The sequence below is a fragment of the Folsomia candida genome, unplaced genomic scaffold (assembly GCF_002217175.1).
Source record: "Folsomia candida strain VU population unplaced genomic scaffold, ASM221717v1 Fcan01_Sc002, whole genome shotgun sequence".
NCBI classification, from domain to species: Eukaryota; Metazoa; Arthropoda; class Collembola; order Entomobryomorpha; family Isotomidae; genus Folsomia; species Folsomia candida.
The window spans coordinates 10,725,983-10,836,877 of NW_019091194.1; the positions used below are offsets into that span (position 1 = coordinate 10,725,983).

A 110,895-nucleotide genomic window follows, 5' to 3' on the forward strand; every position below is an offset into this window, starting at 1 on the left:
AAATAATAAATACTTAAAACATACCCGAAGCGAGTCCAAATCCAATTAAAATAGCCGTGCATTTTAAATCTTTTCTGAATAATGTATTCAAACTCGTGAGAAACACCATCACAGTTTTAGCTAAGCGGAGCATTTCGCACGGCAGTGAAGCCAACAGGGTTTTCCGACGCTTCACTTCCATGGCGCAACAACACTGCCAAATCAATGGTCACAACTTCCTGCAACCACTTCACACTGGCAAAATGCACAGCACATACTAATCTGTGTGACTGAATAATGCACGTAATGTGGGATTGACACTATATTTCTGCGTGAAATTCCGAAAAAAATGAGTCCACACCCAACGAAATTTAATGATCAAAAATGACAAATTTCCGTTGTTTCAGACACAAGCACCTATCAAGTGTAAAAATTAAACGCGGATGGAAGATTAACTCTGAGTATGACGATGCCATGCAAGCTAACTAAGCACATTCAACCATTATTTTCATGGGGGGTTGGAAAGCATTGAAAACTAAAGTGGACTTTTAATGAGAGGTTGCAGGGAGACCCACTTTCCTTTCATTGGCACAGCGTTTGACCAAAAAGTCAGCCACCTGCCTAGTCATCAGTTAAGGAATTTAATGGAAAGTGGTTAAACGACTCTAACCTTTTTTGCAAAATAAATAGCACTTGGTTTTGACCACTAAAACCTTATTAACGAGAGATCTGCTGGGCAGACTTAAGCGTTGGATGTATGAATTTATCATCCGTAATATTCAATGGTGTAGCGTGCGTCAATAGGGTTGAAAAATGTGAAGTGTATTTACATGGAAGCTGACACGTTATGTTTCAAGTAAATATATCAGCTATTACTTGATGATGATACATTGTAAAAGAATATAGAAAGTTTTATTTTCGGAATAAAATCGTATTTTATTAGTCACGACGGTCTAGTTATTTGTGCCTAATTGCCCTTCCACGTTTTGGTGGTTCAAAATGTACTCTTCGCACGGGTGGGGGTGGCGGTGGTGCGGGGGTTGGCGGAATGGGAGTCGAAGTTGTCGTCGGAATAGGTGTTGTTAATTTTTTAAAGCCTCTTCCAACTATTTTTTTCGGCGTTATCTCGCAACTACTACTTCCGTTAAATTCACTCCTAGTTTTGCCAGTCGGACAACAGAGCACTGGTCTCGAGCATGGCTTTGACTTTATTGGACAGTATTTTGTAAAATCGGGAATTTCGTTATGTGATTTTCCATCCTTTGGGGGATGCACATGTTCCTCGTACGCGTGTTTATGAAGCCAATTCCCCGCTGGCCAATATCGACAAACGACAAAAAAGATTGAGGGTAATACTATTTTTCCAGATTCGCATAATTCCTCTGTTACAACACGGCCACACCCAATTCGTTTGGTTGCACCCCAAATTAGTTGAGTAAAGTGACCAGAGTCCCATTGCCTACGCATTGCATAGGAAATTTAATTGTGATTTAAATTTTTCTTAGGTTATTTTCTTAACCAGTAATTTTTCTCCCAGTCATGTTTCCTAATTTCCGAGTACCAAACCCGTACGGGAAAACTGCCAGGAAGATCCAAGAGTTGTAATCGCATTTTGCTTTGTCTGGCTCCTAAATTCTCTCCTGCAATAAAATTGCAATGCTGCTTTATACAAATAACTATGAACTTAAATTATATCCACTGCAGCAATTACCAAGTTTTTTATTATTATTTGGCAATCCATTTTCCAGAATAATTTTTCGTTTTTTTATTGCTTTCTTTGCGAGTTCCAGTGCCCACAAATGTGCTTCATATGCAATCTGGAAATGACATGAAATTGACCATGGCGTTTAAAGAATATTTGTATTTAGTCACCTCATAATCAAATTCCACCTTTTGTGATCCATGTCGCTTTCTATTATAAGAAATTGCAAATAATACTTACTCATAAATTAATACCCATAATTTGTATTTTGAAACCCGCATACCGAAGAACATTATGAAACCGGACAATTTCCTTAAGCCATTCAGTGGGTGGGGACCCAGTTAAATTTTCATACCTTATCTGTGTGATCCATGCTAATTAATTTAAATAAATGAGAATAATTGCATGTTTTTTTTGTAAAATTTACCTTATACATTAATGATTTATGATTCACCCAATCCAAAAAGTTATCATTTCGTTCCGATTTTATTTCTCTTTTGTAAACGAGATGATCTTTGTCTTTTCCGAAATCACCTAAATTTTGTGAGTCTAAATCCAACTTTTGTTCAGTTTCTGTTGGATTAAACAGTTCATCTGGTGGGTGCGTAGACATAGGTGTAGAAGAAATGGTTAACATTCCATCCTGAGAATTTTCGCCTAAAAAGTATAAACCTTTGCTTGAAGGAGAAGGAGGTGGATTTATATATGCAAATGAGTTTTCGATAAAATGAAAAATTATTAGCAATTGAAGAAACTTTGAAAATGCCAATTCAGTCCACATGTCAGAGAATTACAACGTTTTGTGAACAACGTGCATTGTTTTTAAACAACTGCAGTGGGAACAAGTGCGTGAAAATTACACATGAAAAAGTAAAAGATCTTAGGTTCGGCTAAATCCAGCTTAATGCCAATATGCATTATGTGAACATTGCCTATGTGTACTAATTCTTATAAAAATGTAGTTGCCACATAATGCCCACAATTTTCGTGTATACGATTTTTCAACCAACCGTTTTTATTTTTTGTTTTTTTTAGATAAAAGCCATTATGAATTTTCATTTTTTTCAGTTACCGAATATGAAAAATGATTTAAAACATTTTATCCTCATGTGCTATGTTGTATTACTAGAATGCCTTTTTTACTTCACCTTAGAAAAAAGGAGTCACCTATAAATGTTTGTATGGATGACTTCAAATTTGGGACATTAAAAAATGTGTGCATTTAACCGGTAAACAATGAACAATAATTCCATGAATGTGAAGGTCAATGCAATAAAATGCAAATTTATTGAGTTGAAATTTCACTACAAAAATAAATAAATAATAACTTAATAAATAGGTGAATACGTAACTATTTGTCTTCTTCCTCTTCTTCGGATTCGTTTTTATCAACCTCTAACGAGACGGGTAAATTGGTGTGCTTGGTTTTATTTTTATTTACTCTATACTTTCCTTTCTGTTGATTACTGGCAAGTGACGCCACGTTAATTTTCTTCTTTGGATTGTCCTCCTCAGACCAGTCGGTTATCTTATCCGCCGATGTTGAAAATGTATTGGTTATGGAATCAAACGTGCTAAGGAGCAGACTTGCATTCTCTCGATCATCGTGTTCCTTCTCTCGAACATTTTGCTTATCGATTTCTGCAGCGGATGCAAAAATACCAGAAAATATTTTATCATCATCTGGTTTCGATTGTTTTTTATGTGGAGATTTCTTTGACTGAGATTTTGATTTCGGTTGCACTTCTTCCGATGACGTTTCTTTACTTTCGTCAGAGTTTTCCTCCTTCTGCTTTGGTTTTTGTTGTTGTTTAGATTTTGTACTGCTATTTTTCGTAGGATTTCTTTGGCTGAGAGGATAATCTGGCTCTTGACCGTGAGGGACAATTACTAATGGAGGTGGTGGTCCAGACACGGTCAAACTTGATGATAAGTCATGTGATTTGCTAGATTGTGAAGGGTGTCGTCTCTTTTGGTGCTGGACTTCTCGTTTACTAGGTTGAACTTGGTGGTCGTCTTCTTCCTCTTCATCCTCCTCCTCCTCTTCTGAGGATTCGTCCCCTCTGCCTTGGGGTCGTGGTGGCTGAGGATATCTTCCTCGAGTTGGTTGTCTACTTGGGGATGGATATCGGTCGTTGTTTGCAGAGTGTGGCTCCCTTGAAGGGTAACGTCCTGGGCCATATCCATCCTGTCCATCTTGTCCGGATCCTGAACTTGGATATTTTCCAGGCTTGTTAGAATACGGTTCTCGATATGGTTGGTGTTCTTTATTTCCACCAAAATAGCTTCCTCCGCCTTGATACTGTCCTTCGTCGACCCCTTGCGTGGATTTGCTCCCACGAGAAAACCATCCCATAATGCTTTGAAAAATAGATGGGGGTCCTTGATCCTCGGTTTGTGGTGGTCCATACCCTCCATATTCCTGTTGCCCCTCCCCTCCATAATTCGAATACCCCGGTTTCCCATCATAATCTTGATATCTTTCAGGTTCGCTTCCAATTTGTTTGCGTTTAGATTTCTTATTTTTATTGTAACTTTTTCCAGGAATGACGTCTCCTCCTTTTCCGTCATTAACTTGTTGCAGTGCTTGGTAGAACTGGGAGCCATGAGGTGGCATAAATTTTTCTGCATCGGGCCGTTCTTCTTCCGAAGAGTTTTGATCATTTTGAGGTTTTTCTCCTTTTTGTCCTTTTTTGTTCCCCTTTCGTTTCTTTCCTTTAGATTTTACAGATTTTGTTATGGGTTTTGTAAACGTTGGACGAACTTGTGGATAAAATCCGTACGTGTTGAAACCATCATTCTCATCATCTCTCGTGTACAATTCTGCTTGCACGTTTTGAATTTTATTGTTATTTTTCTTTGGATGGTCCTCTTCACTCGCTTCTTCAGAGGACGATTCAATTTCAACTCCAGCCGGTTTATTTACAATTGCAGTTTCATCTTCTGGTTTTTTCCCAATTTCAGATGATGGTATTTCCGCATCGCTATCATCCTCAGTTTCATCCACTTCGCCTGCAATTTCCGCATTTTCTTTAACAACTTGAGAGCTAGGTTTAGTTTTGACTTTCTTTTCTGGAACTTCCATTTCTACTTCTTCAGTATCTTGGTTATCAATTTCCGAGGATGATCGATGTGCATAATCTGACTGTTGTTGGTTATTTGGCCTTTCTGCACTTCCACTGAAGCTTTCATTTGATTCCTCTTCTTCCGATGATGCAGGCTGTTGTCGCACTGGTTGACGAACTTTGTTGCTAATTGTGCTTTCCTGTTTCTTGTTATATTTCGATTTTCCGGCCGTTGATGGGAATACTTTTTCAAACTTTTGAAATGCTTCATCCACAATTGCATCCTCTCGCTCTCTGTTGGCCGTATCAGCATCATCGTTATTGTTCTTATCAATTTGCGGCGATGAAAAGAGCGAGTAGGTTTTCACTGGTTCCAAGTCAGAGTCTGTATTATACTCGTCGAGATCCTCTTCGCTGAAATCTGTCCTGGATTTTTTATTTCGATTTCGATCTCCATCTGAAACATTGTCGTCTTCCTGCTCAACCACTTTTGTGGCTTGTTCTGCTGGAATTGAAGATGGAGAATCGTCGTTGTTATTAGAAGCGGCCGCTGCAGAGAAATCCACTAGAAATGGTTCAATTGGGGTGGTTGATGGTGGATTTAATGGGACGGGATCAGAAGATTCTACGGATTGAGTTCGATTGAAAATTCGAATGATTTGATCATATGACATGGCACATTTTTTAAACAGGCTTCGACATCTGCGTGGACTTTTTAGGGCTTGACCAATTTCAGCAGAAATTTTTATAAGAGCTGCCAAGTCATCCACCTGCGTTTAAATATTGATTTATATTTTATAAAATCATGCTCAGTAAATGCACCGAGTAAAATCTTTTAAAAAACTTACCACATTTAATTCTTGCTTTTTCCTATCGACGAATGCTCTTTGTTCAAGCTGGGCTGGGGTGTAAACTTTTGCTGGTTTTGTAGTACCCAACTCTGTCCCATTTTTTGATTTCTTGAATTTTTTCTTCGTTTTCTTTTTCAATTTTAAATCAATATCATCCAAAGATTTTCCGTGTCTGTAGTAATTTCCAGGTCTGTGGTCTGGAACATTCTCATTTGATTCCTCACTGGAACCTGAGTCCTCGGCTGACCCTGACCCGTTGTCATCTCTTTGTTCAATATCGATGAACCTGAGCGTACCAAAATTGCATATTATACTTCTTATATACGTTTAAACAACTATGCAATTAATTAGATTGAGATCATCATTAAACTAAATCTTTAACTTCATAAAATTCCGAATCAATGAAATAAAATAATTCGTCAACCGGTATGAAAATATCGGTCAGAGGCAACTTTATGTGTACGATCGTGTAGACTAGCATCCTCACTTTGCATTATTTACAGTTATCAATCAAAATTAAAAGTTGGGTAACTCGTTTACAATTGGCAGAAACGAAATGTTAAGAACCGGACTAGTTTCTTCTTCATTGAAGTTGCGAAATGTAAACCAAGACAGTAAATAAACTGGAAATTTATAAAAAATCAATATCTTACTTTTTGAGTCGATTTAAAATGTGATAAAATTCCTTGGTGGTTTCATAGGTTGGTTCCTCCGTTATTGAATTTACTTCGCAAAACGCTTTAGAAATACATGGTCTCAAATCTGAAATTTTAAGCTTATTCTTTGGACCCTTTTTAACACGCTTTTCATAAAGCGGCGGAGATTTTTTCTTTTGCAGTTGCAGAATTTTTTTAATCGGTTTTATTTCCGTTGTGGATTTTTCATTGGGTTCAACTTCCTCCTCCTCCTGTGGAATGACTGATCCATTTGATACTGCAAAGACCAAGATAATTTTTAGTCAGCAATTTTTACTATAATATATCGTTTATAAAATCAAAAAATTTGAAAAAACGACTCACAATGAACAAAAATCACAAAGAGTGCTATAAAGCCCAGGAGAGACTGGGTCTTCATGTCAATTTTATAGTTTCCCTAATTATCACAAGTTTTAATAAACAATACAAAAACCATACAACTCGAGCAAAATGAGACAAAAACACCAAATATATCAACAATCTCTCGGGAAATGGTCCGGATGAATATCAATCAACAACTGTTTACGGCTTGCAAATTCAAAAATTGACTTTAAATCAGGTTTAAACTACGTATGGGTGAAGGATGTGTGTACATACATACAGCCCAACAAACCGTGAATAAAGTTACTATTGCCAATCTTCATAACTGCAATGCAGTTTGAACGGTGTGATTATCTTTATATAAAATGCACCATTGCATTGCTATGTTTTGTTAGATTTAAAAGTTATCATCTTCACATCATTTTTTTTACAGCGTTGGTTGTTTTTCATCGACACAACAAAGTGGTACGTAACTTAACAATAAGGCATCGGCTTGTATTTTATATACGCTAACGAGCATGCAATGGCGAAGAGTAAGTTTCAGTGATGCGAGATATGTTGGAAAGAAAAGAAATTCGCTTCATTTCATTAACAGGTACATAGATGCACTGCAACCGAAAACCAACCAACTGCATGTATGTACATGTGTATGATTTGAGAATTGAGGGCACTCAGTCGCTTGCTCATCTTCGTTTTTAAAAAAAATTGTCAAACCTTCTTTATCCGTATATAAAAATTGCCAACAGCATAAGTAAGTCCTTGAATATATCCTAGACAGTGAGACATGCTTATTTTCTTAACGTTGTTACTGGGCTGACAACGACTTTGTTCAGATCAATAGTTATTATCTGTATAAAACATAATGATGTTAATACTCGTGGTAATCATTTTTTTAAGTTTCTGGTTTTGCAATTCTGCGGTTGCAACAAGTGCATATCATTAAATATCGTAGAAAAAGTACTTTCTATCTACTCGAGAATTCAAAAAAATTGCATGCAAATAATGCTTTAACTAAATTATATGCTCACTTTAATCCAGGATGGGTCAAGTATACTGCTCAATAAAAAAATTATTGATCTCAATGTTTTTTGTACTTATTAAGAAGAAAAAGTGTGAACGAACAAAGATATGATTTTACCGGAGATTCTTGTTTAATTAAACGATATGAGTGCATATAAAGCTGAAACCCCTCGGATTAAATTCTTCACCCACCAGTAAAAATTCAAAATTTAAAAATGCTCCTTTTAAAACATTGCATTCAATCTTCACACGGTTTTAATTCCTCACAGATCTAGTTTAAAAGACGAGATTACGAAAGAAGAAATATTAACTAACCTAATTTGACCTACAACTACATACTTTGGATTACCAAACTTTTGATAAAGTAATTGAAGGCAAATAGAGTAATCTTGAAGGTTAACTAGGCCTACGATCTTACAATGCATGCGATACAACCTCCTCCTTGCATTAATCTCAATTGTGAGATCAATTGTGAGATCAATTAACGTGAAGACAGGGAGAATAAACTGGGTACTACAACCAGTAGGCAATAATCTCTCGCGTGATGTATCATTTAACACGAAAATGATGCCACGAGTATAAAGTAAATCAGTTCAGTAAAGACTTCACCGAAAAAATTACTATAATTTCATTCATTCTCTGCTTTATAAAATCGTTCGAATGTTATTATAAATAAAATATATGGAAAAGTTGCAAAATGCCAATATGATAAGTCGCTGGTCATTTAGCGTTTTTTTTTCTTTTATGTTGCTCTTAAACTCTGCAAACTTACCCATTATCTCACGTTTTCATCAATGCAATCAGTTTGACCTGACAGCAGTTTGTAGAATTTTAAATCGATTTCAGTATGACATTCGGAAATTGTACTTTGTACATTGCGTCGACGGGGTGACGATATTCTATATTCGATATTAACAGATGTCTGGACGGTACTCCAAGAAACAAGAAACGACCTGTACACCGTCGGATTCTCTTTTTCAGAGAAAACCTCAAACTTTGGAATGGCTGAATATTCAATGTAAATGAGAATAATGACGCAAAGAATGAGAATGTATTTTCAGGAATTTTGAGGAAGTTCCAAAATTTCGCGTAATAATCTTTTTTGCAAAAATATTTTGACAATTTGGAATAAAATCATGGCAATTCTTAAATTTCACTGAAATTGAATTTACCATCCAGGAAACATTATATGCAAAAGGTGGACAATTAGGCCACGCACACGTGGATGTGCAGAATGTCTAAGTGACGATAATTAATCCGCAATTATGAAGAAATGAAAAGCGAGAATGAGTGAGGGCGGATGTCAGGCAAAGCTTTCCTTTGAACGGAGGCGTCGTGTGAATAAGAAAATTATCACACGACGACGCATCACAAGTGGTAAGTCAGAACCAAATAATTCTCCTCATACGCTACTCGTAGTCATCATTCATCATGATTAAATTTTCATATGAGACCCACTGCCTGCATTAGTGCAAGGTGGTCTAAATGTTAGAAAGTTTTGTAAAAAATGTGTTGGATTATTGTACGACAAATGACTTGACATTGGATGAGCTTACGAGATCTTCTGCACATTTTACCTGTTTCCTTCCATCCTTGTGGATGATCAACTTTGTGTTGAGTGCATAATTCTTATAATTTGATTGTGGGTTTGAGGCGTGGTTTAAATGTGGTCAATTTTTTAAGGAAAAGAAAGTTCCACGGACTTATCATAAATTATGTTATTTATTATTCAAATGATATAAATAAATAAATACAAATAAATAAATTTCGAGTTATGCAGGCAACCAATAACGAAACGAATAATGTCACCCTTGAAGTGTGATAATTTTTCCAAAAACTGGCGGTACTGGCCTTCGTCGTCTTCTTTTTGTTGTTTTAGAGGTTTTAGACCCTCCGGGAATTCCTAACCTCCGATTAAACTCATTATCAACATGCTCAAATTCGTCTAATTGAATAACATCCGATGCTTGATTTCCAATACTTTGTGTATTTTCAAAAGTTTTCTTAAAACTATTTTCAGGTTCTTTCTTCTTTTTTATTACTTTTGGTTTTTGTGTCGTTGTCGTCGTTAGTTTTCTTGGAGGTACGACGTACGAATTTCCATACGTTTCTCTCAAATATTGAACAAGCATTGGACTTAATGGTTTGGAATAAAACGTATCTTTAGTGGTGGATGGTTTCGGGAGTCGTAAAGTGGGTTTTGCAGTTTTAGGCTTCATTAAACGGGTCATTAACGTGGGTTGAGATTTCCACTTGTAAATTGGTGGGAGTGGTGGATATACGTCGGACGATCCAACAGTGGGCGATGGGGTTGTAGTCTGATTTAATAATTTTGACGATTTTAGTTGGTTCTTTTTACTACCAAGATTTGATCTTTCATTCTTCCCATCATCATCTTCTTCTTCCTCTTCTTCTGACGTTTTGTCTTCTTCCGAAGATTTTCCAACTTCCTCTTCTGACGATTCTTCACCACCAGCTCCATTGTTACTATTTCCAGTTCCGGGTCTATTGTTCCCACCAGGCATCCTATTACCACCCCCAGGATTTGGCAATCGTCCAGGTCCCCTCCCACCTGGTGGAGATCCACCACCAGGCAACCCACCACCAGGCAATCCTCCACCAGGAGAAGCAGCCGCCGGACTGGCCGCATTAGGCACCGCTTTTGTATTCGGTTCAGCAGCGTCGATTACTGTGCTTGCCGTTTTAGTTGGGTCGTTATTACCGTCTTTGATGGTGGGTGGGACCATGGGCACTTTAATCTCGTTAACCTGATTGAAATTGGAAACGGGGGCCAAAGCGGGTGCAGGTAATCTGCCAAAAGTGGAAGTTTGTGATGGAAATTCAGGCTTTGGATATAAAGTTATAACATCATCGCCTAATTCTGGAATATCGTCCTCCGCAGGCACGATTAATGGTTCTTTATTGTCAGCCTCGTCATCTTCATGTTTCTTATTTGGGACTTTTATTTTTTTGTCCTCTTCACTTGAATTGTCTTCATCGTCGATTAATTCTTTGGATAAAACTCCATCCACAACCACGCCCTCTTCAGAGTCATTCTCCGCTTCTTCAGATCCTGCTTTCTCATCACTCTCACCACCAGTGCTCTGCTGAGTAGGCGTGCTTAACGTAGCTTGTGCATTTGGAGATTTGGTAATATTTTTGAAATTAGTCTTTGTTTCGTTCGTATTGATAGGTTTCCAATTAGCGATGGGTGGTGGAGGTGGTGGTGGGATTTCTGGTCTCTTTTCATCATCCGTGCTTTCACCCAAAGATGAAATTGACCCTTTTGTAAATATGTTTTTGACATGATTTGGATCTTCTTCAGACGATTCCTTGCTCTCTGCAGTTTTATCGAGGTGTTCTTTACTGGAACTGGAGTCAGCTTCTATGGATTTTTCCTCATCCTCAACTTCGGTACTGTTTGTATCTTCATACTCTTCGTCGTTATCCTTACGACTGGTGGGCGTAGTCGTCGAGGGTGGTTTAGTTGTTGGAGACTCGGTGCGAGTGCCCGTTGGGTGAGGAAATCGTGGAAGGTTTGGAAATTTGGAGGATTGTGTTTTTAAAGGTTTACTTTTGCTAGGATCTATAATCACGGGTTTGTTTATATCTTTTTTAGATTTTTTAGTTGGTTCTACAGTCGTTGTTGTTCCAAGAGTTGTTGGAGGACTTGTTGACGATGGTAAAAGTGGCGTTGGTTTAATTTCTTCCGATGATTCATCTTCATCTTTTTGAGTTGAACTTGTTTTTTCTTCTTCGTTTTCTTCAGAAGATTTGACAGTTAATTCAGAGCTTTGGTTTTGTGTGTCTGGTTTCTTATGATTTGCGCTGGCGTGAACGTGATGAGATTTTTTCTTATTTCCTCCAAATAAAGAACCAAGTATCCCACCACTTGTCGGTTTCGGTTTTTGTGTAATAATTTGCTCCCCATTTTTGTCGTAATATGAATATTTGATTGGATGCATGGATGGTTTTGGATGTTGTGACTGTTCAATTGAATCTTGTTCTTCTTGTGAATTAGAAACTTTATTATCCGACCCATTCACCTTTTCTTCTGAGCTATCGGCAAATTTATTCCTTTCTTCCGAACTTTTTTCGATTTCTTTCATTTTATTTCGTTCATCTTCATCTTGTTGATTTTCAACTGATTCATCCGAATCTTGAACTTGTTTAAATTCCAATTTATTTTTTGGTCTATTTTTCAATTTATATTTTTCTGGCTGTTTTGAATTTAATCTCAATTTTTCTGCAATTTGTACCTCTTTTGGTTTTTCTTCAGAACCTTCTTCTTCCGAGCTTTTTGTGGGTGCAGACGGTTTTACAGTTTCATCACTCTCCTCAGAATTGGTACGTTTATTTGATTCTTTTGAAGATTCCTCTGAAGATTGGGCAATAACTTGTTTCTTTTTGCTCTGGGTTGGATCCTTCCCTTGCTCTGTGCTAAGAGGTCGATTGCGATATTTATGCTTTATGCTGTACTTTGGACGTGGAAGGCCTATTTTAGTTTTTTGAATTTTATGAGGCAATTTTGTTTTTACTTCGTCCTCTTCTGAAGATATTTCATCACTTTTCTCCTTTAAATTCTCCGTCGGATGGACCTTTTTATTTCCTAATTTTGTCACTTGGGTCTTCATAGTGGATTTAAATTTTGGTGGTATTTTCTTTAAATGTTCTTCGGCGTCTTCTTCTTCAGATGATGTTGCTTGCTCCTGGATTTTTATAACTTTGACATCACTCGATGGTGGGATAATATTTTTATTGTACGTTATGCTTGGATTGTCAAATCCACTTTCATCATCCTCAGGTTCCCTTATACCACCTCCTAAAAACTGTTTTCTAATGTGAGATTTTATTGTAGTGGACGTTTGTCGTGGCCTAATTGTTGTGGTAGTTGTGAGTTTTGGGATTTGTGGGGGTGGAATTTTTGATGGTGGAGAAGGTCTTTGTCCATCCATGTTCTCAGGATTTATGATATAAATTGCCTGCGAAATTGGATTTGGGGTTGTGCGACGAAGCTGTGGTTCAGAATTTTCATACCAAGGAGGCAACGTAGGTTTATTGTTCGTTTCATCTTCTGGTTCCGTTTTATCACCAGTTACCATTCTTTTCATTTGTTTAATTGTGTACGGACACAAGTTGAAGGTGGATGTGCACTGGTCATCTTTACGAGAGTCTGAGGTTTGGCCAATTCGGGCTGCTAATTTCATTTGCTCATCAAATTCATCCGTCTACATGATCCAAAATTTTTTATTAAATAGTTATTTAAAGTTTTTAAAATTTATATGAAAATAAAAACTTACATCCCAAAATGATTTAGACAATCTCGAATTTAATCGTTTATGATCTGTACTCCTTCCAAACCTCAGGAGACTTTTTAGACCCGAGAATAAGCTTGGTGGTTGATATGGACGTTTTGCATTTGATTCTGATTCAATATCCGACATCATTTGGTTTAAAATGGCTTCATCAATTTTTCCATCTTTAAATTTGCTCTTAATTTTCTTTTTCATATCTTTCCAAATAAAATTGAGATATTCTGGGTCGTCCATAATCAACTGTTCCTCCGCCAAATGTTCGAATCTTTGATCTTGCTTCTGTTTTTCGACTTCATCTGAATCACTTTCTGAATTTAAAGCATCTTTTCCTTTGTTTTCAGAAGAATCCTCCAAATGATCGTCACTTTGTAATATCGTTTTTAAATTATTATTACTTTTCATTCTATGATTTAAGACTTATTTTGATGAAAAATTTGACACTTACACCATTGCAAATTTGATCAAATATGCTAAATCATTAAGCGTGGAAGTGGATTCTGAAGGTGCTTTCGATGTCATTCCGCAAAAAAATTTGGGAAGACAGCCCATCGTTTGAAGAGCAGGAGCCAGCATGCTCATCTGCCTCCCAAATCGACGTCTCAACACTCTTGGTCGAACTGTAAGAATTTCCTCTGAAAATTCTTGGGATGACTCAATTTGTGGACGTCGTTTCCCATGTTCCAGAATCGTCGCCCCATTAGAGCTAAGGTAACTTGTGGCTGTGGAGAAATTGAACAGCAATTAGTCAGTTTTCATGATGCTGGTGAAATTTAATATGCAATACCTGAAAATAAAATGACTAGACTCAGCTTAACATCCAATCCCCTGGCCTTATTGACACTAAAAACTCCTTGGACAGGATTCACATTTTGAACAAGTATGAAAATACTACAAACTTTTAATGTTAATGTTAACATTCGCCAACATGCTGAATTTTGGCAAGATTTTAACAAGTTCATAGTTATAACTTATTCCACACTAATGCACCCCCGGGAGCCATTAACGTTAAATAATAATTGTCAGGGTAGGTAAATATATTTATTTAACTTGTGCACTGCGCTGTTCAATTCAAATTATGAAGGTTGTCACTTTTGAAAATGAAACTGAAATGATTTTTTACGAAATCCACAAAACCCACTCCTCGTTTCAAGATTGCAACGCTAATAGTTGTAATCTTTTAAAATCCTGATTTACCAGTTGGGTCAAGATCATCACCAGTTTGGACACATCACTTTTCACGCAAAGATTACTATATGTTTGGGGGTTAAGTTAAGTCTTTGCACATCTTACGTCGACAACATATCGCACTACTGACCGAGTCAAGAAGGGGACGCTAAGAGAAAAAATGGTAAGCACGTTTGAAACCTGTTTCCTGAGCTATACTCACCGAGTGAGTGTGAATATAATTTTGTTCATTCTCATGGGTGGAAGTGGTAACATCCTTATAATTTTCCACCCCAACCTTAATAGTCGTATGCATTTCTAGCTGAATATAATTTGCTACTCTGTCAATATAAGTTTACTAAATGAAGCGTAGAATGGGACAGGACGACTCGATGACGACGACGACTATGAAACCCGGTCAGGAGGATGAGCAAAAGTGAAACTGAATATGTGAGCTTCTAACAAGTATTTTGTATTAAGTACTTTCTAACTATGAGTTAGCATGACTAGATAAGAACATTAACTTATTCCCAGTAGCACTTATTTGTAGTCGATTAAGTTGATATGATATTGTGGTAACAAATTCCTTGCATGACTAATCAATCAGGGTGACGTCTTTTCAGGGCTTTATATAAAAATAAATTTACAAAAATGTAATAAATGTGATTGGGGTTTTATTTAAAAAACTAAACATTAAATATGTAACATTCTATTTTGTAAAATCTGTGAGGTTGCGATACTACACATTTTCCTCAAAGTATATTTAATCTCAATGCTTCCACCTTCCTGTCGTTTAGTCATAAAGGTAAAGGTCTCGGGAGATCGGTATCATATAAAAACAACTTTTTTGGTTTCCTCACATTGTTCATCATTCGTAAGTTCTCATGTCTTGCGATTGGAGATCTTAGTCTGTTGAAAAAATGTTTGTCCACCATCGCAGAAATTCTTTTTAGAGGATTTTGTCGCTTCATGAATCGGTTGGGGTCTCGTTCTTCGTCATAATCGGCACTCTCTGTTTTGTATGCTTTATTTACATCATCAATTTCATCCTCCTCTTCATCCTCTCCTTCGTCTCCATCGTCATCTTCTTCTTCATCTGAATTGTCCGTGTCATGTTGATCCTTTTTAGGCCTAATTTTTTTCAACCTTTCCAATATTTTCGACAATTCTTGATTAGATTTTGGACCAGTCGCCGTAACGCGTTTTATCCCGTCTAGATTGGTTGGAAGAGTGTCGTCATCTTCATCGTCTTCAATTTTGGTCAATGATGCTAAAAGTGTTGCAGTTTTTTGCGGACTGTTAGATTGTTTCTTAGTTTTTCCATTATTTTGCGATTGTAATTTTGTTAAGACTTGTGGATCTGGTTCAGGTAATTTGATATCGTCAGAAACTGTATCATTTTTTGAAGGAATTATGACAGGATTTTGGATTCCAAGATCTATTAAAGTTTGTGAATAAGAGAATGGTTTTCCCTGCTTTTTTCTCTTGATTGTGGCGTTGTTGATTTTCTCAATGGCCAACATTGTTGCTTTTAAACTCTCAATGCTATGAATTGGTGTTGGTGATTTATTTGTGTCGTAATTGTCTTGTTCGTCATCATCAAATATGTCTGAATTATCTCCAGGTTTCCTTTTCACTGAATTATTTAAAGTTGAAATTGTGCCATTTGTCGAGCCTGGTTTCGGTTTTATTCTTCTCGTTGAGTTCAATCCACCTTTTGTCATTTTCAGATTAATTTCGACTTTCTCTCCAGTGGGAAGTTGATGGATGATGCTGGTCACTCCTCCTGCGGCTGAGGATGTGCCCGCATTAAGGTTGATTATATTCTTTGCACCTGATGAAGAAGTGGTCCCTGATGGTTTCTACAGGCAAAAAATGGACAATATTTCATAGAGAAATATATAAATTATATATCTAAAAGTAACTCAAGTTTATACCAAATCAACGACCGTGTCCTTTTGTGGCACATTCAAAGGTTGTCCCAGGATCACTTTTCTAAAATCAGCCACCATGCCCAAAACTTGAGTATAGTTGAATGGACAACTATTAAAGAGCATCCGACACTGTCGCGAACTTTTGACTTTCTGACCAAATTCGGCTGCTATTCGAAATTTCTCGACGGGATCACTTATCTGGTGGAAATAAAATTGGCGTTACAAATTGTTTCCAATTTGGAAGTTTCATACGCACCTCTTTAAGTTCCTTCCTTTTTAAAGCAATGTACTCTTTCCTCCTTTGTCGCTTAATTCTCAACTCTTGAAACAAGGCTTCTTCTACTGGAGTTGCAGGTCTCAAACTTGCCGAATCCACCTCCAACTTTCTCCCTTCCATGCTCCTCTTAAATCCAGCAAAGAATGGATCATCGTCAAATTTATTGTCGCCTCCCTTTCCAGAAAATCCATAGGAGAATTGTGGCATAATTTTGGAAAGGATTGAACCTGGACGCTTTGAAGTTGGTGGTGGCGGTCCACCACCCAATTTTGATAAAATATCATCCAAATCAGCTTCTGACATTTGGTGGAGGTCGCCAATTGGGAGGCCAAGGTCGGGAGGGTGAGCATCTGGTGGAGGAGGTGGTCCCATAGGCTCAGTTGGGGGTCTGCTACTAGGTTTACTAACTTTCATGCTATCATGCATCGCATACGGGATGTAATCTGGATTGTTGTTAAGAATTTCTTCGTTGGCCATGTCATCCATTTCAATTATTTCTTTTCTCCTTTGGTCGTCAATTTCCTCGTCGTCAACTGCTTCCTCTGAAGATTCGTCATCGCCCTGTTTTTTCTTGTCCTTTGTTTTCGTTTTTGATTTGACTGTCTGGGTTTCCTTCTTTTTTGAAGGTTTCTTTTTATTCTTTGTCGTCAACTGGGCAAATTCTGCCTCCAAATCTTTCCCAAGATCGTCATTATCCAAGTCTTCGTCGTCCCTCCTGTAAAATTTTACAATTTTTCAAATGTCACTTTTCTAGAAATATGTGCATAAAAAAGATGAATAAACTCACGAAAAAACAGTTTTTAAAAGGTATGCATAATCATTAAGAAATCCACTCTGAGTTGAAGGCGGAGTTGCACTGATTCCACACAAAGCGGATGGGAGACAATTCAAAGGATCCGAACTTGCTACCTGACGCATTATTCGATATTGTGTGTTCTCATCGATAATATTTTCTTGTGATGGTCGTCGAGTGCGTTTGTCACTCAAATGGGCTGACTCGTTCCTCAGAGCTCTCCTCTTTCGGACAATGAGATCTTGAACTAGACCTTCAGAACTGAGCGTGGGGACGGATATCCCCGTGCTGGGAGATGGGTGCGGAACAAGGCCCAAATTTCGGAGGAAATTTTGACCGTTTTGTTGTTGATTAGCTGGTAATAAAGCAAGTTAGCAATAATTGGATTTTTTTTTGTAAATAAAAATATCTTGTGTTTTACCAGCCATTAGCATCATAAGAAGTCCACCCATCGTCATTTTTCCCATGAGCAGTCCCCCCGTCATAGCCATTAGGACGGACGGAATTATAAAAAGACATTCCACACTATTTTTTGAACTCAGGATAAAAAATACCACAATTAAAACGAAGGACGACGATTTTATATGCTTTAGCTTCATATTTCACGAATAACCATTAAATTAATTCACAATTAGTAAAACAAATTCGAAAAACTTCATTCCACTCAAACGTCACAACTTGCGGAAAGAAACAGAAAGTAAAGCTGCCAGCTAAGCACCAGATTTTAAATTAAAAATTAAATTACGAATACGTAATGAAAGTAAATCACATGCAAGCAGTTAAGTCGATTTTAATTCTTCTGCGCTTTCATAAGAAGTCGAAATGTTAAAATGAAATCGAAATTAGAAAAAAGTAGAACAAAAAAGTTCATCTTGCATCCATTTTTATCTAAACATCAGACTATGATAATATCCCATATATGAAAATTATAGGGTGATGATTAACTACACCAAAGAAGATTTAATACATGTGTCTAAATGCATTTCCACTCTCGACTCATGGCGTGCGTCAAAATGTTTCGGCAGCAGCATAAAGATTATGAATTGACAATGAAAAAGGAATAAATGCGTGCATGTGTGCAGAGTTAAGTTAATAAGTATCGTATGTGTGCAGTCTTTTGTGTAATTAGAAAACCACCAAAGCCAGATATGATATGATGCTCTTAATCCACCTGATATAAATAATTGCCTCGTAGCAATAATCATTTTTGAAGTGGCAAAAGTGTTATTTTTTTACCATCATCTAGAAACCAATTGATAAGAATTGTTTTAAGGCAAGCTTTACGGAACAAGATCGTATTTTTTGCTGCATACAAAAGGCGTTAGGTGATGGTTTTGACGAATTCTCGGGTGAATATCTTTGGCGGGGAGTTGAATTTTGAACTGATTTTTGGTAGGTTGCAAGATAATACTCTCAAAAAGATATCTTTAAAATTTTAGGGTGATAGCTTCACAAATGCACCCTACAGTGCCCCCGGAGTTGGTAGAAGCCAAAAAAACACTTTCCAAACTTAATTGCTTATATAGCATGATAACCAAAGAGGTCAGAGGTGAATGATTGTTAATATAATAACCCTAGATAATCATTGCATGTAATAATAAAAGAATCCGTAATGAATCACACAACGTGGGCCTTCCATCATCGCGGATAGTTTGCCCAAAAAATGATAAATCAGACCGTGCGCGGAAAAATTAACCTGCTGACCTTGAAAGTTGACCCACCGGGTCAAATGCAGCTTGAGGGTAAAGCTGGAAGTGTCCTAAGTAATATTAAAACAAACAGTCAAGATTTTGTGTAAACAGTTTTATAGAAGGACCCGAGCTAATCAGCTGTCGCAGAATCCTAAAAAACTCGTGAACTTATTTGGAAAATTAATGGTCAAATTTTTTCGAAAATAAATTTTAATAATCTTTTGGTGTCCCCTGCTGCAGAACTATTTTATCTACAAGGTACAAGTGACAAAATAATAAAATTATTGCGTTTTGGTTAGTTAAATTATTTCTGAAGTTCGACATCGAAAACGACGGGAACTTTTCCAAAAAGTTTATAAGGTCTGATGAAAACTCAGTCCGTGGGGTGTAACCGCTTATCAAAATTTTGTCAAAAGTACTTACAGTGCAATATACTATATGTACCTTGAATAAAAACCACGTAAAGGATTTTTAGCATCAAAGTCGTAAAATGTGGGGGCCTTAAAAGTGGAAGAGTTGCGTTAAAGAGCGCATTTCATTAGGACAAGTATGAAATTAGACTGTAAAACGGACTTAAAAGATAAGCATGAGGCAAAAGTGGTTTTATATAGTGAAAAGCATGCTAAGTCCCTTAAAAATAGTCGCAAAAACTATTTTTGCATCAGGACCTCAGAAAAAAATATTTTGTTCAACGCCATTTTATAAGAACACTGGTTTGGAAAACTAAAAAAGGACACCTCTCCAAATTTGACCTTGCCTCATTTCGCAGAGTACACAAAATCGGAAGCCAGATATGCTTACCTGGGCTTTCAGATAAAAAAAGTTAGAAATCTCTATGACTAAAATCCATCCCGCAATTAAGGCATGAATTCGTCAAAACCATGTCCTAACGCCTTTTGTATTGAAGCTTGAAAAAATCTATTAAGTCAATACGTCGAATTTATTTAATACCGTTGTTTAATGCATTACTGACCTTTCTGGATGTTTAATTTTACTTTCGCTTTTCTTTAAATCATGTGGTAAGCAATTCGTGTGAGTTAATAGCTAAGCTCAATTTAACCCTTGGATGATTTTGGCAGTTCAATAACCAGGATAATGCGGTGTATCAAAAGTCATAATGCAAGTATTTAGTTTGACTGTTCATTTCATTTATTAACATAGCAAAATTAAAACACAAAATATATTTGTATGTGTAAAATGACCTGTAGTTTAGTAGGAGTAGAATAGTTTGGTATACCCATTCATGATAATCTATGGCACATTTCGTAACAAGCAATAACAAAAATCGGTGAATGGAAAATATTTATGAACCAACGCATCCAGAATTATCACAGTATTTTTACTCCAGTCGATTCCATAACCAAATATTGCACCCCAATTTTCTACATTCTACATGAGTAAAATCTATTTTCTAGATAACTAAAGACACCAATTGCTATACAAAAATTGTACACAAACAAATTTTAAGTACATAAATAATGCTTAATGTCAACTGAAAGTTTTGGAACCACGTTTGTTCGTTTTAACTGAAATTTTTGGTGGTTGAAGTTTTTCGGCTAAAACTCGGCAGGCGAGTGGATCCTGTACCAAAGAACCCAGTGTTTTACTGACCCATGTTGAATATTCTTTATCCGTTCTGTAAGTTCAACAACGTAAAATTAATCATTCGAACGACACACAAATTAATTGAGAAACTGTTGCAATTGCATACTTTAAGTTTGGATTTTGTATATCTTCTCCCCACAAAAGTAATCCATGTCTCGAACTTTTAGGCGTTGACGAATCCAAACAGGAGTCTAAATCAAAGTCAATTACTTTGCCAACTGTCTGCTGGAGATCATTCCACGCTTCGAGCAATTCATCACTTTCATTTGGCGACCGTTTTCTTCTATTTGTTCGCCACACGAAACTCTCATAACCTAAAAAATCAAGTCGTTTAAAATATACATTTTAATCGTCAATTTGTAAAAGAATTGCGAGAAACTCGTACCCATTGCCTTCAACCCCAGCAATACTTTGACAATGACAGCCTTCACCTATAAGTCAAATACTTGTGTTAACATTCACCGTTCCTTGTATGTACATATCTCGGTACATTCACCTTTACTAAAGCCATGATGATCGCCATTCCAGTCGAAACTACAAATATCGAATGATACAGGATTGAGATAACTTGAGATATTCTTAGTTTATTTTGCCTCTTAGTTATGTAATTGCTTACCTGAAATCGGAATTGTGAAGCATTCCACTTCTGGAGTAATAAAGAGAAACAATTCCAGTAAAATAAATATAGTTTGAAGCCACAAGCCGATTTTCATACTTTTCTTCGGTCAATACTCATTTAACCGACGTTTTAGCTTAATTGTCTAATTTCCTGAATGAGAGAAAGAAAGAACCAGGAACGACACGGTATTCACAAGTAAATCACGACGCACAGAACGACGGAAACTGGATGATTTGATGTCTTCTCGGCATGTTATGTAGTTGGATGGAATATTATTGTTATGCACTTTGAGAATGGAGTTGTCAGGAAGTAAGTACAAGAAAATTTGTCTAAAAATCTACAGCATGATTATATTCAAATACAATCAAACAGTAATGCGGATGTCATTACGATTATTATTACTTTTCGTAGTCTCCATTTACTTTGCTTTGTTTGTGGCAGATATAATGTGCTACACAGGTTGAGAGAATTGGTCGTCGAATTACAATGTGATCACTTGTAGGTATATAACTTTACTAACTATGCCTTCGTAGTTAAACTATATTGGCAGTACAAGTCGTCCCATGCATCCACTTTCACCAACAAAATATGCAAAAAATATCTGATGAGGAATCACAGCGAGGATGCGAATAAGGTGCGACTGACGAAGAATAGAGACTTCCCCATTGACAAGGTTGATAAGGATAAGTGACCAGTAGCACCACACACCACACCCTAACGTACACGCAAAATGCACAACGATGCCAATCTTTGCAGCAGCACAGATATTTTAAAATAAAGTTTTAAACACTAGTTTTGCTGATTCTAATCGGAAATATCGTTCGTAACATTTTGTGAGCGTGTACGTATGTTTATTTTTAGAGGCGAAGTCTGTCTTTGACAGACAGACTTTCAAAACGATGTGATATGATATGCGGCACCCCTCACTCGCGTCGAAATAGGAAACCAGTTGAGCCGAACGAGATAAAATTAAGCGAGGCATGCTAAAATAAATAAAATCTAGAGATTTTACCAGCGATTGAAATAATTAGAATTGTTCTGAAAGTTTTGCAGGTAAATATTTTCTTGCTACACTTCATTCTACGTACGTATGAGCAGAGTATAGAGCGCAGAGGTGTAATATTATTTCTTACAATGCAAAAATTCTAAGTTTTCCTTCGACATGTTCAGGTGCAGATTTACTTTGAATGCAGCAGATCTGCAGACACATTAGTGTGAATGTAATGTCTACATGCCATTCATTCATTCACGACAAGTGTGAGTTACATACAATATAATGTACTGTTTCAGGCAGGTAAACAGGTATTTAACCTCTTAATATTTTACTTAGTCGTCGGTTTTGCATCCTTCCTAGCTCTTCTGACCTAGAAACGTATAATGAATGCTGGCTGCATCAGCAGATTAAAATATAACATTTCTTTAAAGATTTTAAATATATGTACATTTGGCTAAAAGAATAGTCTTTTGTCTTCACGGTCTCACTTGCTCATCATCACACTTATTGACATTACACACTACCTGTGCTTGTTAGTCACACTGCTTAAGCTACTTTTGAGAGCATGCTAATTTCAGTTAGAATTGTGACTTAAAATGGTCGCGAATGAACGATTTTTCACAGTAAATTTTACAAAACCGTCAATAATCAATTCATCAAGTTCAAACTTTCATTATTTTATTTCTCTTTCAATCAAAAATCTTACTCCACAAACTTGGGAGGAATATCCAAGTTTTAATAAGTTTAATAAGTTTTACAATGGAATTCATTTATAATGTGCTCTTAAAATTAGTAGTTATATGAAATCCATGATTAAAAATAAAATGACAACGTTGGGGGTAAAATATTTCAAAAAATCAGTCTTTCATTTTTGTTTAAATTAATGCACACATACGCGCATTAATTTCAGTTTTCTTAAATTTTTACTCTAAACGAATTTGCCAAGATGACACCTCATATTTTCCTCTGCAGTGCATATTGGTTGATCTCAACGGAAAAAATGTGGTCACAATGGCTTTCGTCCTGACTAATCTGACTATTAATTATTATTGAGTTTTGATTGAGATTAAATAATTAAAAAACGACGTCCTTTTTACATTTTGATTACATCCATACATCGATTTTTGTGTGGTTCATGACTTACAATATTTTTTAGTCTAAAGTACAAACGGCGAGGTTACTTAATCCTGACTCTTTTCACCATTTGAAGCACCTTAGGGCCAGATAAGGGACACGATGGGTACAAGTTGTGACAGCCGTTGCCTTCGACGTTAGCTAAGAGTTGCCCTTCGAAATAATAATGCCACAGATTAATTAGAATGGATCCAGTTTGGCCGATTACAATCATATAGCAAACTTACCCATATGCGCTGCAAAATGGTATTTGGAGATCACCTCCCCCATCGGATTCATGCTAGTTTCTCTACAAAATCAATGTACGCATGATTAATTTTTGCTTGAATAGCGAAAAGTACTATTGAACACACTTAATGATGGATAAAAGTCCTTGTTCTGCTTCTGATATCCTGCCAGTACGATCTCCAATTCCAGCATGCAATTCACAAACGAGCTTCGGAAGGCACCATTCCTGCATAGTCTTCGTCATTTGACTTCGCATTGCTAACAGTTCCTGTTTTTCATCGTCTGAAAAATACAGTCTTTAAATTAAACACAATTTTTAAATTATACAAATTAAAAAAACAACTACCCGACAAAGAAGCAAAAATGTCGTCTGGATTTATTCGTTTGATTTTGATTGAACGCTCGGACGATTTTAACTTCCGTCTCCCATTAGCAATTGGTGTAAAAAATTTAGCCGGAAGTTCCCCCTCCGCTTCGCCCCCTTCTCCGAGACCATTTAATTGGTCGGGAGTTTTTCCTACATTATTTTTTATCGTTAAGCTTCTCTTTTCCTGTCTTGATTTTATAGTTGGAGAACGTGTCGTCGGCGGGGGTCGATTGTCTCTAGCATGAGCTTGATGCTGTGATCGCCAATTGCTCAAATAGGGTCCCACGGTGGCCGTTGTGGACAGAGCATCGAGCAAATCTTTGATGTCTGAGGTGAGCAGAAATACCAAGAGGATCAGTATGAACAATCGGATCAGTTGATTCTCCATTTTCTAAAATACGAAGATATTTCTGGGCTCCTTTTATAAACGAACAGCAATCCAGTCCCGAATCAAATAAGATCCAATATTGCTCTCTGAAAATGACAAAATATAATTTGCATTAGCATAATTTTTAGTACAATTTGGTAACGTTGCGTGGTGACATGGCATCAATTTGGCTCTTAAATATATCACTATTGTAAAACTGTGCTGGTGAAGCAATGCATGGAACATGTTGCATTGTTAATATTGCGAAGAGATGAAATAGTTGTGCTATGAATGGTACATATGCAACAAAGCTTATGCTGCTGAGTTGTTATTTTATGATTTTATTGTATTGTGACACATGTACGTAGGGTTAATGTCATAAATCCAAAAATCTTAACAACTCAAAACAACCCCATTTAGGCAATTTTGATTAAAAATTGTCTCACTTCCTTATTCCGATGTATAAATTGACATCCATTTGGTTTAATAGGGAAAATATTTTACACTATTTTTACTGAACTTGTTTAAACGATGATTGTTTAAAAAAAATTGTTTAAAAAAATTTTAAAATCAACTTGTTTAATTATTAAAATAACTTAAAATCATTCCACATTACAACTTTATTATACTTACATTTACGCCATTCCCTTCAAGTTTCAAATCCAGATGATTTTAGCCTATCTGGAATTTTTAGATTGACTGGATCTTTTATTGACTGTTGAAATCAATCCGTTTAAAATTCGTATAATTCACAACACGTTAAAATTTCACAATTTATGAACCCTCGAATAAATAATTCCTGTTAAGTATGAGAGTTGGTATTTGTGAATGTGCACATTTTACTCGGGTCGATGAAAACGATCAATAAATTCGAGAGCTGCGTGCGTACACAGTTGACTGAGTCGAAAAATCTTGGTCATTTAAAACGAAAAGCGTGTCTCACACTCTTTGTCCACTTGCAAATACATGCACAACGAGGATCACCACGGTCGTCTAAACTTGCAAGACCAAATAATTAGCCGAAATTAGTCTGATGGAAAAGAATTAAATCATCGCAACGTCCTTTGTGCTTTATTATCTCACATGTGATTGCAAAATCTCAAGTGTTTTAAGTTGTTTATTTAATGGATTGAACTGAAATCAGGTTTTCTCACTGCTCTCAAACGGAACAACTTGCAATATGTGCAACTTGGTGCAATTGCCAAGATTTCCCTTTCGTTTTTGATGAAGGGAAGAAGGGAATGCAAAATAGCAGGCGTTTATTTTTGTTCTCAATTCCTCTCACTATCCCATTTCGCCAATCCACCACCACCACCTTCAGACACTCCTGACACAGTAAAGTACAACTGCATAATATTTTTTGCAGAAAGAGAGAGTGGTCACAAGCCCCTAAGGCTTTTGCAGTACAAAAAGTTCCTTGAGAGTGCAGTACATCAATGATTCTACTCCTAATTCTAGCAGAATTTGAGTTTAATGCTGTTGTGGGAATGCAAATACGGAAATTACGTGTCATACGCATCAACCATTATCAGCCTTAATAACGATGCCTGTTTCTCGTCATTATGTACTCGCACTGCGTTGCACATGTAGTAATACTCGTCCTCGTAACGAAAGATAAAAGCTAATTGATCTTTATGAGAAGCAATAAGCTGGGTTAAAGATATATTGTGCACAGCTCATGTCACGTTGCATATTGTTCGTGGCATTTATTTCCCTAATGCACAAGTATTTGTAGGAACGTGTGTAGCCAAGTTACTACAAGCAGATTGAGACACTGTATCTGTTCTTAATGAGATATTATTGACGGGCACGCTGATGACTAAATTATATAAATACGTATGTTGGAGTATTGTAATTTAAATAAATATGTAGGATATTATACAAAGAAGATTTGGTAGTGAATACATTTTCATATATCTACGTATATACTTGGTTTTATTACTAGATTTTCATGGAACACAAATTTATTTACGCTTGGGCACGAACATTCTTCTTCTTGGCACATCTATCGTACGGAACATATTCTACCAAGTTATCTGGATACCTTTGATTAGGAACCGTAATCGATTGTCCCGTCTTTTCACTAATACAGAAAGCTTGATGTCCCCCAAACTGTCTCTTTTGTGTGTATTCAGCCTGAAATTCCGACGTCCAATTAAACTTGAAACTTATGGAGTCGTCATAATCGCCGACAAGACTTTCTGGAGCGGTGATGACATATTTCGGGATTCCACTCGAAGTTTCTCGCCGATATCCAGTGACTCCAAAATCAGACATGTGGGAGCGAATTTCGGTGTGCGATATGCAGTGATCAAAGCTATTTTTGGGATAATACCAGATAAAGCTTTCGCACATTTCGTCGATCGTTGTCATTCCACCGGAAACGATGCTACCATTTTTCCATGTTGAATCGTAGGTGCATTCTGTTGTAATAATAGATTTAGTATTATGATGAATTAATTACGATCATAGTAGCTGCAAAATGTTTACCGTAAGTTATTTGATCTCCGGGAAGAATTCTAACTTCTGTTGAAAGATGTTTGTTTTGTTGGTAGTCAAAGTCGTAATGTTCCTATAGGTTAAATTAACCTGGTCAATGACAATTATTACTCGACGTGATTATTTCTCGTGAAAATAATACCTCATTATCGATCCATGGGAGTTCAATGTTTCCACGAAAATGTCTTAGACGCAAAACCCTTCCTAAAAATAGATTTAAAAAATTGTAATGCGTGTATTTCCCTTAAAAATATTCATAACTTTACTGCCAAACCTGCCAAATGAGAGTGCAGTAAAGCGTTGAAAATGGTGACTCCAGCCAAGGGAAGCAGAAGCGTGCATGTTGGACTGCAGTGACCAACCACGACGTAGTCCTGGGTATTTGGTGGCACGGTGAGCGACACGTCCACCTGATGACCAATTGTCATCAAACCTGCGTCAATCGGTCTGTCGAAATGACAATAATATAATTTCAACTGCATTTCCTCTAATTTTCGAGCTAACCTCAAATTGTCCGTATAATAAACGCGTGTTCCAGTTTTGAAGCTGGGTCCGCTGAGTTCATCAACGTTATCGTAATGAATTTCCAGCATGTAGTACTGATGAATACCTGCATCAGAACCTTCAGAAATGGGATAACCCACATTTTCTGGAAATACCATCATCTACAATGTCAAAAATGGAAATTATGAAAATTACACACAGATGAGTTAACAAAGGCTTCAATCACTTCACCTTTCCCCCCTTTGCCCACACAAAAAGGTACTCTTTGCAATACTGGTTAGGGATTTGCGAGGATCCTGGTCCATAGCATTCATTTCCGTTGTGACCCACATCCACAGTGTAATTTCCAAATACTTCGTCCGCCGTGGAATTTGAGCCCGCAGGAACATAGCAATTGTACAAAATGTAGTGATGAGTATGTGTCAAAGCCATTTCATTGTCCAAGACAGCGTCAAACTGGGTAAAAAATAATTTTAGATTCTGAACTTAAGAAATTTAGGAAATTAATTATTTTTAAAATTCTACCGCGACGATGTGATGCTTGTAATCGAGAATGGGTCCTTTATGAAAGCTGCACCAGTAGATTGTACTTTGCGCCGGCATAGCCATATCCACTGTCATATCCCAATACATCATTCTAAACATATGAAACAGTAACCAAAAAGAAAACCTTGTAGAAAATATAAAAAAAACGTAAATACGATCTTTAATTAAACTCAATCTTATGTACTGGTCAAGGTTGATGTCTGGCGTTGGAGCACCCAATAAACTGATGGACCGAGCACCTCGTCGCTCAGAAGTATGATATTCAATTGCGTCAGAAGATCCCATTGCCCAAATTAAACGGTTTGTGTCCATCTGGAATTTATAATCAAAATATTATTTTAAGTGTAGACGAAAAAAGTGAAATGAAAATTTACTGTGATTGGATAATCCTCATCATCGCAAGTATCAAGCAGTCTTGAAAACTTTAAATATGTTAGTCCGTTAGTCTCACTGGAATTAAGCAAAATCCAGTCTTGGTTATCGTCAATTTTTGGGGTCGTAAATCCCACTCCAATTCTATCCTAGTATTTATTTTACAAACAATATTTCGAATTATGCATGTTAAGTAGGTTTCTATACTGTAAAAATAAACAAAATTACAGAAAAGTAGGGCTGCCCATCATTTCCCACTCCAGCTATGAAAATGTCAGCCCCTGTCATGCTTCCTTGCGGAGATATCCCAAAGCCCACATAGCCCGTGGTATTGGCTTCAATTTCGAATGTGATCTCCTCCCTTTGTAGATTTGCCTCCCAGGCCAACGTGATCCTCCCAGCATCGTCCAGCACAAGCACATTTGGCAACGTCAGGCGACTCTCTGGGCGTTGTTGTGGGACTGCCAAGATCGAAACTGCAAGGATCAAGACAAAAATAGTTTTGAACTCCATTTTTTGACTGTATTTAGTGCGACTAATTTCACATTCTGAATTCGGTTCAGTTTTATACAGGGTAGAAGCAAAAAAAACAATTGATTGATTAGTGTGACAGAGATAATAACTGGATTACGTTTTATATACGCAATTCACTAATTATGCAAACAATGCTATGTGTATGTATTTGTTTCTGATAACTTCAACACCTGTCGAAGATACGATTAAAATTTTGTAATGAAAATGAACACGTTCTGAGCAGACTTGCATTGCATTATGTGTTGGTTCCAAAAATAGTTGTACATTATTGATAAAATCACATCCAAAGCATTTGAAAAAATTTATGACAATGTTAGTGACACTGAATTCTTAAATTTGTTACTCATTTCTAAATACAAATTCTAATTTAACTCAATTTCTATATTTTTTTATAAAAATAAGAAAGTTTCTAATAAACCTTTTGCATTCATAATATTATGTACGAGTAAAATATTCATGACCAAGATGCAGCCGGATCTCGAAGATATAAAAGTAGTCCATTTTAGTCATCACTTATTAGAACCCAAAGGATCAAGGGGGTGCCAAATCAGACTACAAATTGTATCGCCTATAATACTAATAAATAGACTTATTATTATTACCCGCACGTTTCATCATGAACAAAAGTTTGCAATGACAGAAATCGATTATTTTCATGTTTTGCACGCTCATGTACTAAAATCTCTAATAATTTTCAATTCCACGTAGTCCTACATACAAATATATTTTTATCTCACCTTCACATATTAAAAATCTGGTAACGTACTTGTGATAAGACTTAAGTGCGGTGTTTACACAGAAACAATTACAAATGATGTATTTCCGGAGACTTTGAGCTTGAAAACAAATAATAAGAAACGCCGCTTTCTGAACAATTAGGAAGCGCAATTATGCTTTAAACAAGCCACAAAAACTTTGGAAAGGAAATGTATAAACGTATAAAGCAGCATGTCAGGCTGATAATATCTTTGAAACAACTCAATAATCACTTCTCTTCTTCATAATTTGACAAGTGTTTGATATTTTATGGAATATCCGAAAAGGAATTATAATTATATTAATGAGCTGTGCAAACAGATAACAATTGAATTTCTCTTTTCTAAATTTATGAATCCGGTTTGAGAAAAAATCATCCATGGTCCCAAGTGAGGGATCAAATATTGAAGTATTTTAAATGGGCAAAGTTTCGTATTATCATAAGAGTTTTTCACACAATTCTTTAATTGCAAACACCAGGATTAATCGCAATAGGTGAAGTGAATTGAGTATTTAATGGCTAAAGACTACATAAACGATGTTAATTATCCCCTTAATTATACGTCCCATATATGTTTGTATGTGCATGTTGATGGACAAGAATCTGCATGTACAACGTAACCGGATGGTGTAAGATCTTTAGAAAATTAATAGTTTTGTTCGTCAAATAGTAGGTACACAGGTCTGTCAAATTCTTACCACAACCACCAGATTACCAGCGCAGTAGTAGTAGTGGAAATACCACACAAAGTGCTGTTAAATAAGTACACGGCAGACCTTTGAATCAGTTTTGTTGGTTTACCAAAGTTGGTCCAAGTGAAATTCGTCGTCTGCAAAATAGATTTGCAAAACAAAGGTGAGTCTGCCTGTTTGTAAGGTTCGACGATATTGCACGATGCAGGTTGATGGGTTATATCCACACGCTAATGAAATGATCTGAGATTGAAATTGAAATCCTTTCCTCAGAATGATGAGCAGTAATAACGCGTACGAACGGTGGTTGTAGTAGTAGTCGTGGGACGCTGATGATGAAGAAGTATGCATCAGCAAGAGTGAAAGTTCTACTCTTTGTTAAGTTTATGCTCATCTAACTAACCAACCAACTAAACGGCGTGGTTTCTCTGTGTGCATGCTTTGCTGTAAATTATGTAGCGTTGGACGTAACCAAATGATGCACCAATAATATTTACAAGACGCTTCTTGGCTATAACAGTTTTAAAAGAGAATACTGAATAAAAGCAAATTGAAGAACGTAATGCTTGCTAAGAAAGTATGTAAGTGTAATCTGCACCTGTTTTTCAAATGCAGACTTGGCTAGTTAGTTAATTCATTCAAGTCATTGAGAGTGAGTCGTGCAGGTAATACTTTGATTTGTGGTTGTGTCACAATATCTCCCCAACTACGGAACTTGCAATAAGAAATGTAGTGCATATTTAGATGTGTATATAAGATTCACCAGTGCTACTACCCCTCACCGACCCTGACATTGTTCTAGGGTCATTTTATTAGAATCGTCAGCGGTATGCAATTGCACCACCACCTGGTCGACGATAGAATGATTTTTATCGATATTCACACCTCTGTTTTGATTTATACAAGTGCAGTTGAATTGCTAACCTTAGTGCAATTTTAGATTTTGCGACTACACAAGATTCATCCTATTTGCATAGCTCGAATAGAAACCGGAGAGAATATAGAAATGCATATAGTTTTTGTGTAAGCTGTTTATTAAGCTTAAAATAATACGTGTGGTGGGAAATAAAGTGATTACTACAATTCCTAAAAACTTTTCATAATGAATCTCAACAAAATTTTAATAACTTCTTTCCTAATTCTCATGATATCTACGTATCAGACGGATTCTGGAATAATTTTCAGTTTACTACTAAAAGTACTGTTACTTAAAGGTGCTCTATTTATGACGATGCCACTGTCCATCGGTGCTTTCATGATGGGACAAGGCATGGGATTCTTTGCAGGAAATATGGCTGGTGGTTACATGTAAGATTAATAAATTATTCATATGCTTAATCATGCAAAACACGATTTTGGCCATTAAAAAAATACACATAAATGTATGCAAAAATGAGCATCAAATAAGACCATTTCTTATAATGTGTGCTTCCAGGATGCTTCGAGCAGCAAATCGCTACCATTATAAGGAAAAGTCAAAATGGACAACTGGTGATTATGGTGGTGGTGGCGGTGGTGGAAGCGTTGGTGGCTACGGTCACCATCACGGTGGGTGGGGCGGATGGAACTCGCACAAGTTTCATAATGCCTACGACAAGGGTAAAGACATTGGAAGCGCACTCCATGCCCTCGCCGCCCACAAAACTAAACTTGCCTCAGCTTTTGATAAGGTGAAAACGTTGTTGGGAAGGCACAAGGCACCCCCAAAAGGGTGGGGTTGGGGTCACGGTGGTTATTCGCACTCTCCAGCGTCGTATGGTGGTGAGGATGACCATGACTCTGGGTACCAATATGCCTCCCATTCCAAGTATAAACCAGTTACAACCAAATACGGTAGCCACACCAACTTTGACCCTTACGGACATTTGAAAAGTGGGGGTCCAACCTATCGTCCCAAAGGGTATGGAAGCAGTGGTGGATACCCATCCTCAAGTAGTGATTATGATGAAACAATTCAAAAAGGAAATTTGAATTATCAAAATTTCTACCCGGCTGTTGCTGTGCATGAAGGATCGGGATCCTCCAGTTACAGCCAAACCAGCCAAGATCCTTCAAATACGTATTACACATCTGCATACGACGGACCTGGACATGAATACACTGGTAAGTAAATATGATCATCTTAAAAACATGTACTAGTTTTTGCACATTTGGTTGATGCCATCATCTCAAAATTATTATGACTTTCCATTTATTTTTTGAAAACCTTTGATTGTAACGTAATAATCTCGTTTGTAGTTCATAAAGTTCATGGTTCGGTTAATTTTTCATCTTCTCTGAGCCACGCGCACGCAATAATAAAACGCTTCAGTTTGTTTTGATGAGACGATAACGAACGAGTGGAAGTAGGCCCATTTTTATTTACTTTGAAAGAATACCTCAATATACATATCAAATTGTGCCATATATGGCTCACCTTCATCTTTACAGCTTATCTAATCGTAATTTCATAAAAGCTACTGTCGGTCTTAACAATATGCACTTACTTAGTTATTAAGTCTTAACTTTTTCATCATCCCTGTGGATGTGGATGAATTAATTTTTTTATAAGTATTCCAATTACTTTGTCCAATAGGTATGCTCACTAATGCTGAGATGTTGGACACTTATCTGCAATCTGCTCAAGAGAAATCTTCTTCAGAAGATGAAGTCTATGTCACTCCAAAACCAACAATCCCCTCTATCAATGAAGCATCGACAATACCACCCAACCCAATTTTAGAAAAATATTTAGAGCAGCGTCTCCAAGAGGAGGCAGCTAAGCAGAAAAGTACAGAACAGCAGTACGAAGCTCAGCAATTGATTCAAATGTTGAGAAAGGCTTATCTGAAACAATTGGTGGATTCTTTAAAAGAGGAAGAAAAAGTGGCGGTACCAACGTCCGCAGAAAATTCTAGAGGTTCCAGATCAATTGAAGATTCTGGCATGAAAAACGACATTATTCAACGACTTTTATCCTACAAATTCTCAAAAACTGGATCAAGTCAAGAGGATAAAATTGAGCGTGCAGATCACAACATTTTCGATGAGAATGGAATTGAGTCAAGCAGCAGGTCGATAAATGACACACAAGATTCAACGACAACTAGTACTGAGGCACCAAGTACAAGTTCTGAGAGTTCCGCAATTATTAGCAGTACAAATAAAATCCTTGATGATGAGGATACCAATGGTCAAGAGGAGGCCAGTGATCCGACAGAAGAAAACAATGTTTCAAGCACTGAAAAGTCCATCAATGACTTTTTTGGTATGAATGACTTTGTCCAAATGCCAGCCATGTGGGTTAAAGTAGAAAATACGTTCATTGACGAAACCCAGCCGTTTGCTATCAGAGTTCGAAGGGGGGCGGAATCATCTCTAAATAAAGCTACACCCCAGGTCACTGAATCCGCAAAAGTTCCATCCATGGCTGACTCCGAGGCACAAGTCGCTTCCTTTGTGGACGACATAAAGAAATTTTTCACCCTATTAACAGTTTTAGACCAGGATCAATGTTTGGTAAGTGCTACGGGTTTTAAACGGCAACATTGACAATCTAACGTGATTGACCAATTTCTATTTCCAGCAAAAACTAGTCTGTGACGTTCACACAAATCAGAAGGACGCATCAACCTTGACACAATACGAACAAAATATTCTAACCACTTTTAGGTAATTATTTATTGATTCTAAAAGTTTTCTAAAAAATTAGCATCTCGATATTACATTTGTGCTAAAGAATCACATACTAATTTCCAAAGTTATTGATCTGATGAGTATTCAAGACGCGTAGGCACCTGTAATTATAGGTTTGTTTGTATATGCACATGTATTATCCATTCATTTAACAGATCTATTTAGTACACGGAATTCATCTGTTTTCCAAATATTGACAACAAATTGCAGGTTTTACATTTCTCATGAACAAATTTAAAGTAAAAACGGAAAGGTTGTAAAGTTCAGAGAATTTTGCAAAGTCGTAACTATCACGCAATCACGCCAACCATATAAAGTCACGTTGTATGACGCATGTATTTAGGTGTTTGTAAAATTGTTTGTAAAATTATTTAATTACTGTATCACCCAAGAACGGATTTTATAAAACAAGACCAAAAAATCGATGCAGAGTTTATGGGGAAACACGTCAACATTTAAAATGTTGGAGAGTTCAAATGGGATAATAACGCAAAGCCACAAAAAATCAAAAGTGGTTAGACAAGTTCAACCCAATTTTTACTTTCGTTTGTCTTTCTTTTTCAGGACAAAAAGTTGATTTGATTAAGATTGGTTTTTAACTTGACGTAAATTTTTGACATAACGTTGAAACCTTGTCGCCATATCGTGAACACTCATGTGAATGACATGAGTCAAACTCAATTCGCTTTCGCCTTACCATCATGACGATGTAGACAGCTTATGAAACCTTGGCGTGAACAAGATCATGTTCATTTCTAGCAAACTCATTCAATGGCAATGCTACATAGCTTAAATTTTTAGATTTTTAGGCGTAGTTTACGTGGATGAGAAAAATGTGCACTTGGAATCATACCAACTAGTGACTAATAATAATGACTACTTAATAACGCCAATTTGGAATAGGACACGGAATTGAATTTAAGCACGAGTCAGTTTCATTTGTGTGTGCGAAATGACAATATCTTTTGTGAAATTATAATTTTTAATATGAATATGGATCGCATACCGGTATTTGTAAGCCCGACGGACGCTGGCTCATTGTCATAATGCATTTTGGCAATGCGCTTACTTTCTAGATTTTCTAATCTACATTTTTATTGCTTGATTGCTCTACGTTATAGACGACGTTTCCCTTGCATTGTGTTTAGAATTGTGACGGTAAATAAGTCCTAGAAGAGAAATGTTTACTTATTGATGTGCGTACTTTGCAGGTTGATGAAGGCCCTGATGCCGGAGGGGGATGAGGACAGCACGACCAAGTATCGGCGTGCAGCGTTGATTGGAGAAACAGGTCAGTCGTTGGAACTCTGTCAGCAGACGTACAACGGATGTGGATTCTCCTCCAGCCAAATCATCAGTTTGGGGAGTGAGGCGGAAGCCACGGCGTCGGACTGGGCGGACGCGGGCGCAATGGCGGCACGGTCAGACTACGTGACGATGCCTCGAGTCAGGAGAAACCTCCGCTCATTCTATTTATAGTTTTATTCAAGTCTAAACTAGTTTTCGTATTTATGCTTTATTGATAATATTATATTTTTTTACGGAGTAGTTAATTTAGTCATAAAGATATGTATACAAGGCCATAAACTAAAACGGGAACAATGCGAGCTTGTGTGGTAGTTTTACAGATAAATAAGATGTGAAATACTTTTAGCCCATGCCATTAATTTACTTCTTTAATAACAATCTTCCGAATTTATTCCAGTACACATTATCCGATATGTTGTATTATTTTGCTATAGAGTTGCATATATGTAGAAACATTAAGAAGTATATCGCCTCGTTGGTTGATTTGTGACTTCGTTTCACGTCACACAAATTAAATGTGATCTTTACCATGTTCACTACTGAAAAATTGTTAAGAAATAAATTATTTGTATAGTTTATGTACATCATATTCTTTTAAACCTGACATTCATTCCAATCAATAATGTTTAGTGGCATATGATACATCAGAAAACCTAGAAATAATTTCACATGATTTATCAAAGTTTACATTTTGTACATAAAGTTTTATGCTCATCCAAAATTTGCACGGTTTACTTTTACCCACATTTAAACAATATACTTAATAGCAGAGCAAATACGTCCATGTGTCACTTGCCAGCACAATTTAGCAAATTTCGTTTTGCCTGTCAAATCCCTCAATCTAGGCTGGCTGTTGTTAACAAGTCCGTCGAAGTGGTAAATATAGCACCTTACGTATGCACCAAGATAAATAATTGCTGAAACCGAGAGCAATAGTCAACTGGATCAAACTCTATTCAAAATTTGGCCATATAAATGGAGAGACATTTTACTCAGAAATCATTCCACTCTCAGCTTCTCATTCATCCATCACACAGCAAAATATACATTTTTCGGGAACCTTGCAATGATTTCTGGTAAGAATTGATCTGAATCTTTCAATCTTGCAACAATAACTTGATAATTCTCATCCCGAAATTCAGGATACAACAAGATGTTGATGGCCATCCTTTTGGCATCAATCTACCCTGGCTCCCTTGGCGATGCTCCCGTCCACTCCTCCCCCTCCGTCGGCAGTGCTGGTTATCCAAGCTATTACAGCGTCGAGACTGACACCTCGCATCATGGATATGCACCCTCTCAAGGCTACGAATCCCCACCATCTCCGCCATCCGTAGCGTATGGAACTCCTAAATCGCCCGTGGTGTATGGGCCCCCTGGGCCTTACGATGCCAGTCAGCATGACCAAGCCTACAGTCTCAAGGAGGAATCACCATTCATCCAACAACGCTTATTCAATACCGCTGTGGCCCTAACAGTTCCTCTCTTTTCGTTCCAACTTCCTCGAAGAGCTCCCACTCACGGGGGCGTGGACTTGGCCAACCAAGTAATTCAACGACTTCTTCTGCCTCTAATTTATTTGGTGGGGTCAATTTTACCATGTAATTTTTATTCTTAAGGCCATATTCGGTGTATTTGTTTTGTTCGTGGTCGCGCTCGTCTTTGCCGTCCCCATCTTGTTCACCGAACCAACTGGTGATCTCCACACAGGACGCAGCAGTGATCGTGATGGAATTCTTAACCATTTGATGGCAAACAATAAAGTGTTTAATTTCATGGGAGCAGATTTAAGCAACAAAATCGGACTCGATACTACGAAATGTTTACAAAAGAGCATTTGTGAAGCTCATCGTACTCCAAAAAAATATGGAATGATTGCTACACCCTTCCAAATGTTCTTTCCGTAAGGTTTTTAAGACTATGAAAAGCTAAATTAAGATTATAAACTTTTTGAAATTGTGCATGTAGACCACCAGTGAATGGAACCGATGCCACTTCGACCATCTTCCAACTCGCTGCTAAAGATGGAAAATTCACAAAGAAAGACTGTGGGAAAAAGTATCAATGTTTCTTTGACACTTTGGACTTGGCAGCGTATGCAGTCGATTGGTGGAAACATGCTGGTGATCCAAACTACGTCCTACAACTATAATACATCAGCGACATTAACGTTGCAAGAACAATTGAACAAAAAAGAGAAAGACCATTTAGGCGGTGTAACCTTTAGGGAAAATATTTATTCTGACCACAATTCCAATTTATTTAAATGTTATTTATTTGAGAGGCAAATAAACCGTGTGTATCCAGAAAAAAAGATTCCTTTACAACAAATGAGCAGTAGGCCAAACCAATTTGCACCTCATTCATAAGACTCGCGGAAGACATAAAATTATTAATAAAGTAATGAATATGCAACCAATCACGCAAGTCCGTTTACATGCATATTAACAAAAAGTTTTTGTTGTTTGTCTACCCTCAACGCGACACACAGTTTGCAGGAACTTGTTAAAATAAAAGTATTTACCTGTTGGAAATTTGGATCTCTCTTTTTTTCGGAAACTAGGTTAAACCATGAAAGGTAAAGTAAATCTAACATTAAATACTTGCAGAAATGTCCTAAAATATGTTTTAAATAGGTTGGTTTTATTTGACATTGGAGCTTGTCATCCTTTCCCTTTCCAAATTAAAATGTGCGGAATCCGAGAAATTTTCCATGCCCGATTATCCAAGCGGTGACATGTTGGGTGACCCATTTTCCAATGGCTTTGATGAAAATGATGAGAGCAGAACTTTTGATAGTTTTGGCTCGGCTGGGGATTCATTCGTCAAAAAACGTCTATACAACACATCAATTGCTTTGACTGCAAGCATGTTCACTTACTATTTGCCATCTCAGACAGAGGCTGGAACGATAACAGATTTAGTAAATCAAGCGGTAAGTCAACATTGTCAATTGTTTTTATTTTATATACAAAAGTATACATTACTATTTGTAAATATTTAGGTTTATGGGCTCTTTGGGACTTTGGCAGTGAGTCTCATTTTTGCAGTACCAGTACTTTTGACTGGAGTCATGTACAAGCCTGACACATCTTCTCGCAGTATTAATGGTGCTGAGGGGACAGAAAGCAGTTGGGCTACGAGTCCCATTATGAAAATTGAAAATGTGCGACAAATATTTAACGAAGAATTTAGAGATGCAATTGGTCTGGATTATGAGAAATGTCTCAAAAAAACTATTTGCGAAGCGCATCGTTCCCCAAAAAATAAGAAATATGGATTGCTTGCTCTTCCCTTCCAAATGTTTTATCCGTAATATTGAGATTATTATAAGAAATTATTTATTAGCAATTAAAGCTTAAAAACGTTTATTGATTTCTATTACTTTCAGACCAAATAAGAAAGGTAGTTCCACATCACGAGCGACTTCGTATCAACTGGCTGCTGCTGAGGGTGCTTATTCCAAATCAGATTGTTCTAAACGTTATCAGTGTTTTTTTGACACTTTGGATCTTGCAACATTTCTCATTGACTGGTACAGGCTCAACAATGATCCCGAATACACACCAAAAGAAACTGACTTTGACTGATTTTGCATTTAAAATATATTTTCCTATTTACCATTTGTACTCTTGTAAAATAAAATATAAATTGATACCAAAATTTAAATTGCTTAGTATACACACATTAGTAACGATTCCGAATTTAGATCACAAACTAAATGGTTTCATGTTTAATTCATTAAACTAAGAAACCAATGAAATGAGATGACCAGAATACAAAAAAAACTCTATGAAAACTGCACAGAAAATGCATTCCCCAACATGCTTACAAATATAATTACAAATGTTTAATTGATAATATTTTGGGCTTATCAGAATGATGGCCATACTAAGAAATACGAACAAATGTTAAGCATCCTATCGTGTATGTAATTATTACGACTTCAAATTATTCTGTTTTTATAAGCTGTTAAATAACCCATGAATAATTTAGAACAACGGTTCTTATTCTTGACCGAGAAACTTCTTCACACCAAACTAGTTCACATTAACTCTGCAAATTTTCAGACATTTTCGCATAAGAGACAAGTCCCAGAGTAAAACCGAAGACGATATTTTAATAAACTTAACATGAAATCAGGTAAGTAATTAATCTAAAAATTTCTTAAACCCTAAATTATTATATAATTGTTTAATATTTATTAGCAAAGTTATCATGGATCACGATAGTTTGCATATCATTTGTCATTCAAAAAGAAACAGTCCTAGTTCACTCGACCTCTTTAACTGACGGCTTGACCTCCATGTTGAGCTCTTCTTTTGTGTCATCCTTATCCAGAAGATTAAAATCGGATGCTGAAGAATCAAGAAAGTCGTCACTGACAAAGGATGAGGATGGTGAAAACTTTGGCTCATTTCGACAATTGAGTCTCGCTAGCACTCAGTCCTTCATTCAACGGCGATTGTTCAACACTTCCGTCGCCCTCACGGTCCCCTTGTTCTCATTCACACTCCCTCAAAGGGCTTCACAAGGGTCCACCGTCGACTTGGCCAATCAAGCAATTTTTGGTCTTTTCGCTTTGCTTGTAACAATGCTTGTTTTCACGGTACCCGTCCTATTCACTGGGGTCAGACCGACAGTCGTCAATGGACGAAATGCTGAAGGTGGAACTCAAGGAATTTTGAATCATTTGATGTCATCAACTCCAATTTTCAACTTGATGGGTGCAGATCTTCAGCATAAAATTGGTCTCGATAGCACTAAATGCTTACAAAAAACGATTTGCGAAGCTCATCGTTCACCAAGAAATAAGCATTATGGTCTTTTGGCTTTACCATTCCAAATTTTCTTTCCGTGAGTTCATTTGAATTTCTTATGGCAAATGTGTCCAATTAAACTGCAATAATAATTATTTCAATTTGCAGACCACCAGCGAAAACGGTATCTGAATCAAGGTCTTCAGCATTTCAATTAGCTGCAAAAGATGGGAAATACTCTACAGTTGATTGTGCAGAAAAATTCAGGTAATTTTGAAAAATCAAAGCACACATTAAAATTGTAATTAATTCAATTAATTGCTATGTTAGGTGCTTTTTTGATTTATTGGATCTCGCCATATATTTAGTGGATTGGTACAAGTATAATTCTGACGTGGATGGAAATAATACCGAATAAATAAATATCGCACTTACAAATTCAAATAAAAAGATAGAATAATAAGTATTTATTTTTATCCTGCGGAAGTACTTATGATGAGGTGCGTGCTTTTATTTTTTGGGCTCATAAATTATCGACAGTTCATATATCATATTATCTTGAGCGTTGTTTTCTGAAATTTAAAGCTAGAAATAAGGAAGAGCATTATTAATGCCACACGAGTAGAGGTTTAACAAATCAGGTCAATTTTAGGCAAAAATGATCTCATTAGCAATTAAATTACTAAACAAACCCAGCAAACTCACAGACATATTTGCAAATTGGTTCATTCACTAATAATCATCATCAACATATCATCATTAGTGGACGATTTAAGAAACACAAACTTTAAAATGTTGAAATTTCTAAACATTTTTGCTATCTCACTAATTTGTACTGCGATAGTAAATTCACAATTGGTCGACCAACAATTTTCAGAATTTGGAGATTTTAACATTGACGATCATTCAATTGAAAAGAGAAATATTTTTGAAACATTTCGGGATTTCACGTCCGGTTCCTCAGATAGTTCCTCAGACCCAAGCAAATTACTTGTTAATCGACGAATCTATAATTCCTCAATTGCCCTCACAATCCCGTTCTTTTCCTTCAAAGTTCCCAATCTACCAGATGCAGGATTCATTGCTAAACAGGTAATTGGAAATGTGTAGTATGTAACTTTATCAAAAAAATTATTACGAAATACTATGTATAATTTTAGTCAATTTTTGGGGCATTTGCCTGGGGAATTGTCGCGCTACCTTTTTTCTTATCATTCATCTTCACCGGATCCGTACCAAGTGATGCACAAAGTCGAAGTTTTCAAAGATTATCAGATAAGGCTAAAAAGTCTAGTTTCAACTTCTTGGGTCCAGATTTCTCCAAAAGTTTTGGCATGGATGGAGGGTAATTATTTCAGTAGCATCGTATTTATGTATATATTTCTCAAAGATATAGTTATGTAATTCACTTGCTCTACAGACAATGCATTCAAAAAGTTATTTGTCAATCGCATCGTGTGAAAGAGGGACGCAAATATGGAATTCTGGCTACCTCGTTAAGAACACTTTTTCCGTGAGTGCAAAGACTACTACTTTAACCGCATCTCCTATAATTCATATTTTTTGTTTTACCAGAATTCCTGAAAAGAACATGACCATTGGCTCTGACACGTCCCTCTTCCAGTCGGCCGCCCTTGCAGGGAAGTATGGCGGGGGGAAGGACTGCGACAACCTCTTTGACTGTATTTTGGACCCTCTCGGATCACTGCGCTACCTCATCCACTGGTACAGCCACAAGAACCAAAATGCTCAATTCCTTCTGAAAATGATCGACTATGACGCCCCAAAGACAGCCAATAGTACCATCACCACTGTCAGAAATGAGACATTATAGCGTCAAATATTTCTGCACAAAAAACATGCTTAAATTATAAATATATATTATTGAGGCGAAAATTTCGGAAATGGAGTCTGAATAAAAATTGCTAGTTGTTTTGCAAGTGAGATTTCGAATTGTGCCCCAGTTTCAATTGTGATTTCCTATACTGCATACTGCGTGCTGCGATTGATATGCTGTCCGAATCTCTCTCTCTCTCTCTTTCCCCCTTGGTAGCTGATCATCCAACCCTTCCACTTGCCATCGCAGCAGACGATTTGCTATTGTTGTTGTTGTTTTGTATGCTGTAAGAAGAGCCAAGTGAGAGGAGAACACAGCAAATAATAAACCTACATAATAAATAATACTATCGTTTTTCTTTGTAAATCGTTAAAAACCAAACCCAACTGAACGTATTGAAACCCAAAACTTGGCTGGATGTGCAAAGTATTGGTAGAGGAATTTCCTTTCCTGGGATCGTTAGTAAAATAGTAACGATTCGTTTAGATGGAAGAAAGCTGTTCTTTATCATTGTTCATTGTTAGTTACATTACTCTTTTATCTTGTTTTGAATTTTCTGACACTTGTACTAATTTTGTGCAATCTGATTTATATGACAATCTGACAGGACAGATGCCATGGGCAGGTTGAATGTGAAAAGGGTCGTCGGAGGGCCTACTAACCCTTTGTCGTGAGAGGAATGACCTCGTTCGTGTATAATGAAAAGTAAAAACAACTCATTCTATCCCAAACGGAAATCAAGCCCCCCAAAATTGGATAAACGTTTTAAGGCTCCCTTCCTTCATTTCAATCCCCCAATTATCAACGATATTCATCCAAGTACCAGTTATCAGCCCCACCACCAGGTCAACAACGGCCTCAGCGACTCCTCCCTCCTCCTCAGTCTGCCATGTTATGTGGGTTTGGACATGATGGAAAAATTGCAGGTTGAATACCAACAACAGCGACATCATCAGCAAGAGCATCAACCTTATCAATCTCAAGAAGGTCCTAGTTCCAATGGAAATGATAAGTCAGAATGTCCTCGATGTTTGAAACGTATGGAAGTTCCAAGAAATATGAAACGACATGTGGAAAGTCATGATGGGAACGGTAGGCTGCATCCGTGTTCAATGTGTGACAAGTCCTTCAAACAAACTAGCCACGCCAAAGCCCACTTATCTGTTCATGGAGATGGAGTGTCCGGAAGTGCTGGAGACATGATGGCGTGTCCAGTGTGTTTCACAGAGTTCAAGCATGGACGCAACTTCAAAAGGCATATGTTAATCCATGAGGTATGTATGTTAATGTATAATATGTATAATATGTTTGTATAATATGTATAATATGTATAATGTTAATCCATGAGGGTGTGAAAAATTTCTCTTGTGACCTTTGCGGGAGGAGATTTAGACAAGCGATCCATTTAAAGACACATCTTACGAGTAAGACAGCTTAATTACTATACAAATATAGTAAAAGCTTTTACGAAAGCTAAATTTCCGTCTTATTGTTTAGGTCATGATGGTTTAAAACCGCACACGTGCCACTGTGGTAAATCCTTCTCGAGGGTCGACAACTTAAGAAGACATCAATTGCTACATGCAGGGCTCAAACCATTTGCTTGTGGGTGTGGAAAGTCGTATACTCAATCTCATCATTTAAAAAGTCACGTCGCTAAATGTAATTTGTAACTTTAGGCTTACTTTTGAACAAAATAAATACGTATGTTTTTTATAATAATAACTTAACTACATGTTTTGTATGAATTTTTATTTATTATTATATCTGGATATTCGTGTGAACAATGCTCACACAACGTAAAAAACTTTTTATAATAGGAGGGACACATAAATATAATACATATCCATGCTTATGTTTAGCTAGTGTTAAGTTAGTCGACCAAATTCTCAACATATCCTGTTCCAGTGAGTGGATTGCAGAGGAAAATATTGACCAATGGAGCATCCTTTTGAGAAACGGCTTTGACAACTTCTTGAGCCAATACTCCCCCGGTGATAGCAGAAGAGGGACCAAGTTCGCCAAACACGGTTCTAACAAGCAATTAACCAGAGCACATTTACAACACGCAATATAATAATGAATGAATGATGCATATAAAAAAGTATTTGCAGGTACTCGAAAAAGTCGTCAGGAATTCGATCCTTTGCAATTCCATTCTTTTCAATGAATTCGTCTCGCAATTTGAGTAATTCAGCCAAATCTTCATCTCTTGAGCTAGGCAATGGTTTCCGTTTCTTTTGCTCAAAAAATTCCAAAAGAACTATTATAGACAAGAATTTTATGAAAAAATTATGAAATTCAACATTCACTGATTGGGGATAGGTTGGTAAAGTAAAATAGTGTTTAGTATTTATTATCATCATTACCAAAGAGTCCGAATAATCCTGGCCTGGTTTTCTTGGCTCGAGCAGCAAACTCTTCAAGATTCCAGTCAATACTTATGGCATCCAAAAAACTTATGTAGCGACTGAGACCATCAATCACGTTTACATCACCTTTCTTCGCCGCCATATTAACCACTTCCCTAATTATGCAAAAATAGTTAAAATTACTAAATTCTAAAATATGTTTGAATTAATTTACGTCTTGTAACGATGCTCTCCCAAATCAAGGAATATGAATCCAAAGAATCCAAAAACATCTGATATCAGGAACTTGATATCATTCTCTCGAGTAACTTTATTCAGCCGCATGATTTGCGTTTTTGTGCAATTTGTGGCGATAATGATGCTGAATGATGTGAAAAACGAGTCAGGTTTGTCGTCAATTGACGCACCGTCTGCCGTGACTTCGACCATTGGATTAAGCTGTTGAGCTCTTCCCTTGGACGCCTCAGCCCTCTAAAAAACATAAGTAGAATTATATTTTAAACATTGATTTTGCTCTCCTATTTGTAATAATTCGCCTTCATACATTTTGTCCAATGGACTCCCTTGGTGCTAGGAATTGGCACACATTGTCAAGTTCAGAAACATCATCAGCATCCAATAGCGTCACGCTTTTTACTCCTCCGAGAATAATGTTTTTCGCCACTTCAGCTCCCACTCCACCCATTCCAATTATCAAAATCTTTGACGAGTTAATTCTGGAAACGAAACAAATTTCAAATTTGTTGTACTAAATAATTCTTATTATTTTATGCTACCTTTTTTGAGCATCCACACCCCAGAGACGGATTTGCCGGTCATACAGCGCCGCCTCATCGTCAGTAAATGTCTTGTTGTCGTTCTTAACGTCACCATTTTCGCTCACCATTTTGTTCTTGAAAATTACTGAAAATTGCCCGGACAGATTGAAATTATTTTATGCAAGATAATTTTTAATGACTGTTTAAAACAAGTTTAACTCACATGAATTCTCCTCCTGCTTAATTAATTTCGTTGTTACTTATATAATTCGTAGAAAAGAAAAATAATTAAAAATCAATGAATGAAAAATGTGCCGGACTGCAAACGAGAAACGTGAAATTGAATATTGAATATTGTTCGCTCGCTCCACTCACGATTTCTCTCAATCCCCACAAAAAGTTTGAATGTCTTCCTTGGCCACTCTCATGCCCAGGTTTCAAATTACCACAAATAACTTTGTTATCACTAAATAATTAGAAAATTTAAATGCATAACTTCAAAGCCAGTGTCAAACAGCACCTAAAAAATAACTAATTTGGACTCTAGCTTTAACAATAGTGTGGACTTTTTTTATGGGGAAACTCGGCCCCGTTTGTCTCCACACTTTTCTGACATCGGTAGGCGGAGAGTTGGATTGAATGGGTATCGCTTCTCGGCCTTTTGGCTAAGATCAAAGTGTAGTATCTGTTCTTATCAGCTTAATATCTGATACGAAGGTCATTGACCTTCCAGTATATTAAACTGATTTTTGGAACTGGGATGGGGTCGTGAAGCTTGCTTCCGCCCGTCCACGGGTCGGCCTGGCATTGCAGTACAGTCAGGATCGGCCCACCTTAAAACAATCTAAAGAAAAACTTCTCTAATCTAAATCATTGCAGTGAAATCGTCACTTCATAATTTCACTTGTTCATGTCCATTCTCAAAGACATCGAAAATCTCCACGTAAATTAAAATAAAAATATGATGAACACATCCAAGTTCATTGAATTAGTCTGGCAAATTGTATGCAAAACTTTATTTCTGCTCATAACTCGATGTTAAATTACGTATTCTCCACAAATTGAAACTTTCACACTCATCCACCATTCTCCGTGTACCATCGAATGAGCACATATTTATATCGCACCACACTAATTAATTCCTACAAAATAGTATGATCATATCGCTAACTTCTTGTAATTTCAAACTATTAATACGTAGAATATATACGTATTTGGAACTTTATTCTGGTAGCTGTACGGCACGCTTTACGCCGAATTGGACATGCTGAACTGCAACAAAACGACCAAGTACGTTGAAATGACGCTGAGAATCTGAAAAGTTAGAGAACGAAGAGATTATGTAGATATTAAAAGATTCAATTTAGAAATCGACATACGGAAGTCACCGTCCCCCGATTGACTTGAAAGTATCCGAGGGCTGAGATGGCGAAGGGGTGTGCCAAGGCCAACCTCTGCATCGTTCTCCGCCTCCCTCCAGACAGCCCTTTCCTCTTCCTCCTCAAAATGCAGCAGTGGAACAGAATTTTTGTGGCTAAGAGACTCACTTTTCCTTCCTGAATGGACACATAAACGTTACTCAATTTTACAAATATAAATTGCAAAAGCCCCATTTGAAATACCTCAGTTTCCAAATAATGCACAGCATTCGTCAGAGTAATCAACTTTGCACAGGCAATTATCGTCCGCGCCGTGAAACCAAGGGGGACCGGCTTCAGAAACCCTTGATCACTTGCGGCAGTTATCGCAAAGAAAGAGTCGAAAATTAGAATAGTTGTCAACATAAAGAAAGCGACCAGGGATAAAATTCCAATGTAGAACTCCACATTTTGTAAATGTTTTAAAAATTCAGTATGCATATGAAGAAGCTGATTTTCAAAACTTTTTGAGCTGTCTTCAACTTTACTGTGCAATAAAGTAGGAGTAAATGTGTATTCACTGAAATATGGTCCGAAAGGAGATATTACGCCTGTCAAATCGTGTTTAATATTTAACATTTTAATATGTTCTTGTTCTTCGACTTGTTTCAGTTCTTGGAGAATTTCGTCCAATTTTGAATTGATAAAAATTAATCCTCCTTCAAAGTATTTAATTACGCCAATGAACACAAAACAAAGTGTGTCTAAGACTATCAAGTTTGTTAGGAAAATATCCAATACGGCAAAAACAGAATCATCATGTCCACGAGTTTTCGCGTGGGTGTTGTCACTCATAGATGAAGGAAACCAGTAAACTATGAGTATCGCAAGGCGTTGGATAAAATCTACGGCGTAAACGACCAAAAAGCACGTCTCATTTCGAGAAAAACTCTCAATCCCTGTGGCCACAATGTGAGACCAAGATTCTGTACAATGTATGAAATATTTTACGGCACGAGTCAATTTGTGTGCAAAAAAATTGCGAATAACCACCGCTCTAAATACCAGGAGACAAATATGTACAAATACTTGATAGGCGGCTAAGGCCACGTTAATCAGTAGGCCTACTTTATCCTTGGCAAACGCACCAGATTTCACACCTCTGTAAGCGAATGACGAAACCTCGTAAATTTGCTGGATTGAAAGTGCCGTCAACAAGATGGACCAAACTTGTGCACATTTTCGTGCAATTATTGAAGAAAATAGGGAGTCGGGGTATAATCCTAAAAATATTAGGAAACTTTTTAAAATCACACATTTTACAGCCATCTTAAACTAACAAACGATCTGCATAGTTTAGTTATTAGTTCGCAACAAAATAGGAGCTATTTAGAAGTATTACATGGGTGAAAGTCGTAAAGGTTGTGGGTGTTGACACACTTGAGTTCGATCCATACGACCCATTACTCGAATTATGCACTTATGCAAATCTATCAATGTATCTAACACTTTACTTTTCTAAAGAACATTTAAAAGGATTTGCTCGATAACCAAGAACGAGCCTCGTAAATGGGTCTCCAATGGTTCAAGGCATTCTAAATATCAAATACATAATTCAGTTATTTATTCAAGCTTTTTTACCCTCTGTTGTACAATGTGTACAAATTGCTTTTTAGAGTTTTTTTGTGTATACCAATAAATTGAATACTATTTTATTATATTTTTACCAGAAATATTGGATTTCATAATGTCGATCTCGTTATGTAAAGCGCACAAGTCACTCGCTCGATATGCTGCTTGCTTACTTGTACATACATACATATGCCTTAATAACTATTCATCCTCAGTGACACATCACACATTTCTATCAATTTAATATATAAAGTGTTTCCTTATTAAAGTTATCACATAATCTGCTAAATACAAAGACGTATTACGGCAGCATGTATTTTGCAACCGTAAAAGTGTATTTATTGTTATTTATTCATGCAGTGGTTTGGTTTGGTTTGGTTTTGTATATGTACGTAGTAATTTTCATCTCGAACAACACGATCTAGAATTGCCTTTAGACCCTGCTTCCCTAAGATTAACTTGGTTTCTATCTGGAGACAGTTGTGGGACACCTTGGTTGTGAATTTTGTTTAAAATCACTCTGGCCAAATATTGAAATGCTTCTTCCACATTAAAGTTGGCTTTGGCTGATGTTTCAAAGAAGAGCATGTCATTTTCTTGAGCAATCTACAAAACAAAATTGGCAAAATTCAATTTCAGTTTCATATGCAATGTCTGTCGTAAATACATAACTAATGTTAACTTACAGCTTTGGCTTCTTCTTGGGAAACTTGTCGGCTATTTTCCATTTCGCATTTATTCCCAATCAATATTTTCTCAACTCCTTCCGTGGCATGCTAAGGAGTTAGAATCGAATATCAAAACTGATTTATAAAACGTCCCAGATAACACTAACCTCTCGTATCTCCTGAAGCCAATTTGTCACATTTTCAAAGGTGCGTTTGCTTGTGATGTCATAAACCAACATGATTCCCATTGCTCCTCTGTAGTACGATTTCGTAATTGTGCGAAACCTTTCTTGACCTGAAAATACATAACTATGTGCAGTTGGTTTATGTTTTTATGTATATTTCTATTCTAGTTATGATTTTATCCAGTTACCAGCCGTGTCCCTTCAAAAAATAATTGCGTCAAAAGTTAATACAGCAAATTAAATTAAAACTAATAGTTTATAGCCTTTTACCATATTTGAAGCTTCACACGTCTGCCATCAAGTTCAATAGTTTTGATTTTGAAATCAATGCCTGAAATTGATATAATTTTTGAGGGAGGTTAATTACTCGTATTTTATAAAACTTATGACTGAATACCTGTTGTAGAAATATAGTTATTGGTAAATGCATCATCACTAAATCTGAAGAGTAGCGAAGACTTCCCAACTCCCGAGTCTCCCATAAGCAGTAATTTGAACAAATAATCAAAGCCTGATTTGTCCATCATATTGTTAAAGAATATTAAGTACGAAGACCAATAATTTCAACAATTGATCTAAAATACGGTATGAAATACACTTGTCTTAATTTAAAAAAATTCAGTAAATACGGGTTGCAGTCCCAAATTCGTGCAGGTACGAGCTATGGTATTACTCGCATTATGGGATCCTCGTCAGCAGAAGCACACATAGAATAAGTAAGTGCCCACAATTTAATATGATAAGCATTAAAAAATTGATACTTATTTACTCTAAAATAGGATGACACAGACATGTACATCGAGATTCGAGACCCAACATACGACGATATCATCACTCTGTACCATCTGTATCATTTATTATCACTGTATGTTCTGATTAAGTATCAACAATTTCTTCTTGGTTTGAACAACTATGCATTCATATATATAAATATTTACAGAATGTGTATATGCGTTGTTTGGAATAGAATGAGACAATCAAAATGAAAATAATCAACAAAAATATCTGAATGCAAATATTTTATTATTATTGGAAACCTTAAAACAATATGATGTACGCAATTTACTGACTACAGTCTCCACCCCATGGAGTCATGCAAGATTGGATAGAAAATCTGAACCATAGTTGTGACTGGCAATTGTGAACGCTGATGACATTCCCGTTCTCACACAAGTAGTATTTGTAACAATCTCCAGGATATGGCATAAAAATGGAAGGATTTTCGGGACAAGTGAGACCTCCGGATGGGGTTGTGGTCGTGGGTCGTGTCGTCGTGAGCACTGTAGTAGTCGTAGCAAGGGTTGTTGTAGGAGGCGTTGTTATTCCTGTCACCACGGTCCCTTCTGATTCTGGACTTTCTGGCGTGGTCTGTGGTCATATATCCAGAAATCATCAAATGCATCAATTTGATTCTTTAGATTTTGTAGCAAATTTCAGAGATAAAATGAAATATTGCTATACCGTCGGTGGAGTTGTAGTGGTTGAAGTCGTAGTTGTTGAAGTTGTCGTTGGTCCTACAGTTGTGGAGGTAGGTGGCCTAGTACCTGAGTTTCCAAATTAAGTTCATTATATGAATTTGGAGTTACCAATTTTGACTTGAATGACTGACCGTCAACACATTCAGGAACATTGGCAGGATAATCGCAAGCACTTTCTCTAACATTGAAATAGAGGCCAGAAGGACATTCTCTCAAATTAGGGGTACCGTTATCACACAAGTAATAAAACTGACAAAACACAGCGTGTGGAACCAATCCTGTGAATCCATCAGGACATTGTCCAGAATTGTCCTCCTCCTTAATCGCATTTTCCTGCAAATTTTTTACAATCGCAATTTATTTACAATCCTCAAATTGTGTTTATAAAATTTTCAAGCTTACAAATTTCCCAATTTTTGCGGAATGCACTCCAAAAATGCAAATAGCTAGAATGACATATCCTGAAGAAATCATTTTGACCTGGACGACCAATTTAGATGTGTGTATTCGAAGGAAGAAGTTCAACACGCCATAAAGTTTTATATAATAATTGCTAACTGATTGGTTAATATGTTATTTAAGTCTTGACTTGATTGAATAATCATGACAGATTTATCTGGATAAGCCAGAAATGTGCCTGCATTATCAGCATATTCAATCATTCTACCTACAGCAATTTAGAAGGCATTAATCCAATTTTCTACTGTTACCAGTATTAGATTCGCTCGTGTGCTTGTGGGCGTGTCAGAATCGTATGCAGTAATACAGTGACGTTTGTAAAAAAAATTAAAAGAGTTATGATAGGATTTAGTTTTGACACGTTAGATTCGACATAAATCATATTTCATATTCTAATTCCGGAGATGATATCATTGCAAAGCTATTGCATTTGTCGTCGTCACTTCAACGAATGTATTTTATGCATTTATCATGAAAATTAACCTCTGAATAAGTATAGGCAATTCACATGACAAAAGCTCAAAATGAATTGGATCTTGATACAAACGATGTGAAAAATCTAGATAAGTACAAAGCTATATAAATATATCAAAAAACATAATTGGATAATATGCTACATATATTTAGCAATTTATTCCACACTGTGCAGCAAATAACGGTTAGAAAACTCTCGTTAACAATGAAACAAATATTTTTCTTAAATTGTAACTTTTTTTCAGATTGTGTGTACTGACCGAAAAGACGTTTTTTTCTTATTATTATCATTTCAACTTGCGCTACTTATTTATTTGTGTTCCACGTTCCCAATGTGGTTTTCTTTATCACATCCATTAAAAATGATGCGTTTGACAAAAATTTAAATTGTTCTCGCATATTTTGACACATTGTCAGTCAAATATGGAGACATTGATTTTAATTGCGCCCACATCGTGTCACTTTGTTGGGGGACATTTTACTTTAAACCAGAACATTAGTCTACATCGGTTAAGCAGTATAAGGACCGTTACTTGTAAATAGTGCTATTCGCATCAGCGTTGCGTAACGTAGCGGAGAAACAGTTGCGTATTCAAGTTTAATTCATCCACCCATGATTTCCTACACGGGAGAGAACACCACTTTTTGCATTCGCAGACTATTCCACAAATTTCTACGTTTTTGCGAATGGTTAATGAAATTGTGTTTTTGAAGAACCCTAACCTATTTAAGGTTTGGGCAATAAGTAACTGAACTGTTTTAATTTTGGGTTGATTTTGAAACAGGAGGTCTCAAAAAGCCAACCAAGTTTTTGAAATATGTATCAATATATGGGGTTTGGTCATTCAACAATCCTAGGACCAATTTTCCGCACAAGCGAGATATACCTCAAATTTTCCCCAACTTTGCTGTCACACATTTAATGACCAAAAATATGCGTAATCCATGGATGTTATTAGTCGTGGGTGCGCTCTTATATTTTAGGTATAAGATAATTTTAAGGCATAAGATATTGATTATTTTGGGGGTCGATGGGGTCTCAGGGCGAAAATTAAATAATTTTCTCCAAAGGTTGGTCCTTTATAATTTGCATTCATATGAATGAGTAAATTGATGTTTTAAACTTTCCCCTGCGGTCTTAGGGTTGTTGAAGGACCAAAATCCCCATATAATTTATAATTCTGGAGTGTACCGTAAACACATTTCAAAAACTTATTTCGCTTTGAGACCCCCCTTTCAAAATAAACCCTAAATTCAAACAGTCCAATTACTTGATGGTCGAACCTTACATATTTCATATATTTCATATATGTGCTTGCTTTAAAATAGATCATCTTGATGTGTTTATTTTTATTGTGAGAACAAGCGAGATATTATTTTATTAGTGCAGGATGAACTTTAATGCTTGAGATATACGTACAATATATTTATCAAGGTTACTATTAAATACGTATTACGTGGGGAGTAATACTGAATGATTGACTTGAAGTTTGCACTTTACTTATTGACTGACTGGCAGGTGTACCTTGAAAATAATTGATTCGTGCATTACGATTATACAAGAAGTACTTTTTCTGATTATTAAATCCATGTAGTTCCTACACTAATTACTGATAATACCAAACAAATTATTGTTCCTTGGTTCGAACTAACTTAGATATTTCATGTGAATTTCAAGATGCATTAACGCTGGGGTGAGATAAAAGCATATAATGAGTCATTTCCTCCTGATGGAGTAATTTAGTCCGGATTAAGTAAAATGACGCATTAACAATTTGAACGACAGGTGAACCTGTAAAAAATACCGGAACCGGATAAATGAACCCCAGCCAGACAATCCGTTATCACTTTATCCATCCTTTCCCACCCCTCTTTTCCAGATTCTGTTCATTAGTATGCATGTATTTACTATTGTACACATGTGGGAACAACTTTCACACAATACCAGCACTAACTACGACATAAGCATCTGTCACAACCACATTTTACTCATTCACAAACAAATACCATAAACACCATCGTTCTTAATAAAACCGCATAAGTGAGATGATGATTCATCATTTTGTCAATAACGATTTCATACAAACTGTACATACAACAGATTAAAAAGGTCAATTTTGTAATAGTTCTATCGCTACCATCTTTTTTGATTAAATTAGTATTATTATGTATGAACGACTCATGACGCCAAGTGCTTGCCTCACTGCTTGAGGATTTAATTTCACGGGAATTGACCATAACAAGAACAAAAACAAATTGATATCGGTGTCAACCAAAGAGAAATGTTGTTGACATTATTCTGTTAATTCATTCTGCGTATGTAATAATAAAATTATGTTCATCGAAGATGTTGCTTGACACGAAACTTGTCGACAAACTAACTACATGAAAAATGAATATGTACCACGATACATATTCGGATTTCCCTAAAACCCATTGTAATAAATACATGTCATACTACTAAATACCCCGCAGGGTCTTATTCCCTTTCCCGTCGTCATCATCGTTGTCGGCCCTACAGCGTTTTTTTGTCTTTATAGCCTCAGCAGGAATGGTTTGCTTGTACGTATGCATACATTTCGCTCGTGCCTAACTTATGACGAAGAGACTGACAAAAAGTGAGAAGCATAATATTGTTAAAAGCCGTGAGCCAGCTCTTTAGCAGTCGAGAAACTGAGACCCATCATGCAACGATGCTGAGGTACTCGCGTCGCTCGTTCGTGAGATATGTAGTTGGTCATCACATCGTCAAGACCGTATTATAAAGTTGCTTATTAGTATTATTATTGTTGTGGTGGAGGAGGATTGGCAAAATTTCTAAACGAATCTCACCACTATAAACCAAGTAACCAGCAGCCGAGATAGTCGCAGTAGTAGCAGTGCTCATTTAACTCACTCATATTATTCACTGATTCAATTGTTGCAGCCAGTTTTATTCACTGTTGTTTTTACCCTTGAAGCAGAAGAATTGAAACGAAGGTGTGTATCATGGGAATAAAATCAAAATCTAGTTCACCTGCTGCGTCTTAAGCGGACGCTTGCTACTACTCACTCTTCTGAATTTAATTCCGTGGAGCTTATCTCATGTGAAATTACGTATGGATATTCGTGTCCATTTTTAATAGAGCACATTTGATCCCCTCGTCGTAGCGTAACAAAAGTAAAAGAAGATTGAAATTAAGCATAGCGAAATATTTGCATTTGTTGTAATACTGTGAGACGATTAAGGTTTCAGTTTCGTTCGTTATAAAATTGAATTAAATTGAGTCGTGCATGTGCTGACTATAAATAATCGCTGTGGGGTTGAAAATGCCGTGGAGAGCATCTCTGAGAGATTTGCGAGTGCAAGTTATCCAAGAATCGAGGAGGTTCACGCTGAGATCTGGAAACGTGTTGAGTTCGCAATGGAACAAAGTGAGAAGATTTGTACGAAGCAAATCGTCCTCTACACAAACCACCAGCAACTCTCATCAGCAAGGAATTATTAGTGGGGATCAATCAAAAGGGTATGATTATAATCATGATTATTCGAGATCAGGTCAATTTCCTCGTGATTCTGTGATTGCACCCACAGCCAAGAATGATAAAAATGCTCCTTTGTTATTGTGAGATTATTGCGAAATACGATGATCAAGATGAAGAAATTAAATATTTTGAGCAACGTCTTATTAGCGAATTATAAGTATCTGATAATTTCATCTCTCACTATGATGCCAACTTTCAGCATGTAAACATGGCCTTCGAAAAATTAACATAGTTTGGTTATTTTATTACATGAGCATAAATATTTAATCAGGATCAATTTCAATCAATCGTACCGTGTTCTAATTCCCAAACCAAAATATGTATGTATCTGTCTGTTTATAATTTATTTTGCAAACATTTTTTTGTCGTTAACCCTCTTCAAAATTACCTGGCAAATGCATGTTAATTGCTAATAACTTGAGTTTATGCTCTATAAACAAAAATGATCGTGCATGACTTGACTGAATGGTAGATACACTTTGTTCCGTCCAATGTGATTATTTTTGAACATTTTCATTCCGTTCAGCAGCTTGGAATTAAATACAGTTGTGGTTACTGGTACAGAATAACTAAAGTCGTGATCGTGCGTCTTAGGAAATTTTGTGCGTCTCTTTCTTCAACTCGATTTTTCCTCTTCTGTTGCCTGGTATATAATGGTGGATGTGGTGAAAATGTCAAAATTTCTTAAAAGGAATAACTCCGAGGAGGAGGCTGTCAGGGTTGGGTAAAAAAAATCAAACATCTTTTTCACGCTGCGAGATAAAATTTCACATATCTCCAAATTAAATAGTCGCTCATGCTTATTTTCTTATTAGGTGTGTGTCCATTAATTGAGCTTCTTCATACATACATAAATGTGTAGTGAAACTAATCCGTTTACATGCACCTACATATATGTATGTAGCATCTACATGCTTTATATGTAAGGGAGACTTGCACTGCATCACAAAAGCCGTCAAGTTGATTGTGGTTAATGTTTAATGTCCCAGAAACCTGAATACCATTCATCCATGCTTGCACTACTATTGAATAAGTTGATGGACTGCATAGCACAACATCATCTCTTTTTTCGCCGAGTGAAGACATTAACATTTCATTCCTTCAACCTTCTCTTTTCCTTTCATTATTGCAGAGCCTTTTCGAAATCCTGTGGATAGGGATGCAAATCTCTCTAATCTTCCACCACAGCTCATCTTTCTACTGTTCATGTGACCATAAATCTCGTATTATTATGATCCGAATGCACAATAAGTAATCTAGTGATTGAGACTGGTATCATCGTGATTAATGATGTCGTGAGTTTTAAATTTAATTAAATCTGCAAAATTAAGTTCTACTCCGTTGTGCATACATGTTAAACGAATTGTAAATTTTTATATGTAGGGCGGATGATACATAAGCAATTAATTTTGTTGAAAAGGTTTTGCATAATATGTACATTAGAAGATCTGAGTATCTATGTGAAGCACATCAAAGGTCATTCTTCATTTAAACGCGTAAAAAATTCTTAGCCTCACTATTAACACTACTTAATTGCTAATTTAGTTTCATGTGAGTGATGTTTTATGACTTCAAATATTAGACATGAGATATAATTTTACTTTTAGAGCTTCCTGTCACCCATCCGATTCTGCTTGTTTTATGCAAACTAGAGTAAAATGTGTGTATTAAGATTCAGCACTTGTCATTTGTCATACAATAGATATTACTCGTAAGAGGTGACATTCACTTTTCTTTCAACTTAACGCATTCTATTGTTGTGTATACATATTGTCGCATGCGTGGAGACAATATGGATCACTGACATTCAAATGACGACAAAAAACTTTCTCAGTAGATCACGTCCGTCCGATTTATTTTAAGTGAAGCACAAACTGTATACATACGTAACTGCATACATAAATATGTGTATTGCAACAACGCCCATGTACTTTTCCTTATCTGTCTAACCTTGGATAACACATTAGTATTATAATAGTTCAAACATCGTTATGAATTTAAACTAAGATTCACGCTTTACGACGAGTATAAGTTCTTTTGGCGATCTTTATATTAGCACCTTATGATTATGGTTATTATTTTTATGACCTTATTTTGCCAAAAAAAACAAGGCGATCGTGATATACTTTGTTGCACGACCAACATTTGTCACAATCATATCGAGTTATGTATGACGAGACCATGAGAAAAGTATCTTTATGCACACAGATCCAGAGATTTATTTGCTGTAATTACATACACTCTGACTGACACTATCATTACCCATTTCACTTATGATTTGTCATCAGCATAGTGTGAAATCCGTGAAATGACACTCATTCAGTTTTTGCTCATTTATTTTTACAACCCGAAATTGAAGCTAAATAATTAGTGTTACATTTCAATTTGAGAGGAAAAGGTTTCATCTAAGCGTCCAAGTAGCACCATGTGAGAAAATTAAATTTGTAGCAATGGGCGTTGTCATTAAGTTTTATTTATACAAGTGATTGATAATTTGTCGTACATGTCATATTATAATCTGAATGCGTCTTTTCTTCTAATTCTAGGTCACAGCCAATTTCTCCACCACAACTTTACAAAATAATCATGGTTGGATCGGGCGGGGTTGGAAAAAGTGCTCTAACACTTGTACGACCGTACTTTACTTTTAATTTTTATTGACCGAGGAATTAAATACGATAAATTATTATGTACTCTCGCAGCAATTCATGTATGACGAGTTTGTAGCAGACTATGAGCCCACCAAAGCCGATTCCTATCGAAAAAAGGTATGTTCAAGGAGTATGCAAGACATTACATATTTCTCGATTGAATAATAAATAATCCATTGTTCACGCCAACAATGATTTATGTCGATGACTGGCATCTATTCTGTGATGGTGCACTAAAAATGTCAATTGAATGTCTGATCTAATGATTGGTATCATTGTCCTCTGATTGAAATTGAAAGGTAATTTTGGACGGTGAAGAGATTCAAGTTGACATTCTCGACACCGCAGGACAAGAAGATTACGCAGCCATCAGAGACAACTATTTTAGATCTGGGGAAGGATTCCTTTGCGTGTACAGCATTACAGAAGAAGTTGGAGGGTTGGAAAACTGTGAAGAACTGAGGTACACATTTATTCCTGATTACGCAAATTCATTCAAGTTATGGGAAAGTTGGCAATAATTGTTAATCTTGCAGGGATCAGATAATCCGTGTTAAAGATAACGACGATCGCATTCCATTAATTTTGATTGGAAATAAATCGGATCTTGAGGACAGGCGGAAAGTGTCGCGTTCCGTGGGCGAGAACAGAGCAAAAAACTGGGGTGTCCCTTTAATTGAGACGTCTGCAAAAACAAGGGAAAATGTGGACAAGGCATTTTTCGATTTGTTGCGCATAATTAGGGAAGACAAGCGAAGAAAGTGTGGCAAATCACAACACAAATCGGACGGGCGTAGCTTTGTTCCGAGACTCAGCGTGGGAAAAAACACGGCAGGAGTTTCTTCAAGTGGTCACAACGACATGGACAAGGATTCAACGTCGCCAGCAAGACCGATGACGAGAAAGGGTTGGTTGTCCTGCTGCTGCTGCAGGTGTTGCTGAACAGTCGACAAAGATAAGGACTTAATTTCAAGAAAATGTTTGCTATTTTTAAATAAATATTCTTTTCTCAACCAACTTTTTTTTATATATATGTAACGTAACTGTACAAAAATGTATGTATGTCTAATGAAATGATGACAGAAGCAACAATAAATTATTATTACAACAATAAAATCAATTTATTATCAGCCAGTAAAATTCGACCACAAAACAATAATTGTAACAATTCCAACGATCTATTAACCATTACAGGAATTAATTTTAGCGATGAATGTAAGTATTCGTAAATTTGTGCGAGGTAAACAATTTAATCTAAATAACTAATCTTAACTAAGAATATCATACGATATTGTGTATCATACGATACGTTGCTCTTTAAACGCGATAACTCATCCCCAATAGATGCTTGAAAACCTGGATTTAAAGAAAGGGTTTAAAGAAAGACAGCAAGATCAAGATTAATAATTAATGATTTTTAACCAAGTATCGAGTGGTAATTAAAATATTATCATTATTATTGGCACTGCGCTCTTTGGATCAATATTTATCGTATGACCCTTCGTATCTGCGATTGATGTTATTTGGTGGAAGTTGCTTCGATCTTGGTGGGGGATCGTTAGGTCCTGGTCTGTACGATTTCCATTCTTCTTTTGAAATAGGAGGAGCTATTCTACTGCTGCTTGTTGAAACAGTGCTGCCTTGATAGGGCGAAAGACCACCAATTGTTGGAGGGGGAGGAACCATTGGTCGGCCGCTGCCATAATACGAACTATCTCCTCCTCCCGAGCTCATGGCACCACCACCGCCTCCTCCTCCTCGTCTAGGTCCATATGAAGAACCTCCGCCCCCAGTAGCACCAGAGTCCCAACTGCAAATTAGGGAGTATTTATTAGCATAAGCGAATATACGAAAAATGAATTTAATTTAGTTTAGATGTTTATACCGATTGTTTTCAGACTGATCATTCCAACCTCTTCCACCACCACCTGCTCCACGATCATAGTTGTGGTGAGGTTTATGAGAACGTCTTGGATCACCGGATTGACTCCTAGGATCCCCAGGAGCTCTCTCTCCCCTTTCTCCTCGATAAGAATGATTTTGAAAGGAATCATGTGGATATGATGTAGGACCGTTTTGCATGCCAGAGGAGGAAGCATACTTATTTCCTCTGCCACTACTGCTACCAGTATTACTGAAGGAAGATCCAGGAGGACAGAGGGCGAATTCTTCATGCTCATGCATCATTGAGGCATTATTTTCATGTCGAGATCTGTTGATATCACGATCCCTAGGGTCCCGTGATTTTTTCCGTTCTTTCTCTTCGCGATATTCTTTATAAGATGTATTTTTCTTGTGAAAATCGCCTTGCGAAGAATTCGAGTTTTCGTGAAAATTGGGCTGATTGTTTTCCTCCCTCTTGTCTCCTCGACGCTGTTTAGGCTTCTTGTTCTTCTTTTCCTTTTCTTTCCGTTCACCTTTCTTTGAACTTTTCTCTTTATGTGGTTTATCCCCTTTCGAATACTCTTTCTCCTTTTTGACAGCCCTCTTATAAACACGGTGGAGTTGTCTGGCATCAAACTCGGTAAATTTGGATACAAAATACCACAAATAACTGAAAATAGAAATATTATTATTAGTGTCATTATTTGTCATGCATACAAGTAATCCTACTGCATGGCAGAAGAATGCATTTTCTGTATTTTTGCTACCTTTTCCACATTTTTGCCTGTTCTGAATCAGCATAGGTATTCAAACATTCTTCGATCCTCTGTCCGATTTCTATCAAACAGGTTCTTGTCTGCTGGATTTGATCTTTTTCGGATAGATCTTTATCAGGATTATCGAGGGATTTTAGAGCTTTCTTCACCTGTTGTAAATGTAATGAAGTTAGTTTCCTCAATATTCCATACGTATATTGCATAAGCTACCCATGTGTATTACTATTTATTATTTACTCACCGGTCTCATTTTCTCTTTGCATTCGTTAAAAATGACAGGGTCCATTTCACCAAGGAATGCAATTGGTGTTGGTTCTGCTTGAGCAGCGAAATGCATGGGACCCGCATCTTTTTTCTTTTTCGGTTCTCGCTTTGATTTAGTTTTTTGCTTGCCTTTCTTGCCATCTTTTTTTGCAGCAGCACCATTTTCATTCCCATGAGTGGTCGATGAGACGCCATCAGTGGTTGAAGAAACTCCTCCATCTTCCTTTTTGACCTTTGCCTCTCTCTTTTTCTTTGGTTTTGGCTGCTTTGATTTAACAAGGGCTTGATGCTTTTTGAGAACTCTGAGAAGATAATCTGCTCGAGTGGCAACGTTTTTAAACAAGGGCTTCTTGTCTCCTTCAAGGAATATTTTTTCTTTGAGAACTGGATCCGCCTCTCTGATCTTATCCCATGCGCCCATTCCAAACTCCCAAATTCCAATCAATAACCTAGTGTCTTCATCTGCCCCCCATTCCACATCAAAGCCAGAATTTTTTGTTCTGACTTCAAATTTCCAATTCTTCCTGGCAGACTCGTCGACTGGGACAGACTGGCCCAAGGCTTGCAACTCCTCGATAGCAAGGGACATGGTTCGAGCATTAATTGCAACACCACAGACTTTAAAAATTGGACCCTTCTCTCTTGGTTTGGTAGAGGTTTTCTTGGTAGTGTCCAGGCCACTTTCACCTTCGGCTGGAGTCGATAGTGGTTCCTCTTTGATCATGAGACGAGGATGAGCTTTTTGTTCAGCTATTGCACCCTTTATAAAGCAAATAATATTGTAAAAAAAATTATTAGATGAATCCATTCAAAGAGGGAGAAATAAATGTCACTGGATTATCTATGGTTATTATATGGTTATCTTGGTTACCTCACATCCTCGCAACAACATTTCAGCCAACTTTTTCAAGTCTGCGTGACTTCTTTCAACCAAACCACAATCGTCAGCAATTTTGTCAATTCTTTGAAGTGGAGCTGGGAATTTCTTGAGGCTTGACAAATAAAGAAAGTATTATTAAAAACTGACCAAATGTAAATGCATTACATTACTCTACCAATACATTTGAGTGGAAAGGTACCTTTTCAGGAACTTTCGAATTTGCCCATCAGTAAATCCCTTGAGCCCATCCTTGCCATGTTTTGGTCGTCCACGTTTTTTAGGAGTCTCCTCATCATCGGACTCTGACTCTTCACTTTCCTTATCCGCACCACGTTTCCGTTTTTTGCTCTTGGCCTTTCTATTTAAAGCTTCATTTCCTAATGACTGGCCCTTTGCCGTGGCGGCAGTGGCATTGTTTCGGCTAGAACGAGGTGGAAGAAACAAGTCGGCCATCTCTTTTTCTTTTTCCTCTGCTTCTACCTTCTTTCTCAAGTCTTCTGGAATAATTTGTTCCCACTCCATGTTTTGAGAATCCTGAGTATTTGAACTGCTTGGGGTTTCTGGTACTTCTTCATCCTCGTTGACAGAGAATGATGCTACCTTAAAGGCGGACAAAAGTTCGTCACCTGGTCGTGCAGCTTCTTCATGGGTTTCTGCCCGTCTTAAAATTTCATCGATATCACAGTTATCATCCCCCTCGTTTTCATCTTCCTTAAATAACTCTTCAGCACCAAACTTTAAGATGGCAGTAAGTTCATCCTGAATAAAATAAAAAGCAATATGTATATTTTTAGTCAAAACTGTTCACCAAAAATAGTACTATTAATAGTTATCTACCTTGTTAAATGGATTATTAGCTTTCGAGCCTTTATCTAAAACGGTTCTTCCCGTAGTGTCCATTCTTTGGATGACAAGATGATCCAAAACCATTTTTCTCTTGGCTCTTTCCACAATATCTTCCTCGACAGAGTTTTTAGTTACCAAACGATAAATCATGACTTGATTTTTTTGACCGATACGATGAGCACGGGCTTGAGCCTGCAAATAATAAGATTTATACTATGATGTCTTTAATTTCAACCCAGATTAGACTAGTTATTCGCTCAATATACGATATAAATCTCGTCGGTATTTAAAGTTCTTTTTAATGGAATAAACACCGACGGGATTTTTAACTTAAGAAAAATACTGAAGTGGAAATGCAATTTTTTGTGTGATAACGTACTTGTAAGTCGTTTTGGGGGTTCCAATCACTGCAAGCCAACGAGAAGACAAATATTAACAAGAACCATACCATCACCTGAGTATATGTAATTACTTACCTGTCAAAGATGATGACTGTATCAGCGGTGGCGAGGTTAATTCCTAATCCTCCAGCTCGAGTAGAAAGTAAGAAACAAAAATCTTGAGATCCTTCTGCGTTAAAATGCTCCAGTGCCTGTTTCCTCATATCCCCTTTGATAGATCCATCAAGTCTTTGAAAAGGGAATCTTCGCATTTGGAGGTATTCGGCAATTATATCAAGCATCATGACCATTTGAGAAAATATTAGAACGCGATGTCCAGTATCCCTAAGACGAACGAGGAGCTTGTCCAACAGCATCAATTTTCCACTGCCTTTGATAAGTTGTGACACAGAGTCTCCCCCACCTTGTTCGAATGGCTTGATTAAGGTGGCATGATTGCAGCACTTTTTCAATTCCATTACAACGTTTATAAAAGATCCAACGTTGCCCTTCGCTCCTTTTCTGAGAGCAGTGTAATTCTTGGTTAGAATCCATTTGTAGTACTGCTTTTGCATGATGGTCATCTCAACTCTAAGGATCTGCTCTACTTTTGCAGGCAAAGACTTTTCTACATCTTTCTTCACTCGCCTCAAAATATAGGGTTCTAATTGTTTGTGAAGTCTGGTATATCCTTTTGTGGCAGAGTGATCATGCTCCTTTTGAAAGTAATCCCAGTCATCAAACTTGTGAGGCATGATAAAATGCAGGAGAGACCAGAGTTCTTTTAACGAATTTTGAAGAGGCGTTCCAGTAATTAGTAATCTGAATTATATTAGATTAGACTCGATTATTATAATGAACTGCCAAGATACATTTAATGTATATAAAAAATGTACAAAAATCCAACCTATGATTAGAATCAAAATCAACTAATGCCTTGTATAAAAGTGCATCCTGATTTTTCAGTCGATGAGCTTCGTCCACCATAAGTGCTGCCCATGAAACTTCACTGAGAAACTGTTTGTCCTTCAGTACAATTTCATATGTAGTTAAGATTGCATTGAACTTGAGTTTACGAGTTCCTTTAAAAAACCACTCAAATTCTTGAATCTGCAGATACACCATTACACATTATTATGATTTAATGGTCATCATATTTGTATAGCTGAGTAATATGATAATAAATAACAATAGCTTACAATTGCTCTAGAAGGAATATCCCCCAAATATGTCACTACCTGCATCAGAAATAAACAAGTTAAGCCAATAAGTTACAAATTGATTTGGGGGATTTGAAGTAGAAGTTGATTTGATGGATTAAAATTTGTTGTTATTAGAAAGAATTTATTTACATTTATTTGAGGTGCCCACTGGGAAAACTCTTTCTGCCAGGCTGTCATCGTTGACAGAGGAACGACTAGAAGGAAGGGGCCGTACAAATTATAATGCTCGAATAAATAGGCCAGGAAACAAATGGTTTGAATAGTTTTTCCAAGTCCCCTAAAATTGAAATATATAATGTATAAACTCTCCTAGACTAGACATTTATAGTCCTTGGTCTGCATTTTCAAATTAAATTAATGTGTATGTGAATAAATCGTACATCTCATCTGCCAAGATTACTGAATTTTCTTTGCACCAAGAATGAACTAACCAGTTCAACCCATCCATTTGATAATCTCGGAGAACCAAATCCTATATAAAATGCAATATGAAAATTGTATAAATTGATCATATATAATAATTAAAGTATCCACACATCAAGTAGAATCTTATAATATTCTAATTAAAAATGTACCAAAGTTTCTCCGGATAAATAATCTGGCTGAGACTTAATTTGGGAGAATTTGGGTCGAGTTCGAAGAAATTTCGACGACGATGTTGGGGTCCTGTTTGATGCTTCTCGTCGTTTAAAATCCTTAATGGCTTCTGGATTTCTCTTTTTAATTAAATCAGCACTTTCCCAAGTAGCGTCAGAGTATGGAAGACTCTCCCATTTTACATAATACTCTTTAATTCCTTCGGCATTAGTTTGTTCAGCTATAATACCAACAATGAAACATGAAACAATAAATCTTATCCGAAAAGCATTATCCGTTATCAAAAAAGTTATGGTAAATGAATTAAAGGAATTTACCAATGACTCTCTCAGCATAAACATAGCTTTTAACTAGTTCTTGTTGCAACTCCAATTGACATTCTACATACTCTACATCTTCCGGAGTGGCTCTAGATTTCCACCAATTGTGATCATCTTCTTTCTATTAAAATGTAGAGACACGACGACAAGAGGCATGTTATTAAAGTATAGATTATGGATAATCCACCTCAATAGCTACTACATACATTATGTATGCTTCAAATTTTATATACCTTGCAGAAATTGTCCAATTTTTTCAGCCCCTTGACTTTTAATTCTGTTAGCGTATCTATTGATTCCCATGTATTGTGTAAGTGGGACCATCCAGTCCACTTTATAAAGAATTGCTTTTCCAATTCAGATTTCGGCGTTGCAGGATCATTAGGATCTCCTTTTTCAGCAACCGAGTAAATAGTTGTGATACTACCAGTGACTAAACAAGGTTAAAATTGGAAATCAGAATTATATTTCTCCACACATGTAAATCAGCATTAATTACAGAATGCTGTCCTACAAAATCTACAGTTTGGCCTGCTGTCTTTCTAATTACCTCCACGTTTTCCCATTCTAGAATCCATAACCCTTTCAATAGTTTCTACATGTTCTTCCGGCTCTTGTTCTCCATTTTGCTGTTGAGTATCATCGGATTCTTCGTTGTCAGTCAACAAATCTCCCTCATCCTCACTCTCTGCTTCTTTATAACTAACTGACGCCTTGGTATTTCTTTTTCGTACAGTTCTAGCAAATAAATTGAACAAGAAGATAAAATAAGTACAATCGCCATTAAATATAATGTCATTGCGACATGAAATAGAAATACATTAGCTTGTTTGATTCAATAATATTGTTTGTATTTTGGTGTTTTATTCAAATATGTATATATATTTTTACTAACCTGGAGTGATCTTCATCTGAAGTTTCATCTTCATCTGAGGACATTTTTCGCTTTTTCGCTTTACCTGCACCATGTTTCTTTCCAGAAGGTGATCCCCGTTTACTCCCAGCTTGTGATTGTAATTTGGGGGGTTTGGGTTCAACACGTGGTCGATGTGATCTCCTTATTCCGTAAAATTCAGGATCATCCTCCCAAAACTTTTCTGCCTCTTTCTTTCTCTTGGCAATGTCGCTGTATTGTCGTGAAAGGATGGGAAGGTAAAATAATAGTATAAATAAATATGTACAAAATAAAGGGTGCTTATTCATGATATGATGCCATGATATTATTTGCATGCAAATGGTCATGAAAATGCATGAAAAAATGACGCTATCGTAATATTTCTGCACACCTGTCACTTAAATGAGATCCTGAGCGACTTGAACTTGACGACGATCTGGAGCCAGACCTCGACCTACTTCTTGACCTGGACCCTTCTGACTCTGACCTGGACCCTGCAGAGGACCTCGATCTGGACGACTTTACTTCATCATCTTCTTCATCGTCACTCTGTTCTCTGGACTTGTTGACGTCGTCGTCGTCATCCTCGTCAACTTTGTCTACGTCTTCCTCATCACTGACTTGTTCTGACCCTGACGCCGAAGAACCGGAAGAGCTGTCACTCCCACTATCGTCGTCTTCATCGTCATCCTTAGAATTATCAGATGTCGAACTATTTTCAGACTCGTTATTTTCCACTCCACTATCACCCTTGCTATGTTTTTCCTTCTCTACATCCCCACCACCAGTGGGGGGACTCATTGTGTTGAGACACAGGTTGAACTATGGTCACTGGGTGTCAATTGTTAAGGTCAAATATATTATCTTGCTGATGGATTTAATATATTGGGAGAAAGAGAGGAGAAGACGACCATTACTCTGCTGCTACTACTCGTATTGCTGTTGGTGACGGTGGAGTTGAGTGGTGGTGCTACGGCTAAACTGGGTTACGCAGCAGTAGTGAGTCGACTCTCGCTTCAACCTGTCGCCGCTTGGCCAGCATGGATGGGATGGATACAGAACGTGTTAGAAATTCTAAGCTCTCTCGTGGCTTTCTGTGCAATGGGCTGGGTTTCGTAGCCAGAACATGAAGCTCAACAAACTGCTAAAATGGTGGATGCAATTCTCTCCTCTCTTCTCTTCACAAGACGACAAATTCTGCTGCTCTTGTCCTTCACATGAACTCGGGGCTCGAGGCATGATAGCGCCGTATTATTGCGGGTCAAAATTTGGAAAAATTAGCTTGAAATGGAGAAACTATCAGTCGCATAACATTTCAAGTTCAAGAGAAGAGGAAGGAATTGCATGACATGTAAAAATCAGAGATGGAGGGTATAAAATGGGTGGATTTTGAAGTAATTTAGCCTATTTATCACCACTACGTCCCTAGTGGAATCCGCCATGATGAAAACTTTCGAAATTATTTTGAAAATCTTGAAAAATTATGTAAAAATGGGAAAAGGCTTGCAGAAATTGAAATAAATTGAAAGGGTATGTGAAAATGTGTAAACAGCTTGGAAATTTGCATTGTTCACTTGTGAAATTGAGGAAAATGGCTGCTTTTCCATGATCTACTCAATCCCATATACCATGCAAAAGTAGGGAAGAGGCTACATGAATTACTGTCGATAAGTAATGCAAGAAAAGTATTCATCTCTGCTTATAATTTGCCTTATTGTGTGTATATCTATTACTCATCATGCAATTATTTTCACTGATGATGAATGGAGAATTTCATTGTCCAATATTTCTCCTCCCTCCACCCACATTATTAATTAATTATAGTATAATAAACGCAAATTATTCAATCTCTTAAAATTAATATGAAAACATAAAAGCCAGTATTTTGGTCCCTTCATTTATGCAAACTTAGTAATATTAAAATTAACTTGCTATTAAAATTATTAACCGTTTTGCCAGATTGCCTTTGCCATTTATCAATAGATAATTGTTATACAATACTACTGAATTTGTATTACTTTGGGTTGATGAGCAACCTCTTTGCATTTATTTGACTTTTGTAGGATATGATTCATTATCATCATCATAGTATAAAAATATTAAATAAATATTATTATCACTTTGGGCGCTCAAGTTATTTAAACACTATTACTGAATAAAACTGTGCCCTTTCTTAATATTATTGTTGTAATGTAAACAATGAGTCAAATGACACTCAAATCTTTTGTTATGTTATATATCATTATCATATATGATAACTAAATTCTATTGCAGTCGTTTTAAATGTAACAAACAATAGTTGAATCGCAACATACCTTATAAACTCATATACTTGGGTGACTGATGATGACTTCAAAACTGTTCCAGTAGTAACGTGATGCTTTCTTGCTGTCTGTGTTTCCACTCTTCATTTTCGTTCCCAAGATTATCCGCATATTCTCGGACGATATCTTTAATGGTGTCCATTGAACCTTTCCTTAGTTGAATGATTTGGGCTAATCGGTCCTTCACCCTGGGATTAGACACTGCCGTTTCGAGTATGATGTAGTCAACAAGCTGAAGAGTGAACAATCCATTGTCCAGCCTCCGAAGGTACACTTCATCTTCATCAGGTGCTTCTCCTCCTTTCTTGAGTTCTTCGACAATGTCATTGTCTACTTGGTTGACTTTTGATAAATATTTGAAATGCAGCTCACCAAGTCGTTCCACTTTTTCAAAGTCATTTTCTTCAAATTTTAGCAGGACTCGGTTTCGTGTAGGACCCATCACGTGCTGAATAATTCCAGCGATGACTGAAACACAATGCTCTTCATGCTCCAATGCGGATATCCCCTTCCTTTTGGATTTCTTGGGAGTTTTCATAAACAAAGGAAATAGTGTTCGTAGTCCCAAGATTTCGACGACTTTGTTGGCGTTGGAGGTGCCATCAGGTCCAGATACTGCATGATTAAGGACTTTAAGCGCTCCGCTACGGGACTGTCGTTTCTCCCTGTAAGTCACACACAATACAGTACTTAATTACAGCCCTAATTAATTATGTGGTGATGGAGTATTGAATATGTGTGTAGGAGGAGGAGACGAAGTTGGGTAAGTCATTATTCTGTAGCTAAAAATGAAAAGTATAAGCTTTCGAATAATAAGTGTACAAGCACAAGCTTAAAAACGCTAAAGGAGTAGATAGTGATATCTTAACTTGTGGCGCAAGTGGGAGTATCACAAGTAGGTATGTATAATTTAATTAAGAGATAGGCGAATTTAAACCAATAGTCTTTACTTACCTAAGCATTAAGTTCATGAGTTGTGGACCTTCTCCTTTTAAAAATTTGTCCCGATTAGGACCGTGCAGCAAGGCAGAACAGAGACAGTTGAAGAGATTTTCCATGTATTCTCCTTCCTCGTTGGAACTAGGATCATGTCTCTTGAAGGTAGCCAGTTGTTGCAGCAATATGTCAATGCCCTCCACGTTCCCAAGTGATGCTCTGTTTTCTACGTTGTCCTGCAGTAGGATGGCCAACATCTCTCCAGCGTAAAGTTTGTTCCCATCAAATGGCATTCGAGATCTTATTCGTTTAAGGAGCCACGTCAGCAGGCCCTGTAATTAACAACAATGCATATTTCATGTAAATTGAAAACATTATTTTGGGATAAGGTGTGTTATACTTTACTAGTTAGCAACTTGCGCGAATGTCGTGTTTAACTATGGCGCAAGTTACCACTGAGTATGTACAAATGCAGCGTTTTATATTATTAATAGAAGCGGACTGGCGAACGACGTCTTTCCTTTCCACTAATTAATCTAATCACAATCCTCTATCTAATATTTCTGTAATGTTACGTGATACGTCAACTAAGTGCGGCGGTGACGGCGGCATTCGCTCACCAACCGGTTGCATATTACAGTTAGCTACTGCCACGGTCAAAAACCACGCCACGTTTTCTATTTCGCAATAACTATGATAATAGGATAAATAAGTGATCTGTCTTTTACTCACGTTTTGTCCAGCCGTTGAGCACAGTTCGGGCCTAATTTCAAAGAGGTTTTCAAAAATGGCCAATGTATTATGGACCCCATCCGCCTCGTCCTTGTTGGATTCATCCAGTCTGTCCAAATTCTGTGTTAAGAGACCGATAGCTTGGAGATCAATCAGGTTATCAATTAAAAGCCCTGTCGATTCTTCTGCTTCGTTGATTGTGTCAACATCGGTAAGCTCTTGAAGTACATCGAGGACAGCACAGGATATGTCAGCATTCTCGTGAGCGAGGCAGCCGAGTAAAATTGATAGCAGATTGAGATCCACGGCTAATGAATAAAGATCTGGGACCGTAGCCAATGCGTGGAGTTCTTGGACGGACTCGTGCAACTCCAGCTCTGAATCCATGAATCTGCAATCAAAATAACAAAGCGTGTTACAATTCGGCTTAGCAATTAGCATTGCTTCGGCTATTGATACTGAAATATTATTTTGCAAGCGCTAATCATATCAGTTCAGTCGTAGAATAATGTTAGTGTTAGTTCAACGAACTATTTGGCTCTAATTAATGTGTAAAACAACGATCGGTAAGACAACAATACACGCCTAACCCTAACCCTGATCACAGAAAACGATCAACTAAACAAGATATCTTGAAGGCGAAATTGCTGAATACTTTAATAATTGATTTTTAAAGCTGCATAAATATAGCCAAAATCTAGACTAAGACTGAAACCAGCAGTTTCGTTTTACTATCATCAAAATTAATATGTTATACTACTCGAAGTCTACCGTTTCTTTTTGTTGCGATTCCTCAATAGATATTTAGTTTTCTTTATATGGTTAAAAACGCTTAATGATCAAGTGAATTTCTTAAGATGTAGCAAGATGATTTGTACAACAACCATCGAACCAAACAATTCGTGGAAAAGAGGTAATAATCACAATAAACGACTTTCGAACGGTTACTATTTAGTCGAAGACATGAAAAGACACCCACAGAAACATGTTCTAGACCAGTGCGATCGGTTTTCCGATTATCGGAAAGAATGCCCTTAGTTATAGCGCGTTCGTGATCGTGACCAAAGTTTTAGTAACAATAATCGATAACATTGGAGGCTAATTTGACCCGTTATCCACAACAAACAAGTTTCATAAAAAATAAAATCTGCCTGTAATGGTTTTATACTTTTGTATCACAATATTCCTGCCAATCTGATAGCTTTAGATTTTTTACTCGATTTAGACTAGTCGTTTTTAGATGTTAGATAATTCTGACACTAGGACAAAACGTTGAACGTTTCATATCTTCAAACAACATTGGTCGTTTTCAAGTATCTAGATTAGAAGAAATCGAACAGATCAACATAAACATTTGCTTCATTTATCGAAAAATGAACAATCGGGTTTGTTTTCTTCGACAGAAAGTTTTAATGATTCATTATGTAACTTCAATGAATCACATTTATGGACGTCAATTAGACCTCCCTCGCTACCAACTTCGATGACCAAACTTGCAAGACGGTTCTCTTGTGCACATCTAGAAATCCTCAAGTGTATTTTAGTGTATCGTAATTCAGAATCATTTTGAACAATAGAATTTATTGCGTGTCATCAAGGATTCTTCTAAGTTGAAGTACGTTTATAGATTATCACTCGTCGTCATCTATCGCCATGATCAAAATTATAGACACTATATTCGAGTTCGTTGTAAAATGCTTCTTAAAAGTATTACAGACTGCTTTGTAAACAAATCTATTATGATTCTAAACCTTAGACTCTAAAGCCATGAGAATCAATATACTTCAAACAATTAGTAGTTTGTCGTCGTATTGTTCTAAATTGCGTTAAAGAAAATGTAAACGATCGGTCAAGAGAAGACCGAAGTTTATCTATAATTTAAGCTCCCAAGTTTCAAAGTAACTACGAATACGGCACTGACTTAAACCAGCCCACTACCAGCACCATGCTAATTTTAGAGTCGACGCCCAATGCCGAACGAACGCCGAATTGGGCGTTGGCCGGCCAGTTAATTTTGTCGTTAGCGACTAAGCAAATCGCCGAATTGGTCAAGAACAATGCTTCACTGTAATTTGTATGCAGTACGCCACAAACATGCCTATGACTTGGTGCTCATACTCAGCATTACTTACATAATAATTCAAGGACAGTCCCCTTATCAAACAATAAAGTTCCTATTTCTTCTGTTCCAAAGCTAAACTCTATGTACGTCTCTTCCCTTTCTTCCCTACATTGAAGAATAAACGAACTGGCCTTATGAACAATCGCAATGGGAAATTCTTAGCCAAGCAAAATTATAATTTCCCAAAAATCCCCCATTTTCCCCCTTTCCCCAAGCATAAATGAAGCACTAGATAAATGAAATGAAACAATTTTCTACTTACTTTTCAGGCTGGTCGGGAAACTTGATTCGCATTTCTTGATTCCGAGCAATTCTCTTCTCGAGTACGGAAATGACCCTCTTTAGTTCTTGGCTTGTAAATGGCGTCACCTAGTCAATAGTGAAACAGAGAAATTATTGTTAATTCTTCGAAATTCGATATCTCTCTCAATTCTTAACCAATTTCGACCAATCTTTCACGTACCTCGGGCTCATCCTCGACCATTTGAATAATCCGAAGGCGCTCCTCCTCAGTCATCTCAGGACCCAGTACTGCCCCCTCAATCGGGTCACCTCCGCCCCGTGCAGTTGTAATGGCATCATCTCTCCCACTGCTCGTCGAATCTGGGAGGAGAGGGGCGATGCTTGGCTTCTTGAGAATGCCAGCCTCCTCCCTCGTCGTCACCGCGATCCGTTTCCGGCCTCGATCCCCTCCTCGATCCCCTCCAGGGGGTGCGGCTGAGGACGAATCTCGCTGCGGAGTCGAGTCAGGTTTGAAGGAGAGGAGCTCTTTCACGTCCATCGTCTCTCCAAATAACGTAGCGTGCTCGGAGAGGACGGGAACTTGTGGGGGGAATGGTTGTCAAAATTTCTGGAAATTGTACTTACATTTCCTGAAATAATTCTTTATCCGCCAGGGTCGTGCGGAGTGGTGCTGTGGTCGTGGCAGGGTTGGGACGAAGAGTGCATTGTAGAGCAGAGTCAGACTGACTGAAGTTGGTAATTTCACTGGTGGTGGAGCAGAGAGATTTGGATTGGGCTCGTGGTGGTGGTGGTCACTTCTTCCTCAAAGTTTGCAATGCTCATGTGCAATGGATTTCGTGTGCTTGTGTGGGATTGCTTATGTACGACCGTTGTAGGATGAGAGAAATGTGAGAATAATCCAAGTAGAGGAGAACCTCGTATTCTGCGTGTTTTTTAGCACAGTGAAGCGATAATGCGCTGTAGTTTTTTGCAAATGTAGGTAGTCGAATGAACTAGATCTTTTTTTTGGGTTGGAAAAGTTTGCAAATTTTAAAAACTAAATATAGTACACTGATGGATTTGAGTGATTCGCTTGTGTAGCAGGTTAGAAAATCAAGGATGGAGGCAAATTGAGAAACTTGATGAGCAATATGAATTTATGTTATATTTCCATTGTGATGATAGAAAATTTACTGCATTGAGCTAAAAATTTCTTGTTATTCTTATGTGTACCTATTGTATTTTGTATTACAATTTGTAATTTACAAACTTGATTAAAGTTTTGGTTGCAGGGAAAATGATACTTTCGCAAGTTTCCCTGTTTTTCAAGGAATAGAGAAGTCTCATCTTTGCTCATTTCTCAGTTCTATGATAGAATTTCTATCCATGAAAATCGATCAAACTTGCATGCATTCACGTCCATCAATCTTATCTCAACTCGTGCTCACGCCCTTTGTAATTTTAATTTCTGATTTTGATTTTTGATTTCTCAAGGAAAACAAATCTCTGTGGCTACAAAAGAGAAGTCTCATAACTTTATCAAGGTAAAATCAAGCAATTCTCATACAGATGAGAAACTTTTGAACAATTTGAATGTATCTGGAAGCTATAATTTTTATTAGCAGCAGACTTTTTACGCTTGGACAAGTTACAGTTGTCGTATCTGCATATAAATTCTCATTTTCAATGGCAGATCCCGAAGCAGTCGACGTGCCCCCATCCGGGGGAGATGAAGATGGCGACGATGTAGATGATGATGACGAATCGTCCTCTTCGTCAGATGAAGACGACTGGGATGAAGAGGACGAAGAAGAAATGATGCATGCAATGGCTGAACAAGCAAAGGAAGACGTTCGGCGACAGCTAAGAGAACTCAAGGCTGTGTATCGCTCAATTAAACAAAGGTGTGTAACTGCCAAAAATAAATATGCACATACACTTTAGTTAGATTTGTATCTTACAATTTTCCACAGGAATATTGAAATTCCTGAACGATTCCGGATTAAAGACTCAGATCTTAAGCTACCTCAACAAATCTACGCCCATATTTATCAAAAGATTGAAAAGGAATGTGACGAAGTCTTTCGAGTTCATGAGTATGAGTCAGCAGAAACGATAATCCAGTTGGACAAGATTCGGAAATTTTACTTTGACCCTATTGAAACTCCCCATATTGTGGTAAAAGATATTAGCCACGAGTTGCAAGTTCATACCATTCGAAATAAAAAGACCACGATAGAGTTTGAGAATCTGGTGGCAAACAACAACGCCATCGTGGAGGAAGAGAATCGACGCCGCATGGAACAAGTCGTCTACACAGAGTCGGAAGTGAAACAAGAGCTGGAACCGATCAAACAAGTCTTTGCCCATGAACTCATCGGCGATTATGAAGACAATTTCGACTTGTACAGTGTCGAAACTGCTCATAATATCCGACATTTGGAAAAACGACTTGCTCAAAAATATGAGAGGGAGTGTGCTGTAATGAAAAAACTTTGTTTGTTATCTGAATTCTTTACTATGCATTCAAAATCATGTTATGTACATACATATATAGGTCATAAACTTATCAATATGCTCAACTTTTATCTATAGTGGCAAGAGCTAATGGCCAAGAAAATCCCTGCAGATTATATTCCACCAGAGGATATGGAAGTTCTTGCCCAAGCGAAAAATAATACTGGGGCTTATCAATTGCAAACATCGGAATCTTACCCCGGGGAGCAGATTTCAATTGCAGAACGTCGCCAGCGAATCATCAACATTAAACTTTCGGTATAATATTTAGTTGATAGTATTATCGAATTTCATTTATGAGTATACAGTTTACTGATGCTACATTTGCAATGATGTGTGGATATGTAGATGCGAGAACAAGTACAGAAATTTAACAAGTTAGTAATTGAAGCTCGAGACGAGAAACCTCGCGTAGTCCAAGAATGTCATCGACTTGAGCGAGAAATTCGGAAAGTACACGTCCTTCTGCCTGAGGAACATCGAAGGAAAATTCCACCCATTTTCGATATGGAACCTGACGAAACTCAAGAAGGTCTGTTTGACATTAGTCCGTCGGAGGTTGAGGCGGAAGAACAGTCTTTATTGGCTGCTGCAGGACTTCAAAACATTATGGACGATATTGTATGTAATTACATGCTTATAAATAGTCAATATAAAAAATCTAGTAACGTGCGTATTTATTGCTGTAATTTCATAAGATGGAAGATTTTTATGGGGTCAAGAAACCAGAAAAGGACATTTACGAAGACGACGATCGAACTGGCTCTTTTGTCCCACCCCCGGCGGGCGCAAGGGCAGCTAGACAAGCCAAAACCGTTGACCTCGAATTTGAAAGCGTTGCAAGTAATCGTTGTCGAAAAGTGCAATTCAATGGTCAAAGTGAAGCTGAAAGAAAAAGGTTTGAAGTCCAGTTTTATCCACGACTGTATCGCCAAGAACTATTATTCAAAGAACTTCTCCGTGTTATCAACTATTTCCACGAACGGATTAAATATATTCATGACATACGAGTAAAGCTGGAGATCGAGTCTAAAGTCAAAACAATTTGCTTGCTCAGCATGATCAGTGAACTTGAGATCGCTAAAGACTTTGACAACCAGGAGAAAACCATAGGAGAGATCCTCCTCGTGCAGAAAGCTGAGAGTAAAAATGCAAAGCATCACGTATGTGAAAATAGCCTAATAATTATAGTTCATGAGTAGAACAAACACGTTTATTATTGGATAATTAAAATCACTAGATGGATAAAATAAAGAAAAAGTTGGTAGCTGTCAACGGGGATATGAAAAAGTGCGAAGATGAATTAACAGCAATCAATAAAGATGTGGACCGAGCGATTGGGGAAAAGAGCAGATTTCATGACTATTTGTGGAGAGTTTTCCGGAAAAAAATAAAACTGGAAGTTGATGATGACACTGACAATGAAGAAGAACAAGAAGAAGAGGATGATGAAGAAGAAGAAAATGAAGGCGACGACGAAAATGGTTATTCAATAATTGTATTATTAAATACGTATCGCAGGTATAATGTTGAAAATAAAGTAACAATTTTAACTTTGTGAACCGAAGGTGGAGAAGAGGAAGTCAACCTCCCTCTGAATCCTGAGAATGACGGCCGCGCATCGAATGCATTTTGGCCAGACAAGTCCAAAACGCGTCTCGATATTGACATCTGTCCAGATCACTTGGACCGAGCAATCTACGATCACGTTCTTGACTTGAGACTAAAACGAGTAATGGTTGAACAAGAGATGGAAAAAAATAAAAAGCTTGGAGAAATTGTGTCTGCCGAATATGTAGATATTGAAACAAGTCAGTACATTCGGTATTTTCAGAGTACATTCGATAAGCTAAAAACATTATATATTTGGTATTTAGATTATCAAAGGTACCAAGACCGCTTAACAGAAATGGGAGAAGAAATACGAATCATGCAACGCCGTCGTCAAAAGAAAATGAATGATTTGAAACTTATGATTATTCTTCGAGCTGACCAAATTCAGTAATTTCTCATAATTTGGCTGCGAATACTTGTGCATATCTAACTCAAGACGGTACTATAAGGGAAACTAATTTTTATTAGGTGCATGGATATTGACGAGCTTTCAGAAATGGATGGTGAACTGCTGGATAAGCTGGCTCAAAGTTTTCCTGGAACAGGAAATGTAGTAATTTTTCCAAAGGACGGAGCAGGAAAACTTGATGCTCGAGCGGCCGAATTACTAAAAAAAGGAAAAATAGAATTGGAAAAATTCAAGTATGTACACTTGCATATAAGAAGACTCTGCTAACAAACGACTCAAATTTTAATATGCAAGTTTTTATGTGTTAGGCGTGGCAAAAATATGTTGGTCCGTCTGCACGAAGAATTTCGCAAAGCTGAAAATGAAGTTAAATTGCTTAAAGAACAAGTCAAGCGAGAAATGACTTTCAAGTTTGGCCAGGAAGTAGATTTGGATAAAATATGCGCATCTGTAATTAATTTGACTCTCATGCGTCAAGAAATGTTGCTGGAGAAGACCAAAATGGACAATTATAAGGAAAGAGCTAAAATCAATCAGGAACTGTTGGAAGTGAAATATCAGCTAACGGGAAAAATTGAGGACAACTCAAAGTTAAATAGGTTACAGGCCGTGATGCTTGAAAGACGACGGGATTTAGAGTATTATATTTGGAAAAATGAAAAATCGACAGCAAATGATGAGGAAGGAGGGCCTGGGGGAGATGTGTCGAAAGATTTGGTAAAAAAATATGAAATGGTAGTTACTAATTCGATATTTACAATCTACTCCAATTCAATGTTCACAGTTACCAAAACTAACGTCGAGCTGCCTGACCCCGTCTAATTCAAGTATTTACAATTTTGACTACACTAAACTGGAGAAAGATATTGAAAATGCAAAAAAACTACTTGACAAGCAAAATAAGAGAATCACAGAATTAAAAGGCGTATTAACTAAATGTAGAACAAAGGCAGGTATGCCACCTCTCCTAAAGATGAGCATGAATGCAGATGACACGATACCAAATTTTACACGGACAGCAAATGAGATGCCAACTCTAAACGAATATTGTCCACAAATTCAAATACCAACATCAGACAAATGTAAGATTCCACCCAAAAAGGATTTGTATTTGGGTGAAAGGTCCAACCCGAATTTGGGCGATTACGATTTCTTTGCCGAGTTGGAGATACGTGACATGCATGGAAATGAAGTAAGGTATGGCGAAAGTTCTGAAGATGAAGATCGCACTGAACGATCCGAGGAAGCTGTCATTGCCACCCAAGATAAAACCATGACGGACGACTCAGAATTTGACAAATTGGGTCAACAATTTGAAGAAGGTTAGCATGTGTACCCATAGATCTAAAGCTTGATATTTTGTTATTAAAGTAAATCCACATTGAATTTTAGACGAACTGGAAATTGATGAGGACGACGAGGAGTTTTCGCCCCAAATGCCCGATGATGACCTCAGTAATGTAACCGAAGAAGGAAAAGAAAAGAAGCACCTGACGTTAAATCCTGAATCTGCCATGTCTGGTAGTGGGGGTGGTGGGAAAAGCAGTGAGGGTTCCTCAGAAAAGAAACGTAGAGCAAAAGCCAAAAGGGCAAGTCGGAAATCGGTTCTTCAAATTGCTGAGGACGCCAAGCAAGTCACCGAATCGGATGTAATGAACAGGATTCACAGGTACAGCTTGGCCGTGAAATTGGCTGATGAGACAAATGAGGAAGAGATGAACGAGGACTTTCTTCACCTTGGCGGCGTGGATTCAACCAGCCAACAAAAGTAGCCAGAGGAAGCCATCGTCAAGAGACCGGAAGTAACATCATCCGCCCATTTAAATATGTGCAGATTCTAACAATTTCACATAGTTTTATTCGATCACAGATAGAATAAGCCTCGCCGTGAGACGAGGGAATAAAAAATAAATAAACATTTGTACATTGGGAACAATATCATATTCATAGACTAGTGTGCCATACACTGTAAGGAATCATGCACAGAAATACAGAGTCATGTTTGTGAGATCATAAATAAATAGGTAATGTTTAACGATCCACTCGAGAGATTGCCCAATTATTATGATAAAATACAATGATTATGAAGATGATTCTCTTTGTGATTTATGACCAGAATAGTCAGGATATGAAACACAGACTTGATTAGTTAAATTTAGTACAGACTAGTTTTCTTCATAATTCTGAAAAACTCGTTTTCATTTACAGCACCATCATTGTCCATGTCAGCTTCGTCAATCATTTCCTATTAAAAATACAAAATATATAAAAGAAATGCATTTCTATACGCAGTGGCGTCAATTTTTAAGAAATTTAATGCTTACTCTAATCTCTTCATCATTTAATCCCTCTCCTAGTTCTACTGCGATTTGCCTCAAGTTTTCAAAGGTGATGAAACCCGTATGATCTTTGTCGAAGAGTTTGAAAGCCTTCAAGATTTCATCTCGACTGTCCTTCTCAGCTAATTTGAGATTGATTACTTCCATAAAGTCAGTGAAGCACAATTTACCCGTATTATTCTTGTCAACTTTCTCCACAATTTTCTTGATTTCATTTTTTCGAGGTTCGAATCCCAATGCCCTTAACGCAATCTGCATGCATGCACAATTCAATTAGTATGCTTTATTATTACTGCCGCTAAAAACAGAAGCTGTAATTCAAATGCTAAATCACTGACTTTCAAATCATGGGTACTCATGTAACCCGAACCATCGACATCCAGGGCGACAAAGGCTTCTTTAATTTCTTGCTTTTGTTTCGGCGTTAATTCAACCTTGATCCCTGACAATGGCTTCACTTCGTTCTCCTTTCTATTATACATACATGCAGATTATATTATATGTCGCATAACAAAATTTAATACGTTCTACGTACTTTCCCCCAGCAATGGCTTTCGTTGATGGAGAAACCTTGGACGTCATTTCTCCCACGACGGCCGATTTCGCATCCTTGATCTTGAGATCTTTTATGTCCCCTGCTTCAAAAACTTTAGCCTTGAACTCATCAAGCGTAGGCATGCTGGGTTCCTTTGGTTGTTGAGATTCACTGTTCTCCTAAAAATAAAGTTTTCAAAGATAACTTGATATATGACAAAGTGAATTAGTTATGTACCATCATGCTTACCATTATAGTGAAAATGCTCAGTAGTGTCTCTGGCTGACTTCTTGTAGTTTATAGTTTCTCAGTTGTAACGCTCCTCAAAAATTTTGAGTCAAAATTGGTACATGTCGTTTGACAACTATTTAATACTGGAGGCAGGATATCCCTAACAACTGATTTTATTATTCAGAAACACTTTCACCTTGCCACTCTTGTTGGGTGGGTGTGGTTGGACAAAAGAGATGTTTGAAGCAAAATTACACAAATGAATAATGTAAAAACCTGTCGAACCACACACCTACACATTAAATGACATTTTGCAAACACCCGGGGAGGAAATCCTTTCGGATGAACTCGTTTCCCACATCCAATGCATATATGAATCTGGACAAAGGAATTTCACATCTCTGAAATTTGTTGCATGCATAATATGTAAGCTACATATTATGTAAGTAATAAGTATGCATGTGTTATTCCATTGTAGTATTGACGTCGTATTAATTCTCCTCAGTTTGACTCATGAATTTTGGTTGAAGAAAGGTCAGAAAATAAGAATTTTTATTGCACATTGATTAATCGTTTAACTATGTATAACCTTACAGAGTAATTCAGTGCACACTCTAAATAAATTCTAGTATCAACGTCTAAATTAAGTTTCAATTTCATTAAATGATTCAAATAGCTGCTGAATGCATACATTAAGAATTAGAATAAAACTCGATATTTAATTAATACGCATTAATAGATTTACAATACAGAAAGTTCCCGACAAGTAGGAAATGAAACATGGGAAACCTAAGCGGGGTCAGATCTGTTGGAATTAAATGTACACACAAGGGCCCCATCAGCCAGGACTAAATGGTCAAAGTCAGACCTGATTTGGAGGAGAGCTTCATTATTTGCCCCCCTCAGATTTAGATGCCCTTTGGATATGTTGTGGTGGTTCCCCATGAGTGAACAAGAACCCCCGAGTGGTTTGATGCTTTGGCCACATTTTAGCCCGCCGCACCCACTCAAAGGAGCCAGAAACACATACATAACATAACATATAGTGGTTAGGAATTTTGATAAGAAATAATATTTTGAAATTGAATGTGCCCAGGTAATATGATATTGAAAATGCGGGATTATTATTGTAGTTATTAGTACATTATCGTAATCAAATACTACTCAACACTTGATGTTTACTAGAATTAACTATTGTAACAATAGTATTGTTATTACCCGTCGCTTATATATATTACATACATAATACATAACTTAAAGTCTGTTTTATGAATAACTCCATGTAACGTAATCTCCTATCAATAAAAGAAACGATGATCCAAATGTACACCTCGAGTATGAATTGCGAGAAACTGCTGAAAATAATTTAGGTTTGCAAAACTGTGGACAACTCTTCACGGATATTTGTCAAATCTCGAATCTTTTGTGTCAACTGAGAATTCAACGTTTCCAAAACTTTTCTCTGAGATTCCTGAGTTCCAGTTACAGTCTCAAGTTGTTCCTGAACTTGTTGCAGAGTTGCTCTCAAAATATCGTTTTCCTGATCAAAATTAAATTCAACATTGTATATCTGATTACTTATCAACCAAAATGACAACCCATAAAATCGTATCTTACTTTCACTGAGTCATTATTGTTAAATTCCTTGCTGGAATCTTTCAACATTTTAATCTCTTCCTCTTTTCCCTTCAACGTTTGTACATAAAAATCCACTTTCTCCCTCATTGACCCAATTTCTTTGCGAATTTCTGCTGCGGCGGATGAGTCGCCTATAAAGTAGACACCAATTTATTAAAAAAATCTACTCAAAATAACTTGCTTTATATGAATTACTTAAAAGTGGGTACGTACCTCTCGCTGCTTCTGCTTCCAACGTGGCCTGTTTCAATCGCTGATTTTCCTCCTTGTACGCCTGCAGTTGGCGTTTCCACTCCTCCACTGCATGAACAAATAAGTGTAAAATAGTGTAACATTCCATGCATTTTTCTGGTCCTAACAAAATTAAGTTGAAATAGCCCCTTTTCATGATATAACATACCATTTGCGGTACTTTCCTGAAGAGCTGCCGTTAATCTGGTATTGTTGCTTTTCAGCGTCGATAATTCCACCTCCCACTTTTTTGCGTTGGCAGAGCTGCATTCAAAAAAGTTACTTAATATATGTAGTTCATTAAATGCTATAGATATGCATGCAATGTGATAATTCATATAAAAACACGCTTTATACGTAGGTCTAATAATAGGTCTTGAAAGGTAAAGTTTTTGTATGCAATTTTGAGTATAGGGAAGATTTGTGCACCATCATAATGCATTTGTGTGGTAGTGGGTGGGAGGATAGTTTGGAGAAAGTAAAGTAATATAAATGCCGTAAACCTGGACATGAAACAAGGGAAGGTTATTAAGGAACCATGTACTTTTGTACACATATGTATGTACTAACTACAGAAAGAGGGGAGCATGAATGACACCTTTGCACTCACAGATTTTCATGCCCTTTTGGAATTTTTGTACATTATGAAAATAGTAGAATTCTCATGTGTTTTACTTCATGAGCTCTATTTCGCACTGTATATTAGGAATGTAAACGCAAAAAAACCTGTTCTGTAAAACGGTCGCCAAAAATTCTATTTTTAAGATTTCAAAAATTCTTGCATTATGAAGGTCCTTGGTAATCCCTGTATAAATCATTTTATCCCATTTCAATTCTTTCAGGACAATCAATTTTCGATTAAATTCATGGATACCATAGAGCATGACTCTCAGGTATCATGAAACTGTAAGGATTTTCAAAATCTGAACGAAATTGAATTTTTTGTGAAAGTTGGAATATGGGAAGGACATCAAAACCTGTGAGTGGAAAGGTGAGATGTTCGCTTCCTAAGTCGAAGCAACTTTACATTCCCATTAGCACCACCACATCAACCCACGCGCAAACTGGGTTGGATAAGGCCATCAAGACAGGAATAAACATAAAGCTTTCTCCTCGTGGCGCTGGCAAACTACATGTGTGTACAATTTTGGAACAACTATTAACAAGATACAATGAAGGAGCGTCCTATGTGTATAAATCTCACTGGTCGCACCAACAACTTCCAATCTGTGTGTGTCCGTAATCTTTTTTGTCAAAGGTACAAGTGGTCATTTGTTTATTTATTAGCTGCTCCTTTCTACTTCTGCTGCTGGACTTTCTTTACCTCTGAGCGAGAGCAAGTCTCAGTCGTTCATTCTCATATTTGAGTTGGGCCTCTGGGGACTTGTCTCCTTGTCGGAGAGTTCCATGTTTCGGACTGTCCATGCAATTTCCTCCCCCGATACCTGGACATTTTGAGAGCAGAGGTGAACCCATTTTCAGTAAAGAGTTGGCGTTCGCATCACTCATGTGACTCCCATCCGCATCACAACCATCTGGGCCTATTTAACCAATTCCTTATTACATAACCTTTTCCCACAAGCAAAACTAGAAATATTTATAATTTACGAACCATGATTCTGATGACCATTCTGTAGCTGAGAAGCTGCAGATAGCAATGCGCTTTGAGTTTGGAGTCCTTGCAAAATCTGATTTCTTTGGAGGAGAGGACTTGCCGTTAAACTTGGTGGCTAAATCAGCACAAGAGACAAGTTAATTCTCCTCCTACATCCCCGTTGTTTGTTTTTTACTAACCGGGATCGTTGCATTTGTGATATTTGAGAGGACTGAGGACTGATGTTGCTTTCCTCCCGATCTCAAACACGCCTCCTTAATCTCCTGGAACTGTTCAAAGAACTGCAAGAAACATTAACGAGAGATTTTCAGTTTTATCCGATTGTATGTACAATAATAGCTTGCAAAGCACTGTGCACATAATCATATCATCACCAAGATTCTGTTATCTGTGCATGTTGGGTATTCAACCCGTAGTATAATTTTCCCTAAAAAAATTCACTCCTCCTCACCCAAGACACGCATTTTTGACACGTTGTTATTTTAATGGAATGTGCTTAATCTTTGTCTTGTAAGAAAAATAACACTAACTCTTGCAAGATAAGGTTTCAAAACATAAAACGTAAAGTAGAAGAGAGAGATTCTCTTGCTGGCAGACCGTGAAGCAAAGACAGATTTTTTTGTGTTTCATAAAATCGTTGTTAGCACTTTTATCGTTCCTCTGCGGTGGTGGATTGCTTGGACGGACGAAGAAAAAGCTACGGGAAGAACTTCGTACAACGAGTCTTGCTTGGCCGTCGTCGTACTAGTGGCAGTAGTGGCATCCACTTATCTCAAAGTTAACTTATGGTTCATATATAAGATGATGAAGTGAGGTCTGAGAAAAATCGGTAAACTTTCTCCGCATCATGTATAAGCAAGCGGTTGTGAGAGCAACTGCACAAAGATAAAAACGAGAAACCATTTTACTGCATTTCATTTTGTCTCACTTTCTCTGCTGCTGCTCGAGCTAACGTGAAGCCATTTCTTTTAAAAAACACTTTTTGTAGAGAAGATGCCATTTAGAAAAACATTAAACTTGGAAATCAGTTCAGGTCTAATGCAGTTTGGATAGAAGGAGAAGCTCTACTAAATTTTGGAAAACATACGTACTCCATGAATCTGCATTTGGCCCCTTCACCCTCAGTTTTACTTATTTACAACCGTCTTATTCCTTCCACTACCCTCCCTTCTGCAGTCTAAAAAATAGAAGTGGATAGGTAATGCAAATTGTCCTACTCAGGATGCGTATATATATTTAGCAAACGAGGGGAGAGCGTAGGAAAATAACAAACGCTTTAAAACAACTCTTATCCACTCTGTACGACAAAGATTGAAGATTTTGTCCATTAAGAACGATAATGGTGTGTGTGCGACATTGGGAAATGGCTGAAAACTGGTGGACAGAACAAGGGTTCTCTTCGCATGGCAAGATTTACAACAGATAGGGATGAGAAGTAGCAGTTATATGTTTCTCGGCTGTTACTGCTGGACGTTGTCGTCTGGGGACAGTACACACACGGCTGCACATCTGCATTTTATGCTTGGGGTGGGACGATATCGTTTCGAATTTGTAATCCTTGATGATGATGATTCTCTACTTTCTCCACTTTCTCCCACGCAGGAAGACGAGCTCACATCGCTTACTCGCGTCGTTCTCTGCCTAGTTCCCAAAATGAATATCTCGTTATGCCACATGACTAACTCGAGGATTGCTTATTGTATGAAAAAAATTATGTATTTGTTTCCGTTGGATTTGATTCGCCTAATTTGAATACATTAACTATGATCATGTCTCACGAATGAAGGAGTTTCAGAACGATTGAAAATAATGTTGGAGGCGAAGGGGAAAAAAGACGCAAATATGAAATACAGAGCTGGATTTCGAATGTCCATTCAAATTTGAATTGGAAATTCCAACAAGTGTACAAAATCTCAATTCAAAGTAGTCGAGTGGCGCATACATATTTATTTTCACTTCTCTTTTATTCGACTACTACCGCAACGAGTAATGCAAATACAACTCAACTCACTCCTCATGTGAAAGGGATAAGCCTACCATTTTCATTTTCCCGTCCAGACATGAACCGTCATGTCAGATCGGATAGAGTGGATTTTGAAGTAGAAGTGTAAGGATTGCTTATTTTAAATATTTGCGTTATTTGAATAAGAATTGTGTGATTTACATGGATAGATATCTGATTCATGTATTTACTACTTGTTCAGCCATCGTAGCAAGGATCTTGTTATTGATTCTGATTTGTCGTCGGTGTTAGTTGTATGATATAATCTAGCCTAGAATTAAGGCTAGAACTAATCTAGCCTTGAATTTTATTTATTTAGAGAAGACAACGATTTGTCCTCACTTTGTATGTTTACGTAGGCCTCCTGACACAATACTTGGTTATAGAGTAAAAAAACCGTCATATTTTTATGTCCGAAGCTATCTGTGATACATTTTTATTACGGAATGCACAATAAGTCCCATAATAACCTCAGCAAAATAGCACATAAACAATAAAACACATTGTGGGTTGCAATGAAAAGTGATAAATGGCGAGCATTCTTTGTTGCAAAATAAATCTGCTGAGAACAATTTATAGATGCTTAAATAGAAGGATTTATATATCTTCGTGCAGCCCAGAGAAGGAAACGTGCGAGTGAAAGTCCAGTTGGGATGTTGCGTGGCGTTGGGTGGGTGCAGCTCTTTCTGGGCAACAACATGGGAAGCAAAAGTATTTTGTGAAGCAAATAATAATGGGCTTAACCACTGCCCTTCGTCGTCGTCATCACCAACAACCAGAGATGATACTATCTGCTTAACAGTTGAGGTCTAAAAATCTACAATTATGTACCATTCATACCAGCCAACGCCCTGTATGTACATACGCAATCCACAAGAATTATTGCCCAGTTCTGTGCATAACAACTTTTATTAAATAATCATTGTTTAGATGATGTTGGTTTCAATGCTGAAATTGATAATGTCTCTAAACTTGGGGAAATCTGAATTTATCTGAATATGTGTCAGAGAGAAAAGGATGCTCATCCATTATTTGGAATGTCGCAGAGTGAAAGGAACGAGTGATACAGATAAATGACCGCCGTCGTGGCGGAACTCTGATGGATCATGGACACTCACCAAATTCAACTCGTTCTCTGATGGAAATCTGCAAAGAAATGAAATTTGGTTACGCATGCAAGCTTATACAACTGGCAAATAAATATGTATGTATGTGTTATGTAATTGTGGAATTGCATACCCCAATCCATACACCGTGTTTGCCCGAACATCTGACCACTGTCCAAATTTTTGCGATGTTTTGGTAAAGTTCATCCCTTGCGTGACAGTGCTATTGATGACGGCCTGGAAATAAAATAATGAAAAGCATTCAGATCAGAGCGTAGAAAGCATTGGAGTCATTTCCATTCGAAACCCGACCAAAGGGATCATTAATATTCGTTTGTTTGCAAAAGGCACCCTGCTGGGGTTTGCTTTCAGGATCAACTTTCCTCGGATGACGGATGAAAACCACGAAATGAAATGTGAGTTCATTTCACCAAATACCAAGTTTTCTCCGCAGTAAGTAGGAATACGTACGTATGTAGTTGGCAGAGCGTAGTCAGATAGGTAGAGCTTGTCTTACGAAAATGAAAGGAAATCAAGGCCTCTTAATCATAATGTTGCTCCACTTCTTGAATACACACACAACTGGTGTTCATATCAAAATGGATGAGGTATGGGCAGGAACATATTAATTGAGTAAAAAGCCCGAGGAAATGAACTCAAGATCCCGTAAAAGTGTACAATTCGCTAATATGAAAATCATGAGTTGCAATGTCATGCGGATTGATTGAATGAATTCAATCGATATCTGGCTGTAGAGTCAAGACGTACGTACGTGGGGAGCAGAATTTACTTTGACCGTCCGTACAGTGGTGGATGCTTGCATTGCAAAAGTGTCAGTCCAATTGGACACTGGACACGGCAAAGATTGGTAATTTGGCACACAATGGAAACCGTCCTTTGTCGTGTCACCACTACTGAAATGGGAATCCTCGTCGTTTGCCCCACTTTGTCCCTCCTGCTGTCCTCACGTCCTACTGCCAGGTTTGTTATCAAATGTCTCAAAGGAGACGTCTGAGTGGGCGAGAAATGAATAAACGTTCATTCAGGTGCAGAAGACGGAGCAGATTTGTTTTATCCATAGTCTCATTTTCCCAATTAATATGGTTAACTTATTGCACGATCTCATGTTTTCCCATTACATTAGAATTTCGAATTTAGAGAGTTAGTGTTGCTCATTTTACAACATTGCGTACATACCGAATTGCTGACGCAGATTGCCAAATTATGAGAAATCATGATCCTTTTTCCTGCATTAATGGCAAGTCATAAGAATGGGTATTTATCTATACATATCTGATAAAATTCAACCAATACGTTCACCCATTAGCTTCATACATATTCGATATGATGCATTTGATCTAGGATATTGGCATTTAATCAAGCTGATAGCAGAATGTTGGTGATAAGCGCATGATATCACGTACACATGTATGTATGTACATACGATATGCATAATTGGGTATGACAAGAAATTGTGAAAATTAATAAATTGTACACCATTAACCATAAATATTATTATTGAGCATTCTTCTGCAAATAATTATTTTATTTCGAAGGTCAAATATGATCTACTTTCCAAACAGAGTAGAGAAATTTTATTTCATTGCGATTGTAACTGTACTTTTCAGTGCACAAATTGGTAAGTTTGTTAAAAATAAAATAAATACAATCAAAACATCAAATTTATTTAATTCATTTCTGATTCAAGTTTCATCGCAAGTTCAAGGATGGGATTGTTACAAATGCAGCAGCACTACGGACGAACTTTGTCTAACAAACCCAGAGGCTATTTCGAGTGGGGACGTTACAGTCAGTAATTGTACCGGATATTGCACCATTCTCCGAACGGAATTCACAGATATTCCAGGTTAGATCTAACAAAGTGGCAAACTGTAAAACCTCCTATCCTATCTTAATCTATAAATAGCTAAGCGAATTCGTCCTTACAGGGAAAGTGATTTCTTTGGTGAGAGATTGTGAAAAAGTGCCGCTGGTAATCAACGAAATTAGAACGGACGCCCACTACACTAAATATTACAGATCATGCACAACTGGAAAATGCAACAGCGGAGATGGAATTATTCGTATGTGCCATCTTATTTAGAGATTTAGATAGTAGATTAATGCATATTTGAATAATTATTACTTCAATTATTTACTTCTACCATTAAACAGGTGGTGGAGGAGGAAATGGGAACGTACCTTCCGAAATTATTCAGGTTCCTGAAAGATCAACTGGAAGCAAATTCCAAACTTTCAATTTACCACTTTTGATCCAATTGTCAGTTTTGTTAAAATTTCTCTTGTGTTGAAGCAATATTTTCTATTAAAATCATTCTAAAATAACCTCACACTGAGCAAAACTGAATAATATTTAATATGATTTCATGCAACGGTTTTAACGCTAACGACATGAATATCTTGGTAGACGTGGAGTTGACGCCTGTACACTTTAAACAGCGCGTTGTTCTGCATAAAGTAAATTTTCGTGTCATATTTATCAATTGAAGTGAAACCAATATCATACCGGGAACTATTTTGAGGTTCATTTCCTGTCATGCATGACACGCAACAAACAACGTTTGTCACTTAACCTCGGCCAAAGTTTTAGTGAGCCTGCAAGTAATGTTCCCCTTCAATTTCAAACCAAATACTAAAATGTATGGCCAAGTTGGTTGCGCATGAAAGACTTTTACCTCCAATTTCACCTCTAATTTTTTGAGTAAATATGTCACCGAGATGAAAGTGAAGAAAAAATTGATGGCTTTATTACGACTCATAAACCGAGTAAAGTCAAAAGGCCACCTGAGTACTTCGATCATCATCGTAATCCTCGTCGTCGTTGTGGAGTACACAGTGTCGACACTTCGCTTTCACGTATAAAGTGATAACTCCACCATCTAGCCAATAATGTCCATTAAGCCGAGACTATCCTGCCATACACCGCTTATTCAGCTGCATTGTAAGCATTTACTTTTATTTCCGAGATCCTTTTAACTTAAGAAGTTTCTCTACCTACGTATAAAAAATATGAAATGCGATAATAAATGCTTTAAGAATATCTTCCTCCTAAAAACTTTCACCACGAGCAAGGAATTAAATTTTTTACATTCCTGCCACCTGTCCTGGTCGATTTCATTCCCTACTTTTTATTGGGCTACAGTTTAGCTCCCCCTTCTCAGAAAGGTTTTGTAACTTTGTGACAAATTACTGCAAGATACGAAGCCAAACCCAAACCTTCCTAGGCCATTTCCGTTTTTTCCTCTTTGGAGAGCAGCAAAAAAGTTCATGTACAGCTCGAGGGGCAGATTTTAATTTACTTTCTGCACCACCTCCACCACCAGCAGCCTAACCTAACACTCAAACCGTCCAACACACCAACCGTCGTCCAACTTTCACCGTACTGCCAACGGACACAAGTGAAAAAGTGTGTGGATGTGGAAGTGAAAGTTGCTCAACTCGGGAGCGGAAGGATTAAGTGGAATGATTGCGAAGAATTGGTGGCATCAGGAAGTCGGAGGTAAAGAGGAGAGGTGAGTGCAAAACAAAGCCGTTGGTGTGCAGGAGTCAAATAAGATTAAGGGCTCCGAGAAAAGTTACAAATATCGTTCGACTTTTTCTCCATTCGAAGAGATTCCTAGAGAAAAACGGGCGACCGGTTCATTGTTAGTAGTTGGTGATTATATGCTGACGTTACTTCTGACTCTTGACGCCTTAAGTCCATACATCGGGAGTTGAGCAGTCCCCAGAAATCCTAATTTTTCTCTGTGACTTTCGTACACGTCAGAACTTTAATGTTTGTGTGGTTAAAAGAAGTGAGGAGGAATATGCAACGATTTGAAGTCACAAACCAATCCACTTAGGAGAGTTTACATAATAAATTCAATTAACAAGCCACATTTTCACAGTTTGCAGACACTCTTGAAGGGTTAGGGTTTGCTGCGGGAGGAATGAATCAAATTAAAAGATGATTGAATAGCTTTAAGAAGAATCTCAATCAAAAGTTGAGCCTAAAATTCAATATGACACCAAAATGATAATCCTGCTTTCACTGATAGTTTTAGTTTAAATTGAATTTCTGTTCATTACTTGATTGCTCGAGTTGTGCCATCACGGACGGGGTTTACATATACTTTGTAAAATTAGTGTGGATAAGTTTACAATAAGAATACAAACTTATTCCCATTCTACTTTGCCTCGCTGTCTTCATAATCCTGTAAATTGGGCTTGTATAAGGCAAATCTGCCACCAATTTAATTTGCATAATCAAATTGCATTATTATTACTCATAACTTTTGCCGTAAAACTTGCAAAAAGACTTTGTTATTAGTAGACACAGAGATATTTACGTAATCATGTTCCATCCTTATCAAATATTGCAATGGGGACCCAAAGATGACATTGGTATCAAGGTATGTGTAGGGCACTCCTCCAGAAGAAGATTTTTTTCTATCACTAGAATGTAGGCACATTTCGATATGTTATTGTATGCGTTTGGTTGGATGGGTGAGTGAAAGTGGTTGGTGTCATTCGGTCGGTCGGTGTATTTAGTCCCACACTCAACTAAAACCTCTTTGGCCTGTCTCCTAATAAAAGTCTGCTGCTCGTGCTGTTGAAGTATTGGCCTTTCAGTCTCTCTCGCTGGCAGAATTTGCAAGGGGGCACCAGCCGGAAAAGGAAATTGAACTTTGGCAAATGGCACGAATGCTGCTGCTTTTTCATTTTTCTCACTTTCTCCACGACCACACTGCTCCTTCCCCACGATGGAACTCCCTTCGGTTTCCTTTGTGGGATGGATGCGGTGGGATAAATCTGGATGAAAGTGGAAATCTCAACCGACCACCATTAGCAAATACAAATCGTGTCTCTCTCTCTCTCTCCTCTCCCACGAACGGAAACTGTGCGGTTTCTCATCTACTTTGGAAGAACGTCTAGCTTTTTATAGAATTGCTTTGAAGTCTAAATTTGTCAGTATTTTGGAGGTTGGACCAACTCTCTCATACTTTCTTTTCAATAGAATTAAATACGAAGGAGCTTGGCTAGCATGGAAGTAGGTTGCATTTTACAAGATGCCCATTTTGATGAATTTTGTGGAATAGCGTTTCTCTCAAGTTAATAGAATTTGTGGCCAAGGAGGTTCATCTACTTTGCAACTTTTTTCGAATTCTAATATGATTTAAACCAGTTATTTTATCCGGGAGGAAACACCTACCGTCGAGTTTTGGGTGCTTAAATTTTACGACCAATACTTGACATACATAATGACAATCTTTTAGATCTTACAAATGCTGACGGAGCAGAAAGGACAAGCATAACGATTACGACTTACGTAATACTGTTCGTTATATGTATGTACCAGACTATCTGCATGTACATGGATTATACTTAATATATATTTGCTTTTCTCCTTGTATATTTAATCTACCGCATTGTCCTCACTTCGTGAGCAAATAAAACGTCAAAATTTCTTTGGCAATGTCCTTCTTCATCCAAGAACAAGAGATGCATAGTGCATTGTATGTGCAGGATGTTATGGCTGGCAAAATAATTCCCTGAGGACTAACTTTCCCTCAAATAAGGCAAGTCATTCTCTGCTGCTTCTTTCTATCCACGTTTGAGTCAGAAGTACGTACCAGCGCCCACAATAAGCAAACCAACTAAAGACTCGACTTGAGTTTGAGTTGGATGGAAAGTGTGAGGAAAAAGCGAATGCTATCAACGCTTGAGTGAAGATGAGCCCATCAAGATGAAAATGAAGATTTTTTCTTCCTTGTTTCCCTCAATTTTAGTCAAGGAGAAAGTGAGTGAGATTAAAGTACTGATGAAAATCTACAAGATTGATCCTTTACGCGACCAAGAATGGATAATCCTATGCACAAGTACTACACTACAAAATAAGTGCAGTCCATAACTTTGATAGATTCGTGAAGATATGCACGTAGACCACCGAAACATTCTCATCAAATCAAATATGCATTCCTCCACTCAAATTACAAGAATTGTTTTCGACTAAATAAACCCAAAGTGAGGTCGACTCTGATTAATACCAGGAGTGATTGTGGAGAGAAAGTTGGTCCTGTTGTTCAAACTGAGGAGGAGAATTGGGAGAGAAACGAGAAAAGAAAACAAGGCCTTTCTTAATACATCTGAAAATGAAAACAATCATTTTTCTCCCTCAACTTCGTTTCCTTTCCTCATTTTCTTGAATCAACGTCTTAATTAACTTAAGCACGTAACCTGGTTTCCTCTATTTTTCTTGCCTTCCTTGCACAAAAAGATAAGTTGGACTTGATAAGTCATGTGCATGGAATGGAGACTGGCTGGAGTTGAGATGTTTCCCGAAGACTGCGTTTCGACTGACCGAGTAAATATAAAACTTTGGAGAAAAGGAAACCACCAAACGCGACTGACAACTCTTTTTTTACGTTCCATCCACCAACCAACATGTATTTAGCTCATTGATATGGGTATAAGAAGTACATTAGTTTTGGCGCATTTGCCTTGTTTCGTACCTTACTCCCTTCAACTGAGATAATCCGATACAATCCTCTCGCAGAGTCGTAGAAGAATGAAACGGCGACGGCTGTAGCGCTGGCTGGGACCCAGGACCTCTTCGTCATCGGATCAATATGAAATACATGGGCCTTGCAGGTGAACATTGGCTGCTCCCTGAAATTCAGAAGAACAAGAATCATATTTTATGTGAGACACATCCAAAGCAGAAGATGCCAATACAGTATACACACCAGGAAAGCATATTTAAGAGTGGAAGACGGGCAAGACATATGGTCCGCTGCAAGTGGATGAGGATCTCGATGAGGCATATATATAACCTAAGATCTCGCTAAATTGAATCAAAAGGAGCGAGATCAAAACATCTCCAACAACATCCATCTTATTTTTTGAAAGAAAAACGATGGGCGATTTAGTATATCAAAGAAATAATAATGCTGGCGAAAAACACGTTTTGGTTTTTGTTGGCGAGTTATCTTTTTTTACCTGTCTGTCTCAAACGAAAACTGTTTTCTTTTCTTCAGAAAAGTTATTACGTAGCAAATAAGAAAATCTATTATTTCAGAGCACGTACAGATTGTTGTTTTTTAATTTTAGGGTTTCAGCAACCATAATGTGAATGAACTGTTCAATTGTGTTGAACTATAAGGCAAATGAAAATAATTGAATACATTTTCATGTTGATTTTCTCAGAATTTAGCCAAGGGCAATTTTAAAATCTTATATGTTGAAAATAAAAATATATGCTTGGAATTGTATATATTCCTCATAAGAGGTACCATAATAATGATGAAAAAAATTTATTTGCGCTGCCACGAAATTTATATTTTAAGACATTTAGTAACAAGATAAATAGCAATATTTCGGTGAAAGACAAAACCTTACACTTTCTTTTCTTCATTTACACCAGTAAACTTAAAGTCTAAACCAAACCCATTAAAAATAAAACATTACACGCTTTCTCTTTTGAACTTTCTCTTTTCTTGGAGCTCGTATGTAATATGTAAATAATTTATAAGTTGGTTATTAAAGTGATATATGCATATCTACTGATATTAATGGCAAAGTTCCCTTTTGCTTCCCAAGTTCCCAAATGGTTTTTACATAATAAGACACACCAATTCTACTACATACATGAACACTATTTCATGATTTAGCATGGCCTAACAGTGTATATGTGTGCACTTAATCTGACGCTTAATTATTTTCGAGTTTGTTTAGTGCTAAAAGCTTTTGTGCATGATACCGCAAAGATAATAATAAAAATCCACATTTTCTCAGTGGTCATGATAGGACAAGAAAAATGGGCTGGATTTCATGACAGAAGATACTTTCACCTGCACCGCTTGTAAACAGGCAGTAAATCTCGGATTAATTTCAAGCCATTAGTTTAATGCATTCCGAGACCGGTGAGTCTAAGTCAATAAGCAGCAGTCTTTTAGAATCATTTTAACAACATCCCCCGATTCTATGGGGCAACTGGGAAGCATCAAAACTTAATTAAGGATCTTAATGTTCCCATCTCGCGTACTATTTTATCTTCATCAGCCCCATTTACACACATAACCGAGTGCGTGGCACGCACAACACGAGCTTAACTTACGATCAGTCTTTCTTATCATTAAACCGCCGTGGGTAATTATGACCGTCTACGAGAAGGAATTTCTCGATCCGATTAATTCCCTGCTGTGAACAGTGAACTCCTTCTACGTACATGGATTCAGTTTTAAGTTATAATAAACGAACACAACTACTACAATTAGGACGTGAATAGTGGTGGGAGGAGAAAGTCCTGAAGGAAACTGGTGGTAGATATTTGTAAGATTACTTATGAGTGGGGATCATTTTGCTAAATTAGTGAATCCTGCATATCTGATTCCTACGGCTAGAAACAGGGATTCTTACACATGAAATGGGGGTTGGAAATTAAACATATGATAATATTCTATTCTCAACGCCTGGCATATACATATTTCAAGTAAGCATGGACTTTAATAGATTTGTGGTTCTCATTTGTTACACTTAGAGTTGAGGGAAACGTTCCTCTTGCCGGATGAGTAGGATTCAACTGGTGAAAGTGGAGCGCTACAAATTGCATTGCAGTAAATTCATGATGCTAAAAGCAATTTATCATTCATTCATTTCTTGTTTCAACTTCTCGTTTGTCGGAACCTGAAGCCTGGAATTGTGTTCATTCAACACAATTCACAAAACAAATAGTGCCATAATGCAATTGCAGTGAATTACGCAAGGAACAGTTCCTGTACTGCGGAAAAGACTGAGGAGTTGCATATGTACATGAGTGTAGGTACATGTGCATGCATTCTACAGCATATGCTTAAGCTGAAACACATCGTACATTCAATTTCATGCATTTAAAATGAGCGTTTGTAGTGTGTCTGTGAAATTGTGAGTCCTGAATCCACTATTTCAAAATGATTTTTTATCACTCTGCAGTAGTGGCATTTCTCGGGTTATATTTTGTTCTTACAGTTTGAGCCATGTATTCATTCATTTATTCCGTTTCCATTTCTTTTTCCCATTGAGGGAGGTAGGGAGGACAACTCTGCATCGTAGTAAACACAAATTGGCCCCTATCCACTGCTTAGACTGGTTTATAAATTCTCTAATATACAGGTACAAAGTTTCTGGGAGAAAGTCGTGTTTCGCGTATTTCATTGCTACATCCAGCTCGTCACTTCTCAATCTTGCTGAATTTTCAATAAATCGAGCCAGGCACAACCTTTACACCCCTGCTGCTGAAAAATGGAGAATTGAAAAGGTTCAGTCAGCCCTTTATTGAAAAGGTGGAAAGTTTTCTTATTTTCTCCTATATTTTCAAAAAATAGCGAACCTTGCTCTTTTGAATTAACACCTTTTATTCAGAGGTGTGGATATGTACATGTAGCAGAGGGCTTATATGCATCTCGGCTCAGGACTGCTATGCATGTACACGTTTCGTGTTGATAACTGAGTTGCGAAAAACAAAGACTGCTTGCGACTCAGAAAAGTCAAGTCAAGCTGCTACACAGAGAAACAAGCAGAATTTGCGAATTTGAATTCATTGTTTTGCACCATCAGGGTTAGAGGTAGCGAATAATTTATGAGATCTCCCTCGATCACATGCATCCAAATATATCTCTGAGAACCGTATGTAGCCAGAGAAAACACCAGCAGAATGAGCTTCTCGTATTGAGGGCAGTTGTGTTGTTGGTGTATTTTCACATCTCCAGACATTTTACAGGAAACGAAAACACAGAAAATATGAAAACTTGCTCAGCCCACAGATGAAACGCTGGTTTGTTTACTTAGCCGCAATATACAGGCGAAGTTTTGTAATGCAATGTAACTTAATTGAGCCAATTCTCGTGCTACTTGCAAAAAAATTTCTATACTACCCCAAACCAGGCTCAGAAGTTCAAATAACAAGGCGAAATTTTAGGACATTGTACAACTTGTTGTAAATGGGAAAAAAAGAATTACTTTGTTAGGTTAACCTTAATACGAATGCAAGCACACAGTTTTATACGTAGGTGTTTTATTATTGATTTTCAAAAGGTATGTTCCGCACTGTTTCTGACCAAAGTTTTGATGAAATAATAAACTTCGAATACATTTAGGAGGCTGTGATTTTTTTCATCCCTGTGGGTTAACATAAACGCTGGCAATAAATCGGCAAACTTTACCTCGGCGGAAAAAATGTCAGATTTGCAAATTAAATATCGTAGTGTGATTTAATTTTTAATGCTGGATGGGTAATACGTGTCGCAGATTTATGATCGAATGCTTAAAATTTACGATGAAAACTGCCCAACACAAAACACAAATTCAATTGTGCCAATAATTTTAAATGATGGCGAAAAGAGATCTCGGACAAAAAGTCGCCAGGACGCTCAAAATCCGTTTCTTCCACAGAAAGGCTCCGGAAACTAGAGGAACCAATAATGAGAAATCCGTGATTGAAACTGTCCTATTTAGCAGATGAGATGGGTGTTCCAAAAACAACAATTTGTTCCATGTTAACTGAAGACTTCGGTATAAAAATGGTTTCCGTCCTTTGGGTACCAAAATTGCTTTCGGCATCTCACAAACAGGACCGAGTCGACGTTTGCAATGCCAATTTTAGCCTATTAAATAAAGACTTGAATCTGCTCAATATTTTATTAGCTGGATATGGTACTTGGGTATACTATTATGACCCGGTGACCAAATAATAACTCATTCAGTGGTAGCACGAGGGGTTGCCACCGCCCGTGAATTGAAAAGTGCAAAAATCTGACAAAAAATTGATGATGACCATTTTCAAGGATACCAAAGGTCTCCTCCTTATAAAATTTATTGCTGGAAATACTACAATGCTGTGTGTGCAGGAACCCCGATGGTGCTGCGTCCTGCGGTTGAAAAGAAACGTGGGGTCAAAATAAAGAGTTGGCCTTTTTTTAGACGATAACGCACCACCAAATACCTGGCTGTTTTAGAGGGCTGCTGCAGACGAAAATCTCTTTACCTGCACAAACCACACCCCGTTCAGTCCAGACTTGACCCTTAGTGATTATTATTCGTATCGAAACTTAAAGAAAGACATCAGGGATAAACGGTATTCGGATGATAATGAAATCAAGTCGTAAATTTTGGCATATTTTCGAGGTAAATTTTGATGAGTTGTTGCTAGCGTTAATGATAACTTACAGAACTGAAAAAAATCACAGCATCCTAAATGTATTTGAAGTTTGTTATTTCATCAAAAGTTTGGCCAGAAACAGTGCGGAACATACATTTTGAAAATCAATAATAAAACACCCACGTATATCGTGACAGACAGATGCAAAGAAAAACAGGGAAAATTGAGCTATCAAGTGTACCTCTTTCTCCCCAGGAGCGTCCCCATGTACATCTGATGATCTGAATTTGCGTCGTTGTTGGACATGTTTTTTCTTTGTAAAAATTGTCAATTGAGTCGTTTAAAAATTTTTCGTATGTATCCTTGCAAATTGATTGTGTCACAAACTTTGGTACTGTCCATTAAGAGTCAACTGAATAAGTACAGTCTCTGATTCAATAGGACGCGGTAGCAGTGATATGATTATACAGCTTTATCTTTGTCACTCAACAAATCGTAAAAAGCAATCCTATTTCATCCACAAACTCGATGCAGTGGTTAAGAATCAAAGAATTTTCTGAGAAACCTTTGAAGTTATTTTCTTCCCTGCTCTGAACGTCTTCTTGTTCACAAAACGGTACGTGGTGATAGGGGAAGGTTGATGGTATAGCTATAGTTTTGAATAAAATCCACTCAACACCCAGCCACAAGTTTATTGTTCGATCGTTGCTTTCCTTGAGAAGGTGGTAACTAAACTTGAGACAGATTGGACTCTTTTATTATATCCAGATGTGGATAAATCGGTTTTTGTGCTTTAACAATTCAGTGCGTAGCCCTGAACCTTAATAAATTTATTTTCACCCCTCAACTACTTGCTCCACCATCACAAGCTATGTTGGGACGCGATATTTCCTGGGATGTGAAGATAGTGTCACTTTTATTGATTTAATGTGGCTTGCTTACATCACACTCGAGTACAAATTCCAATCTCAAATTCACAGGAGACTCAGCGACGTTTCCTCGAAATAGGGCGACAAAGTCCTTGTTTAGTATTGTTCCTCCGCAAGCCGAATTATGCATTCAGCAAATCCACCACCAACTATAAAGCTTCAATGCTCCCCGTATATCTTCTTTGCTGCTGCTGCTTCCTGCTTCTGTGTGCACGAGCGAATAAATTGGAGTTGAGTTTACAGATTAAACCATCTCGTTCGCAAATAGCTTTATCCGCAGTGTAAAATTGATTCTTTGTGTATCAGTCACTCGAATGAATGCAAATATATTCTGTCGCAACCACCACAATCCCTGTTGAAATATGACATGTGTAGTGTGGAGTGTTCAATCTCCTACTGAAAGGAAAACACGAATCCAGCCACAGGAAAAGGGAGAAAGTGAGAGAAAGCGAGGCTATGAAATCGTAGAGCTTGTGGTGTTGCTCCTCCAAGCTCTTGGCTGTTACGTTCGTAGGGGCAGCGGATAAAAGAGTGGAGAAAGTTGGGATGATGGGACGGACGGGGCTCAGGGCAAACCAGCAGCAATCCAATTCTCATCAAATGATGAAGGAATCTAATACTCGCCGTCCGCAGCAGTCTTGCAATAATTGAAGGACTCCCACTCGTTCACTCATTTTTATACAGTCCTCACCTCCATATTGATGTCACAAATTCATTTTCGGGTAGCGCCATACCTTGAGCTTCAAACCTGTAGAAACTTCTAAATCAACACACACTACACGGCTATGCATATTTATATATATAGTACTTACAGTCTATACACTCTTCTAGAATTCACTAGGTACACACACTTGTATTATACAAGATGTATGATCATATCATTTAATTAAGTAATTTAACACCAATGACGTTATCTCGCAGTCGAAACGTTCGCATGCTTCAAAACGGACTTGTAATACGTCAAAGCGACGCCCATTATAACTCTTCATCTTCCACAATGTCAAGGGCAGTCTGCCATTTTTTATTTAAAGTATACATGTACAACATACCCGACTTTGCGAAATTTAATAATATGCATCACATCCTTGGTCTGTTAAACACCTTTTGAATCAAACTGGAGACTTGTTTCTCTTTATCCCGTCTCACGTCAGTGTCAGCCATCTCAATAATGCTTTCCTTCCTTATGACGTCAAGAAATACCAAAGTTTATTATTTGTCGAGTCAATCCGTCATACTTAGGGAAGCAAGTAGAAAGGTTGTATGCTTACAGGAGAGAAACGTGCCTTGTTGCTTGCTGGTGGTAAACGAACCATATTTAATCAACATTCTGTTTGGTTTTCTCAATTTGAAACAAAGGTAAAAATTGCTGTTGACTCTAAAGTCATGCAAAGCGTATAATGCGTGTGTACATAAGTAATACCAGTAATAATACGAGTTTGCTTTGTACTTATCGGATTTCCGCAGTAAAACATGAAATGAAAAACGAGTGGGGGTACACCCACGGTTCCGTACATAAACTTCAATCTGTTTGAGTGATACATAGTATAGAGAGCATAATAACATAATAATAATAACTTTATTTCAGCCGCATACAATTTCATTACTGAAATATTTGCACTCCGTCCGCCGTTTCCCGTTTTCTCTTGGGCATCAATCAAACAAATCATTCAACATGTTCATGATTACGGAGAAATCCACACGTACCGCAGAGAACCGCAGGCACCGTAAAGTTATTTTATTATTGCCTTTATTAACAAAATATCGACCGACACGACTTAAATTACAATATTGCCTGATAATAATAAGTGACAAAATGGGCCATTTATTAAGCTGAACGTGAAATTATGTTAATTTTAATGACGCGATATGTAGAATCCATTCCAATCTTTCGCCGTTAGCATTTATTACTTTATTCGGAATACTTAAAAGCCTATTTAGGCGATAATTTTATCTTCATAAAGTCCTCAATGACCTACACGAACCAACGACCGCATGACTTCTCCATTCACCAACAAAATTGTGCAAATATGTACTACATAGAGAACCAGGGCACCTTTATTCAGCATAAAATTGACACTTTAAAATTGCAACACGCTCGACTTTATTCTCCATAAACGATTACGATAAGACGTACGTGTGAGTGGGGTGAATTTAAATGTTCCACTCAAGTGAGAAGCGGTGGCGTTCGTTTGGTGGATAAATTGTGATTCCTTGAAACAATGTTCGAAATTAAGATAACCTGAAATATGTAGGTACACACGTTCCTCTCGTTTGGATTGCAGAGTTGGCCACGACAAATTTACTCTCGTTTTCGTACGGCCTTTAAGACGAAAAATAGACTCCCATTTAAAATGCACTTTTTCATATTATAACATATTCTAGGGGGGTCAGAATTTGAATTTCTATTCTAAGGAATCAGATAGACTTTTGCACGTAGCTGGTGTTCTTTGCACTGAATTTATAATTCAAATTAATGCATTCTGGACATAGCTATTTTTCCCAGTCTGTTCACCCCGTCATATACAATTCAGTTCGAGATTGGTTCAAGATTCTTGGCGAAATGTGTCCCCATTCTGAGTTTTGTGATGCAGAGCATGTACCAAGTACCACTCCCGTCTCCTCTAAACCAGTGTCTTCAACGATTATTCAGAAAAGTGAGGCTGCGACCAATGTGATGATTGCAGTCTTTGTATAAATAGTAGAAACTAGATATATGTATAATTTTTTATATGACACTTTCCATGATTCTACGCAATCTTTTCAAACTCTGACAATAAGCAGGGGATGAGAGTATACATGTATTCGCATAGCTAGAGAATGGGGTACGTAGAATGAATTTTAAATATAATTCACCCTACGGTCGAATTATTAGAGGTGCAGAACGAGCTAAATTCAAGGTTTTGAAAGTAAAGGTCAAACATGACTCCAAAATTGAATACCGTCCATGCACTACAAGAACGCAAACACGTGTATTACATTTATTTACAGAAAATCTTAAAAGATTCACATCGGAATTTATTTACTTGCTCGTTGGACAATAGTAAGATAGCGTGGGGTGAAAAGATAAGGAAGAAATAAGTAGAACATCGAAACTCTGAAACCGAAAGATTTTGACTCAACTGCGTTCACGTCAAGACATTTGTTAAAACAAACGACGCAATTTGCCACACCACAGTTACATTTTGACTCAAATAAACCCTTGACTTGGTAGGATTTTACCAAGTTCCTCCTAACCCTCGCTTTATTGAGAGAGCCGTGAGAAAGTTGTGCTCAATTCCGCAACGCCAAGTGCTTTCATTCTTTGCTGTTTGTCTCACGAGAAAGTGTCAAGTCGAGATTAAGTCAGCGTAGTCTGTCTCGCATTATATTAATTTATCCAACACAAACTTATAATAATTGACTGTAATATAAAGTCGAAGCAATAAAGAAGGAAATACAGCCACAATTGGATGGAGGGTGAACCATATAAATTACAAATGTACCGCAGAGTTCATTCCTATTCGAGTCATTTCACAAAATCAGACCATCCGATCAGCTTTTTTCATCCTTGATCTGAGTTCACCAAGGAACCCAGAAAAGTTGCAATTTGCAGAAGGTTCGCATTGTGAAAGTTTTATCTGTGTGGTTGTGACATCAAGAATGACCCAAACATTCAATGGGGCATTGTACTCTGATACCATTCGTTACAAATTCCTTCCGTCTTTGTTGTTGGATTTAAAGCTTTTGTTTGTCTTTTCTCATGATTTCATTTGTTGCTGAAATGTCTTGGCTTACAATACAAGTTGAAATGCTACTATTGAAAAAGTTTGCGATACATTGGTAACACATACCAAGATGCTGTTGCAATTGGCGAAACGAGCAAAACAGTGGACATCATCGTCATCAACCGGACGTTGGTAAACTTTGTGTAAATAACGTGTGCATATACAGACGGCGTGCACGTTGTTGCGTACTCGTTTTCAACTTTCTCACCGGATTCGAAGTTTGAGAGGAAGTCCACGATTTGAGTTTGGTCCTGTGTTGTAATTTGATATGATTAAATCCACTTCTCAATTCGCATCACGAACTTAACCCGTTCAACTTTTTCCTGCAGTTGTTTTGGCACAGAGAGAGAAATCTGGCTGCTGGATCGGTTTGTAGAAAGTGGTGTTGTGTAAAAGAGATATATAGAAAATACAACTTGAAACTTTCACTCCCAATGTATTTCCTTGTTTTATGAGATTTTGTAAAGTTTCAGATTACAGGGAATTTATGGCAAAAGATATAACTCTGGAAAGGTGCAGCTGCTACTACCCAAGGCGCTACCTTCATAAATAGATACATAATGCACAACGTGTGAACAGGGTCGTGTTGAATCGTAAACACATTACAAATAAGATTATGCATGTATGCACATGTCTTAAATCTATCAAATTGATCCCTTAACGGGTCGTTGTTAATATAACAAACGGTTATGAACAGAAATTAAAATCTGCTCAATGAGGAAGTCAAGGCTGGTTTATGGGAATATTAAAAATAGATTTGTCCATACATGACTTGAAGGTATTTCCATACTTCCGTAATATTTCCCACCCTGCATTGTTATGCTCACACCCATTGTGAAGTGTGAAAATGTGTACAAGTCGTAAGTAGTTGTATGACTTGACCCAATAACACATTTTATCTTTTTGCCAGTTTGTTCCTTTTGAAATCAGATTGACAAGAAGACTGAGTGGTACAATTCTCAGAGGACCATGAAAATACTCTCAAAAGTTAAGTGAATTATACATTTCTCCGCTTACTGGCTCCCTCAGAAAACTATAAATGTGGTGGATGGCTCCCTCAGCTCCTTGCTCAACCGACTTTCTCTCTCAACACGGCAGCTTAAAGTAAAAGCGTTGGTTGCTTCGTGGACTAGTTTTCTCAAGAAAATAGGATTTGGTCCAGTTGTAGTAAAGAGTTTTAGGGGAAGAGCTGGGAAAGCCATTACAATTTTGTATGATTAAAGACACTCAAAAATTCGGATCACGGACGCCGGGTGTCTGTGTCCTGCCTGCCTGTTCTCCTCTTCAGAATTTTCCCCCGGATCACACAGCAGGGAAAGGCTTTCCATTCCTCTTCAGCGTGCGAAAAAGTACTCAAATAAGCTTATAAACCAAACCAACACCTTCGCACTACAAGAATGTCTCGACGCCATAATAACCCTGTCACAAGAGTCTTCAAGACGTAAAGAAATTATTAGTTTGCATTCAAATACGATCTATCACACCAGACCAACTTGGGAAAATGTCTCAATTTTGAAAATCTTAACTCATTCTGGTTCAGTTTTTATTTTTACCAGTTTAAAATTGTATTCATTTGCCGATAAAATGTCCATTTTATGGACCAGATATAAAACGGTATCCCCTACATAATTTGTATTTTATAAAATGTCAAATTCAAATAAATATTTCTATTTAAGACTGAACCGTTAACGAATCCTCTTACATTAAAAAAAAACCTGTTTAAAGAAGAGACCAACAACAGATATACAATTTCAACATTATTCTGAAACTTTTCAGGTGGAGAAAGTTCGAAACTTTGCACACTTCAGTGTGCAACTAAGGTTGTGCCTGGCTGCTGCTGGTCGAATCCTACTTTTACATACGTATGTACATTCAACAACATGAATGTGAAACTAGAAAAGTTTGTTCGAGAACACGTTTCATTTAAATCTCAACAACAGAGCAATCCCTTCCTTCCGCCCACATCACTGCGCTGCCTTGTGCGTACCCTCTTCTCATACAAAAGGATTAGGCAACTTTTGGAGCTTGTGAAATTTAAATCTTTAATTTTAAATTCTCATTTATTTCGTTTGTAATGGTTTTCAACAGACGTGTAAACTCAGGAGAAAATATAAAAAAGTACACACAGAATCTCACAGTAGGAAATGGTTTACGGTAGTTGACAACAATGTTCGTGCTGCAGACATATTTAAGTACAACAAGCATGAAGAATATTTACAGTTGTCGCGTTGATCCCCTTTACACCATCGCGTAGTGTTTGTATGCATCTACCGGGCTGGGAATACACAAGTACAAGTAGTTTGCAATCGCTTGTGTGGTGAAAGTAAATATGTATAAAGGGCACTGAGGAATGAATTTGTACCTACATTCATGCACACATATGTCCAAGCGCACGACAAATATTAATAACCTGGACAATGGACCCATGTTCAAATGAAATATGATCTTTAAGAGAAAAACATTGTTTCATAATGACGCTAATTGGCAATAATTTGTTGTTAACTGTCAAACGCATTGTATTTATATAGGTAGATTCACAAATATGAACTGTAGCAAATATTTACGATCATCTTGAACTCTGCCGAAAAATACGAACCCAAAACATGGCCAACATATCAAGAAAGTGGTGGTGACTGTGAGTGACTAGGATTTGACATTAATTTTGAAATCCGTCTTTCACTAGTTTCACTGTGGTCTATTTTTACGAGAAAATCAAGTCATGGTTTTACTCACTTTCATGTTTTATTCATTTTCATGTCACAGCAGTCAACCCCACACACACACAACTTTTGGTTTCCTTTGTGACGTTTGTTGTCAGGATTTGAAACTAATACTGGTTTTGCATGCAACATTTCCGGTCTGATAGGGAAAACAGGTAATGTGATTATTTTATTTTTAGCGTGGAATAATAAAAAATACATACTTTTCTATTCTACAATACGTTCTCTGTTTGTATATTGGCGTGGGTGACATAATTCTTGCTAAATAAATCACAAACAATATTCTCTTACCAACAATCTTCTTTATAGACCACCTATGAAGCCAAGAAATGTTTTATGGCGGCTTTTCACCACAACCTATAAAATACCAATGAAAAGGGTCATATTTACCAAAGTAATATAGCAAATTAATTGTTTGTTTTTTATTATTCACAGATTTGTTCTCGCAGTCTAAAATCTACAACTAAAATCTATGTTTATCGATTTAAAAGTGAGCAAGAGCAAAATGTGTGGCATTTTTGTCGTTCATGTTAGCACATTTTCCAGAAGGAATGACAAAACTCAGGACAACAGTCAACATGAAAAATCGCGTACCTTACATATCAAGTGTGTATGTATGCCTCATGGAAGTTGCATCTTGTATATTGAGTAGAAAAAAATCAGCAAGTCGTCCACGTTAACGGAAATCAGATGCCAAATCGAGACAGAGCAACTACATCTAGTCGGACAGATCCAAAGAAAATCACATTGTGCAAGGGATGGAATTGGAATTTAAATTCGTTTCTCAATCAGATTTCTCTTTTATTCTTTTCAATTGGTGAATCAAATCACGCGAGGCGCATGCAACTTTTTCCTGAATTCGAGACGACATTTAACAGTTGTGCCTTAACTTGGATTAGGAAAATGAACCTGCACATGGATTCTTATGGCCCCATTTGTCCTCCCTGAATTTCGCTCTAGTATTCCAATATAATTTAGTCGAAAGTGCACTTTCTTATAGTTATAGTGCACGTTCACGTTCTTCATTAGTCATTGAGTCCACTCATTACAATTTCTCAAGATTCCACGAGTCCTCGCTTCGAATCGTGTTGCAATCCATACAAAGAACTAACGAGGAAAATACCAACACGAACAATTTTAGCATTATCCTTGCCATCCATTGCACATGCTGTACACCATCCTATCGGGAAACCCATTTACCTACGTACGAGAGAGAAATTGTCTCTGCGGAGAGGAAAAGACAAAGGAATTCTTCTTGGAGACGGTGTAAATAAAGGGGCACGAGGGGATTGGAATTACGTATGGAAATAGCGAACGCTTGCTTTGAAACCGTTTGTCGCGTACGTATGTGCGTAGGGTGGGAGTATGCAGAATTGTTATTCGTGGAGAAAGCAGTCGATTCTCGACTATGTTGCGCAATCTTCACAGCAATCCCAGATGCTCCATCTTTTTCTTTGATTTCTGGTTCTTGCTTCAGGATCTGAACTCAATTTTCGTACCCGTGCTTTCTCCGTGTGAGACATACGACACACACAAACCTACAACAATATAAGTGGGAACAAGTTTCAATTTGATTTGTTTGCTCAGATCGTAAAAAAGATGAAATTTGATTCAAAAGAAAACTGGTCTACAGCTCTGTCATTAGATTGAAGAGGGCAGCCTATTAAGTTTCATTACATAGGCGGAGAGAAGAGGAGGGAATTAGTTGGTTTCCTCTTATTTAGCAGAGATGCATTAGCACTAAAGTGATCTGACATGGAAGGTAAACCGGGGCAAAAGTTTAAGTCTCTCCAACCACATACATACATCCAGTAGCACTTACCTTACTGTTCTGAGATAGTATCATTTTGTAGGAAAGGCTAAACCAAAGTGGAAAGCGACTTAGAAAGCCAGTTAGCTGAGCAATGCATGTATCTATAGTAAGGTTAAGTAGAATGGTGTATGTCCCAAAACCTGCCATACATATAGTCGAGCTGTAGATGGAAGAAGCAAATAGGAGTGCTTTCTTCTCTTGTTGTAGCTTAACAGCTTCCACCAAGGCTGCTAATTCACCTGGTGGCAGTCAGCTTGGCTCAGGAAGACCGAGTCAAGAGAGAGAGAAAGGTCCACGCTTCAATAACTTTCCCCGCAGTGGTCGTCGTCTACTACGCACTGCATCGTGGATCGTGGCATATAATATTACCCTTGGAGTACAGGAAGAACAAAAAAACTTGCTGGGTGGGTGGAGTGGATTAGGATCCATGATCCCCAACCAACTTCTCACCTTTCTCCATTTATTATCACAACTGACTAACGGAATGAACATTATTTATATCGTTTTTGCTTCAGGATATCTAGAAGAATTAAATTGGAATCAGTCTGAGATAAGGTTTTATGTTGCTGAACCCCGTACTTTTGCCATTTGAACTGTGAGAAAATTGAAGTCCTTCACGTGTAAACTAAGTACATAAAGAACGGTGTAGATTACACACTGATAATATTTCCTATATATTTGATATATTTATGTATGTATATGTCTCAAGTCGAATTTCATTCGAGAAAAACTTTCTTCTACATTCTAAAACTGTTTTATTCGATAAAACAAGATCGCAGAAATATTATAATCGCGTTTATATTTGAATATCTTAATAATAATTGGGTTCCAAATACAACACGAAATTGAAAATTCCAGTTTCTGCACTTGATCCGTTTCGTTTCTCGTCTCACCAATACATTTTCTGACATTAAATTAAAGCAGCACTTATGTTGACATGCGAAATGAGATTATGTACACGTGTATTGTAAATACAGAGTGTAATGGAAGTGCAAATTCAGCTTCGGGTCAAACAAACGCCCATCTATCTACATAAATATATGTACATAGGTAAATGGAATTGGGGAAAAATTGAACCAAACCTATGAACGATTTGTTATTTGTTTAATAGGAGATAAAGTAGAGACGAGCCTTGTCACTTGTTAATTATGATTGATGGCAGCTATTTGCATTATTTTGTTTATAGTTTATTGGAAAGTCAGATGAGTGGTGCCGGAAGGAAGCAATGTGTCACACTCAATATTCACTGCCACTCTTGATTATGCTTTCTCTTATGTTCTATAGCCTTCCACTCCTCCCATTTGTTTGGCTTTATTTACTTAACACATCTCATGCAATGTTAAATGTAACGCTTAGTTTGAAATACGAGGATTTGTGTATTTACTAACTCTTAATTAATAACTATCAACAGAAATGAAGTTAATAATGAAATATACTTTTTTAACTTGTCAAATATATTCAGCATGAAATGCATGAATGTTTAAAATACTTTAATATGGTTTAAAAGCTACTGCATTTTTATTCTATTTCAATTATCATCAATTTTTTTAAATTCTTTAGGGAGACTCAAACTAATTAGAGAAAAAACCTTCATGTTAATGTTGATGTGCTTTCTTTTGAGTTTATATGTCCATTACTGGAAAAGGTATAAGGAATAAAATAAGATTTTTTGCTAAAAGAGAGGCGACATTTCAACCACTATCGTCTGAAGTAACCACCATAGTCGGCACCCAGCTCTAAATTAATTAGTCCTGGCAAGCGAGGAGGGGAAAGTCAATGAAGCTCAAATTCATTAACGATTTCCTCTCTCTCACCCAGGAACATCAGCCACGTCTACAAACGTGTTGGCTAAATAACCCTTTTGTGCTTATTACTGCTGAATAGGAAATGACTGGAGGAATCTGCGGTTGGATGAGAACGAGGAAAGTCTCTTTGTCGACACAATGCTGCCTTGTCTCCTCTTGTGACGTCCTCTTATCTTTGAGGAACATGATGGCGAAAGCAATTTCAATTTTTGACAAAAGTGAACAAGGTGAGACAAAGCCAAATTAAGTGCCACTCAGGAGTATAAGGTCACTAGTTGTCGGGCCCCGATTTCGATCTCCTTTAGATATGTTGTAGTACTACATGTGTGTAGAAAAAGTGAAGGAGGGTTAGACTCCATGAGCCCATTTACGCCCGCCACACCCCCTCAAAGGCGCCCAAACCCCCAGAGTTGCCGCACTAAAATCATCGCCAAAAATCGAGTTTTGGTCAGATTTTCAAAAAAATTACATTTTTGCGATCCCAGATAGTTGCTCTATCATATCCAACAGCAAACTCAACTTTTTTGAAATTTTCAATATTTTCGAAGATTTTCTGACCAAGAGTATGTATTGAAAAAATTCGAAATTCCAAAAAAGTTGAGTTTGCTATTGGGTATGATAGAGCAACTATCTGGGATCACAAAAATGTAATTTTTTTGAAAATCTGACCAAAACTCGATTTTTGGCGATGAATTTAGTGCGGCAACTCCGGGGGTTTGGGCGCCTTTGAGGGGGTGTGGCGGGCGTAAATGGGTTCATGGAGTCTAACCCTCCTTCACTTTTTCTACACTCATATAGTATTACAACATATCCAAAGGAGATCGAAATCGGGGCCCGACAAGTAGTGACCTTCTACTCTTCAGAGTTGGACAATAACATCTCGTTATTAAATACACAGGATGCTTTTAAAAATATCTGTCCAAACTATTGACTACCATTGAGGACATGTCCCCTTCAACAGTAATCAAAGTTAATTATTAGAGTGAAGCAATAATTAAAATGTTTATTCAGCTTGCCCAATGTCCTCTAACTGAGATAATACCTAATTACTCATGCAATTAGTACGACATTTAATGCGAATAATGAATCATCATGTCAAAGGATGAAATACTTGATTAATGCTTGTTTTGCTGGAAATTGAAGAGGATACAATTTCTATGAGCATCTTAATTTGCTTTTGACATCTGAGATGATGCATATCGTTCTCATGTACTCACAACTGACAGCTCCGGACTACTTTCACAATTTGAAGATGAATGATGATCCAGGAAGTGATGTTTGCACTGATGGTCAAACTGCCAAATGTGTCAACGCCCATTATCTCATGAGTATATTTTTTTGGAGGATGCCCTGAGATACAGATGGAGGACCTCCGACTTCGGAGGTGTACAATTCTTAAAAACAGCAAGAGAAGAAAATTTGGCATCAAGTTTTTGAAATGCATTTATCAAGCTTTGAGCACTGTTTGTGCATTAAAACGATTATTTTACACTCACTGCATATGCATTCTCCTGCACAAAAACATTGCGCTGGATAGTTTGATGCACTTTCAAGGGGAAAAGAGAAAGTTTCTCGTGTGAATGATGAATTTCTCCACCGTCTTGTGCATACCTTCTCCTTGACGTTGAACCCCCCGTCGGGGCTTCGTTTTTCGTTCGCAATATCTTTTTCTGTTATAGAATTCCATAATCATGCATTCTTATTCCCATCCACCAGGAAAATAAAGCGTGCGTGCGTGCGTTTTCCTCGGCTTGTGTGAAAGATATCGCGTGAAAGTGAAGGAAAGCAGATGCCTGAGGAGAGCACAGTAGTAAATAAATTGTATTCCTACATCTACATCAATATTTTATGTAACGTCACATTACATCGCGTTAAAAGTATCCACAAAAAGCAAAAACACTTGGTAAATAAAGTAATAGACTTTGGAAAGATCAAGAAATTGGAGTCACTCTACAAACAAGAAGTCCATTTAACAAACAACACTATTTTTCTACGACGTTGCAAAAAATATGACATTATCCCAACCGGACTACTACTCAAAGATTTCTCCATAAGATTCGGACCTCATGATAAGATCCAAAGTTTTCAAAAACGAACTGAGTCAAACTTATTAAACTGTCTTATCAATGTAAACTACACCAAGCAAAATAAAATTCAATCAGAAATGAAGAAATTAAGAACAACCATTCGAGAGTCAATCCCTACATTATGGAACTGGCTATGCAACTTAATGAACAATATGAGAAACTCCCTTCATCTGAAAATTTCCAGCACGCAGAAAAATAAGTTCAATAGACTTATGGAGAAAAGAGCCGAAAATGTCTGTACCACAGCATATCAAAATAATAAAGATTTACTCCAGAAACCAACAATTAAAAACTTGTCATCCCGGCCTCTTTCTGCATTGGAAGAAAAATTACTCAACCTAGGACTGAACTTTTCTCTTCCCATAAAAAATGTTGGAAACACTATGATTGACACTGCAGCGACCCTGGAACTTCGAATGATGGATATGGAACTGACAGATAATGACAAAAACAAAATCAGAACCGGAGTAGCAAGAATAATGGCCAAACACATTAAAAAAGAACAAATCCAACAAAGATGGGAAAAGTGGATAAATAATTCAATCAGATCCTTACTTCAAGACACGACAATATGTATTACTAAAGCGGACAAAGCAAATTGCGTGGTCATCATGGACAGAGAAACGTATAGAGAAAAAATGGCTGCAATGATCCATACACCATGCTAAACCATGACCCAACCCCACTTCATGCGAAAAACGTTGCAGAAAAGTGTCAAATCTTGAAAGAAAATGAGATCCTGCCCGAAAATATTCTACCACAATTAATAGAAAAGAATCCTCGAGCTCCAATAATTTATGGTGCTCCCAAAATCCACAAGTGCAACATCCCGTTAAGACC

General features: G+C 37.3%; 22 protein-coding genes, 1 long non-coding RNA gene and 1 other non-coding gene across 30 annotated transcripts; 8 read left to right on the forward strand and 16 right to left on the reverse strand.

Moving 5' to 3' along the window:
• Positions 1-936: 936 nt before the first annotated feature.
• On the reverse strand, positions 937-2,294 carry LOC118434347 (cysteine-rich secretory protein LCCL domain-containing 2-like). The gene is made up of 6 exons (XM_035847635.1): positions 2,216-2,294; positions 1,965-2,055; positions 1,852-1,891; positions 1,691-1,796; positions 1,499-1,619; positions 937-1,438 (listed from the first exon to the last, which is right to left on the reverse strand). The coding sequence occupies exons 1-6, from the start codon at positions 2,292-2,294 to the stop codon at positions 937-939; spliced, it is 939 nt and encodes a 312-aa protein (XP_035703528.1).
• Positions 2,295-2,939: 645 nt separating this feature from the next.
• Positions 2,940-6,938, reverse strand: LOC110842624 (uncharacterized protein DDB_G0290301). The gene is made up of 4 exons (XM_022088390.2): positions 6,617-6,938; positions 6,251-6,530; positions 5,595-5,883; positions 2,940-5,516 (listed from the first exon to the last, which is right to left on the reverse strand). The coding sequence occupies exons 1-4, from the start codon at positions 6,669-6,671 to the stop codon at positions 3,033-3,035; spliced, it is 3,108 nt and encodes a 1,035-aa protein (XP_021944082.1). The 5' UTR covers positions 6,672-6,938; the 3' UTR covers positions 2,940-3,032.
• A 2,398-nt stretch (positions 6,939-9,336) lies between these two features.
• LOC118434359 (proteoglycan 4-like) lies at positions 9,337-14,648 on the reverse strand. The gene is made up of 4 exons (XM_035847663.1): positions 13,733-14,648; positions 13,394-13,667; positions 12,934-13,312; positions 9,337-12,861 (listed from the first exon to the last, which is right to left on the reverse strand). Exons 1-4 carry the CDS (start codon positions 13,905-13,907, stop codon positions 9,439-9,441), a joined length of 4,251 nt encoding a protein of 1,416 aa, XP_035703556.1. The 5' UTR covers positions 13,908-14,648; the 3' UTR covers positions 9,337-9,438.
• A 121-nt stretch (positions 14,649-14,769) lies between these two features.
• On the reverse strand, positions 14,770-17,913 carry LOC110843418. Its single transcript, XM_022089382.2, has 5 exons — positions 17,538-17,913; positions 17,111-17,471; positions 16,303-17,038; positions 16,050-16,244; positions 14,770-15,974 (listed from the first exon to the last, which is right to left on the reverse strand). The coding sequence occupies exons 1-5, from the start codon at positions 17,713-17,715 to the stop codon at positions 14,910-14,912; spliced, it is 2,535 nt and encodes an 844-aa protein (XP_021945074.2). The 5' UTR covers positions 17,716-17,913; the 3' UTR covers positions 14,770-14,909.
• A 2,020-nt stretch (positions 17,914-19,933) lies between these two features.
• Positions 19,934-22,133, reverse strand: LOC110844428. Its single transcript, XM_022090629.2, has 5 exons — positions 21,029-22,133; positions 20,909-20,946; positions 20,798-20,843; positions 20,519-20,726; positions 19,934-20,443 (listed from the first exon to the last, which is right to left on the reverse strand). The coding sequence occupies exons 1-5, from the start codon at positions 21,123-21,125 to the stop codon at positions 20,296-20,298; spliced, it is 537 nt and encodes a 178-aa protein (XP_021946321.1). The 5' UTR covers positions 21,126-22,133; the 3' UTR covers positions 19,934-20,295.
• Positions 22,134-22,677: 544 nt separating this feature from the next.
• On the reverse strand, positions 22,678-25,554 carry LOC110843947. The gene is made up of 5 exons (XM_022090013.2): positions 24,755-25,554; positions 23,734-24,228; positions 23,513-23,669; positions 23,387-23,448; positions 22,678-23,312 (listed from the first exon to the last, which is right to left on the reverse strand). Exons 2-5 carry the CDS (start codon positions 24,140-24,142, stop codon positions 23,203-23,205), a joined length of 738 nt encoding a protein of 245 aa, XP_021945705.1. The 5' UTR covers positions 24,143-24,228; positions 24,755-25,554; the 3' UTR covers positions 22,678-23,202.
• Positions 25,555-25,945: 391 nt separating this feature from the next.
• Positions 25,946-30,333, reverse strand: LOC110844321 (DBH-like monooxygenase protein 2 homolog). 3 transcript variants are annotated; one of them, XM_035848525.1, is made up of 11 exons: positions 30,135-30,333; positions 28,271-28,518; positions 28,045-28,191; positions 27,855-27,982; positions 27,650-27,761; positions 27,356-27,580; positions 27,125-27,285; positions 26,895-27,067; positions 26,763-26,824; positions 26,612-26,693; positions 25,946-26,544 (listed from the first exon to the last, which is right to left on the reverse strand). In XM_035848525.1, the coding sequence occupies exons 2-11, from the start codon at positions 28,328-28,330 to the stop codon at positions 26,090-26,092; spliced, it is 1,605 nt and encodes a 534-aa protein (XP_035704418.1). In that variant the 5' UTR covers positions 28,331-28,518; positions 30,135-30,333; the 3' UTR covers positions 25,946-26,089. The 3 variants fall into 3 exon arrangements, with proteins under 3 accessions (XP_035704418.1, XP_035704417.1, XP_021946186.1); XM_035848524.1 differs by lacking the exon at positions 30,135-30,333 and adding an exon at positions 30,032-30,130; XM_022090494.2 differs by lacking the exon at positions 30,135-30,333 and having other exon boundaries at positions 28,271-29,043.
• A 356-nt stretch (positions 30,334-30,689) lies between these two features.
• On the forward strand, positions 30,690-35,590 carry LOC110843419. Its single transcript, XM_022089384.2, has 5 exons — positions 30,690-31,333; positions 31,461-32,128; positions 32,601-33,523; positions 33,591-33,676; positions 34,912-35,590. Exons 1-5 carry the CDS (start codon positions 31,128-31,130, stop codon positions 35,177-35,179), a joined length of 2,151 nt encoding a protein of 716 aa, XP_021945076.2. The 5' UTR covers positions 30,690-31,127; the 3' UTR covers positions 35,180-35,590.
• Positions 35,359-35,842, reverse strand: LOC118434457. Its single transcript, XR_004834039.1, has 2 exons — positions 35,754-35,842; positions 35,359-35,661 (listed from the first exon to the last, which is right to left on the reverse strand). It is a non-coding gene; the product is annotated as an uncharacterized LOC118434457 (long non-coding RNA).
• Positions 35,843-35,953: 111 nt separating this feature from the next.
• LOC110843840 lies at positions 35,954-37,314 on the forward strand. Its single transcript, XM_022089881.2, has 4 exons — positions 35,954-36,084; positions 36,151-36,554; positions 36,628-36,911; positions 36,977-37,314. Exons 1-4 carry the CDS (start codon positions 36,075-36,077, stop codon positions 37,158-37,160), a joined length of 882 nt encoding a protein of 293 aa, XP_021945573.1. The 5' UTR covers positions 35,954-36,074; the 3' UTR covers positions 37,161-37,314.
• Positions 37,315-37,451: 137 nt separating this feature from the next.
• On the forward strand, positions 37,452-38,670 carry LOC110843841. The gene is made up of 4 exons (XM_022089884.2): positions 37,452-37,586; positions 37,645-37,943; positions 38,013-38,320; positions 38,400-38,670. The coding sequence occupies exons 1-4, from the start codon at positions 37,580-37,582 to the stop codon at positions 38,596-38,598; spliced, it is 813 nt and encodes a 270-aa protein (XP_021945576.1). The 5' UTR covers positions 37,452-37,579; the 3' UTR covers positions 38,599-38,670.
• Positions 38,671-40,357: 1,687 nt separating this feature from the next.
• On the forward strand, positions 40,358-43,335 carry LOC110844754 (gastrula zinc finger protein XlCGF8.2DB). 2 transcript variants are annotated; one of them, XM_022091254.2, is made up of 7 exons: positions 40,358-40,860; positions 40,929-41,113; positions 41,189-41,281; positions 41,344-42,124; positions 42,213-42,879; positions 42,954-43,029; positions 43,103-43,335. In XM_022091254.2, exons 1-4 carry the CDS (start codon positions 40,561-40,563, stop codon positions 41,600-41,602), a joined length of 837 nt encoding a protein of 278 aa, XP_021946946.1. In that variant the 5' UTR covers positions 40,358-40,560; the 3' UTR covers positions 41,603-42,124; positions 42,213-42,879; positions 42,954-43,029; positions 43,103-43,335. The 2 variants fall into 2 exon arrangements, with proteins under 2 accessions (XP_021946946.1, XP_035703605.1); XM_035847712.1 differs by lacking the exons at positions 40,358-40,860; positions 40,929-41,113; positions 41,189-41,281 and having other exon boundaries at positions 41,825-42,124; positions 42,218-42,879.
• Position 43,336: 1 nt separating this feature from the next.
• On the reverse strand, positions 43,337-45,118 carry LOC110844752 (SUMO-activating enzyme subunit 1). Its single transcript, XM_022091032.2, has 7 exons — positions 44,959-45,118; positions 44,754-44,880; positions 44,522-44,693; positions 44,192-44,448; positions 43,975-44,132; positions 43,724-43,868; positions 43,337-43,638 (listed from the first exon to the last, which is right to left on the reverse strand). Exons 2-7 carry the CDS (start codon positions 44,861-44,863, stop codon positions 43,479-43,481), a joined length of 1,002 nt encoding a protein of 333 aa, XP_021946724.1. The 5' UTR covers positions 44,864-44,880; positions 44,959-45,118; the 3' UTR covers positions 43,337-43,478.
• A 262-nt stretch (positions 45,119-45,380) lies between these two features.
• LOC118434730 lies at positions 45,381-45,573 on the forward strand. The gene has a single exon (XR_004834211.1). It is a non-coding gene; the product is annotated as a U2 spliceosomal RNA (small nuclear RNA).
• On the reverse strand, positions 45,395-47,431 carry LOC118434376. 2 transcript variants are annotated; one of them, XM_035847711.1, is made up of 3 exons: positions 46,358-47,431; positions 46,115-46,291; positions 45,395-46,049 (listed from the first exon to the last, which is right to left on the reverse strand). In XM_035847711.1, exons 1-3 carry the CDS (start codon positions 47,420-47,422, stop codon positions 45,984-45,986), a joined length of 1,308 nt encoding a protein of 435 aa, XP_035703604.1. In that variant the 5' UTR covers positions 47,423-47,431; the 3' UTR covers positions 45,395-45,983. The 2 variants fall into 2 exon arrangements, with proteins under 2 accessions (XP_035703604.1, XP_035703603.1); XM_035847710.1 differs by having other exon boundaries at positions 46,115-47,431.
• Positions 47,432-47,689: 258 nt separating this feature from the next.
• Positions 47,690-49,380, reverse strand: LOC110842717 (ras-related protein Rab-10). Its single transcript, XM_022088506.2, has 6 exons — positions 48,976-49,380; positions 48,849-48,909; positions 48,767-48,777; positions 48,561-48,688; positions 48,412-48,501; positions 47,690-48,331 (listed from the first exon to the last, which is right to left on the reverse strand). The coding sequence occupies exons 1-6, from the start codon at positions 49,103-49,105 to the stop codon at positions 48,128-48,130; spliced, it is 624 nt and encodes a 207-aa protein (XP_021944198.1). The 5' UTR covers positions 49,106-49,380; the 3' UTR covers positions 47,690-48,127.
• A 202-nt stretch (positions 49,381-49,582) lies between these two features.
• LOC110844403 (chondroitin proteoglycan 1) lies at positions 49,583-50,617 on the reverse strand. The gene is made up of 4 exons (XM_022090595.2): positions 50,459-50,617; positions 50,188-50,389; positions 50,040-50,122; positions 49,583-49,946 (listed from the first exon to the last, which is right to left on the reverse strand). The coding sequence occupies exons 1-4, from the start codon at positions 50,528-50,530 to the stop codon at positions 49,641-49,643; spliced, it is 663 nt and encodes a 220-aa protein (XP_021946287.1). The 5' UTR covers positions 50,531-50,617; the 3' UTR covers positions 49,583-49,640.
• A 3,065-nt stretch (positions 50,618-53,682) lies between these two features.
• Positions 53,683-58,251, forward strand: LOC110845022 (ras-related protein Ral-a). The gene is made up of 5 exons (XM_022091376.2): positions 53,683-54,495; positions 57,061-57,142; positions 57,217-57,282; positions 57,465-57,628; positions 57,702-58,251. The coding sequence occupies exons 1-5, from the start codon at positions 54,299-54,301 to the stop codon at positions 58,105-58,107; spliced, it is 915 nt and encodes a 304-aa protein (XP_021947068.1). The 5' UTR covers positions 53,683-54,298; the 3' UTR covers positions 58,108-58,251.
• Positions 58,252-58,261: 10 nt separating this feature from the next.
• Positions 58,262-67,105, reverse strand: LOC110845023 (chromodomain-helicase-DNA-binding protein 1). Its single transcript, XM_022091378.2, has 19 exons — positions 65,622-67,105; positions 65,231-65,461; positions 64,886-65,073; positions 64,569-64,768; positions 64,333-64,456; positions 63,994-64,235; positions 63,799-63,890; positions 63,548-63,695; positions 63,395-63,433; positions 63,103-63,305; positions 62,292-63,017; positions 62,195-62,222; positions 61,807-62,007; positions 61,169-61,728; positions 60,961-61,081; positions 60,067-60,849; positions 59,817-59,974; positions 59,051-59,719; positions 58,262-58,975 (listed from the first exon to the last, which is right to left on the reverse strand). Exons 1-19 carry the CDS (start codon positions 66,029-66,031, stop codon positions 58,645-58,647), a joined length of 5,454 nt encoding a protein of 1,817 aa, XP_021947070.1. The 5' UTR covers positions 66,032-67,105; the 3' UTR covers positions 58,262-58,644.
• A 133-nt stretch (positions 67,106-67,238) lies between these two features.
• LOC110844298 (beta-catenin-like protein 1) lies at positions 67,239-72,325 on the reverse strand. Its single transcript, XM_022090471.2, has 5 exons — positions 71,808-72,325; positions 71,607-71,713; positions 69,223-69,613; positions 68,509-68,822; positions 67,239-68,219 (listed from the first exon to the last, which is right to left on the reverse strand). The coding sequence occupies exons 1-5, from the start codon at positions 72,123-72,125 to the stop codon at positions 67,583-67,585; spliced, it is 1,767 nt and encodes a 588-aa protein (XP_021946163.1). The 5' UTR covers positions 72,126-72,325; the 3' UTR covers positions 67,239-67,582.
• Positions 72,326-72,424: 99 nt separating this feature from the next.
• On the forward strand, positions 72,425-78,148 carry LOC110843421 (cilia- and flagella-associated protein 44). Of its 2 annotated transcripts, XM_035847715.1 has the most exons (14): positions 72,425-72,670; positions 73,061-73,110; positions 73,260-73,470; positions 73,540-74,047; positions 74,162-74,341; positions 74,432-74,704; positions 74,782-75,246; positions 75,324-75,567; positions 75,652-75,894; positions 75,961-76,084; positions 76,166-76,339; positions 76,415-76,823; positions 76,891-77,428; positions 77,499-78,148. In XM_035847715.1, exons 3-14 carry the CDS (start codon positions 73,382-73,384, stop codon positions 77,876-77,878), a joined length of 3,627 nt encoding a protein of 1,208 aa, XP_035703608.1. In that variant the 5' UTR covers positions 72,425-72,670; positions 73,061-73,110; positions 73,260-73,381; the 3' UTR covers positions 77,879-78,148. The 2 variants fall into 2 exon arrangements, with proteins under 2 accessions (XP_035703608.1, XP_035703607.1); XM_035847714.1 differs by lacking the exon at positions 72,425-72,670 and having other exon boundaries at positions 72,690-73,110.
• On the reverse strand, positions 77,942-79,528 carry LOC110843660 (caltractin). The gene is made up of 5 exons (XM_022089666.2): positions 79,230-79,528; positions 78,981-79,159; positions 78,784-78,916; positions 78,431-78,697; positions 77,942-78,351 (listed from the first exon to the last, which is right to left on the reverse strand). The coding sequence occupies exons 1-5, from the start codon at positions 79,230-79,232 to the stop codon at positions 78,262-78,264; spliced, it is 672 nt and encodes a 223-aa protein (XP_021945358.1). The 5' UTR covers positions 79,233-79,528; the 3' UTR covers positions 77,942-78,261.
• Positions 79,529-79,729: 201 nt separating this feature from the next.
• On the reverse strand, positions 79,730-98,564 carry LOC110843659 (homer protein homolog 1). Of its 2 annotated transcripts, XM_022089664.2 has the most exons (11): positions 97,179-98,564; positions 92,316-92,472; positions 85,937-86,040; positions 85,816-85,843; positions 82,875-82,976; positions 82,693-82,810; positions 82,405-82,621; positions 81,250-81,344; positions 81,063-81,149; positions 80,829-80,980; positions 79,730-80,751 (listed from the first exon to the last, which is right to left on the reverse strand). In XM_022089664.2, exons 1-11 carry the CDS (start codon positions 97,241-97,243, stop codon positions 80,578-80,580), a joined length of 1,299 nt encoding a protein of 432 aa, XP_021945356.1. In that variant the 5' UTR covers positions 97,244-98,564; the 3' UTR covers positions 79,730-80,577. The 2 variants fall into 2 exon arrangements, with proteins under 2 accessions (XP_021945356.1, XP_035703609.1); XM_035847716.1 differs by lacking the exons at positions 92,316-92,472; positions 97,179-98,564 and adding an exon at positions 86,576-86,866.
• LOC110843661 lies at positions 87,244-88,156 on the forward strand. Its single transcript, XM_022089667.2, has 4 exons — positions 87,244-87,442; positions 87,512-87,670; positions 87,753-87,887; positions 87,979-88,156. Exons 1-4 carry the CDS (start codon positions 87,367-87,369, stop codon positions 88,113-88,115), a joined length of 507 nt encoding a protein of 168 aa, XP_021945359.1. The 5' UTR covers positions 87,244-87,366; the 3' UTR covers positions 88,116-88,156.
• Positions 98,565-110,895: the final 12,331 nt, after the last annotated feature.

Bases quoted from the DNA above. Each gene is read 5' to 3' on its own strand.
- LOC110843841 (XM_022089884.2), top strand. The intron at 37,944-38,012 runs GTAAGTCAACAT...GTAAATATTTAG, and splicing joins CAGATTTAGTAAATCAAGCG to GTTTATGGGCTCTTTGGGAC. The intron at 38,321-38,399 runs GTAATATTGAGA...TATTACTTTCAG, and splicing joins CCCTTCCAAATGTTTTATCC to ACCAAATAAGAAAGGTAGTT.
- LOC110843947 (XM_022090013.2), bottom strand. From the start codon at position 24,142: ATGGAGAATCAACTGATCCGATTGTTCATACTGATCCTCTTGGTATTT. The intron at 23,670-23,733 runs GTAGTTGTTTTT...TGTATTTTTCAG, and splicing joins CATTTTTGCTTCTTTGTCGG to ACGATGAAAAACAGGAACTG. The intron at 23,449-23,512 runs GTGTGTTCAATA...TTGATTTTGTAG, and splicing joins GGACTTTTATCCATCATTAA to AGAAACTAGCATGAATCCGA.
- LOC110844321 (XM_022090494.2), bottom strand. From the start codon at position 28,555: ATGGAGTTCAAAACTATTTTTGTCTTGATCCTTGCAGTTTCGATCTTG. The intron at 27,286-27,355 runs GTGAAGTGATTG...TTGACATTGTAG, and splicing joins TGTGGGCAAAGGGGGGAAAG to ATGATGGTATTTCCAGAAAA. The intron at 26,825-26,894 runs GTTTGGCAGTAA...ATCTATTTTTAG, and splicing joins ACTGCACTCTCATTTGGCAG to GAAGGGTTTTGCGTCTAAGA.
- LOC110842624 (XM_022088390.2), bottom strand. From the start codon at position 6,671: ATGAAGACCCAGTCTCTCCTGGGCTTTATAGCACTCTTTGTGATTTTT. The intron at 6,531-6,616 runs GTGAGTCGTTTT...TGGTCTTTGCAG, and splicing joins CTTTGTGATTTTTGTTCATT to TATCAAATGGATCAGTCATT. The intron at 5,884-6,250 runs GTAAGATATTGA...TGGTACGCTCAG, and splicing joins ATTTTAAATCGACTCAAAAA to GTTCATCGATATTGAACAAA.
- LOC110844298 (XM_022090471.2), bottom strand. From the start codon at position 72,125: ATGGACGTGAAAGAGCTCCTCTCCTTCAAACCTGACTCGACTCCGCAG. The intron at 68,823-69,222 runs GTGAGTAAAAGA...TGTTAATTACAG, and splicing joins GCTCAACGGCTGGACAAAAC to GGCCTGCTGACGTGGCTCCT. The intron at 68,220-68,508 runs GTAAGTAAAGAC...TGTGACTTACAG, and splicing joins CTCATGAACTTAATGCTTAG to GGAGAAACGACAGTCCCGTA.
- LOC110845022 (XM_022091376.2), top strand. From the start codon at position 54,299: ATGCCGTGGAGAGCATCTCTGAGAGATTTGCGAGTGCAAGTTATCCAA. The intron at 57,143-57,216 runs GTACGACCGTAC...GTACTCTCGCAG, and splicing joins GAAAAAGTGCTCTAACACTT to CAATTCATGTATGACGAGTT. The intron at 57,629-57,701 runs GTACACATTTAT...TTAATCTTGCAG, and splicing joins GAAAACTGTGAAGAACTGAG to GGATCAGATAATCCGTGTTA.
- LOC118434359 (XM_035847663.1), bottom strand. From the start codon at position 13,907: ATGAACTTGTTAAAATCTTGCCAAAATTCAGCATGTTGGCGAATGTTA. The intron at 13,313-13,393 runs GTAAGTGTCAAA...GATATTACAAAG, and splicing joins TTGATCAAATTTGCAATGGT to TGACGATCATTTGGAGGATT. The intron at 12,862-12,933 runs GTAAGTTTTTAT...TGGATCATGTAG, and splicing joins TGTCTAAATCATTTTGGGAT to ACGGATGAATTTGATGAGCA.
- LOC110844403 (XM_022090595.2), bottom strand. From the start codon at position 50,530: ATGATTTCTTCAGGATATGTCATTCTAGCTATTTGCATTTTTGGAGTG. The intron at 50,390-50,458 runs GTAAGCTTGAAA...AAAAATTTGCAG, and splicing joins CCGCAAAAATTGGGAAATTT to GAAAATGCGATTAAGGAGGA. The intron at 50,123-50,187 runs GTCAGTCATTCA...TTGGAAACTCAG, and splicing joins TGTTCCTGAATGTGTTGACG to GTACTAGGCCACCTACCTCC.
- LOC110844754 (XM_022091254.2), top strand. From the start codon at position 40,561: ATGTTGAAATTTCTAAACATTTTTGCTATCTCACTAATTTGTACTGCG. The intron at 40,861-40,928 runs GTAATTGGAAAT...GTATAATTTTAG, and splicing joins CAGGATTCATTGCTAAACAG to TCAATTTTTGGGGCATTTGC. The intron at 41,114-41,188 runs GTAATTATTTCA...CTTGCTCTACAG, and splicing joins AGTTTTGGCATGGATGGAGG to ACAATGCATTCAAAAAGTTA.
- LOC110843659 (XM_022089664.2), bottom strand. From the start codon at position 97,243: ATGTCCAACAACGACGCAAATTCAGATCATCAGATGTACATGGGGACG. The intron at 82,811-82,874 runs GTTAGTAAAAAA...GTGCTGATTTAG, and splicing joins TCACAAATGCAACGATCCCG to CCACCAAGTTTAACGGCAAG. The intron at 82,622-82,692 runs GTTCGTAAATTA...TTGGTTAAATAG, and splicing joins GAATGGTCATCAGAATCATG to GCCCAGATGGTTGTGATGCG.
- LOC110843419 (XM_022089384.2), top strand. From the start codon at position 31,128: ATGAATCTCAACAAAATTTTAATAACTTCTTTCCTAATTCTCATGATA. The intron at 33,524-33,590 runs GTAAGTGCTACG...TTCTATTTCCAG, and splicing joins TAGACCAGGATCAATGTTTG to CAAAAACTAGTCTGTGACGT. The intron at 33,677-34,911 runs GTAATTATTTAT...CGTACTTTGCAG, and splicing joins AATATTCTAACCACTTTTAG to GTTGATGAAGGCCCTGATGC.
- LOC110844428 (XM_022090629.2), bottom strand. From the start codon at position 21,125: ATGAAAATCGGCTTGTGGCTTCAAACTATATTTATTTTACTGGAATTG. The intron at 20,947-21,028 runs GTAAGCAATTAC...CGATATTTGTAG, and splicing joins CTTCACAATTCCGATTTCAG to TTTCGACTGGAATGGCGATC. The intron at 20,444-20,518 runs GTATGCAATTGC...TTGAACTTACAG, and splicing joins ATACAAAATCCAAACTTAAA to AACGGATAAAGAATATTCAA.
- LOC118434376 (XM_035847710.1), bottom strand. From the start codon at position 47,422: ATGGCTGTAAAATGTGTGATTTTAAAAAGTTTCCTAATATTTTTAGGA. The intron at 46,050-46,114 runs GTATGTCGATTT...CTAACTTTTCAG, and splicing joins ATCGGGGGACGGTGACTTCC to ATTCTCAGCGTCATTTCAAC.
- LOC110843661 (XM_022089667.2), top strand. From the start codon at position 87,367: ATGATCTACTTTCCAAACAGAGTAGAGAAATTTTATTTCATTGCGATT. The intron at 87,671-87,752 runs GTTAGATCTAAC...TCGTCCTTACAG, and splicing joins GGAATTCACAGATATTCCAG to GGAAAGTGATTTCTTTGGTG. The intron at 87,888-87,978 runs GTATGTGCCATC...ACCATTAAACAG, and splicing joins CAGCGGAGATGGAATTATTC to GTGGTGGAGGAGGAAATGGG.
- LOC118434347 (XM_035847635.1), bottom strand. From the start codon at position 2,294: ATGTCTACGCACCCACCAGATGAACTGTTTAATCCAACAGAAACTGAA. The intron at 1,892-1,964 runs GTATGCGGGTTT...TTCTTATAATAG, and splicing joins CGGTTTCATAATGTTCTTCG to AAAGCGACATGGATCACAAA. The intron at 1,620-1,690 runs GTAATTGCTGCA...ATTTTATTGCAG, and splicing joins AAATAATAATAAAAAACTTG to GAGAGAATTTAGGAGCCAGA.
- LOC110844752 (XM_022091032.2), bottom strand. From the start codon at position 44,863: ATGGTGAGCGAAAATGGTGACGTTAAGAACGACAACAAGACATTTACT. The intron at 44,449-44,521 runs GTATGAAGGCGA...TATGTTTTTTAG, and splicing joins GGGAGTCCATTGGACAAAAT to AGGGCTGAGGCGTCCAAGGG. The intron at 44,133-44,191 runs GTAAATTAATTC...TTGCATAATTAG, and splicing joins GGAGAGCATCGTTACAAGAC to GGAAGTGGTTAATATGGCGG.
- LOC110843421 (XM_035847715.1), top strand. From the start codon at position 73,382: ATGATGCATGCAATGGCTGAACAAGCAAAGGAAGACGTTCGGCGACAG. The intron at 74,342-74,431 runs GTATAATATTTA...GTGGATATGTAG, and splicing joins TCATCAACATTAAACTTTCG to ATGCGAGAACAAGTACAGAA. The intron at 75,247-75,323 runs GTATGTGAAAAT...TAAAATCACTAG, and splicing joins GTAAAAATGCAAAGCATCAC to ATGGATAAAATAAAGAAAAA.
- LOC110843418 (XM_022089382.2), bottom strand. From the start codon at position 17,715: ATGAAGCTAAAGCATATAAAATCGTCGTCCTTCGTTTTAATTGTGGTA. The intron at 16,245-16,302 runs GTGCGTATGAAA...TATTTCCACCAG, and splicing joins AAAGGAAGGAACTTAAAGAG to ATAAGTGATCCCGTCGAGAA. The intron at 15,975-16,049 runs GTATAAACTTGA...TTTTGCCTGTAG, and splicing joins AGGACACGGTCGTTGATTTG to AAACCATCAGGGACCACTTC.
- LOC110843840 (XM_022089881.2), top strand. The intron at 36,555-36,627 runs GTAATTCAACGA...TTTATTCTTAAG, and splicing joins GCGTGGACTTGGCCAACCAA to GCCATATTCGGTGTATTTGT. The intron at 36,912-36,976 runs GTAAGGTTTTTA...TTGTGCATGTAG, and splicing joins CCCTTCCAAATGTTCTTTCC to ACCACCAGTGAATGGAACCG.
- LOC110842717 (XM_022088506.2), bottom strand. From the start codon at position 49,105: ATGATGGACAAATCAGGCTTTGATTATTTGTTCAAATTACTGCTTATG. The intron at 48,502-48,560 runs GTTAGTGTTATC...CTAACTCCTTAG, and splicing joins GGCTTCAGGAGATACGAGAG to CATGCCACGGAAGGAGTTGA. The intron at 48,332-48,411 runs GTAAGTTAACAT...TTTGTTTTGTAG, and splicing joins CCCAAGAAGAAGCCAAAGCT to ATTGCTCAAGAAAATGACAT.
- LOC110843660 (XM_022089666.2), bottom strand. The intron at 78,698-78,783 runs GTCAGTGATTTA...GCATGCATGCAG, and splicing joins TGAGTACCCATGATTTGAAA to ATTGCGTTAAGGGCATTGGG. The intron at 78,352-78,430 runs GTAAGCATTAAA...TATTTTTAATAG, and splicing joins TAAATGATGAAGAGATTAGA to GAAATGATTGACGAAGCTGA.
- LOC110845023 (XM_022091378.2), bottom strand. From the start codon at position 66,031: ATGAGTCCCCCCACTGGTGGTGGGGATGTAGAGAAGGAAAAACATAGC. The intron at 64,236-64,332 runs GTAAATTCCTTT...TTGGTATTATAG, and splicing joins TTATGCTGAGAGAGTCATTG to CTGAACAAACTAATGCCGAA. The intron at 62,223-62,291 runs GTAAGTAATTAC...GTTGGCTTGCAG, and splicing joins ACAGTCATCATCTTTGACAG to TGATTGGAACCCCCAAAACG.